The sequence below is a fragment of the Solanum dulcamara genome, chromosome 7 (genome assembly GCF_947179165.1).
Source record: "Solanum dulcamara chromosome 7, daSolDulc1.2, whole genome shotgun sequence".
Classification (NCBI taxonomy): domain Eukaryota; kingdom Viridiplantae; phylum Streptophyta; class Magnoliopsida; order Solanales; family Solanaceae; genus Solanum; species Solanum dulcamara.
Window position 1 is genome coordinate 66,360,924 of NC_077243.1, and position 144,179 is coordinate 66,505,102.

Consider the following 144,179-nt stretch of genomic DNA (forward strand, 5'->3'; position numbering starts at 1 on the left):
TATCAAAAGTCTTTAACTCTAGCCTTTATATGGATACATCATTTAATTTCAATTAAAGGGGATTCCTATAACATCTTTTTGGCAAATTTCCAATTATAAGTTTGTGTTGTAAAGAGTTTTTGACAATGTCAACTAATAAAACTACATTCTTATATTATTTTTGTGAACAAAATTATCCTTATTGTTTGCTAAAACAAGCAATTTCCATCACTTGGTTACTCAACATTACTAAACTAACAGAACTAAATATTTTCATGAGTCCCACATGACTTCCCATGCATCCTCAAAACTTTTCTTGTTCCTTTGTTGATCGATTGTTGCCACTGAAAATGAACAGACCCCATCCAAACTCCATTCCAGTTTACTTCCTCGGTGTCCCAATTTATGTGACACCGTTTGACTTGGCACAAAATTAAAAGGAAAAAAATAGACTTTTAAAATTTGTGGTCAAAGAATTCCTTAACTATCTGAAATACTATGAGCCCGTTTGGATGGGCTTAAAAAAAATAACTTTTATGTATGAAGTGTTTTTAGAACTTTAAAGTGCTGAAAGTTATTTTTAAAAATAAGCAGTTGAGTGTTTGGATAAAAATGCTTAAATGAGGAAAATGGTGTGAATTTTAGGGTTAAAAGAATAAAAAGGGTAGTTTGGGAATTTAGTTAAAATATAAGGGATATAAAAGTAATTTCCATGGTCAAAGAAAATGACTTTAAGCACTTAGAAAAAAAAAAGTTAGGAATCCTAACTTTTCATTTTTGACTGACTTTAAGAACTTTCTGGCTTAAAGTTAGCATTAGGCAAACACGTCCAAAAGCTGAAAAGGGCTTTAAGTTGGTTTTGACCAACTTAAAGCCAATCCAAACGGGCTCTATAAATCATTTCATTAAGGGTAAATGGGGAATTAAAAGTTAAATTGTTTGCAAATATAGAAAAGTGACATTCTTTTCGGGATGGAGTAGAAGGGAAAGTGTGTCACAGCAAAGGGGGTAAGAAACTGATTTTTCTTTCTTTGGAGCCAGAAGTTTTCCTAAGAACCCTTCAACAAAAACACAGAGACATACTACATATCATTTTTAAAAAACAGATGCGCATGAGCTTCATAATATTGTTTGACAGCTGCTTCAGCCAATGATATATGGGAGTGCTTTATTCATTTGAAATACAAATTTATTGCAAGATGTGGACTAAAATTATCACTAAAGATATTTAAAACTTCATAGGTAAAAAGGTAACCTGCTTTAGTTCAGCAATAAGCCAATAACATTTGCATCTATACAAGAGTTTGCACCGCATAATGTTAATTATATTGACATTTAATCTGAGCTCTTAAAATAACAATATTTTAACTTAACCTATACACAAATTTCTTCAGCTCAAACATACAAAACAGATAGTTTATTCTAATTCTAGATATACAGCGAAAGAAAAGGTGGATTTCGACTAGATAACACAGAAAGAACATTCTATGAAATGATTTACCTCAAATGACACGTGCATGCACTAACTGCTGCAGATTTTAACCAAGAAAGCAAGCATCTTCAAACTGCTTACTTTGAAAATATTTAAAATCAATGCTATCTCCGTAAACAACAAAATTTCATAGTTGTGGAGGAGTATTTGAAAGATTCAGTTAGTTTTGTAATGTGAAATAGCTTAAGAACGAAACTCATTCATTTTTTTTGCAAATAATGAGGATACTTAAAGGACGTATTCTAAGTTGTGGATAGAGTTGAGGGATGTTTTTGGCTAAAAACTCTGTTGTCAAACATAGAATTAAATATTATACTACAATCAGGAAGAAGTAGGTGTCCTACATATTTCCTATACTAAGGTAACGTCTAACTTATCTAATAAAATAATTACTATCAATTAGTGCTTAACATGTTCGAATAAATTTTACGACAAAAAATGATGATTTTCCTTTTTCATCACCAAGCAAAGATATGAAAATACCAAGACAAAGGTTCTAAAATGCTTATGATGTTACATATTCTTCACAAAATTGAATGTCTTGTATATGCCAAACCCCCTCCGCAAAACCACATAAAGAATAATTAAACAACTCTTCATCCCCTTCGCAAAATCACATAAAGAATAATTAAACAACTCTCCACCAAAAACCAAAGCTAATACAACCAATAAGATATTATGGGAGATCAGAAAGATAGAATCCAGAAGTTGAATCCTAAAATATTATAGGTTAAAGCAAAGCAGACAACCTCACTAAAACTTCTCAATGGTTTGTTAGCTTTTAATACATCTAGATGTCACTGAAAAAATAGAGCATAAACATGATACACGGTCAGAAAGTATATAACCATACGAATTAATAAAACTTTGCAAACAAGTAACTCACATCAGCGATGTTAGTTTCCTCTAGTTCATCTTCAAAATTATCTATGTCAACAGTATGTGACTTCGAGTCATAAAGCCGAGTGCGACTGGATGAACCAAAATAAAAAAGAAAAGCACGACTTGAACCCACATTTGGTTCGAACAATACTAAACACCAGAATGTCCTAATTCATTTTGAAATAAAGAAATGAGTCAAGTGGACCTCAAAATAGAAAACTATACATGTCGCAACTAGACAAAAGGAACAAGAGATGACTCAAATAGAATAACAGAAACATATCAATATAGAACCAAAAAGTCAGAAACTAATCCAAATTCAATTTTAAGAATAAACACACAACCTTATATAGTCGTATTCAATAAAATCATAGTTATAAAAAGAAGAATCAATTAAAAACTAGAAAGACTACCAAAGCTGTAGAACTTCAAATAAAAATGCAAGGAGCTTAGAAAAGGGATTCAAAAAAGCATCATCTTTCTTGTAAATTCATAATCAGAACTCAAGATTGTATAAATAAATAGCAAATTATTAAGTATGTATCCTAAAATTACTAATTCCAAATAGCACTAGAGTATTGAAGAGTGTGATGGTTTACAAGTTAAAAGATTGCACTCAACATCGGGATTGACCCAATTACCTAGTGAAGGCGCCATGACTTTCTGGAATGCAACTTGCTAACGAGGATAGAACAACGGCTTCCTCCATTTCCTTGCAATTGGGGATTTACGAAAGGGGAGGGATTTTTTGGGTGTGAGTGATTAGGGTGAATTTAGCTTTGGTTCTTTTTCAATTGGGGGATCTGTGAATAACTTTTGTTTATATCTAAAAAAAATAAAAATAGCATAATATAATAAGAATTTTTGTGGCATAATTAACAACCAGATGTTATGGTGTGACTATTATCCCTTGTTCGTTATTGCTGATTGAAAAATTGACTTCAACGGCCAAATTTTTTTTATTTACTTTAAAAGTAAACTTTTTACAAAAGAATTTATATCCTGTCATTAACAAGTGGTCGTTGAATGTCAACTTTCTTGCAGTGCATCCTGAGTTAAAGACTACTGTGGGACTCCTGAATAACTACCCGTAGAAGCGGGCATAGCTGACTGATTGGACGGGTGGAATACACCTGCTGACAAGAACCTTTGGAGTAGGAACCACTATTATTGCCCACATTTTTGGGCCTCTTAGCCAATGCCTTGTCTTGCCCAGCCTGTTGAACTCCCTCAATTCTCTTAACATGATTTGATATCTCATTAAAACTCTTACCTGCAGAGGTCTCAAGTGCACATACAATACTTGAAATTCAGAATTCAAATCTTTGACAAACAAGTGGATCCTCTCTTCCTAAGTGTTCACAAGCTGCGTAACATAATGAGACAATGCATGAAACTTAGCCTCATAAGCAGCTACGGTGGTGTTTCCTGCTCAAGGGATATGAATCATCCTTCTTTCAATCTTTCAAAGTACGAGGCACATACTTTTTCAAGAATAAAGCATGGAACTGAGTCCAAGTCAGCAAAGCAAGAATGATAATCGACACTCCACAAAAGCTCTCCACCATTGATTTGCTTCACCCTGAAGCTGAAAAGTCACGAACCCAACCCCATGTTTCTGCACTATGCCCAATTTGTGTAGCCTCTCATAGTAGTACAAGATGAATTCGAAGACATCCTCACTCTCAGAACCGTGAAATACTGGAGGCTTCAACTTTAAGAACTTCGTCATCATCTCATGCTCCGTTCCAGTCATCAAAAGGCTCAGTAGTGGACGAAAAAATGCATTTGTACCAAATACTTCATCCATCTTAGGGACCATAGTAGCAACATGATGAGTAATTAGAGCCTGAGTAGCCTGCATAATGAGAGTGGCTCTGGTACCTGCTATCTCACTCAAAAATGTCAATACCTATTGGACTGCTTTAGAAGACACGGGGGGAGACCAATACCCCTAACTTGTGCTGCTGCCGCTGGCTAGACCTCCTCCTTAATCTCCACCTCTTCCTAAACATGAACCTAGGGTGAAGGAGGGGTCACTTGTCTGGGTACATTCTCTCCCTTAGCTCCACCCCTGGCGGGTGTTGCCTTTCCTTTACTTTTTCCTTGACCTCTGGCTCATATTGCTAGCTCCACTACTGGAGCTACTCTCTCGCACCATTGCATTTCATATTAACCATCTACACACAGGAAATTAGATACCAATTTGGATCGCCAGATACTAATTGGAATGAAGTTATAACACGAAGAATAAGAAGAAAGAGTTTTTCTAAAGTCCTATAATCTCTCGAAGAAAAGTACAGACATTTTCGTACCGTTCTGCAAGACTACTAGACTCATTTTAGTATAATCAGATCAACGAGCCTAGACTCTGATATAAACTTTGTCACGATCTTGATCCGCCATGAGTGGCACCCACACTAATCTTTCTGTGGGAGAACCAATTACTACCAAACTTAATCCATCAACATCATTTATAAAAATAATTATTATAGAAAAATACTAAGAAAAGGCGTTTAAAATAAATAATGGACGAAGTATTCATAAACTCAGTCAATTACCGAAAACAATATGCAAAAATTAACCCTCAGAATCTGAAAGTCATAATACCAAAACTCTAAATAATCAAGAATGGGAATGCAACCCTAAAACTAGAAATCATAAACTAATATTCTAAAGTGTCTGTGTCCAAAAAGATGAACAAAGAAATAGAGAAAAATCCATGGTAGCAGAAAAGAGCAGCTCATCTTATGATTCGAAAGTCAAGCATTCCTTAACTGAGATCTCGTATCAGCCGCCTGAATATGCCCTGAACACAATAAGAAAAGATCAAGTGTAATCAATACATAACCACAATGTACTGGTAAGATCATACGACCATTTTTAAAACATGAATGTAAACAAACAACTAAACATAGTAAAACAAGATAACACATAAACTAACAACCACAATGTAATACAGAATCACAATAACATTATCCTGAATCAATAAAAACGCATGAAACATGTCTCACATGATCACAAAATGCACATACCCGTTAGTGTAGGGGTGTAGTATCCGAGCCAACTATTATTTCGTATAGGTGTGGTATCCAAACCAACAATTAGTATCTGTATAACACCCCCTAAAATGTTGTATGTGGAGTTTTAATTTTCGACGAAAATGATACTGTTTCTATATTTTGGACATACCTTTTCATAAGGTAGTCCAAATTAGGTGATTCAAATTTTTGAATAACCCCAACGTCATTACCTACAATTTTTGTGAGACCATATCTTAAGATTTGGAGGATAAGTAGGTCAAATAAATTAAATTTTTGCAAGACATGGTGTTGTGATGAAATGGAGTATTTGTAGAAGAAAACTCATATTTCACAGTAGGATGCTCCAAATTGGTTGATTCTTGAACGAAGTAAAAGTAGACTTCTAGAGATACAATTCATATGATACATCAAATCCTAATTAGGAAGTTATCTTGTTCAAACGCAGCTGCGAAAAAGAATATTCTATTAAAAGAAGGTTTATCTCACGAACCATAAAAATATCTAGATTCATTTGACGTCATCATAACATCAATAGTCTTCCATTTGACATCATCCATGAGATCACAATCCTCCATTGAATTTTCAAGATCATCCTTTATAATTATTTTTATTTATTGTTAGGTCCCTCCTCCACACCTATAAATACCCACCTTATTTTCTCATTTTATTCATCAAGTTTTCTTAAGCAACTCTTCTCTCTATACACTTCTTTACTCATTATCAAATATAGTTTTAGTTTTTAATAGTGTAGATCATCCTTTATAATTATTTTTATTTATTGTTAGGTCCCTCCTCCACACCTATAAATACCCACCTTATTTTCTCATTTTATTCATCAAGTTTTCTTAAGCAACTCTTCTCTCTATACACTTCTTTACTCATTATCAAATATAGTTTTAGTTTTTAATAGTGTAGAAATATTATTTTGATGATTCGTATATTCCGGGTAGTAGACAAAATACTCCGGCGAGGAGAAAAGGCTAGGGGTTCAAGAGTGTTCATTGAGTTCTTCAATTTAGAGTAAAGCTTCGGATTCCAGGTATGTAAGGCTATTCATAGCATTGGATTGAGTTCGTCCATGCGTTCAATATTTAAATTCATCGTAATTGAGTTATAGTTGAGTTATACCCTAATCTTGAATTCTAAATGAATTAGTTCTTCTTCTATTGAGTTAAATATATTTATGCATTGAGATTATTAATATTTTTATCTCTCATATTATTGAAATTATTGTTCGTGGCTACCTTCTCATGAATCCTAGTTGATTTGATATTCATGAATATTTTTACGCGTGTTTTAAGTAAAGATGTTGGATTTTAATATTCATTGACAAAAAGAGTGATTTGAATTAATACTGTATATGTTTTTTATTGAGTTTTGAAAGAGCAAAAAAATTGAGTTTAAATGAATTTGATTAAATGATGTTTTGATGAGATGTAAATGATGTTTTGAAGTGTAATGAATGATCAAGAGGTAATGATATGAGTTTGATGTTTTAAATAAAATTCCAATAAGACAAGATGATGAGGTTAATATGAGCATATATTTTGGGAGTAGTATTAAGCATCGAGTTCGATAAAAGTTTAATTGACTCAAACCTCAGAACTACGTAGTCAACGTAGGATGAAGGCTATACCTCTTAAGTCTCAAAAAGAGGACTTTGATGATTGAATCCAAGATGGTGATGTTCTTTACCCTGGCAAGGTATTGAATAGATGTGGCAACGACATCGCTTCGTTGTATCATCACTAGCTCATAAGTGATGGTTGTCGGTTAGAGAAATCCCAACTGAGTAAGCATTGCTTATTATTATTATTTTTAAACTTGCATTACACATTGATGTTGAGATGATGTTGAGTTCTGAGCTGAGTCTTCCTGAGAGGAGTTTCTTCATATCTGCCTTACTTTCCTGTCATTTTACATAATTGTACATTTTATGTACTGACGTCATTCGACCTGCATCGTTTTATGATGCAGATACAGGTGTTAGAGATCCTCAATAGGCTCATCATTGAATATCATTACTTTCCAGTTATTTGGTGAGTCCTTCTTGTATTCAGAGGAACTCTTTATCATTTTATTATTGTTGAGTATTATGTTTCTTTTGAGGTAGTCATGGACATGTCATTGGCACCGTCTAATGGTGTTAGAGGCTTCATAGACAGAGTTTGATGATGTAATTAGAGTAGTTCTCCTTTGAAACTACTTCTTCTAAGTATTCTTTCTTTCATTTGATGTTGATGATGTCGATTCCACATAAGTATTCTTATTTTCACTTAAATCTTCCGCTGATGAACGAATGAGTGATGAGATCAAGTGATTCTATTGGAGGCTAGAGATGGTTTTTGAGTACCGGCCATGCCTAGGATATCCTCCCGGGGCATGACAATCTGATATCGATACGGTACTCGAGCCAACCATCAATCACAAATAGCATGCATAATAACAATCACAATGAACAAACAACCCTTGAAATCACAAGTAAATAAATTGGTTCATTGTATGAGATTATCAACATGGTGTCATTTCACATTAGCCTTTTAGTTCCTCTGCATACATGGCACAAGTAACACTACAAAGAAGTAAACATGCATCCATACATAACATGAAAAACACCACCATCACCTACCTCGAATCAAGCCTTGAAATCTCTAAAGAACTTGAGCGTTCCCCTTTTGAAGTGCCTTAGCTTGTTCTTAGTCTAAAATAATTAAAAAATGCACTCAATCAATAATAATGACCTAATTAAACTCGGATTATACTCAAATCCTAAACCGAAGACCAATTCATGATCATTCTACCCAACTCAGGGCTTTTTCCACTATTAAATTAAGTCAAAACCCTCTTAAGAGCAATATTTTAGATTATAAGGGTTAAGAATTAATTTACAAGATTGGGGAGTAATGAACTTACCTTTACCGATGAATTTGGTGGAAAAATGGATGTAAACTGCCCTGAATCGCCCCTCTCAATTTCAAGAATGAAGTTACAGAAAATAAGATGTTTTTTAAACTTTTATACATAACACCGGACTTACCCCGCTATAGCGACGACCATGCAGTCGCTATAGCGACCCAATCCGCTATAACACCTGATTACCCCACTATAGTGCTTGATAACCCGCTATAACGTCTAAACAATTATCCCGCTATAGTGACTTGCACGAGATAAGAGACTCAAAGAGTTTTACCCATCCAAATTCAATTATGAAAAATCTTAAGTACTCCTTAATATCTTAGCTACTAGTGTAACACTCAGAAGTTGAAAAGTCAGAAAACGGAGTTTAAAAAGGGATCTCAAAAAAATTTCAACTTTTTATCTCTTCACGAAGCCCACCACGGACTGTATAAAGGACCACGAGCCATGGAATGGTCCATGGTAGATCGACTTTTAGGTCTAGGCAAAGGCTACCCTTCACGACCCGTGGATACTTTCACGAGCCGTGAAGGAGCCCGAGACAACCCACCTCAAGCATAGTTCACCCTCTAGGTTCACGACCCCCACCACGGACCGTGGTGGGCTTCACGGTCTGTGGAGTCCTTCCGTCCAGGTGCCTCCGAGCACTTTAGTTGAGGGGTGTTTTGGTCTTTTTTCTATGGTTTTATTAATGAATATGGATGTTTTTTAGGGGTTTATTCTATCCTATTAACCACCCTAAGCCCTCCTAACTCTCTCATTCTCTCCCTAACACTTAAATTCCAAAATCTTCTATCTAAAGTTCTCTCTCAAGAGGCTTCTTCTTCCTCAAGCAATTCAAAGAGAAAATCAAGATCAAGTCTCCAACTCAAGAGCAAATTAGGGCTTCTAAGATCTAAGGTATTTGGGAATTTATCCATGGGTCCTTTTACCCATGGAGTCCTAAGGTTCTCCTCAAATTCTCTTATGAATTCTTCTTCTAAAAGCCCTAGTTTCATGAATTTGCATTGAGTCTTCTTAATTATGATTTATCTTATGATTATTGATTAAATTATGCATAATTCACATCATATCGCATGATTTCAAGCTAAATTTCAATGGCCCATGTTATAAGTTATTTCAAGCATGTTTTCAAGGAACTATGATCATGAATTTCAAGTGATTTCAATAAAGCTTTATGAATGACTCATTAAAGATTATGGGTGATGTTTCAATGATGATTTAAGCAAGAGATTATGGTGTTCATTGGTAATTCTCACACAATCATGTTAAAGAGGTGAAAGGACATTCTCACCAACTCATGGATTCTTATGAATTAATATTTTAATGAGTTATTCTTATGATTTTCTTATGATGAGGATTGATATCTTTCATTACATTTCCTAATGATGTTAATGACTGTGATTTATGACTTCCATTGGGATAATGACTAAGAACCGAAAAGACTTTAAGGTGGAGTTCGGTCCGGTAGCCATAGTAGCTACCCAAGGGAATCCTACTAGCAACCTTTAGTCCCTAACTACATTCCCCGCCTAGGTTTATGATGTCAATATGGCCTAGCTAGTGATCCACATATAGCTCATGATATGATGTTCTCATAGAGTCTACCTTGGCAAAGTAGCCTCTCTCTTCTCGATGTGGGAGTTATATCAGATTCCATATTAAAGCTTACATGATCTTATATGTCGGTTAAAGGTCTTATCCCACATCAAGGTATATGAAAAAGTATAAAATTCTCATGATGATGTTTTGATGCATTGACCATATGATTATGATGTTTTAAGATTTTCGAGATTTTACTAATATTTTAAGATATTAGTCATGCATCTCATGATGGATGTTGATTATGTCTTATATTCATTGTTCTTTCATACTTCCCACATACTTAGTGCTATTCATGTACTAATGCATATTTTTTGCCTATATTGTATCATAATGTAGGATTGAACGATCATCGCGCACCTCCCACTCGTGGTTGGAGTTGAATTTTACTTTCTTATAGTTGGTGAGTCATCATGCTTCGAGGACAAGACTTTTATCTTTTTATCGTTCTTATGACTATCATATGTTGTCATAGGTGTGCTAGGAGCTTGTCTTATGCCCCCATCTAGTTTAGTATATGCATGTTGGATATCGTGGAGTCTAGGTTGTCTTTCATTTCGAGTTTGAGACTTATTCTCTTTTATTGAGCTTTTCCATATTGAGACTTTATTTTTGCATCTATGTCTTAGTTTATTGCTTTACTTACCTTATAAATGCTCATACATGATATGCTAAGAGGCTTGGTTGGGGTCCTTCGGGATTTCGATCATCGTGTCACACCTAGGGTCTAGCTTGGATCGTGACAACTAGAAAAACCAACCCAACACTAGATATTATCCTTAATCCTTTCCCGAATTATCCTGCACTCACCTTGCTCAGATTTTGTTTGTTACTGGCCTAATTTAAAAATTTTAAATTACTACCCGAAAATTTTTCTGGCACAATTCTTTTACCATTAGCCTACCCATAGCGACCAAAACCAATCATTACATTAATTTAGTTAAGGAAGTACCCCACTTATTTTTACACCATTTCTGATGAGATCTTAATTTCTTGACAAGACCTTAACACTAGTAGACACTTGACCACTTTTGATTTTAACATCAAATACCATCTTTTACTATCCCGAGTTCGAATATTATTGTCGAGTTTACTTTATCGTAAATGTGTTGGAAGGTACAAGCTATTACACAATCTTACCAAATGAACAAATCATAGTATTTAAATAAGATATTAGAATATTCCAATGCACTACATTGCTAAGTCGTATATCTCCATATTCATTTTATAAATAAATATTTCTGATTACAGACTTTCAAATACACATAATTTTATAAAAATCAACTAGTCAAAAGTAGATCTCCCGTTGTCCCAATTTATATGACTCATTTTCTTCTTTTTAGTCACTCCTAAAAAGAATGACAAATTTTTATATTTAGTAACAATTTAATTTTAAAGTGTCAATTTTACCCTTACTGAAATTATTTATAACCACACAATCATTTATAACTTATTGTAGACCACGAGTTTCAAAGTTTTTCTCACTTTCTTAAACTTTGTGCTAAGTCAAACTACATCATATAAATTGAAACAAAGAGAATAGTAATTAGTTATTGCTTCATATAATCCTTTCACATTGTTTGCACAATCTCTTCCTATTAAACTCATGAATTAAGTTTTACATTTTAAAAAAATAAAAATCACAATTTAAAATCAGAAATCATGCTTTTTGAAGAATTTAACAGATTTCAAATCATGATAGCAAATCGCCTATCTCAACTTCTAGTTTGAAACTAGAGTAAATACATCAAATCCTTTCCGAATTTGGCATTAAAACTTACTTTAGCACTTTAACTACATGGGTGTTTAAATAACTCCTTAACATTTTTCAAGTGAATTAAATATCCCCTTAAGGAGTAACGTGGCAGAAAGAGTGAGTGCAATCTCCTAAAAGCGGATGAAGAAAATAAAAATAAAAAAACTGAATTATAAAATCATACACATGACATTTTTTTATTGGCTAATATATAGATAATATTTTAATTTTTTTTATAAATTAACTTTTTAAAAAGTAAGCAAAATTTCTTATTTAGAGGTAATGAAATTTGTGGGTCCCATTTTAAAAAAATATTTGATCTTTTCTTTCTCTCTTTACTTGTTGTCTTCCCCAAATACCTTCTTCTCCATTGAAGTACTCCTTATACCTTTCTTCTTCCATATTAATTATTTCTTCCTTCATCTTCATCCACAACCTCTGTCTACTACTTCCATTCCACCAACCCCGTCGATTTCACAAATATAAACTTTATTGAATTTTGAATGACCTATTTTAATTTATATTAATTGTGATGCAAAAAATGTGGGTCTATCAGTTTTCTTATAAATTCTTCATTTTTCATTTACATTGTAAAAAAAAAATGGCTTTCAAAAGCATCCTCGTTCCAAGAGGCAGATTTGTGGGGTTGGGGTGGGGGAGAGAGAGGGTTTGAATATGGTGAATGGGAAGAAAAAATATTACTTCCGTGAAGGTTTGAAAATGATGAAAATCAAGGAAGAAGAGGGAGGGCGGGGGGGGGGCATATAAGAGTAAGGAATTTAAGAAGGTGGGACCTTTTGTTAAAAATATTTAAAATTAATAAAAATGGATTTATATTTAAAATTTAAATTTTAGAAAATGCATTTTTTAAAATTAATTAATTAGTGTAATGAGTTTTAATAAGTATTTAAAAAAAAAGGTGAATAAGCCAAAAATAACAATAATTAATAATGTGATGCTTCCATAACTATAATATAGCGAATGAGAGTGATATTATCCCATAAGAGTGATAATTTATTTGAAAATTATTAAGGGAATATTTAAATATGTGCAAATTTTGTTGCCATGGGATTTGATATATTAACTCTTGTATCAAATTGCCCAAATGCAAGCTACAGTGCATCGGAGGGCCAGGCGGAGTAATGATTTGGTGCCACATGGCTTTCAAGCGGGACCTTCTATTTTGAACTTCCACTAACTTGTCTTTTCTTCCCATTCGTAATTCTGTACAGTGCGAGTGTGGATCCACTGAGCTACAGATCCTTCCGGCCACACTCCATTATCAATCTCGCCGGCTTCAGATCTGTTGATATATTTGTATATATCCCATTTCGGATCAGTTCGTTTTGGGGCTATCAATTATCTACCCTTACTTTCAAACTGTTTGCGATTCTGGGTACTGGAGTGGAAGTAGTGCTATTTATTGAAGAATTGGAAACCCTAGGTCTTGATATAGTCAATGGCAGGGTCGGTACAACCAGAAGCCATACTGGAATGGCTTCAGAAGGAGATGGGGTACCAACCATTGGGGTCATACGCAGCTTCAAGCAAAGCAGCAATGCCTACGATCGATTCACTTCGCAAGATTTGCCGTGGTAACATGATACCCATATGGAATTTCCTCTTGAATAGAGTGAAATCCGAGAAAACTGTTGAAAAAGTCCACCGCAATATCCTCGTACATGGACGAGATGATGACAATGGAAATGGAAATGGAAATGTTAATGCTGTTGATTCAGGGAGGAGCAAAGGGAGGAGGAAGGAGAAGGCAGGGGTGGTTAGGGACAGTGGTTCGGGATCCTCTTCGAGTGTGGGGTCGGGTTCAGCTGAGAATAGTAGGGAATTTGCTTTACAGGAGAGAGACTTGGCAGAGAAAGAGGTGGAAAGGCTTAGGCAGATAGTGAGGCGTCAGCGGAAAGAGTTGAAGGCCAGGATGTTGGAGGTTTCAAGGGAGGAGGCTGAGCGTAAGCGCATGCTTGATGAGAGGTCTAACTACAGGTTCGTCAATTAGAATCAGCCTATTGTAATATTATACTAGCAACTTCAAGCTTTATATTGTTCTTTATTTTGATTCTGGTGATGAGCTTATGTATAGAAGATAATCTTACTTCAATTCTCCATCTTAAAGCTGTAATTTTCAAAGGCACATCTAGTTCTTGTAGCAGTTAACTGAATTCACTATATTCCACTCAGACCATGTATACATTACCCAAAAAAGAAGAAGAAAGGAGATGTGTATATTATAATAGACAATGCCCACTCCAAATTCATTGACTCTAAATTTTGGATTCACTCTGATAATATGAATCTGAATTACCGTGTGACTATTACAACTGATTCGTGGAAGGTGTGGATGGTGGGAATCATGGGTTGGATTATTCCTTTCATTATTTTTAAACTTGCGCATTTTCTGTCCCTAAGCAACAAGAACCCGTGTCTAGATTGGTTAGCATGGGTGGCATTGAGTATAGCTGATATTGACACTTTTAAATGCAGACACAAACAAGTAATGCTGGAGGCTTATGATCAACAGTGTGATGAAGCTGCAAAAATATTTTCCGAGTACCATAAACGTCTAAGTTATTATATTAACCAAGCAAGGAATGTTAAGCGGTCTAGTGTTGATTCTACTGCTGAGGTGGTTACTACTTTTCAGGCAAATGAGAAAGATGTTTATTTGTCTTTTAAAGGAACCAAAAGTGCGGAGGATGTCATTCTCATTGAAACAGCCTGGGAAAGAAATATCAGGAAGGCATGTGAGTGTCTTGCTATGCAAATGGCTGAAAAGATTCGCAACTCTTTTCCTGCTTATGAAGGAAACGGAATCCATATGAATTCACTGTTACAAGCTGCCAAGTTGGGTATTGACCTTGATGGAGATTTACCCGATGAAGTAAGAGATGCAATTGTAAGTTGCCTGAAAAGTCCTCCCCAGTTACTACAGGCAATCAATGCCTATGCTCAAAAGCTTAAGACTACGATTACTCGAGAAATAGAGAAAGTTGATGTTAGAGCTGATGCAGAGATTCTTAGGTAATTTGATCTTCTTAGAAATATCTCTAAAATTTTCATTTTTGGATTCTGTGTACCTTGGTTTCTTATGGCTCTTTTCTCTGCTCATTTGAATGAACCACTGGAAACTTGTATAATTCTTATTTTTCTATTTTGGTGTCTTTTTTTGCAGTTGTTACCTGATTTGGTAAATTTTGTTTTTATAGGAAATACATCTCCACTTTCAGGAACGGGGATTTTGGATTCTTATTATATATGACTTATAGTTTAATTGGTAGATGTTGCACTTCCTCATATTTCAACATATCAAAAGGCAAACTAATCAGAGATAAGTATCATACCAACTATAGTCGACAAAAACTAGTTAATCCTATGCTTATATTAGGTTCGGAGTTGTGAGGAGTCCTTTTATTCTGGTTAGACTTGTGCACCAGTTTGTGTGTAAGATTTAGAAAATCTAATTTAGAGGATCCCTGGTTTGCCTTGCAAGATGAACCATTTAATATTAGAGTGAAATGGATGTGAGAGCTGAGTGCATACAGAAGATTCATGTAGCTGATTCCAATTATTTGGTCTTGAAGCGTAGTTCTACATGTCTTACCCATTAATCACTCAATAATCTAGAGTTGCTATCTCTTAAGTGGCATATATGCCCAGCTAAAGAAGGTGTGTGGGACCACTCTCTCAATGTCTTACCCTAAAGTTATACAATACAAATATTTGAAAGATTGATGAAATGAAAAGTTAAACTAATTCAATTTAACTATTTAATAAAACATCTAATTTCCGACAAGGCAACCAATTTGAAAGGGATGGAGGCTTTTTGCTTTCACTTGGTATTTGTGATTTCTGCTTGAACTCAGTTTATGATAATTGTGGCATGATGATGAACCTATTCATTGATGCAATTTTACCCTTTGAATCAGGTACAAGTACGAGAATGATAGAGTAATGGATGCTTCTTCTCCTGATGTAACATCACCTTTACACTATCAACTTTATGGTAATGGCAAAATTGGAGGTGATACGTCTTCAAGAGGGAGTCAAAATCAACTTCTTGAGAGACAGGTCCTTTTTATATCATTCCTTATAATAGTTTGCCACCTTCAAATTGTTACTTTTGTGAAGTTCCTTGGACTTTTTTGTGGATTGCGTTTTTTGTTTCTTGAAATCCTTTTGGAACTCTTTGTAAACTGTTGCTCCCTTCGTCCTTAATTGGATGTTCAATTTGACTTGGTTATTAATTGAGTGTTTCCTGTCTATTACACTTCCTTCACAACTGTCAACTTGACATGGATGCTGTAAATCGATTGTTATGAACTTGTGTTTACAGTTGTAAGACCTTTCTTCTTATATGGGTCTGATTTTTTTGGCCGATGCAGAAAGCACATGTTCAGCAATTCATGGCTACTGAAGATGCATTGAATAAAGCCGCAGAAGCGAGAAATATGAGCCAACAGCTTTTAAAGCGTCTGCAAGGAACCGATGATGCAATCTCTTCACATTCAGTAGTAATTGGAGGAACATCAAAGAGTATGAGCAGCCTTAGGCAACTTGAGGTTGGACATTTCTCTTATAAAACTTAAAAAGACTGTCTAGGCTTTGGACCTGTGGTAAAATGGGATGCCATACCTTTCTGAATTTCTTTGGAGAACATCCTGTAATTATACCAGGGCAACTTTTAGTTGCATTGTGTTAATATTAAAAGGCTTACCGTATTTTTTCTGATTAAGTTTATAGATGTAAATATTAAGCACATTGTCTTTTCAAGGTGTTAAATAGTTGCCTTTGTACTGATATTTGCTACCTGCTATATCCTCATTCACACATTTCTCTATAGAGTAACAGCTATTTTGACCCTTGCAAGATATATTATGCTTGCTTAAAATTATTAGCTTAGTATTTCTAGTACTTGGTTGTTGCTGGTTAAATGTTAATCTTTTAAGCACTAAATATGAAACTGAGTATTATGGAGTAGACAACTTATATTGATGTTCTTTAAGGAAAGAAGGTCCAGGTAACATTCATTTTAGCTTATTGTTAGAACTGAGAAATTTACATAGCTAGCTTTTGAACTTTGAAGGAGTTGAGGTAATAGACTTGTAAGGTAGATAGAAAAATGGAGAAAATAAAGATTTCTTGTGTTAGATAAATGCTTGTCTCTCTTCAGTGTGTAGGAGTTTTCAAAGTGGTTTATAATATCTCAGGATACTCCACCAGCCTTAAGGTTTTGGGTTGGATGCTCGGACTCTTTTGCATGGTATCAGAGCTAAACTTGGTGAAGCCGCATGCACAAACACATTCTCTCTTCATGTTCTATTGCTCTGACCTTTTCTCTCTCAACCCAGCCTATGGAGTTGCTTTGAGCTTTTCTTTTAAAAATTAGTCCGTCGAGCCAGAAACTTTGATCCACATCAGCCTTAGCTTGTTGAGCCTGCTCTCATCTTAGCTCTAGGCCCACTCTTCAATTGTTGAGCTGTATCTCTCTTTCTACCATTCACTCTTCAATCTTCTAAGAAAAAAGCAAATCTCGAATCCATCAGTTCATGAGTAAATCTAAGAGTCCTGTTACACATGCAGGAGGATGTTAGAGAAAAACTTGCCCCTCATCGACTGAGTAAGGGTTTTCAAAGGTGTTTATGATGTCTTGGGCTACGCTATTTATAACCTTAAGTTTTTGGGTTGGTCAGATTCTTTCACATCTTGGTTTAGATTATGTCTTAGTGTAGGGTGAACTTTTTTACTCTAACTTGTCCCTAATATTCTTTCCCTTTCTTTGAAAAACTTGTCAAAGAGGTGTTTAAATTTGTTGAAGACATAATCAAGAAACATAAAAGTGTGCTCTCTCTAATAGCTTAAGCTTTTAAATGTGATGGTCACAAACTTTGACATGGCATCAAAGCAGGCAGAAGTCTTGGGTTTGAGCCTCACTGCTACCCATTATTAAAAAGAATTTATACTTGCCCATAAAAAAGAATCAGAGCTGCACTTGAGGGAGTGTATTAAAGACATAAATAAGTAAAAGTATGCTATTTCATGGTTATCAAAAGAAGTGTGCTCTTTCTAATAAGTTAATCTTTTAGATAAGGTCACAAACTTTAACAAGGTCGAATCTATATTTTTCGATAAGGTAGGTTTAGGATATCTATTTTTGGAGGAACAATACCCTAAAAGGGGTGTGTTGATATTCAGCCTACCGGTGCTGTTCAATATTCCAAAAATGCTGCTTTACATTGAGAAGACTGTCCTTTTGTTCTCGGTATAGGAAAAATAACGTTTTCTGACTTCTCTCCATCTACCTAAGACCTGTGTCAGTGGGAGTTAGCAGATACCCTGTGAAATAGTCTTGCAAGCTGGTCCTGACACCACCATTAGAAAAACAATGTGTACTTTCCTTTAGTTTGTGTACTTATATAGTGCTTTCTTTTGGTAGTTTCAAATATGTCGTGTGTAATCTTATAATCTTCTCTAGTTCAATTACCTGTATGAAACCTATTTATTGATTTTGTATGTGGGATGTCCTAGCAATTTTCTTCTCTTTTTGTAGTTGGAGGTCTGGACAAAGGAAAGAGAAGCAGCTGGATTAAAAGCTAGTGTGAACACACTAATGTCTGAAATACAACGTTTAAATAAGTTGTGTGCAGAGAGAAAAGAAGCTGAAGATTCTTTGAGAAAGAAATGGAAGAAGATCGAAGAATTTGATGCTCGCAGATCAGAGCTGGAATCTATTTATAGTGCCTTACTAAAGGCAAGCATGGTATGACTGAAATTATGTGTGTCTATGTGGTGCGATGTGTTAATATACAAGTCTTCTGTTCTAAATTTGTATTTGCCTTTTTTTGGGTGAGGGGTGGGGGATTGCATGGTGTTGCAGCTTGAAAGTTATCTTGTTGTATTTTTCCCAAATTAATTCCGCTAGGATACTGGCTGGAGTTGGTCTCACTGTAGTGACGAAAGTTCCAGCCCGATGAATCGCCCATTTAAGTTTATGGCCTTTTGGAAAGTATAAATGAACCCACACTATGGACTTTCTTTTTGGTCATGATACACCAATCCTTTCAAACTTACTTAAGGAGTGTATTGGAACTACTAATTTGAATTGCTGTTTGACTTGAGCTCTCTGACCACTAAACCAAATAGTCATGCAAATAGGACTCCTTCATCATGTTTGAGTTTACTATATGGTCATGTGTAGCCTTATATCATGACCCTCCACTTGATCATGATGAAGGGGGAAGAATCTAGAGTCTTGGAGAGGTTAAGAGAAGACTCTAGAACCTTGTAGAGAAGTCTTGAGACACTTAGAATTCTCTACATAGAATTCTCTAGGTATGTAGAGAATTCTAGAATAGGGACTTCTTTGTAAATATGGAAGAACTTGTATGGTAATTTTTATTTACACTTAAGCCCCTTAGGAATAGTATAAATAGAGGGGGCCATTCATTTGTAGCAACCATCAAGCAACAAGCAATCTTTCAAAGCAATATACTAAGCCTTCTTCATAAAAGCTCTCTTGTCTTTCTTATAATCTAGCGTTCCTTTAGCGATCTAGTCTTAAAGGCTTACTTGAGCTTGCAAGATCGTGAAAGATTCATGAGTAAGTTGTCAAGTGCCGCACGGAGGTCTTAGTTGAAGTCTAAGTCCGTGACAACGTGGTATCAGAGCACGTGTTGATACTAAGGGAAATGACAAGTGAGGGAGACATCAATGACACTACCACCACCAATGTCAAGCAAGATGTTGGAAAGAAGTGCCGCAAGGGAAGGAAAAACTCTAAGAGGAATGAGGAGATGCCGCTCGAACCTACACCAAGCGAGGCCCTAACATCCTACTCACCCTCGACCACGGAGGTGAGTGACGATGATCCAGGTGAGCAGTCCGCAGACGTCACCCCCCGTATGGAGTGGATTGCAAGGGTGGATGCTGCCCGACAGGCCGTAGAGATATTGGGCAAGCGCTTGAACAAGTTTGATGGCAAGTTCAAGACTCTGGCGGACTTCACCCTTGAGGAAAATGACAACATCCGGAAGGAGTGGATGCGCGCAAGGTGTCCGAGTACGAGAAGAAAGAGACAATCACTTCCTTGGAGTGTCGGCTCATGGATGCACTAAGCATGATAGAGACCATGAGGGCTGAGATGGAAGCGCTCTAGGGAGATGTGGAAGCGGGATGATGCGTGACGTCCGGTGCGGACAGGGAGGCCAAGATTGAGGCTCCCAAGCCACCTATGTTTAAAAAAGCCCGTGATGTATAAAAGGTGGAAAACTTCCTTTGACACTTAGAGAACTACTTCAAGTGTAACAAAGTGAAGAATGATGAAACAAGGATCAACACAGCCGTGCTATACCTCTCAGAGATGGCTATGCTATGGTGGAAGCGTAAGGAGTCGGAGATAGGGAAGGGACTATGCACCATCAACATCTGGGAGCAGTTTCGGGACAAGTTCAAGAAGGCCTTCTTCCCCAATAATGTCATCTATGAGGCCAAACGCAAGTTCAGGGAGTTGAAACAAACGGGTAGCATAAGGGCCTACGTGAAGGAGTTCACTACCCTCACGCTTCAAATTTCCAACCTCACGAATAAAGACATGTTGTTTCACTTCATGGATGAGCTACAAAATTGGGTTAAGACAGAGTTGGAGCGTCGTCAAGTCAGCACCATCGATGAATCCATCACACATTCATAAGCCCCGACGGACTTTAGGCATGACAGACATGACAAGAGCAAGGGCAAAGAAGCAAGGAGTAGTCATGCCAAAGGTGGGGGAGATTGCAATAAGAGCAAAGATCAACATCCTCCCACCAAGAGCCATGATACCTACAAGTCCGATGGCAGAAAGTTCGGTCGATAGGGCTATGCCGAGAAGGAGCAGACCACGAAGGGAAGCGGCTGCTACATATGTGAAGGTCCTCATGGCTATGCCAGGTGCCCGGAGATGAAGAACCTTGTGCTATTCTATGTGAGCAGAAGGACAAAGAGGTGCAGGACCAAGGGTTGAGTTCGGGCACAACACAGCTGGGCATGATCGGGCTATACGGAGCCATTGCAAAGCAAGCAGAGAAGGCAGAAGACTACTCCGCACAGTATGTGGATATATCCATCAATGGTCGGTCAGCTCGTGCCATGGTGGACTCCAGAGTGGAAGCCAACATCATGACCAAGTCTGCGTCAACAAGGTTGGGGGCTAAGCTATGGTCCAAGCAACATCCTCCTAAAGATAGTGTATGCTCCATTGACTCTCGTGTGCAGAGTCGCTCATGTAGTGGACGTCACGTTGGGCAAGTGGCAAGGTAAGACCAACTTTATTGTCGCCCCTTTAGATATCTTTGATATCATCCTTGGGCAGGAATTCTTCCAAAGGTGCCACACGATGATCGACCCCTACCTCCAGCAACTCTTGGTCATGGAGTGAGAAGGACCCTGCATGGTACCTCTAGTCAAGGTGCCAAAGATGGAAGGACAAGCCCACCTATCAGCCTTACAACTTGTGAAGGGCCTGAAGAAGGTGGAGCCGACGTTCATAGCCACCATTGCGAGCTTGGATGAAGACAATGGGGCTAAAGAGGCCTTACCACCTTGTATAGAGAAGGTACTTGAAGAAAACAAGGACGTGATGAGTTGCTGAGGCACCTACCTCCAAGACGTGAGGTAGATCACAAGATCGAGTTGGAGCTCGAAGCCAGGTCGCCTGCATACTCACCATACAGCATGACTCGACCAGAGTTAGAGGAGCTGAGGAAATAGTTGAAGGAGCTCCTTGAGGCCGGTCATATCTATCTATCCAAGGCACCTTATGGCGTGCCAGTCTTATTTCAAAAGAAGAATGATGGCTCGTTGCACCTATGCATAGACTACTGGATGCTCAATAAGGTGATCGTGAAGAACATGTATCCCATCTCGCTTATTGCCGACTTGTTCGATAGACTTGGACAAGCCAAGTATTTCACCAAGGTGGATCTAAGGAAGGGCTACTACCAAGTATGCATAGCGGAGGGAGATGAGCCAAAGATGACATGTGTGACGAGCTACGGGGCTTATGAGTGGTTGGTGATGCCCTTTGGCTAAACCAACGGACCTGCCACTTTTTGCACACTTATGAACAAGATCTTCCATCCCTATTTGGATCATTTCGTGGTAGTATACTTGGACAACATAGTTATCTATAGCAACACCTTGGAAGAGCATGTGGAGCATTTGAAGAAAGTGTTCCAAGTCTTGCGGGAGAACGAGCTATACATCAAGCGGGAGAAGTGCGAGTTCGTCCAACACGAGGTGCACTTCTTAGGACATGTCATTAGTCAAGGCGAGCTATGGATGGACGTGGCTAAAGTTCGGGCTATCAAAGAGTGGGAGGCACCCACAAAGGTAACCGAACTTAGATCTTTAATTGGGCTTGCTAACTATTACCGCAGGTTCATAAGTGGCTACTCTACCAAAGCCGCTCCACTAACTAAGCTATTAAAGAAGAACAAGTTGTGGATTTGGAGCGAGCCCTGCCAGAAGGCGTTTGAAGACCTTAAGGCTGTTGTGACAGAAGAGCTGGTCCTAGTGCTGCCTGATTTCTCCAAGACGTTCGAGGTGCATAGGGATGCTTCCGATTATGCCATTGGAGGAGTATTGATGCAAGACGCACCCCATTGCCTTCGAGAGCCGCAAGCTTAATGATACGGAACGACAGTACACCGTGGAAGAGAAGGAGATGACGGCCATTATCCATTGCCTACGCACATGGAGGCACTATCTACTTGGCTCCAAGTTCATAGTCAAGACCGATAATGTGGCCACTAGCTACTTCCAGTCAAAGAAGAAGCTCACACCAAAGCAAGCTAGGGGGCAGGACTTCTTAGCCGAGTTCAACTATGAGTTGGAGTACAAGCCAGGCAAAGGCAATGTTGTGGCCGATGCTTGATCAGAAAGTTCGAGCTTGCTGCCATCACTACAACACACTATTACATTCAAGATGCAATCAAGGATGGCCTGCAGCATGATTCGGAGGCAAAAAGGCTTATGGAGCTCGCCGCATAAGCCAAGACAAGGCGCTTATGGATAGAAGACGGACTTCTGCTTATCGTAGGGCAAAGGATCTATGTGCCAAAATTCAGAACAATCAGGTGGCGAATCATGAAGGAGAGCCACGACACCCTGTGGGCTGGGCATCCAGGGCAGCGTCGCACGAGGGCATTGATTGAGGCGATCTATTATTGGCCTCGCACGCGGGAAGACATCGAGTGCTATGTGCAAACTTGTCTTGTGTGCCAACAAGACAAGTTGGAGTAGCGATAGCCAGGAGGACCCTTGGAGGCACTACCTGTAGCGGAGCTTCCATGGGAGAGCGTAACTATGGGCTTCGTAACATGCTTGCCGAAGTCGGACGGGTATGGGACGATCATGGTCGTAGTAGACAAATTTTCCAAGTATGCCAGTTTCATGCCCGCTATAGCCGGTTGCACCGCTAAGGAGGCTGCCAAGCTCTTCTTCAAAAATGTGGTGAAGTATTGGGGGCTTCCAAGGCACACCATTAGCGATAGGGATCCCCGCTTCACAAGGAACTTTTAGAGAGAGTTGTTCGAGATTATTGGCACGGAATTGCACTTCTCCACTAGTTTCCATCCATAGACCGACGGCCAAACGGAGCGAGCCAATGCCTCAAGCCATACCATAAGGACATGGATGATCCTAGTCGAGGAGAATCAAGTCGGGTCCAATCACAATCACCGCCTCCCATGACCGAGACATTGAGGCCATTATGGACTACCAAGCTAAGCGAAAGCGGGGACAACATGCCATTGCCATGTTCCTTGTCCACCGGAAGGGGTAATCTCTATAGGAGGCCACATGGGAGAGATATGAGGATTTGTGGCAGTTTAAAGACAAAGTCCGGGAGTTCTTGCAGCAGTGCACCGTGGTCGTTGCCACATCAGGTGGGGGAGAATGTCATGACCTGCAATTTGATCATGAAGAAGGGGGAAGAATCTAGAGTCTTGGAGAGGTCAAGAGAAGACTTTAGAACCTTGTACAGAAGTCTTGAAAGACTTAGAATTCTCTAGGTGTGTAGAGAGTTCTAGAATAGAGACTTCTTTGTAAATATGAAATGATTTGTATAGTAATTTTTATTTACATTTAAGCCCCTTAGGAGTAGTATAAATAGAGGGGTCTATTCATTTGTAGCAACCATCAAGCAACTAGCAATCTTCCAAAGCAATATACAAAGTCTTCTTCATAAAAGCTCTCTTGTCTTTCTTATAATCTAGCATTAGGCTTACTTCAGCTTGCAAGATCGTGAAAGATTCGTGAGTAAGTTGTCAAGTGCCGCACGGAGGTCTTAGTTGAAGTCTAAGTCCGTGACACTTGGAGAGAAAATAGCCTAAACCCCCTAATCTATACCCAAAATTCCAATTACACTGCAACTACACGAGTGCCCCATTACCCCTTGAACATTTTTTTTAATCTATTTTATGCCCCCCTAAAATGTCATAACTAGTTAAGTATCTTGGGGTGTAATACACACGCAAGCCACGTCAACACCACGTCACGCCATATCAACGCCACATAATAAATACAATAAATTTATAATTATTTTTACTACTTTTTTCTTTTTTCTTTTATTTTATATTCGTTACAAAACCTCCATTATAAAAAAGGCATCATCATCTCCAAATCCAACCCATAAGCTGAAAAGATGATTTTTTATGTTCCATTTTGAAGCTACCCAATTTATTATTAAGAAATTTAAGAGTGAGACATATTTTCTAGTGCATAATCACAAGTTGAGCTTTAGAATTTGGAAATTATTAGTGAACCCAATTAGTAAAATTAATGATACTTGCTCATCTAATTATATTACTTTTGGATCTTGATTTGTATTTTATTTTAGAACTTTAATTGAAAAATGATAACTAAGTAGTTTAAGGGTTAAAATTGATGAAGAAATTTTGGAGAGGAATGTGAAGAAGAAGAAGATGAAACGTGGGGTGGGTTTGGGAGGGGGGGGGGGGATTATTCATATTTAATTAAAGAGAGGTAAAAAAGAAAAGAAAAATAAAGTGAAGAGAGATTATTAAAATAAAGTTTTAGTAATATTTAATTTTGGTATTCATGTTCACTCTCTTTGAGAGAGTGAAATACACTCACTTGCCACATAAGTAGTTAGGGTGAAATTAATTATAATTTTAAATAGTTCAGGAGGGTGATAGGAAACTCGTGTAGTAGTTCCGGGGAGTGATAGGATACCCGTATAGTTGCAGTGTGTAGTTGGGATTTCGGGTACAGATTGGGAGGGTTTTAGGCTATTTTCTCACACTTAGATATAGTTTAAATACTTTTTGTTGGAAACTAAAAGTGAAATATCCCAGGGCTCACAATTATGTTGATCAATTACCAAGATGATCTCTATCTATTACTCTTTCAATGGTCAATTCTATTCTATATGACAACATTTGATTGGTAACGTAGTCTAAGATGTTAATTTGACTTATATTTTTATATTATCAACTAAGTTGCGCGGACTCTTCATATTTGTTGCCGAACCCGTGTCGACACGAGACGGGTGCAGGATATTGGGATTCGGTCAATCCACATCGGATACTTTGACCAAGAGTCCATGGACAACCCACATCAGACGGGTGCGGGTGCGGGATTCGGTCAACCCACATCAGATACTTTGACCAAGATACTTTTCTTCTTGGTCAATATTCGTTGCTTCATGTTTCAAGCCAAATAGAGAGATTTTAAATATTCAAGCGGTTGTGTTCTGACGTATGGTAGACAGTAACGATGATCTATAAGGAGAGTTGGTGGAAGGTCTTGAATGACTTCTTTTTCTTTTCTGAGGGGTAGAATATCTTTATCTTTATAACTATATTTTTATAATATTGAAGATTTTTAGCCGAATCCCCACACCCGTATACATACTCAGATTCGTATCCCCGAATCTTAAAATTTAGATTTTGCCGAATCGACTCTCGGATTCGCATCCGTCTCGGACACCTGCACCCGCGTCCGAGCAACTTAGATTATCAATAGTGAAAAAAATAAAGTAATGGTTGAAAAGTTAAATGAATAGTATAATGATTTTGAATTCTTAAAAATGTTGTGTAGATTATATTGCCTTCCTCAAAAAAAAAAGTTGTATGGATATGGAATTGTGTAAATATTCTGGGACATCCCTAAATGGTAAGTGTCATAAATATTGAAGCTAAGGGACCATATGCTGAAGTGATTGACATAATTAATATGGCTTCAGTAGCCCAACCTAGTTGTAATGTACTAGTTCTGTCCCATTTGTGTGAGGAGTGAAGATAGGTATAAGTCATGTGACAAGTCTTTCATCTAAGACTCTTATAGAAATGTACTTTTATCTAAGACTCTTGTAGATATGTACAAAGGTGCAGAACAAAAATGCCGTACATGTTAGAACCCTGAAGTTTTAAAATATGCGTTGTTTGACCTAGTTTGAAAGGTTTATTGGATTATTTATTGGTCAGCATTTGGTTTAACACAGCGGGATGGAAGGAGTAGGTTTACATCGATGTGCAACTTGATGTATGTGCATCCCAATATATGTACATCTCACTGAGTCTTCACTGAAAATTTTCCAATTTGTTAACAAATTAGCTTCTCCGCTGATATATTTATGCTTTTAAGCTGGAGAATATGGTAAATTTATTGATTGTTTATAACTACAATGACAACAAAAACTATGCCTGAATCCTGAACTATTTAGGGGATATTTATTGATTGTTTGTTTACATAAAATTATCCGTCACTATGTAGGATGCTGCAGCATTTTGGAGTCAGCAGCCATTAGCTGCAAGGGAGTATTCATCAAGTACTATAATTCCTGCTTGCACTGTTCTTGTAGATTTATCACACAGTGCAAAAGATCTTATTGAGCAAGAAGTTTCAGCATTTTATCAAATTCCTGATAATACACTTTACATGCTTCCATCAACACCACAGGTTTGTATATTTTCACTAATCTATAAATCTAATAAATGTACTTTTGGTTCAGTGAGAGGAAATTTGAGAGAGTTGTTTACACTACTAGGTTCAAGGAGGATTTGTGAAAACAGCTTTTTACTGTATGCTAATAGAATCTGTTGCTATGTTGATTAGTAATTATTTACTTCTAATTGTTTCTTTTTTAATATTTATTATTTAATTCTTTGGAGACAAGGTGCAAATCATGAATGAAGAAATTAGCAAAGTAACCAAGTTCAAGCTGGTTCCTCACTTTGAATTTGGAAGGTGCATCTTAGAGTGTCAGGAGAATGTGTTTATTAGATTCATTGTACTTGAAAAAGCAAAATCATATAGAATATTCTATAGGATATCTCAGGATATTCTATATTTAAATATAGAGTATATACCAGTGTTTTGGACGGCGAAAGGCGACAAGGGTCTGCCTTGCTCTAAGGCGAGGCGAGCAATGACGCGCTCGCCTTTTTGAAGTGTGGCGCCAATTAATACCAAAAAATTAAAATATTTGATTGCATAAATAAATAATCAAAATCTCAATAGCAATAACATATTAGCAAATATTTCAATTTTCAATTCAAAAACTAAAAATAGATAGTACATACTAAGGGGTTGTTTGGTGTGAGGGATAAAAATAAATAGTCCTGGAATAAAAAAATAGTGCAGGGATAAAAATTTCGGTGTTTTGTTTGGTTGCCAAGTTTGGGATAACTTGTCCCACCATTTATACCATAGTGATGGGAGAAGTTATCCCATATACATGGCGGGATATCCCAGGATAGCTAATCCGAGGATAATTTATCTTGGGTTAACTTGTTCCCAACGAAACGACCCCTAAAAGTCAAGAACTTGCATGAGAAAAAACAGAACAAAAGTCAAAACAGTGAGAAAAAACGCAGAGGTAGAAGTAACTCTGAAACCGGAAGAAGAAGGAAAAAGAAACAGAGGAAGAAGAAATTTGAAGAAGAAAAGAAGAAGAAAAGAAGAAATACATATGGTTGGACTTTGGAGTCACCGGAAAAGTCTAGCTGGTCTTCAGAGAAGTCTAGTCGAGTCGACTGGTTGGAGTCGGAGTCGCAGTCTAAGAGTGCAACTGTGCAACTTTGGAAAGAAAACCCTAAAATTACCTTTTAACTTTTAAAACCTTAAATTGGTTGTCTTTTTTTAAGAAAATACAAAAGGCGACGCCTGCCTTGCCTCTGTCGCCATTGTCTCCATTGCGTCGCCTTTTGAAGATCGCCTCACCACAAAGCTAATAGGCGATGAAGGGTCGCCTCGCCTCTCGCCATTTGCGACGAGGCGATCGCCTTTCACAACATTGGTATTTACTTACCTTATTAGGATAGGGATCGATTATCTTCCATACAACAACAACAACATACCCAGAGTAATCCCATAGCCCAGTATAATATCTTCCATATTATACATAACCTAAGATTCTTATATAAGGAATGCCTCTCATACATTTTTAATTAAGCCAATGAGAAACTCTTCTATTTTAACAAGAGGTATCAATAAAGAAAGGTTGATCTTTGTCATTAAGTGATGTGAGTGCTAATACTGCTACAAATTAAACTTGATGTAATGGTCTCCCCCTATGATTTTTTCCATTAAATTCTAGGCCATAATTAACTACTCCTGTTTGGACAAAGTAAACTATGCGAAGTAAAAATCATGTCAATCAGGGTTAAAAACAACTATATTTTTAGTTGAGATCACAAGATGTAGAGCTTGAAGTTTTTTCAAAGCAAATTATCTCACACTAAAATTTTAATTTCTTAAACAATTTTTTTTACAATTAACATATTAGTTTATGAACTGTATTTATTCTCTAGTAATGTGCTTTGGACATAGTTCATAGGTGATTTGGCACACGCCATAGCACCTTAACTCGTGAAGTAAAGCACCACCTAAGTGTGTCGGAGCTCAAAATCTGGTTTAAACTGAACTACAGGGTTTAAGTTCTTTTCAAACAAGCCTTTAACAATGCTATGAGTGGACCTTTTCTATTTTCTCAGTATTGGCCTTAATATTTATTCGTCGTGACATATATCTCATCATGAGAACTCTTACCATGATCAATTATCAGAATATTTATTAGTAAAAGGGACATCCTTCATGAGGTCATGGTATATACATACAGAAAGAATGTGTGTATATATATATATATATATATTCTTCTTTCTTTTCTGATAAGTTGTATATAAATGTATATATGAATGTATATGTGTGTGTATATATAAGCTTCCGGGTTTTGTTGACGGCTAGAATGTATTCACCTGGCAATAACTAAGTATATCGTCCACCTCCCTGCCAAACACACAAGAAAGTGAAGGATTTTTCTATTTATTTATCTATGTTTTCTCTGGTTATTTAAGGTAAGCCAAAAGATGGAAGACGAAGATGGGCGGCTTACCTAAAAAGATAATTTAAAATTTGACAAACGAAATGACTGACAATATCAATTGCTATTCTGTTTTATATTATCGTCTTAACCTATTGCAATTTACATTTGTGTTGTCTCTTCTTCTGGGCTCATGGTGCCTTGTTTCATGCTGATAGGCTCTATTGGAATCTATGGGTATCAGTGGATCTACTGGACCAGAAGCTGTTGCTGCTGCTGAAAAGAATGCTGCTATATTGACGGCTAGGGCTGGTGCAAAAGACCCGTCTGCAATTCCATCTATATGCCGTATTTCTGCTGCTCTACAATATCCTGCAGGTGAGTTTTCTTCTTCATTTCAATGTGTTGTTATTCACTTGAATCAGGTGCTAGGTAGCAACTTTAATTCCCCCCCAACTTCTAAAACAGTTTTCACCGCTATAGTTTAGCATTAGCCATTGTTAAAATGCATAACTGAACTGTTTAAGAGCAAGTTTTTTTCAGCTTAGATGTCATTTATATGGACCTGGAATTTGAATTATTTGCCACGGACACCTGAGCCACCATAGCTCCTTTACTTTGACGAGAATATGACCCTCGAGCCACAACAACAGCCAAGAGGAGATGTTGAGGCAAACGATCTATTATTCATCTAGATTTGCTGGAAAATTTTTTGATTGCTCATGTTTGCCTGCTGACAAGTGTCTGCTGATTTGAAGTGGCATCGGGTCATGTTGCTAGATGAATAATGATTAACATTGGCATAAATTTGATGGGTTAGGTGGACATGAAGAAACTATTTGTAGAAGAGAGAATCGACACATCATATTATACTAAAAGTGGGAAGAATGTTAGGAAAAAGTTAGATTACGGTTTTACCCTACATTAAATTTTAAATGTTATAAACTATTTAATAAATTAAATATTAAATAATAAATCATCATATTAGTACATGAATCAACCACCATAAAGTCTCTTGAATATGTATTCTTTGTATTAATTCCATGTTGGAGTAAATTCATGAATATTTTGTTTTGTTCATCTTCCAATTAGAAATATGAATGGTTATGTTTGCCCCTCACAAAAAAGAAAAAAACCATACAAATCTATATTATATTCTTTTTTTATATATAAATATTTGTATTAATGTGAAGTACATTACATAAATTTTTATTTTCACCAACTCTCCATTATGTAAATATATGTAACTCACACTAATAATTATATTCATTATGTTTTTTACTCCCACCTCTCATCCATAATCTCAAATGGATTAATGTCATATTCATGACAACTCTCTCTTTGTGTTCCTCAATCCTATCCTATAAATAGAGACATTTGACACAATATTGTACACACATAAAACAGTTGATAAAACAGTTGAAAAAATGTATGAGAAAATCTCTATGCTCTCTTCTCTTGTCTCTTTTTATTTGTTTTGTTTAATATTTATGTTTCTATTTTGTTTAAATTGTATAGGTTTCTATTGTTTTGTTATTATTATTGAGAATTACAGTGGATTGTTGCTTCATATACATTAGCCTAGCACGTAGTATTTTAGTATCCTCATTTGAATATTGATTTGTACAATAGTTAGTTATTTTTACTTTACGCATTTTAAATCAATTTTATAATTAAAGATGTATTTTCTTTTATTAGAAAGATATATGTACTTTCTATCATAAAAATGATGGATTTTTTTAGTAATACCAATAGATTTGAAGGGGACAAAATATGTCATTTGTAATACAAGATTTATATGAAGTATTTTGGATAAACGTGCAACGCACGTTCCAAGAACTAGTAGTTGCCGAACTTTGTAATAAAAGTTTCATTTTATTTAGCTTAAAAATAAAACTTCTATCTTATTTAGTTTAAAAATAAAACTTCCATTTTAAGTTTATTAAAGTAAAATAAATTTTATTATTAAAATTATCTACATTTTAAAGTTATTTACATTTTAATTGATATATGAAATATAATTTTTAAGTGAGTAATAAACTTTTTAATTAAAATATGTAATTTAGTAGTGAAGTGAATATTTTAAGAGAAATCAAAATATAAATAAACATAAGAATTAGTCAAATAAATTCAACTTATAATATATTCATAAATAGGAATTTTATTTATAAAATGTAATTTTTTAATAGAAAAATATATTATCATAAAAACAACGATTAATTAAGTTTGTGAATGTTATTATAAATGTTATTAAAAATTATGTTAATATACATTAATGTAAAAAGTGGTGTATAAAAGAGAGTTCAAGGGGGTATTTTAGTTATTTAATATACCTTATTCCCGGATAAGTTATCCTGTGATTACTATTCCATCCTCGGAAGGGATAACTTATCCCAGTACTAATTGTTAATCCTGGGATTAGGTTATCCCATCCTTTGCTACCAAACGAGGAATTGAAGGGCACTTAAAAATTATCTTGAGATTAATCCCTTTTATCCATCACACCAAACGACCCCTAAGGGTGTACTAGGGATTTGGTTGTCAGGGAGTTGAACTCTCTCTCTTTATTCTTATTAAGATTAGGCTTAAGAATGAAGATGGACTGGTGCCAAAGTGAGTATGAAAAGAAAATACATTTCTTTATAGGTGAGAGGAACTATATTTCCTACTATAAAAATAGTTTCTTTAAGCTATAGCTGCGCCAAAATCTGGAAGAATAGCTTATTCTTCAATGATCAAATGCAATGAATATGTACTTCTCATAATATTTGGATATCATTAACTCTGAGAAAATGACAAAAAATGGTCACTTATGTGTGATGATATGTTCAAAATAGTCCTTTTAAGTATGCACTGGGCAATTTTGGTCCTCTAAGTTCTCCAAAAGTTAACACTTTTAATCTCCGACAAATAGTTGCCGAACTTTGTTAGTTCTGACGAAAACTATGAAAAAGGGAAAGTAGTGCGAACTCACGTTTAGAGGTATAATTCTGTAGACTCTGGTGCAATTTTTTGAGGTGTAATTCTGCTATTTTTTGAAAATCTTTTTAGTGTCTAGTGCAATTTTTTGTTTTGCGTAGATTTGATGGGACTCTCTTGATGGTTATGGTTATATTTTTTTCTTCACTATTTTCATCAAATCTAACAAACATAAATTGTTAAGTATTTGTTGGAGATTAAACATGTTACTTTTGGACAAACTTAAAGGACCAAAATTGTTCAGAGCATACTTTAAGGACTATTTTGAACCTACCACTAAACATACAAGTCCATTATTGTCATTCTCCTAAACTCAAACTGTGAATGAATATAAGTTTTAGACCTCTGAATATCCCAACAAATTATGAAAACATTAATAGAAATATTGTTTTTTGATAACTATTGTGTCCGGGCCAACTTGTGCATACCTCGACTAATTACAGGGCTACCTGCTACTTTCCATCAACACAATTATTGGGTAATTCTATCCACCAAGACTTAGAGCTTGTTCAGCCAAGGGTGTTTTAGGCTAGAAGCACTTTTTTCTTAGATTTGAGGTGTTTGGCCAACAAAAATAAGTTGCTTTTGAGAGCAGTAGAAACAGTTTTTCTACGGTTGGAGAGAAGCTAAAAAATTCTGCTTCTTAAAAAAGTAGAAATAGAAAATTATTCTTTTTAAGAAAAATATCCTTACCATAAATACATATTTACTAAGTATATCCCTTATTAATTCATTAATATATAATTTTGAAACAACCTATTTGATCATTATAAAAAAATAGAAAAACATTAAGATTTCTGTTAAGACTTGTGATATTGGTCGTTGCTATGTACAAATAAGACTCAAAAAAGGTTTCTAAACCAAAACCCACCAAACAAAAAGAAAGAAAACAGTGAACGAAGCATTAGGCTCTCAACTAGAGAAGAACCTTCGACTTGTCTTAATGTTTTCCTTTTCAGTGGCCTTAGATTTTAGGAGCTAACTGCACCCCCGCTTTCCCCCAACCAACCAAAAAGGCCCCAACTGAGTTATTCCCCAACAGTTCTCTTTTCCTTCTTTTCCCCTAATCTTTGTCTTCCTCACTTGTATCTGAACTGACTTCTCCCATTCTCTCTCTTTCTCTCTCTCTCTCTCTCTTGTGCGTGTACTTGACACTAATGACATTGGTATAGCGGGGCTACAGAGAAGCACCACTTTGCTTCCTTGTTTTATCAGTACTATATGATAGAACATAATGTACATGCCTTGCTTTTCTGAGTTGGAGAGTGGAAAAAGGAGGGCTACTGAGAGTTGCTACTTTGCTTCCTTGCTTTATAAGTAAATGATAGATCATAAGTCATCATGTACATGTCTTGCTTTTCTGAGTCGGAGAGTGCAAAAAGGAGAAGAGCGGATGGAAGCCTAGACAATCATTTTCTATCAATCTCTCGGAGAATGAATCGCCTTTTGAATTCTCATTCTTGAAGGCCGAAGGTGTAGAGAATCAATCAAGAAGTTTATTGATTTTGTTGAAGGGAACTAACTATGATTAGCTTAGCTGGTGTTCTAGAAGAATCTAATGAACAGCATAGTATTATTGACTTGTTCCGGTGAATACAACCTCTTTTCTCGTTTTCTAGGGGTTGTTTGGTAGAGTGCATTAGAAAAAATAATGCATGCAAGAACTTCGTGTATTACTGATACCTTGTTTGGTACACTTTTTCCACCTATGTATAACTCATTCTATTTGGTAATAAGGTATGTATAACTACTATATGGAAATCTATGGTATTAGTAATTCAAAGGGTTTTAGTGCATGCATTAGCATGACTAAAGACACAATTGTCCCTCAAAACCTTTTCCGCATCCTTTCCACCATATTTGTGGAGGGCATTTTTGTAAACAATTTTTTTTTAGAAATTATGCAACGCATGCTATTTTTAATACACCAAATCAAATACTTGCATAAGAAATAATCTCAACATAACTTTACAAGCGTAACTACTGCCTGCATAACTTACACCAACATTACTAATATATCATATTCAACACTATTCTTATATACTCTATCAAATGATCCCTTAGGCTTTATATTCATTTGGATGTTAACTTGTTGATTTGTGTTTAAATCTAAGTGTATAGCATAAGGTGGTGTTTTACATGGAAAAGAGTTCAATTTCTGTAAATCGAAGTGCTGAGTCTGCTGACTTGTCTGGTTTGGTCAGAAAAGCTATGGCCTATGAGCCAATAGTCTCTGGTGGAGCTAGCAGGTTAAAGGGACTTTAAGATGGATATTGTTTCAATTATAGTTACCTAATTGGATCAATGGCCATCTAAGTGTTAGAAACAGTGAGGCAAATTTTGACTTGATTGGATTTCCAGACATCTGACCTTCTATTAATTGGCGTGGCGTAAAGTGAAGATTGGGGGGAGTAGAAAAATTCCCTTATGGGTATTCCGAAGCTGTAACCTACAACATGACAATATAATCAGCAAGTAGAAAAATGAGAGACCAAGAAGGATGATAATTTGCAAAACCTTAAACAATTAAGGCGATAGGAATAACCTTAAGCTCATGTAGGATTATGGTGTGCTTGTGATTATGCTGTCCCATAAAAGAATCACAAGAGATGACCTAAATCATGATTAATCAATCTGAGTAAACCCTATGTGAATAAGTCTTGAGATGGATCTAAGTTTGGCATTCGGTATGCCTCTTCTTTTTTTTTTTTTTGATGACAAGGGAAACCCGCAGCCGCTACCCTTTGGGTGCGCACAGGGTAAAACCTCCGCTCCTATGCAATAGCTCGTAAATCATACGGGAAAGGTAACCCACACTAGGCAAGCCCGATGCGACGAGCTCGACCCAGAAGGCAATCCCCTTGCTTTCCCTGGCAAGGGGTTTCGAACTTGGGACCTCCTCCATGGAAGTCCCAAGCCCAAACCACTGGGCCACCTTGAAGGGTATTACGGTATGCCTTTTTTCAACCCATTTTATTGGATTGAGCTCCTTGCCCCAAGTTATGAAATAAGGTACATAATACTTGTGTTCATTATTAGTTCGTTATGTAATTTTTGTAATATGTACATGATTTGTTAGACAAAATTGCTTTTGTTGAACTTTAAATATTCATACCATGACGTTCTTGGATTTTATTGGCTCAAACATTCTCTATTTTTTTGCTTGGGTTTGCATGCCTCACTATCATACCTTTTACATGTACTGATGATTGTATCTACATCTTATTTTTGTCCTTGTAACTTGTGTATTTAGGTTTGGATGCCTCAGATGCTGGATTAGCTGCAGTTTTAGAATCTTTGGGATTTTGTATGAAGCTTCGTGGTTCTGAAGCTTCCATATTGGAAGATTTGGAAAAGGCAATCAACTTGGTTCACACACGGCGAGATCTTGTTGAAAGTGGTCGTGCATTATTAGACCATGCTAACAAGGCACAAAATGAGTATGAAAGGTGCGGCAAATGTCACACATCAATTTTTCCTTTTTTTTTTCTGGGTCAGATCCTTGCTTATTTGAAATGTACAAGTTCTTCTGATTCTTATTCAAACCAAAAACCAGGGTGCCTTTACAAAATTAGATTCGACTTTAGTTCCTTGAATACTGTATTCCTGGTTGTTGGACATTTGGTTGGACGAATATATAGAATGATTGGTTGTATTGTTTGTGCTTTGTAGGACGACAAACTACTGCTTAAATCTGGCTGCCGAGCAAGAGAAGACAGCTACTGAGAATTGGGTACAGGAACTGGATGTAGCTATTGGTAATGCCAAACACTGCCTTGACGAGGAATGCAAGCATGTTCGGGGCCTGGTGAGTAATTTTTGTCGCTGATTATTTGTTCACCAGTTTGTTCAAGGTAATATTTTACAGGTCATAAAATGGATAAAATAACGGAATTACATATTTCTTTCAGTCTTGATATGTTCAACCTGTTTAATACTTTGAGATGGACTGTCAATAGCTAACTGTGTATTACATGCTGTCAAGCATCTATCTGGACACAGATGTGGGAGTGTCCAAAACGAATGTAGGACACGCCACAAAAGACTATTTTACTTGATACAAGTTTATTTTGTAAATTATTTTTGTTGATATTTATCATTTCATGTCTGCCAAAGGAAATCTTTCATATATTCTGATTAACCTCCTTGGGTGATGTTAAGTCGTTGGTTGAGAGAGGAATGGGTATCCTTATATGGACTTGGGCAGTCCTTGCCTCATGAGCTAGCTTTTGGAGTTGTGCCCAAGGATCATATCTTGTGAATTTTAAGATCTTTCTGCACAACTGCATGAACAGAAAGTACTTTATGTGAGTTGCCAAGAACCCATATCTGGGAAAACATTGAGTTGTCATAATTGGTCCAAAGATTTTGTTTCTGAATTTATTTGGTGTTAGAAGGATATTTTATCAGATTTCAGTTGTGTTAGGCCCAAAAAGGGGAAAACAAAAAAAAAGGTCTGAAATGGGAAAAAAAGAAGAGAAACAAACATTCAAGTTCTGTAACTAGGATATCTAGTTGATGGTGTTATGTTTTTATTTATTTATCAACTTTCTCACACACTCTTTTTTCTGTTCTGGGAAGTTCCTGCTTATGACAATGTGATATTGTGTCATCTTTACAGGTAGATGAATGGTGGGAACAACCAGCATCCACTGTAGTTGACTGGGTTACTGTTGATGGACAAAATGTTGCTGCATGGTGGAATGATGTGAAACAGCTGAAGGCATTTCATGATCAACAACTTCGTTGAATCATCTCTTTGGCAGCTGTTACATAATGTCTGTAAATTTTCATTTTTCTGCTTGCTAGTTCCTTTCAACTTCATGTTTCTCTCGAGGCTGGTATCTTCTAGCAGCAGTAACAAAGCAGGCCACCTGCAAATCTAGGCAGCATCTGTTGCAATTCTATCTTCACCCTAGACCTAGGACTGTAAGAAAATTTCAGTTCATATGGGGTGATTGTCTTCCTCTTACATAGTTTCAAGGCTGAAATGTAGGTTGAGTACAATTTGTTGTTGCATTCCCTATTTTGTACAGATGTTTCTTCCGTCATTTTTTTTGGTAATGAGAAAGGAGAGAATAGCATACACATGGTAATCATCTCAAGAATAGATACAAAGTGGTCTGCACTTCACACTATTTGAGCCTCTGTAAACTGCCCGTTTAACGCAGTCTGAGCTGGCTGAACGATGACACAAAAGTCCAGGATTCCATGCTTGGCATGGATTTTGACGGTTTTTTTTATTGAATAGAACATCTCAACAAAATGTTGCTCCCTCCATTCCAATTTATTTATGGAGAAGGGATCAAAAATGTCTTTAAATTATGTAAAATTGAACAAAAATATCATTTGTTAACAGTTTGGTTTAAAAATGTTCATACTGTTAATAGCTTAGTCTAAAAATACATCTACTACTAATAGTTTGGTTTAGAAATGTCCCTATTATCACTAAATGGGTCAAATATACCCCGTTTTGAATAAATATATTATTTCTTTCCTTTTTAAACACATTATAAACTATTCAAAATATTACTTTCAAAGAAAGTTATTTTTGTTTTCTTTCTTTTAAAATCACTTTAACTAATAAAGAAATAACTAGTTTTTTTTGTTTCTTAATCTCATTTTATCAACTAAAATAAAGTAACTTTATATATCTTCTTATAACTGATAATATAGGTCATATATATAATATTATAGTAATCTCATCAATCATTTTCATTGGATAACGATAAAAAAATTCATAATAAAATAGGGTGTATCTTTATTTTTTAATCTTTTCCGAATTGAAGTAGGATAACCATTTGCTAATTAAAAATTATTATTAGAAAAATGATGTGTTTAAAAAGAACAAAAGGAAAACATATTAATTTGAAAAAAGACATTTTTGACCCAGTAAGTAACCATAAGGACATTTTAGATCAAACTATTGATGACAAAGATAGTTTTAGATCAAATTATAAACTGAGGACATTTTTATTCAATTTCACATAGTTTAACAACATTTTTGACCCTTCACCGATTTATTGATCATATTTTTTAATTCATTTAAAAAATAATGTCCTTTTTTTGACAATTTTTTAATTCCACCATTTCAAATGACATCTTTAAGATCACAAGATTAAAGGATATTTTGGTACATTCTACCTTATCCATATGTTGTTGTTGTCATTTTATTTATAGTGTTTAATTAATCATAAGTTGTGATGTATTGACTAAAATTACATGTATTGTTCAATTGACAAAATAATATTCTACACATGATTTTTTGGGAAATTTTCAATATACAATATTATATAACATTAAATCTAAAGGAAAGTCATTATGTATAAGGTTGAAAATTATTTTCACCCCCAACTTTGTTTTTAAAATCAAATGCCCCCTCAACTTTAAAAATTAATCAAACTTTCCTCTTTATAATAATTAAATTCTTAAAATGCCTATTATACTTTTTCATTATCAATTTTTTTACTTCTTTAGAAATCATGATATTTTCATTTTTCTATTTAATGTAACAATTTTTTCATAAAAGTATAAATATTATTTTTTGGATAAAATAGTGAAAAATACTAATTAAGTATATAAGTTAATGATGTCCTATAATGAAGTAAATTAGCATAATGAGAAAATTAATTTTATTATAATAATCAGAACTCTAATATTTATTTATACAAGTGAAAATAGCAGAGAATAATAACTATACAAATATATTTCAATGTAGGAAATACAAACAATTAATTTAATTAAGGACAAATTTTTAAAGATTATATTATTTAGATTTTAAATTAGGCAGAACCCATTGGTGACCCCCTAAAATTGACATCAACTTTCACTTAGATATCTTAATTAAGTTTTGTTCATTTTAGACACTTTATGTCAGGCTTTGCTGTGTCATTTTGATCTTTTTTTTTACAGTCAGCAAAATATAACGTATCTGTGTTTTACACTCGCGAAATGACGTGTAAAATGTCAAATGAAATGATGACATTTGTCATTTGTGTCCAAATAATTTTTAAATAACGATTTTTTAATAAAAAGAAAAGTAAAAAATATTTTATTAAAACTATTTCTGGGCTTATTTTGCAAGAAGCTTCAAATGAGCTTTAATGGAGTTTTCTAATTTCTATCTCAAATACTTCAATCCAAAGTGATGGAACAATGTTTAAATCAAGCATTGCAACACGAATACTTCATTATCGTTCATTCCAAACAAAATTTAGCACTCAAAATATATTTTCCAACTTTTTTTTTGAGAAACTTTACTTTTGAAAAGATTCAAGGGCAAAGACGAAAAACAAGCATAGAAACATCTTCTTGAAGATGAGAATTATCTGGATCTTAACAAAAATGCTCATTTCTTCGCAGATTCGAAGCACAACTCATCCACAATCTTCAACTTTTTTTCAGTCAACTTCACACTTTCCCGATCCTTACTTAATTTTCTATCACTGTATGATTTTTTGCGATAATTTTGTAAGAACATTAAATAAAGAGTAAAAAAATAATTACATAGCTTTTATTCAATAAGAATTTTCAAGTTGTGGATATATGAAAATGAGATTTCATTGAAAATTATTTTAGATCCAGATTTAATTTTTTCGAATTATTGTTACAGATAAATTAGAAGAGTGGAAATTTGGTGATTCTTGGTGGAGAAAAAAGTAAATGATGGAGATGGATGGTTCCGGTGGTAATAAAGAGGGGTGGATAAAGATAAATGGTGGATGTGTGGTGGTGGAAGGTGGAGTTGATGGAAGAGAGAAAAAGTGAAGAAGAAGAAGAAGAAGGAAAAAAAATATTGTACAAAAAAACTTTTCACGCGCTCAGATGTCTGTGCAATACACACCATGTGCCAAATTAGCGAAAAGTGTCAAAATGACACATTTGGTCATGACATAAGGTGTCTAAAATGAACAAAGCTTAGTTGAGGTGTCTAAGTGAAAGTTGATACCAACTTTAGGGGGTCACCGATGGGTTTTGCCTTTAAATTATTTTAGATTATAAATTATGTTATACTCCATCAATGTCAATCAAAACTTATTTATTTATATAGAAGAGAATATCCACCGCCATTTATATTACTTGACTCTCATTCTAAAAATAGTTGTTTTAATTTACTTGTCAAATTTATGAAATTTAAGAAATTTTTAATATTTTTTTATTTCTAGCCTTAGTATTAAATAACTGCATAAAATAGTAATAGCCAAATTTAAGGTTTCAAAATATTATTAATAATGTTAGTTTAGTAAAATACACCTCTAATTAATTTTTTAAGGGGTATCATATATATCAAGAAGAGTCAAGTAATATGAAACGCATAGAGTAAAATATTAAAGAAAATAAAAAATATACGCATACATACACACACACACACTTAATGCATATTATATTGAAATAACAGTCATAAGAATAATATTAATTTTGTGACAAATTCTTAAAAATATTATTCTACTTATAATGTTAAAGAACTTACAGAAAAAGTAAAAAAAAATATCTATGTTAAAAAGTAAATTATATATAATATAAAGAGATATTAAATAGATGTGATATAACAAGGGTAAAATGGACAATGCATGGGATAAAGGTGAGAGTTTGATTATTGTTCAAAGATGAGGGGGGAGTTTGATTTTAAAAGTAAAGTTGGGGTGAAAATGATTTTCACCCTTATGTATAATGTATCAACCTTGTATAAAGTAAATTAAAATAATGTATAAAAGTTTTTATACACAAATATGAATAAAATTGTGTATTTATACACAGAATATAGACTACAACAACAACAAGGCAGTATAATCCCACCATGTGGGGTCTGGGAAGGGTAGAGTGTACTCAAACCTAACCCCCACCTTGAAAGGTAGGATGGCTCTTTCGAAAGACCCTCGTCTTAAGAGAGAAGAACAAGAGAGGAAAAACAAGGAAAACAAGACATAGGTTAGTAGAGCCAAGCATATCAAAAACAATATAAAAATATGAATAATGAGAGCGAGAAAGTCATGGTAGGAAAGACCGGAAAGAAAGGGGCATTAACTACTATAGATAAATAAGATACCCAAAGTAAACCGGGCCAACAAATATAAACAATAATCAAATGCAGAAATCAAATGTTAATAAATAAATGAGCAAAACTACGACTACTATAGAGAAAAGATAAGCCACCTAGCCCACTATCTTAGTCTGAGTCTTCCACAACCTCTTATCTAAGGTCATGTCCTCGGTGAGCTGCAACTGTGCCATATCATGTCTAATCACCTCTTTCCAATACTTTTTCGGCCTCCCTTTGCCTCTCCTGAAACCGTCCATAACCAACCTCTCGCACCTCCACACTGGAGCATCTGAATCATGACATCAGTGAGAATTTTTATATGTCTAAGTGATTACAACCCGAAGTTGGAACGATTTTAGTAGATAACTGCTAAATGGGCGGTAAGTGTGGTATGGTGGAGGTTCTTCATTTGAGCTGAAGAATGGGAGACCTTCATCAGTCAGCCGAAAAAGAAGATGGAGAAGATAAGGGTTTCCTTTATCAGATGTTTGTTTTATTTATTTCCTTTTTTATTTTTAGCTACGTTTTTCCGATTCTTAGGCCATTTTGGGCTTCAAACCTTGTAATGTTAACTGAGACTCATTTTAATAGGAAAAATTACTTAATTGAATGTGTTTTAAAAAATATTTATCATTTTTAAATATACTTTTATTTTATTACCATTTTTAACAATCAGTAACAATACTTTCATTAAATAAGACATTATACCCCTTTTTATTTGAAAAGAAAAAGACTTTATCTCTTTCTTTCAATAAGGGTTTTTCTTCAGCGTCTCTCTTTCTTTAAATAAGGGCTTTTCTTCAGTTTCAGCGTCTGTCTCTCTTATTCCTTCATCTCTTCTTCATTCTTCCCTTATTCTTCATCTTTTTGTTTGTTTCAGACGAAACTCATAGATTTTAGGTGCACAATTATAATGAAAGGTCAGAAATCTCCTAGAAGAAGCCTACGAATTTAAATTGTTGATTCAACCAACAGTGATGAAGTGAATGTCGGTCCTACTTTTAGTTTGGGAATTTCTGCAAATCAATCTCCAGAAGAAGCTGGTGGTGAGGTTAATCAAAATCTCCAAACATTGCATGTGAAGAAAAAATGCGGTAGAAGTAAGAAAAAAATCAGTGAATTGAGTTCTAAATCTAAATCGAAAAGAAAACGAGTTGATGTTGCATCGGAATCTAAGAAATTTGTTGACAGTGATGATGATTTTGAGGATTTACCTCTTCAATTTCAGTCAAAGAAAGTGAGACCTACAGTTGCTCAGGAGAAGAATCCAAAAAGTCGAAATCGATTGTGCAAAAAAATGGTTCTACTAGAGAATTTATATCCGGTATGTCATTCTACAACACATTATTTAACTGATAGCATTTTCAATCTGTTTATGTGTATTTTCTTAGTTTGTTGTTATTTTGAACTTGTGTGCTAGATGCTGAAGAATTTTTTTTGTGTATTTGATACTTTTATTATAGTCTAAATTTATTTGCTCAAGTTTATTATATCAGTGATTGTTGGGAGTTTTGCCATGAATTGTTAGATCTTTTGTGTTGCAATTTGTTTATTTTTTTAAATAAATAAATAAAAATGAATTAAACTTTGAACTAAAATGTATTACACATGCATTAAAATTGAATTAGAAGAGAACTATAGATGAATGAAATCTGTAGTTAATTGAAAAAAGTTTTCAGTGATCTGTACTCCACAAAAATGAATTAAACTTTGAACAAAAATGTGTATTACACACACATATTAAAGTTTATAATGCAATACATAGCTTTGAGCTATTGGTCCACGCTCTAGTGGATTAGAGTTTCATGTTAGTCGAGGAATGGACTGATGGTTTTCTTATACAGACTTGGGTAATCCTCCCCTCATGCTCCAATTTTCTTATATATTACGTGGGATGCTTTGTGCATCGAGCTGTCCTATTGAGCCAATTCTTGTTTTCATATTGTAGCTTTGCAGCATTTTGTTATATCCTCTGAAACACTTCTCTCAATCTTTCAGAAAACAGAAGGTGGCAGGTGTTTGATAAATCTGTTTGTTTGCTGAAGGACTCATGAATTTCTAAAATGGGAAAGAGAAGAAACTGGTTTACCTTTGTCAAGAGACTTTTCATTCCTGAAACAGAACCAATAGCTGATCAAAAGGTTTGAATTTCAAGATTTTGTTGCTTACCAATGAGTAATCTTTGGGTATCTAAACTGGAAATTATGAAAAATCTTTCAGAAACCAAAGAGATGGAAATGTTGCTTTTTGAAAAAGTTCAAGTTGAGGAAATGTCCTGCCATAACATCAGCTCCTCAGCAAACATTAACTGAGGTGAAAGAACAACAAAGGAAACATGCTTTTGCAGCTACTGCCAATGCTGCTGCTGATGTTATCCTTCTAACGAATGCTCCAAATGAATTCAAAAGGAAACACAAAAAAGCTACCATTAAAATCCAAAGTGCTTATCGTGCTCACCTGGTAAGACATCCTCTCTGGGGGTTTCTTGAGTTTTCCATAATGCATAGTGTATCTAGTGTTTTCACTCATATAATTTCATTGTGAACTTGTCGCAGACACGCATTTGAATGCAGAAGGATGAAAATTAGTTAGTAATTCACCACAAACTTAAAAGGGTAATAAGGAAACCACTGCAGTCATTACAATAACAGTCTTGAAGATCTTCATACCATCTATTGATAAATTAATTAAACTAATTATTTTTAAGATTATTCAAACATATAGTTGAGAACTTAAGCAGTATCTTGTAACTAAAGGGCGAAGTCCCCTACACAAGTTTAAGTACAAAGAGTCATCTTTGAAGGTTACTATGGATCCTTGTTAATAGTATTAGAGTGTAAGGTAGGTCAGTGCTCTACCAACTGAGCTACACAACCTAAACAAGATAATGTAGTAACTAAGGATTGGTATGGAAATGAGGCTGGTCTCTTTCTTCCTATCATATTAAAGGAGCACAACTATGTATGAAGCTCATAATGCAGAGCAAGCAGAAGAATTCTCAAGGGTAGGTAGTCTTCACCTTGGTTGGGGAGAAAAGCTTTTTGGTTGTCGGAAAACCCTCCGCTTATTAAACTCTTCTCTTATATAGCTAGACATATTTTTAAGAAGTTATATTGGTGTTTATGGCTACTTACTCTATTCATTTTTCTAAAAAAATTCTGACATTTGCTGAAATGGACTGGTGCCTAATCTCTGACATTGTGAAATGTAGTGCAGGCCAAGAAAGCATTAAGTACTATAAAGGGTCTTGTGAAGCTTAAAGCAGTGATTAGAGGTGAAATTGTCAGAAGAAGACTTATTGCCAAATTGAATTTCATGTTGCCACTTCATCAAAAGCCAAACACAAGAGTTTATCAAATTAAACTCCCTACTTTAGAAGATTATCATGACTATAAGGACAAAAAACTCATCAATAGTCCAAGGGAAATTATGAAATCTAAAGAACTAAAGGTAAAAGCAATCATTAAGCCTTTGTCTAATTAATTTTTCAAACATTGGTTCAACTATAAAAGACACCTACTAACATATCTTATTTTGACTTTTATGGTTTGAACCTCCAAATGAAAATTAAACTTGTTTATTATTTTTATAACTGTAATATGGTTTTGTTTTTTGGCAGCTTAAATGCAAGAGCCTTAGGGCTTCGAATTTCAATTTGTCTTCAGAACAAGACAGTGAAGCCTTGTGGCCAAGAAGAGAAGAAGCCATTGACAAACGAGAGCATTTGATGAAATACTTGTTTTCACTTAGGACAAAATCCTAGATTTGCAGCATTACTTCTGGACATGAAAACAATCAGAAAAATGGAGCTATAATTGAAGCTTCAAACTTCTTGAGTAATCTATCTACAGTTGATTGATGAAAGCCAGTGCACATCTTTTATTACTGATTTTAACATTTCCATAGACTTGCCACAATGTGTATATATATTATTAGCATAATAATAGTATTTCTTCATGATTTTAGTAGAACTGCATCTCCCCGTGCATTTGTTGATGATTTGAACTTGTCCCATTTTTTTTTATCAAAGCTAGTCATAGTGATGTTTTCAAATTCTTGTCATTTAGTATTATTAGAATTAATTTTAAATTTTTAGGACATGTTTGATGACACGTTAATGTTAAAGTGTTTCAGTAGTGTTATCAGACTGAAACCTGCATTATGAATTAAACTTGAATTAAAAATAAATTAAACTTGAATGAAAAATGAATTGCATACATATTAAAGTTTATAATGCAATACAGAACTATCTTTTTTAAGATAATTTTTGTTCATGTAAAATACACTTTTAATATAGTTTTTTGTTCATGTAAAATATATCTTTTTTTTATAATGCAAATACATAGCTGCGTTAATGAAAAAGTATTTCAGTAGTGTTATCAAACTGAAACCTGCATTATGAATTAAACTTGAATGAAAAATGAATTAAACTTGAATGAAAAATGAATTGCATACATATTAAAGTTTATAATGCAATACATAGCTATCTTTTTAAAGATGATTTTTATTCATGTAAAATACACTTTTGATATAGTTTTTTATTCATGTAATAAATATTCTTCTTTTTTTTATAATGCGAATACATAGCTACGTTAATGAAAAAGTGCTTCAATAGTGTTATCAAACTGAAACCTGCATTATGAATTAAACTTGAATGAAAAATGAATTAAACTTGAATGAAAAATGAATTAAACTTGAATTAGAAGAAAATTCGACACGAATGAAAAGTGTAGCTACTGAAAAAGCCTTTAGTGATCTGCAAAAACACAAAATTGATATTAAACTTGAACTTAAAATGAATTACACACACACTAAAGTTGAATTAGAAGAGAATTAGACATGAATGAAAAATGTAGCTATTGAAAAAGCCCCAGTAATCCATAGAACACAAAAATGAATTAGACTTGAACTAAAAATGAATTACATACACACTAAAGTTGAATTAGAAGAGAATTAGACACGAATGAAAATTGTAGCTAATGAAAAAACCTTTAGTGATATATAGACCACAAAAAATGAATTAAACTTGTATCTTCTCCAAGATTGTGTTAGGTCCCTCTCATATTTGATTGTCTCTGGATACAGTGCTTCTATGGCTCCTCACAGTAGCATGTATCAAGATCGGGAGGCCTCAGATTGCAAGGCGTACCATTGAATTTGCTGAACAGCGGTTGTCCAAGGATGGGTGGCCTGAATATTATGATGGAAAACTTGGCTGATTCATAGGCAAGCAAGATCGTAAATACCAAACATTGTCAATTGGTGGTTATTTGGTGGCAAAGATGATGCTTGAAGACCCATCTCATTTGGGAATGATTTCACTTGAGGAGGACAAACAACTAAAACCTGTCTTGAAATGATCAGCTTCGTTTTGATTTGATATATCTCACCTATGACATTCAGAAGTTGTTTCTAGCCTAACATGTTGTCATATATCCCAGAATGTGGGGAAATACAATTGAAGCCCCCAGGTCAAGCAAGAGAGAAGTAAAAAAAAACAGAGTAGAACTAACAAGGCCTTGTCAGAATTAGTATAGAATATGTAGTCAGATTTGGTTTTGCTGATTCTTTCCTGTTTACCTGGAATTGCTATTAAAGTTGAATTAGAAAAGAATTCGACACGAATGAATTTGAATTGGAGGAGATCTTTCATCAATCTTATATCTGATTTCAACTTTACTTGTTGATGTGTCTATTAACAATTGAGCAGTAGTCACAGAAACGAGGCTAGCAAATGTTGAATCCGTATTTATCAACACACCATCTGCCAAGAAATTAATATACTTGTTGCTAGAATCCCATCGGCCATTGAAGTAAAGCAGTACAGCCAGATTAGCCATGTTTTTCTCCTACATATTTTTTTGTTGAATTAGAAGAGAATTAGAGAATTAGACACGAATAATTAAAAATGAATAATAAATGTATTACACACACATTAAACTTGAATTAGAAGAGAATTAGATACGAATAAAACCTGTACTAATGAAACCAGCCTTCAGTGATCTATAGGCTACATAAATGAATTAAACTTGAACAACAAAGGTATTACACACACATTAAACTTGAATTATAAGAGAATTAGACACGAATGAAACATGTAGCTAACAAAACCAACCTTCAGTGATCTGTAGGCCACAAAAATAAATTAAACTTGAACAACAAACGTATTACATACACTTTAAACTTGAATTAGAAGAGAATTAGACATGAATGAAATTTGTATCTAATGAAACCAACCTTTAGTGATCTGTAGGCCACAAAAAATAAATTAAATTTGAACAAAAACTATATTACACACACATTAAATAATATTATTTATAATTAATTATATCATTGACTCTCTCTTCTATTGATTATCTTCCATGGTGAATGCTCCATTCATCCTTAAGCAAAGCTAGAGACATTATAATCATATAAAACTTAAATCGTCAAAGACAAAACATCAACATAGACAAACTATTGTCAAAACCCAAAATAAACCTTTGTATAGAAAACACATTTCTTCTATTAGGTTTTTTGGATGTGTATGTGGATCTGACAAAAAATTTAGCACAAACAAGTGCAATAACCAAAATTAATTGAAGAAACGACTTGCCAAAAGAACAAACATTAGAGAATAAAAGCAACAACACCAAATGAAATCGAAACATTAGAAAATGTGAAGTAGCAACTCACAGAGAAACAAACAGGGAAAGAAAAAGAAGACGTTTGCGAGTATTTAATTAATGTTTCCTTAGTTTAAAAGTTTATCTATACCAAAGTAACAAAGAACGAGTTCTAAGCTTGGTAGTCCATATCATGTTTAACTTTCATATTGAATCACAAATGAATACAAATCGTGTATCGCTAATGAATTAGGTATGAAATCTAATTCAAACCTTCAAACAATTAAACATTCAACCATTCAAACCTTTAAGTAGTCACAGATCTCTACTCAGAAATCACAATTCTTCAACTGATTGAAATCTGCATTCACCTAAATTTTGTCATTCTTCTGCAATAACCACCGCATATACATCACTTAATTCTAAAATTGGAGTACAAATATTGTAGAAAGTCATGGTTGAGAAGCTATGAAGCTAAGTATTGCCCTAGTTTTGGAGAAAATTATGGGTGAGAAGATTGGAGAGAATATTGGTGTAGCAAATTTGGAGAGAAACAGGGAAAGAGAAAATAGGGGGTGAGAGTTTTAGAAGAGTAAGGATCGTACTTAATTTAATTCAAATAATTTGCTATATATGGTTAAAATAATTATGTTGCTCTATGTGGTAAATATTTTTTGAATATTGTACATTTAGGTAATTTCCCCTTTTTCTTTTATAATAATGGCCCAACTTGTTAGGCAACTTCAATTAAAAAAAGGATATTTTACTTAAAGGGTAAATCACCTAAATGTACAATATTCAAAAAATATTTACTACATAGAGCAACATAATTATTTTAACCATATATAGCAAATTATTTGAATTAAATTAAGTACGGTCTTTATTCTTCTAAAACTCTCACCCGCTATTTTCTCTTCCCCTGTTTCTCTCCAAATTTGCTACACCAATATTCTCTCTAATCTTCTCACCCATAATTTTCTCCAAAACTAGGGCAATACTTAGCTTCATAGCTTCTCAACCATGACTTTCTACAATATTTGTACTCCAATTTTAGAATTAAGTGATGTATATGCGGTGGTTATTGCAGAAGAATGACAAAATTTAGGTGAATGCAGATTTCAATCAGTTGAAGAATTGTGATTTCTGAGTAGAGATCTGTGACTACTTAAAGGTTTGAATGGTTGAATGTTTAATTGTTTGAAGGTTTGAATTAGATTTCATACCTAATTCATTAGCGATACACGATTTGTATTCATTTGTGATTCAATATAAAAGTTTGTTTTTATTTCTCCGTTTATCACAATTACTTGTTTACTTATTTAATGTGTGTGTAATACAGTTTTTGTTCAAGTTTAATTCATTTTTTTTTTGCATACAGATCACTGAAGGTTGGTTTCATTAGATACAAATTTTATTCATGTCTAATTCTCTTCTAATTCAAGTTTAGTGTGTATGTAATACGTTTGTTGTTCAAGTTTAGTTTATTTTTGTGGCCTACAGATCACTGAAGGTTGGTTTTTTTAGCTACATATTTCATTCGTGTCTAATTCTCTTCTAATTCAAGTTTAATGTGTGTGTAATACCTTTGTTGTTCAAGTTTAATTCATTTATGTAGACTATAGATCACTGAAGGCTAGTTTCATTAGTACAGGTTTTATTCATATCTAATTCTCTTCTAATTCAAGTTTAATGTATGTGTAATATATTTATTGTTCAAGTTTAATTATTTTTATGGCCTACAGATCACTGAAGGCTGGTTTTATTAGCTACATATTTCGTTCATGTCTAATTCTTTAATTCTCTTTTAATTCAACAAAAAAATATGCAGGAGAAAAACATGGCTAATCTGGTTATGCTGCTTTACTTCAATGGCCGGTGGGATTCTAGTAACAAGTATATTAATTACTTGGCAGATGGTGTGTTGATAAATACCGATTCAACATTTACTAGCCTCGTTTCTGTGATTGCTGCTCAATTGTCAATAGACACATCAACAAGTAAAGTTGAAATCAAATATAAGATTGATGAAAGGTCTCCTCCAATTCAAATTCATAACGATATGGAAGTAAAAGTGTATATTGAAATCAAAAAGGAACATAGAGATATGTCAAAATACCCTTTATGTGTCACAACAACTGAATCGGTCAACTTGAAGAGTGATTCCACCTTAATTCCACTATTATGTTCAGACACTTCAGAAGACATGAGGATTACACACAATTCATACTTTTCTAATGTATTTAGTGGTATCGGTGATGCGCTAGAGTTAATTGGTTTTGGATCATGTGAGGAAGTTAATGAGCACGAAGAAATACAACTAGGCATCATTATTAATCCCAATCAATCTTTTTTTTGAGAAAGATCAAGTTTACAAAAATAAATATGTCCTTACCAGTGCACTAAAAAGACATTCCATTTTTAAACACTTTGAATTCAAGACATTGAGATCAAGCTCAACATGGTAAGACTCAAATTCAAGTTAGTTTATACTATTGATTGTCTATTAATAAAAAAAAATTCAACAGCTATTCAATACAATGCCTCGGAGAAAACTGTAGTTGGAATTTATGCGCTTCAAGCATGAATAAATCTCAAATATTCGCTATTAGAGATTTTGAAAGCGAACACACGTGTTTGTTGCTATATAATTCATTATCGGAAAGACAAGCAACAAAGACAGTTGTTGGGAGTATTATTGTTGCCAAATGTATTGATCCAGATGCCAACTACACACCAAGAGATATACAAAATGACATGTTACAGAAATATGGTGTGCGACTCACATATATGCAAGCTTGGAGAGCTAAAGAAAAAGCTCTTGAATTAGTCCGAGGTGATCCAGCTCAATCATATGCAAAGTTGCCAAGTTACTTTTACATATTAGAGGTAACTTACCCTGGTTCTTATATAAGATTGCACAAATCAGAGGATGACCATTTCCTATATGTATTTGTAGCTCTATTTACATCGATAAAAAGATGGGAGTATTGTAGACTAATTGTAGTTGTTGATGAAACTTTTCTAAAAAGAGCATACAAAGGGACAATGTTAACATCTAATACCTTAGAAGCAGCATGTGAGACTTTTCGAATACAATACTAATGCATTGTAACTCACTGCATTCTCTTCTCAAGGAAATGGACACATCTGTAATTCTGTGTTCCAAGCTTCTTTTTTTTGTTGTGGAACATTAAGTATTATATGCTATGCAGTTATTACTGTCTTACTAAATTGCAATAAATATTCTATCATCCTCCTTGCCTCTGCTCATTATCTAAGTTATCTATTTGATGCCCCCATTAAGGCATTAACTTTGTAATGCCTAATAGGGAACTGGATCATAGTTCTTTATATTCTAGGGTAGGAGGTGTTGCAGGAAGATGCCCAATACATGCTTCCTTGAACTAGTAGAAACTGGTGACCCCCTTACTATAGATGCTAAAGAAACACACTATAATTTTGTTAATGACGGGGACCAAAGAGTAAGAAATGCCTTATAAGCCAATCGACCAGATTCTTGGGGACCTCAAATCAAGAGGAAAAAGATTGATCAATTGCATAGTTTGAAATTGAATGGTTTGTCATCTCTTCTTGTGGAGAAATACATATTGTCTGTTTATCTAGTCGCATTATGAAGTCCAGAGTACCCTACTAGCTATGCACTCTGCATGAACCAACATATATTTAGGTTGATGAATTATGAGAAACATAACGTTTTCTTGCTCTCATGGCTGCTTCTATAAATAAAATTCTAATTTGTATTAAAAGTCTGCACAATGTATTAAAAGTGTATTACATATGAAACAAAAATATATTAAAAATGTATCAAACATTATACCTGATGCAGGGAGTATACTGCCGCTTATTTATGCCATTGTAGATTCAGAGAATGATGCATCTTGGAGGTGATTTTTTTGAACAATTCAGAGAGGCATTTGGTCAAAGATTAGAGATGTGTATCATTTCGGATAGGCATGCAAGCATTATTAAGGCAACTTTAACTGTCTATGATGAAATACCTCATTTCGCGTGTATATGGCACTTGTTGCAAAACATAATGAAAAACTTCAGAAAGAGTCAGCAAAAGATAACGGAATTGTTCTACTCTATGGCAAAAACATACACCACGATAGAGTTTAATCAACATATGGCAATTGTTAAGAAGATAGACAAGAGGATTAAAGACTACTTGCTGAAGATTGGATACAACAAATGGTCACGTGTTCATGCTCAGGTAAATAGGACTTAGATGATGACATCAAACATTGCAGAATCAGTCAATTCAAGAACAAGACATACCAAAGTTCTTACAGTCTTGCACCTCCTAGAATTCATGAGACAACTTGTTCAAAAATGGAATAACAATAATAGGTCAAAGGCAATATTTTCAGGATTTTACCTTGGGAAAAAATATAAAAAAATTCTACAACGTAATAAAACTGCATCGAAGAAATTAAGAATATGGTATCTATAAATTTCTTTTTGCTAATATTTTTTCTTTTGATTCACATGTAACATCTCTCTTGCTTATATTTCTTCTTATTTTTTATAGGTTAGGAAGACAAATGAATATGTGTATACAGTACTTGATGGCATTACACAATTCACGGTATATCTTCAACAAAGTACATGCACATGTGGGAGATTTCAATTGGATGAGCTATCATGTCCACATGCTTTGGCTGTTTTAATAAAAAAACACACTGGTTATGAAAAATATTTCTCTAATTACTACACAAGAGGGGATTTATTGTGGAAATACCAGTTTCACTTGAATCTCCCCCCTGATAAAAGCACCTGGAATATACCAACACACGTTATTGAAGAGGTTGTACTTCCACCACTTGGAAAGAGACCTCCTGGGAGGCCAAAATATAAAAGACACACACAATTGAGAGAAGATGGATTCAAAAAATCAAAAATAACATACAACAATTGTGGACAACAAGGTTACAACAGGAAGACTTGCAACAATGTTAGGCCTTTGGATTAAGAATAAAGAATGACATTTGAAATAAAGAATAAACTCTGTTTGTTTTAGGTCATTAGTTTGCTACAAGAATTCATTTTTAGTTCAATTTTAATTCTTTTTTTGTGGTCTATAGATCATTGAAGGCTTTTTCATTAGCTACAATTTTTATTCGTACCTAATTCTCTTCTAATTCAACTTTAGTGTGTATGTAATTCAGTTTTAGTTCAAGTCTAATTCATTTTTGTGTTTTATGGATTACTGGAGGCTTTTTCAATAGCTATATTTTTCATTCGTGTCTAATTCAACTTAGTATTTATGTAATTCATTTTTGTGTTTCTATAGATCACTGAAAGCTTTTTCATTAGCTACATTTTTCATTCGTTTCTAATTCTATTCTAATTCAAATTTAATATGTATGTAAGTTATTTTTCATTCAAGTTTAATTTATTTTTCATTCAAGTTTAATTCATAATGTAGGTTTCAGTTTGATAACACTACTGAAATACATCACTAAAGGCTTTTTCATTAGCTACAATATTCATTCGTGTCTCATTCTCTTCTAATTCAACTTTAGTGTGTATGTAATTCATTTTTGTGTTTCTATAAATCACTGAAGGCTTTTTCATTAGCTACACTTTTCATTCGTCTCTAATTCTATTCTAATTCAACTTTAATATGTATGTAATTTATTTTTCATTCAAGTTTAATTCATAATGCAGGTTTCAGTTTGATAAAACTACTGCAACACTTTAACATTAATGTTGCTATGTATTGCATTATTAAAAAAGAAGAAGATATATTTTACATGAACAAAAAACTATATTAAAAGTGTATTTTACATGAACAAAAATCATCTTAAAAAAGATAGCACAAAACAATCTTCAAAACATAACTAATACATTAGCTATTTGACAACATAATTTTCATAGATATTTTAACTAATATAACTACATTTATTTATTTATGTGGTCTTTCTTATTCACTTTGAAGTTACTCTTTTGCTTCTTCACTACATATTCCCATAGTAGAGCCCCAAACCTTTTTCGTAGACTGTCTGCACTTTGTTGTTGATTTACAATATCCCGGTCATTGCTCACTAACTCCGCAAATGCAGTCACAAAAACTCCACAATCCCTACAAAATTTAACATATAAAATCATTATAAAAATACTATTGAGTTTAATAAGACCAATACAAAAAATAGTATTTATTTGATACACAATTAAACTTATAATAAATCTTCTTGTTGTCTAGGAATCCCTTCAGTTATGAACTTAGATTCAATGAGCTCAAACTCATTTTTTCCATTGTATTTAGGTGATTTGTTCAATTCAGGACACTTATCATAGAACTTGACCACACTCAAGTAGTATGGTAAAACCGATGAAATCATGCCAGCAGTATTTTGAGTCAGAAAATTTACCCCCTCCCTCTAGCCGAAAATGAATCGTACACCTTCAAACACCTTTCAACAATATCAAACACAATAAAAATCCAATGATAACCATCTTTAATGTTTACTGGAAAGAGAACATAATCCACTTTGTCCCATGGGGTGCTTGCCAACAAACGGCGTCCGCATATGTACTCAGCAATAGCATCCGAAGCTTTGATTCCAAATTTTTTCTTATTTTCATGAGCTTCATAAAGTTGAAAATAAGATTGAGCAATCTTTATCTTGAATAGACAATCAATAGTTGTAAATCGAACATTATTGTTAGTTTCATACTTCCCCTTCTTTCTAATATAATAAAAAATGATGTCAAGTGTCAGATAATACTTCAAATCTGTAGCAAGTATCAATTTAGTGAGCTTATTAAAGCTTGTCCAGAAAAATAGGAGAAGATGTTGATTCAGAAAAATAAGAGTGTTCAACTGGAGTTTACATAACTAACCTCATCATTCTATGCTTGACCAGAATGTGCCAATTTAAAAAACTATTCTTTTGCTTGTACATTATAAACACCTAATTCAAATGCTGGCTTGAGGACATTAGCAGCATCTGGATACAGTTTCTTTCCCCTTTAAAGCATAAAAAAATGAAATTTTCAGTCAGTTAACTCATTTTAAAGAAATTTTTTGACATATAAAACAACAAACATAAATAAATTACCTCTTTTTTGTACCCGTATAAAGCCACGAAGTGAATGAATCTATCAAATCAGATTCATCATCTACTCCAATTATAAGTAAAAAGGGTTGCTTTATCTCAAATATTTGACGTGTTACACATAAATTCCCTCCAGATTCAAAATGCTGTATATAAGGAGATTTAATTGACTTTTCTGATTTTTTTTTTCTTGCACGCTTCTTCGGTGTCGCTTTCTTTTTATTTTCATCAACAGTGGCTTTTTTTTGTTTTCCTCAATAGTGGTTGTCTTTTTCTTTTTCTTTTCCTCAATAGTGGCTTTCTTTCTTAGATATGATGCTTCTTCCTTATGGATCTGGGAAAGATCTTCAGCACACAAAATGAAGTTATCAAGCGTTTGAGGAGTTTTTTGACAAACCTTTGCTGCATCGGCATCAGTAGACGCACCACAATCTAGTTCACCTTTGTTGCACCTCAACTGAATTAAGATCAAGTGTCTCTTCTCCTATATACAAAATAAATCATTTAGTAATGCATTAAGGGAGGAGCAGGTAGAGTAATTAGAGATCAAAGAAGTTTATTTGAACTTTCAAAATAAAACTAATACCATTTATATCAGCAACAACCTTAGATAAAACTTGTTCAATATCAATTCCTACAACATCTTCATTTGTACATAACATGAACAATTTAAATAAAGTTGAATGAAAATATATTAAATATGTATTATATTTGTATTAAACCATTCATTACCAATTTTGCTTTCAGAATTCCCAACAGTAGAAAATTTAACGGAAGCTTTAAACACTTGAGATTTTTCATGCTGAGTTAATTCTACAACTTGAGTGGCATGCCCTCTTAACACATTTATTGATGCATCAACACAAGAATAAAATGTTGTGTGTAATTAAAATATATTACAAAAAAAACATGTGAATAAAAAATTCAAGCTTAAACTACAACTTAGATAAGTAAAAACTCTAAATAGTAAATAAACTACTAGTTAAGTCCCTGCCAGTAAGCAAAATAAGATATTATAGATGTATTTAAAACATAAAAGAACCTCCATTGAAATCTAATCCACCCAAAAATGTCTCGCTAGCCTTTTTGTTAGATGATTCCCTGACTTTTTGAGTAAAAAGAACTGTTGATGTCTCTCTTAGCAAACAATAAAGAAATATTCTTCAATAATTGTTTGTTGGAATTCATCACAAATTCTTTCATTTGAATAGATTGTAAGTCTATCTTCTCTTCAAGAGCTTTGTGATTTTCATTCTCCTAGTATATAATCAAATATAACACAAATATTAGAATAACAGTTTTGAAAAAGATAAAGCCTAAAGGAAAGTTAGCTTATACCTTTACAAGTTCTTTTCTCAACTCTATAACCTCCCTGGTCAACATATCTAGACTATGCTTTGATCCTTTCGGCTATAATTTCAAGATTTCAGAATGGTAATCACGAGGTTCAGGAAGCCTCAATTTAGATACCTCATCTTGACTCGCCACTATATTCTCAAACTAAAATTAAAATACAGAAACAAATAGATGTATTAACTTGAGTTGAACTAATATATATATGTGTCATAAATAGTATTAACTTTGTATAGATACCTCTCATTTTGTAGGCATGAAGATGCCATTTTCAATATGCTTTTGCCAAGAACTTTCAGCAACTGTTTTCCACCTCAAAATTCTTGGAATAAAATCAGAAATTCAAAGATCTAAATCTTCATCGACTCTAGAACAACACTCAAAAATCCAAATTTGAAGGGCAAGCAATCCACCTAATCTATAGTACTGATTAGTTGAATTAAGCTTGTGCCTCACATTATCAAGCAACTTCTTGTAGACATCTAAACCCCATGGGTAAGAATTGAATTGTCCACTTTCCACACGGTAGAAATCTTTATTACTAATGTAACACCCCTCCCAAAAATTTTCCCTAAGATTCAGACCTTTCTTATATTTGGGTATGTTCGAACTCTATTATTGTGGAGTATACGCATGAGTTACAAAGAGTCCCTGAGAAATTGAAAAGTGTTAGAGGTGATGTGGGGTCACAAAGGACCCCTAGGACCAAGCTAAGTCCAAAAGATTCGTCGTGACTAAGTTTTAGGATGAGTTCGTATAAGGGGTCGACTTCTAACGACCCTATCTTTTGAAAGATGACAATCTGGGTGGCCCACGACCTATTAATTAAAGGCCATCGAGTCTTCTTTCCAATGCCACAAAGAATGTAATTTTTGGAGTTCGAAGTCAAAAGATATGATGATCCTAAGACGTACTAGCACGGCACGAATTTCAGGCCTGGGTTGCAATTGCTGGAAATCTGAGATTGGCGCCGCAGTGGCGCGACGCGCCACTATCGCGCCAGGAACAAGCCTCAGTAGTTTGGTCCCTGGCGCGGTGTGCCACTACGAGGTGTGTAGGGTTTTTAAGCCTATTTTCCAGAACTCAGAAAATATGGGTTTGGCGTTGTAAGGGCGCAACGCGCCACTATCACGCCAGGAACAAGCCTCAGTAGTTTGGTCCTTGGCGCGACGCGCCACTAGCAGATGTGCAGGTTATTAAGCCTACTTCGACTTGGCGCCAAGAGTATTTTAGCCGTTTTTCCAGATTTTCGAAGAAAGGGCAATTTGGGCATTTCCCCAAATTATATATACTCAGCCTTGGGATGTTTTTGGGACCATTTTTCAGTCCCACACTCTCTCTCTAAAATCCCTAGAAATCCCTCTCTTCTTCTTCTTCTTCATCTTCTTCTTCTCCATTTCCAACAAGGATTTGTTCCAAGAGCTTCAAGACTTCAAGTTTCCATTGAAGACCCAACAACAAGGTTTCTTCAAAAATCTATTCTAAGATATGTAAGGCTATTCAAAATATGGGTTGAGTCCACCCATGTGCCCTACATCTTCTTTTGATTTATTGTCCATAAGAATGAGGCTTATTGATGGAGTTAGGTCCAAATAGGTCCTTTTCATCTTTTACCCTAATTTCTATTATTATGTTGATGTTGTGGAGTCAAGAAAGTGATGTACTACATGTTGGTATGAGTTGATTGAGATGAGAGGTCGATCATATATTGTTAATTTCTTAACTATGTTGATTATGTTAAATGTTAATTTTCGTAAATATGTTGTTTATCTTGAATTGTTGATTTAAAACCTTGGAGTTGTGTTGAGTCCCAAAAGACTTGTTAAATGAATAGAGGAACGATTGAATAGGTTTACATGTTGTTATAAATGCATATTTAATCTATTTTTGAAAGATATGATTGAGATTGATCGGACAGTATGATTGGGAGAGATTTGATTGTGATAGAGTTGATGAGTTGACAAGGTTGTAAATGAGACTTGTCGATATGATTTGATTGAGTTGATTGGATGGAGTTTTATGAGCATTGAGTCTTGGGAGGAGTATCGAGCACCAAATTGGGTAAGAGTATAGTCCAGACTCGAACCGGATAACTACGTCACCAAATATATGAGGGGATTGAACCATTAAAGTCGGATGTTTCCCCAAATCTATTGTCCTGACATTATAGGACTTGGTCGGATTGGATCCATGATTGGTTGATTCGTTCATACCCTGGCAAAGTATGAACGGACGCGGCAACAACGTCAGTTTGTTGTACTTTCATTGGCTCATAAGTGATGGTTGTCAGATAAGAGAAACTCCTATATAGGTCTTGATAGTACTTTAAGTCGGATTGAGTTGAATGGTATGTGATTGGTCCCGTCTAAACCATATTCTTGTTTGGACTTAGGACACTTGATTGAGTTGTTATTTCTCTTGAGTTGAGATTCCGAGTTGATTTGGTTCTTCCTTGATATTCGTTTTATTCAGCCATTTTACATACTCGTACATTTCATGTACTGAAGCCATTTGGCCTGCATCATTTCATGATGCAGAGATAGGTATTAGAGATCATCAATCGACGCACCGTTGAAGATCTACACTCTCCCAGCTAGTTGGCGAGTCCTCCTAGTTTCTGAAGGATATTGAGTTTTCTGTATAGTTTTGTGTTGTTTCCTTTATTTTGATTGTTGGTAGCCATGGGCTTGTCATTGGCACCTCCTAGATTGTTGATAGAGGCTTCATAGATCGGAGCATAGAAATATTGGATTGTTCTTTTGAGTAGTTCCTCTATAACTGTTTTGTTGATTGGATAGTTATTTGGCCTTTGGCCCTAAATTATGACTAGTACTTCATTAATTGAGTCTTCCGCTGAGAGAATGTGTTTGAATGAATGTGTGACTGGACCAGGTGGTTCGCTTGAAGGCCAGAAATGGCTTTCGAGTGCCGGTCGCACCTAGGGTACCCTCCCGGGGCATGACAAACATGGTATCAGAGCACATAGTTCAAGAGTCCTAAGGGGTCTATGAAGCCGTGTCTAGTAGTGTCTTTCTTATGGGTGTGTTGTGCACCACACTTATAATTAGGAGGCTATAAGAAATTAAGAATTGTTTCCCTTCTTTTGTACTCTGAATTCGTGTTATAGAGTTAAATTCTATAAACTTCCTTTCTAATTCGTGCATTTATATGTTACAGATAATGCCTCCTAAATGTACTGTTAGCCAGAGAAATACTGATAACGCAGCGGTGCCACAGTCAGAGGTATGCCCATCGAGGGCTAGAGGCCGACCGATGAGGTATGCGGAGGCACCTCAAATTCCTACTACCCCACCTGCACTAACTTCGGAAGCAGACTATAAAGGAGCGATTGCCATGCTCACTCAATTAGTGGTTGCTCGAAATGGTAACCAGAGTTCGCCAACTCTTAGCTCCAGTTCCCAAGAGCCTTCTGCTGCCACCAGGATTAGAGACTTTCTGAGAATGAACCCGCCGGCGTTCACAGGTTCTAAGGTTGATGAAGACCCCCAAAATTTTATTGATGAGATGTGGAAAATTCTGAAAGCTATGTATGCTACGGAGATTGAGGGGGTTGAGTTGGTGTCTTACCAGCTCAAGGATGTGGCAAACATCTAGTACAACCAATGGGAACAAGGTAGAGGTGAGGATGCTGAACCTGCTATGTGGGATGAATTTGAGAGAGCCTTTTTGACCACTTCTTTCCCCAGGAATTGAGAGAAGTAAAAGTGGAGGAGTTTATGAATCTAAAACAAGAAGGCACGACTGTTAAAGAGTATAGTCTAAAGTTCATTCAACTATCTAGATATGCTCCAGAGATGATCCCAGATGTGATGTCAAAGATAAGGAAATTTGTCTCCGGTTTGGGAAGACATGTGAAGAAAGAGTGCAAAGCGGCATTGTTAATCTTCGATATGGATATTTCAAGATTAATGGTGTACGCTCAACAAGTTGAGGATGAGAAAAGAAAAGACAGAGAGGAGAATCTGAGCAAGAAGGCAAGATCAACGGGGCATGAGAATGAACAGAGGCAAAACAAGGGCAACAGGTCCTTCTTCTACAAAAGGCCTTCCAACTATGCCTCATCTACCACCAGTGCACCTATGCCGCAAAACAGGTATGATCGGCAGGGACAGAGTGGCCAGAATTTCATACCCCAGGGTTCTCAATCCCAGGCTAGCGTGGGTCAAGGCTCGCAAGGGAAGACACCATGCGTCAAATGTGGTAAGCTCTACTTGGGAGAGTGCAGAGCGGGAAAGGTTGGTTGTTATAAATGCGGCCAAATAGACCATTTTCAGAAGAAGTATCAGCATGGGGAAACAGAGCCCACTATTCTACCACCGCACCGCCAGCTAGAGGTAATCAGAGAGGCACTACTTCAGGTATGAGTGGGGGAACAAACCGTCTATATGCCATGGGTAGTCGCCAAGATCAAAAGAACTCTCCAAACGTCATGACGAGTATGATTCGAGTCTCTTCCCTTGACTGTTATGTTTTGATGGATCTGGGTGCCACTCTATCTTTTGTGACTCCTTACGTGGCTAGTAAATTCAATAAAATTCTTAAATGTCTTCTTGAGCCTTTCAGTGTAGCTACTCCTGTCGGTGATTCTGTCTTGGCTGAGAGAGTCTATAGAGATTGCACTATGTCAATTCATCACAAGGATACCTTGGCTGACTTAGTTGAGTTGGACATGGTTGATTTTGATGTGATCCTTGGCATAGACTGGATTTATGTCTGTTATGCTTCTATTGATTGTAGGACTCAGATTGTTAAGTTCAAATTCCCAAATAAGGCTGTCATAGAATGGAAGGGTAGTCCTATCGTGCCTAAGGGTAAGTTTATTTCCTACCTTAGGGCCAGAAAGCTAATCTCAAAAGGGTGTATTTATCGCCTTGTTCGAGTGGAAGATGACAGTATTGAGTCTCCATCCCTTGAGTTGGTTCCGATTGTCAACGAGTTTCCTGATGTCTTTCCTGAAGATCTTCCTGGAGTCCCTCCTGATAGGGAGATCGACTTTGGGATTGATGTTTTTCCTGATATCCAGCCTATCTCAATCCCTCCATATAGAATGGCCCCAGCTGAGTTGAAAGAGTTGAAAGAACAGTTGAAGGACTTACTAGATAAGGGATTCATTAGGCCGAGTGTCTCACCATGGGGTGCTCCGATCCTATTTGTGCGAAAGAAAGATGGGTCCCTTAGAATGTGTATTGACTACAAGCAGCTGAACAAGGTCACCATAAAGAACAAATACCCTCTCTCCAGAATAGATGACTTATTTGATCAACTTCAGGGTGCCACTTGTTTCTCAAAGATAGACCTAAGATCGGGCTACCATCAGTTGAAGGTGAGGGAGTGTGATATCCCAAAGACAGCTTTTCGGACCTGCTATGGCCACTTTGAGTTCTTGATGATGTCCTTTGGGTTGACTAATGCCCCCGCAGCTTTTATGGATCTCATAAACTGAGTATTTAAACCATATCTTGATATGTTTGTGATTGTATTCATAGATGATATTTTGGTTTACTCCAAGAATGAGGAGGAGAACGCTCATCATCTTAGAGTCGTCTTGCAAACTTTGAAGGACCAGGTATTGTATGCAAAGTTCTCAAAATGTGAATTTTGGCTTACATCAGTGGCTTTTCTAGGCCACATTGTATCTGGAGATAGTATTCGGGTTGGTGCTCAGAAGATTGAAGTAGTGAAAAATTGGCCCAGACCCACATCCCCGACAGAGATCAAGAGCTTCTTCGGTTTGGCCGGCTATTATCGAAGGTTTGTAGAGGGATTCTCATCCATATCATCGCCATTGACCAAGCTGACCCAAAAGAAGGCTAAGTTCCAATGGTCCGATGCTTGTAAGGAGAGTTTCCAGAAATTGAAGACCAAGCTAACCATTGCTCCTGTTCTAACTTTTCCCGATGGAACAGAGGGTTTTGTGATCTATTGTGATGCATCTAGGATCGGTTCGGACTGTGTGCTGATGTAGAAGGGAAAGATGATAGCCTATGCTTCAAGGCAGCTTAAGGTTCACGAGAGGAATTACCCAACTCATGACCTTGAACTGGCAGCTGTGGTATTTGCTCTAAAAATTTGGTGCCACTACTTGTATGGAGTGCATGTTGATGTGTTCACTGATCACAAGAGTTTGCAATACGTCTTCAGCCAGAAGGAACTCAATCTGAGATAAAGGAGATAGCTCAAACTACTCAAAGACTATGATATGAGCATCCTCTACCATCCAGGTAAAGCTAATATTGTTGTTGATGCTCTTAACAGGTTGTCTATGGGTAGCACTGCCCATATGGAGAAGGGAAGGAAAGAATTGGCTAGAGAGGTGCACATATTAACCCGATTGGGAGTTCGTCTTGAAGAGAACAATGAAAGCGGAGTTAATGTTCAGGATGGGTCTGCGTTCTCACTTGTGGCAGAGGTAAAAGAGAAACAAGATCAGGATCCCGTCCTTCTCCAATTGAAGGAAGTTATTCACAAACAAAATGTGATGGTTTTTACCAAAGGGGGAGATGGTGTGTTAAGGTACCAAAATAGGTTATGTGTACCTGATATCGATGATGTTCGAGAGAGAATTATGGCTGAAGCGCATAGTTCTAAATACTCTATTCATCCGGGCTCTACAAAAATGTATCATGACTTGAGGGAAATCTATTGATGTAGTGGGATGAAGAGAGATATTGCGGAATTCGTTTCCAAGTGCTCGAATTGTCAATAGGTGAAGGTTGAGCATCAAAGGCCATGTGGTTTAGCTCAAAATATAGAAATTCCGGAATGGAAGTGGGAGATGATCAACATGGACTTTATTACAGGTCCGTCGAAGTCCCGAAAGTAACATGATTCGATTTGGGTGATTGTGGATAGAATGATGAAATCAGCTCACTTCTTGGCAGTTAAGACTACTAACACCGCAGAAGATTATGCAAAGTTATACATTCAGGAGATCATCAGATTGCATGGGCCTTGTCTATCATTTTAGATAGAGGATCTCAATTCACCTCCTAATTTTGGAGATCCTTTCAGAAGGGACTGGGTTCAAAGGTGAACCTTAGTACGGCCTTTCATCCCCAGATGGATGGCCAAGCAGAGCGCACCATCCAGACATTAGAGGATATGTTGAGGGCATGTGTGCTTGACTTCAAAGAAAATTGGGATGACCACTTACCTCTCATAGAGTTTGCATATAACAATAGCTATCATACAAGCATTCAAATGGCTCCTTATAAAGCTTTGTATGGGAGGAGGTGTAGATCGCCAATTGGATGGTTTGAAGTTGGTGAAGTTGATTTGATTGGGCCCGATGTTGTTCACCAAGCCATGGAGAAGGTGAGAGTTATTCAAGATAGGCTAAAGACAGCCCAAAGCCGCCAAAAATCTTACATCGATGTGAGGAGGAGAGACTTAGAGTTTGAGATGGATGATTAGGTGTATTTGAAAGTGTCACCCATGAAGGGTGTCATGAGGTTTGGAAGGAAGGGGAAGCTTAGTCCTCGATACATTGGTCCTTACCAGATTGCGAGGCGGATTGGGAGTGTCGCCTATGAGTTGGAGTTACCCCCGGATCTCACCTCTATTCATCCGGTATTTCACATCTCGATGTTGAAGAAGTGCCTAGGCGATCCCTCGTTGGTAGTCCCCATTGATAGTATTGGAGTTAAGGATAGCTTATCCTATGAAGAGGTTCCAGTCCAAATTCTTGATCGCCAAATTCGTAAATTGAGGAACAAAGAGATCGCCTCAGTCAAAGTCCTGTAGAAAAATCAGTTTGTTGAGGAAGCCACGTGGGAAGCGGAGGAAGATATGAAATCTAAATATCCCCATTTATTCGTGCCTACCAATGAGAATATTGAAGGTAATGCTCATTCCCTTGACTTGTATTTGTTTGTGCATTTAGAGTTTGGATAGAAATTTTTATTTGAGAAATTGATTGGTTGATTGACTGAATTCTGATTGTGATTTGTACCCCGATTCAATTCTTGGTTTACTCATCATTCGAGGATGAATGATCCCAAGAGGGAGATATTGTAACCCCCCCCCCAAAAAAAAAAATTCTCTAAGATTCAAACCTTTCTTGTATTCGGGTAGGGTCGAACTCTATTATTGTAGAGTATATGCATGAGTTACGAGGAGTCCCTGAGAAATTGAAAAGTGTTAGAGGTGATGTGGGGTCACAAAGGACCCCTAGGACCAAGCTAAGTCCAAAAGATTCATCGTGGCTAAGTTTTAGGATGAGTTCATATAAAGGGTCGACTTCTAACGACCCTATCTTTTGAAAGATGACAATCTGGGTGGCCCACGACCTATTAATTAAAGGTCGTCGAGTCTTCTTTCCAACACCACCAAGAATGTAATTTTTGGAGTTCGGAGTCAAAAGATATGATGATCCTAAGACGTACTAGCACGGCAGGAATTTCAGGCCTGGGTTGCAACTGCTGGAAATCTGGGATTGGCGCCGCAGTGGCACGACGCGCCACTATCGCGCCAGGAACAAGCCTCAGTAGTTTGGTCCCTGGCACGGCGTGCCACTACGAGGTGTGCAGGGTTTTTAAGCTATTTTCCAGAACTTAGAAAATATGGGCTTGGCGTTGTAAGGGCGTGACGCGCCACTATCGCGCCAGGAACAAGCCTCAGTAGTTTGGTCCTTAGCGCGACGCGCCACTAGTGTACATGTTTTTAAGCCTAATTCGACTTGGTGCCACAGTGGCGCGATGCGCCACTATCGTGCCAAGAGTATTTTAGCCGTTTTTCTAGATTTTCGAAGAAAGGGCAATTTGGGCATTTCCCCAAATTATATATACTCAGCCTTGGGATGTTTTTGGGACCATTTTTCAGTCCCACACTCTCTCTCTAAAAGCCCTAGAAATCCCTCTCTTCTTCTTCTTCTTCTCTATTTCCAACAAGGATTTATTCCAAGAGCTTCAAGATTTCAAGTTTCCATTGAAGACCCAACAATAAGGTTTCTTCAAAAATCTATTCTAAGGTATGTAAGGCTATTCAAAACATGGGTTGAGTCCATCCATGTGCCCTACATCTTCTTTTGATTTATTGTCCATAAAAATGAGGCTTATTGATGGAGTTAGGTCCAAATAGGTCCTTTTCATCTTTTACCCTAATTTCTATTATTATGTTGATGTTGTGGAGTCAAGGAAGTGATGTACTACATGTTGGTATAAGTTGATTGAGATGAGAGGTCGATCATATATTGTTAATTTCTTAACTAGTTGATTATGTTAAATGTTAATTTTCGTAAATATGTTGTTTATCTTGAATTGTTGATTTAAAACCTTGGAGTTGTGTTGAGTCCCAAAAGACTTGTTAAATGAATAGAGGAATGATTGAATAGGTTTACATGTTATGAATGCATATTTAATCTATTTTTGAAAGATATGATTGAGATTGATCGGATAGTATGATTGGGAGAGATTTAATTGTGATAGAGTTGATGAGTTGACAAGGTTGTAAATGAGACTTGTTGATATGATTTGATTGAGTTGATTGGATGGATTTTTATGAGCATTGAGTCTTGGGAGGATTATCGAGCACCAAATTGGGTAAGAGTATAGTCCAGACTCGAACCCGATAACTACATCGCCAAACGTAGGAGGGGATTGAACTGTTAAAGTCAGATGTTTCCCCAAATCTATTGTCCTGACATTATACGACTTGGTTGGATTGGATCCATGATTGGTTGATTCGTTCATACCCTGGCAAAGTATGAACGGATGCGGCAACAGCGTCGATTTGTTGTACTTTCACTGGCTCATAAGTGATGGTTGTCGGATAAGAGAAACTCCCATATAGGTCTTGATAGTACTCTAAGTCGGATTGAGTTGAATGGAATGTGATTGGTCCCATCTAAACCATATTCTTGTTTGGACTTAGGACACTTGATTGAGCTGTTATTTCTCTTGAGTTAAAATTCCGAGTTGATTTGATTCTTCCTTGATGTTCATTTCATTCGGCTATTTTACATACTCGTATATTCCATGTACTGACGCCATTTGGCTTGCATCATTTCATGATGCATAGACAGGTACTAGAGATCATCAACCGACGCACCGTTGAAGATCTACACACTCCCAGCTAGTTGGTGAGTCCTCCTAGTTTCCGGAGGATGTTGAGTTTTCTGTATAGTTTTGTGTTGTTTTCTTTATTTTGATTGTTGGTAGCCATGGGCTTGTCATTGGCACCTCCTAGATTGTTGATAGAGGCTTCATAGACCGGAGCGTAGAAATATTGGATTGTTCTTTTGAGTAGTTCCTCTATAACTGTTTTGTTGATTTGATAGTTATTTGGCCTTTGGCCCTAAATTATGACTAGTACTTCATTGATTGACTCTTCCGCTGAGAGAATGTGTTTGAATGAATGTGTGACTAGACCAGGTGGTTCGCTTGGAGGCCAGAAATGGCTTTCGAGTGCCGGTCGCGCCTAGGGTACCCTCTCGGGGCGTGACAACTAATTTGGTATTCATTGTTCTCATATGAGAATAAAAAATCATTAATAAAGAACAAAACAGCTAGTGAAACGGTGGAATCATCATCTATGAATATTTTTGATAAAAATAACTCGCGTAGATGATTTTTTTGAACAGTGATTTGTTCAGGAAAATAATTGTTCAACAACCGACAAGGAGAATCTGGAACATTAATAGAGCAACCATCACTAACACAATTTAAACCTGTAATTAACTCAAATTCCGTAAGCCCGAAAAACAGCCTCTTCTCATTTAATTCAACAACAAACACATCATCTGTTGTGTGTTTTAACTCCCTGTTCATAAGGCAATGAATAAGTTGGAGTTGTGTGGTCAATTTCGGAAGGTCAAGAAAGTAACCAAAATAAGTACTCCTAAACAACTCGAGTTGTTTTTCAGATAAAGAAAATTTTATTTTCTCAATCACGTCATGATTAGTATATGATGACCACCTACTTTAAGAATATAAAACATCTGGATGTCTCCAGAATTTACGATCCTGCATATAAATAATATCAATCTATCACTATAGATAATTATATCTTAACATGAACCCTCAAATAGGACTTAAAACCAGCAACAATATAGTAAGCTCAATTAAAATCAACAACAATATTTAAAATCAACAGCAACATACTAACCTCAATTAGAAATATGCAGGGAAAGGACACAAAGCATAGGAGACCAAAGTAGTAGAAGAAGAAAATGAAGAAGAGGTTCATGATGATCTCAGTTCTTCATTTACAATCAATGATATCCACTCAAAGTTTTCGTTATACTAATAATCCGTGCAGGCAAGATTACCCATTTGCCAAAAAATTTTCTTTTTAATTAATGAGTAGGTAATTGGACAAATTTGGTTTGTATCTTTTTATTTATTGCAGTAACCAAAAGGGGATATAAGTTATCTGTAGAAATTTTTCTTGATGTACGTAGGTGGGAGGGTGCCCCTTCATTTTCAGGAAGATTTCTGCGGCACTTTTGAGGTATACTTTGAACTATCCTGTGTACTTGAAAAACTGACAATTTTAGCTTATTTGCTGCTCATATGCTCTTTATGTTTAAAAGAGCATAAAGTATAATACATAAATTAAAATAAAATAGACTATAATGAAAGTATCAAATACACAAAAAAAATTCACTTTTGTTCTTTACAGATCGCTGTCTCTAATTCTCTTCTAATTCAACTTCAATATGTGTGTAATACACATTTTAGTTCAAAGTTTAATTCATTTATGTGGTGTACAGATCACTGAAAACTTTTTTCATTAGCTACAGGTTTCATTCGTCTCTAATTATCTTCTAATTCAACTTTAATGTGTGTGTAATACATATAGTTTAAAGTTTAATTCATTAACAAAATAGTAAAAATAAGTTTATACATTTAGAAAATAATATGCATGCCAAGAAAGAGCAAACAAACAAAAGTAAGGACCATTTTGTTCCTCTTTATTTCCTTTTATAAGTAAAAACTACAATTATGTATATACAATAGAAGTGATTTATCAAATATCAGCTCATACTTAGAGAAAATCCTAGTAAAAATTAAACCAACAATATATACCCAATGTAATCCAACAAGGGTGATGTGTACCCAGTCTTACCCCTATCTTTTGAAGATCAAGAGATTGTAACTGATATACCCTCGGCTTAAATAAAGCAAAAATGATATATTTGAGAAGAATGAATTTATTCCCTCATAGCAGTAATCAAATACTAGATGTGTTACCTTTGATTTGCACCAAAAAGAACAGAAGCAAAACTAGGGACAATGTTCAGCAGGACTAATAGATATATGTGGCTTCTTTGTGGAGTACAAGCTTGCAACTCGTAAACATACATAATTTTAACTGAATACAGACCGAGTAGAGCCACATTTCAATCAATTCGTCAACTAAGCCTCAGAGCAAAAACTGAATACATTCCTCTATACTCGTGATAATAGAATCAGTATACTTGTAGAATCTTAATATCATATGAGCATGTTCTTTGGAAATATCAGAAGGATGGTTATACAGTCAAACTAGATTCCAACACTATCTTTGGAAACAAAACAAGACAGACCTTTGGTGAAACATCCTAATTCTCTTCTTATTCAACTTTAATGTGTGTGTAATACATATTTTAATTCAAAATTTAATTCATTTTTGTGGTGTACAGATCAGTGAAAAAACTTTTTTTAATTAACTACAAATTTTATTTTCTCTTCTAATTCAATTTTAATGTATGTGTAATACATTTTAGTTCAAAGTTTAATTCATTTATATTTATTTATTTAAAAAAAAAAAAAATTACAACACAAAAGATCTAACAATTCCTGGCAAAACTCCCAACAATCACTGATATAATAAACTTGAGCAAATAAATTTAGACTATAATAAAAGTGTCAAATACACAATTTTTTCTTCAACATCTAGCACACAAGTTCAAAACAACAACAAACTAAGAAAATACACATAAATAACTTGAAAATGCTACCAGTTAAATAATGTGTTGGTAGAATGACATATCGGATATAGACTCTCCGGCAGAACCGTACTTTTGCACAATCGATTTCGAGTTTTTGGATTCTTCTCCTAAGCAATTGTAGGTCTCACTTTCTTTGACTGAAATTGAAGAGGTAAATCCTCAAAATCATCATCACTGTCAACAACTTTCTTAGATGTCGATGCAATATCAACTCATTTTCTTTTCCATTTAGATTTAGAACTCAACTCAGTGGTTTTTTTCTTACTTCTACCGCCCTTTTTCTTCACATGCATTGCTTGAAAATTTTGATTAACCTCACCACCAACTTTTTCTGGAGATTGATTTGTAGAAATTCTCAAACTAAAAGTAGGACCGCTATTCACTTCACCACCACCGATTGAATCAACAATTCAAATTCGTGGGTTTCTTCTAGGAGATTTCTGACCTTTCATTACAATTGTGTACCTAAAATCTACGAATTTCGTCTGAAACAAACAAAAAGATGAAGAAATAAGGAAAGAATGAAGAAGCCCTAAGAGAAGAGAAAGAGAGCCAGAAAAATGAAGAAAAAGCCCTAAGAGAAAGAAAGAGATAATGACGCCCTTTTCCTTTTTTCCATATAAAAAAGTGTATATAATGTCTTATTTAATTAAAGTATTGTTAGTAATTGTTAAAAAGGTAATAAAATAAAAGTATGTTTTAAAATGGTAAATATTTTTTAAAACACATTTAATTAAGTAATTTTTCATTACTTAAATTCCATAGTGGAAAAGCTCAATTACAATTTATCCCAACTTTTTTGGTAATTACCTGAATTTTCTCTTTTTTTTAAATTTCTGATACATATGAATGACGTTGATACATCGCGATTTGATACATAAGTTATTTTCATGATACATCGCTAGTTGATACAAACCAAACATTGTAATATCAATAAAACTTATGAATCATCTTATAACACCTAATATATCATTAACACAACAAAAATAGAAGTAAAACTTTTGTTTTACTGATACATTTTGTGTTTGGTTTATATCAACTAGCGATGTATTATGAAAAAGACTTATGTATCAAATCGCGATGTATCAGCATCATTCCTATGTATCAGAAGAGAGATTTTTGAATTTTTTTACAAATAGTAGGGAATAATTAAAAATATAGAAATATAAGGCGCGTAATATGGTAATTTTTCCTAAAAAAATGTAATGTAGGAAGTTGAAAGGAATCAACATTGAATGAAAAAATTGGTTTTATGCACGGTAATCCATTGAATCCAATTAGGGGTGAGGGCATTCAAGTCTTCTCTTTCAATGTTCACAATTTACTTCTTTTTATTGTCTATTTTTTAATTGATTGTTGGCCATTCAAGTCCCATAATAACTTATTAGCCATTACATACAACCCACATCTCATAAAAGCATAATTAAGTAATTATAATTTATTATTTACTATTTAATTAAATAGATGTTAATAATATCTTACTTTAATATAGGGGTAAAATGGTAATCCAACATTGCATTTTATAGCTTTCTATTTTTAATAATATATATATGATTGCATAATCTGATAATGTGATTCTTTTTACCAAGTAAAATGCTCAAGGTATGTTTAACTACTAAAAAAATAACTATTCCCCCAAAAAAATTTCAATGGTTATTTCCATAAATATTTTGATTTAACTCGATGTGAAAAGAAAAAAATAAAATTGTTTCATATGAAAAAAATTAGGAAGCTTTCCACTATTTAAGTGAGAATCTGTATCTCATCATGCATTTTTTCAGTGAGCTGTTTTGATGGGAAATGAGTGAAAATATCATGTTCTATAGCACAATTTTTTCACCGATCCACGGTGGAAAAACACTTTGTTGCTAATAGTCGTAATTAAAGTCTGATTTGATGATTTCTACGGTAGAAACAGTTTGTGGATGTAAGAAGCTTAAAGGATTTCACATGAATGCACGATACATTCTTGCTGGATTGTCACTTTTTTTTCAGTTAAAAAGTAGGGTTAAAATTTGCTGACTGTAAACTGAAAAAATAAGCAACAATCTCGTGGTCTCACCATCTTAAAAGTTGGATAACCAAAAACCATACTGAATGCATGCCAATTTTCTAACTAGGTTAAACCATAATTTTCAAATAATGGAATTTTAAAAAACAAATGTAAGAAAAATGCCAGAGTTTAAAGCAAATTTTGAGTCATTTTAGCTTATTGCACTAGAAGCTTCTGCTATGTCAAATGAATTCAACATTTTATACATATAAAAACGTTTATTTTTAATTTTATTTATAAATTATAATTTTTCGACCTAATATATCGATAGAACTCATGTAGCTTTACCCTTGTGTGCAAACAAATAGGACCCCTTGTATTATATACTACTAGAAATTAGAAAATTACCCGCTAAAAATTGTTTAATAGCTATTTCCACAGATAGTGTGATTGAATTGGTGTAAAAAGAAAAAAATTATAATGTTTTCATACGAAAAAGTTGGAAAGTTCCGACTATTTCAGTAGAATCTATTTTCCATTATGCATTTTCCCAGTGAGCTGATTCGATGAGAAATAAATGAAAAGATCATATCCTATAGTACAATTTTTTCACTAATTTGCAATAAAAAAAAACCTTTGCGTTCTTCATTAAAGTAAATTTACGCAAAGAATATTATCAAGTGCGCATAGTCGAAGGAGATGAGCCCTCCGGTAGTGATAATTTGGATGGCAAGACCAGCAAGGATCAAATTGTCTCCTCTTGGTAGATCTCATCCTTTACCCAATTGAAAGAGGAAAAAAAAATAAAGCAAGTTCATTAAGGGTGTGGTTGGTATGAAGTAAAAAATACTTTACATGGAAAATATAACGTTTACTCATAAAATAATTGAATTTCTTATTTAATTTATAGTGTTTGGTAAGCAAATGAAAAATATTATTCCAAGATCATTTATCCGTAAAATAGCAAAATATTATCCCTTTTAGTTTCTTCAACCAAACACACCCTAAATTAAAAATGACAAGTAAAATGATACAACCAAAAAAAGTTGAACATAATTCCTTTATTGTTTTATATTTTTTGGTAGTAGCAAGGTGAAACTTTGCAGTACTCACAGGTCTTGCATGAACATATACAGATCAGGAGTTGGCAACATCCATTATCAATTTATTCCACATTTTATTAGTATAACATGTTACTAGCTAGGAAGCCAAACAATGACAAATTAATTAGAGTTGAAATTTTTGAACACTAAAGAATAATCCATGTGGTAGTTTTTTTTTTTACACTTGAAAAGCTCTACAATCTAAAAAATGATGAACAACAGAATGTCTTGGATTTGGATGATACTTCTCTTCCTTGGTTTGGTATTTTATAACCTTTCAACTTCACAAGCTAGGCATATTTCCAGTCATCATCCAACTGCTGTTGTTGTAGGAACAGTTTTCTGTGATGTTTGTCACCAGCAGGAGTATCTGTCAAAGGCCAGTCACTTCATTTCAGGTTCATGATCATCCTTGTTAACTTTTTGAAGTTGTTTAGAATGCTAAAATGTTGTTTTTTCGGAAATTGACTTACTCCCTCAGTTTCAAATTGTTTGCCTGGTTTTAACTTGAGTTGTGAAAACAGGAAAGAAACATTCTTTTGAACAGACTAAAAAGGAAAATGTGACATACAAATTGAAACTAAAGTAGTGGACCGGTGCTAATTATATAGATTTGGACAATTTTTTCCTCATGAGCTAGCTTTTGGAGTTGAATTAGGCTTATGTGCTATATTATTTACATGGTATGAGAGACAAGTTCATCCATGTTTGGCTCCCGGTCCACGCTCCAGTTTGGGACCAAGCGTGAAGGGGGTAATAGAGTCCCATATTAGTTAATGAATGGACTGATGGTCTATTTATAAGAACTTGGGTTTATCCTTCTCCCTTGAATTAGCTTTTGAGATTAAGTTAGGCCCGAATGTCATATCCTTAGAAAAATGTTTCCCGATCATTTAAGCTTTTGTAATTGTGAATGAAAATGAGTTATATTCTGGAAAATATTTTCAATCATACCAAACACATTCTATTCTCTCTTATTTCTTGAGAATCTTTTAAACATTTGATGCATGTTTCTTCTTTTAGGAGCTATTGTTGCAGTAGAATGTGCCAACTCAGGCAAAAACTCAAGATTTTACCAAGAAGTGAAGACCAATGTGCATGGAGAATTCAGTGTACACCTTCCTTTCAAAGTGGACAAATATGTCAAACATGTTATAGGATGTTCAGCCAGGCTAATAAGCAGCAGTGAGCCACATTGCGCTGAGGCATCGACAGCAGCAGCTTCATCTTCTTTCCAACTCAAATCGAGGAAAAAGGGAACACATATTTTCTCTGCTGGATTCTTAACTTTCAAACCTGTTAAACAACCAAAACTTTGCAACCAAAACCCAAGCATTCATAGTACCAACAACAAAGAAGCATATCCTGATCACAAGTCATTAACTTCAACTCCTAATGATCCCATATTAACTCCATCAGTGTCGCGTTTTATTACCACTAATCAAGGCTTTCTTCCACCTCTTCCAGGACTTCCTCCTTTACCGCAGCTCCCTCCTTTACCACAACTCCCTCCTCTGCCACCTCTTATAGGATTTCCACCGTTTTTCCGTGCACCTCCAATGTCTCCACCTTCAACATTCCCACCATTTTTTCATTCACCTCTAATGTCTCCGCCTTCAATACTTCCTCCAATTATCCCACCACCTACATTTGATTTAATTCCATTACCACCACCACCACCTTCCCACTTTCCTCTCCCTCCGTTCCCATTCCATCCTATGCCTGGCTTCCCTGGAGTTCCTCCCGCTTCTACTTCATCTCCAGATAAGAAGCACTCCCCTTAGTCCAAATGCAACTATACGCTTACCTACGAAATTCTAGTAGTTAGACATCAAACACTATATATGAATAGCTCTCCAATAAATTCTTTCCCTTTGATTCAAGACAGAAGAAAAAACAAAAGTGGGAAGATATATTGAAGACTTGGTGATAATGAAATACAAGACTACACCTACTTATAATTAACTAATAAGGGACTGTATTCATACTAGCAGTTTAACATGAAGCTAGCATTCTGACCAAGACCTTTTTCTTGTTTATTGATTAGAAGCATAGGGGAGGTAACATGGGAGATCAAAGTGACTGTATAATTATTTATAATGTTTCAATATAAGCCCACTATTAATAGGTGACTGTAGTTACAGCTCCTCTGCTTCTAATTCCTTTGTTACTGCTAAAAGATAAAGATACGTTCTGTAATAGATTTCTTCACCGTAACGTAGGGTTGGGTATTGTTCGGTTCGATTCGATTTATTGGTTATCGATTTATAAATATGCTAAATTATTATAGAACCACTAAAATGTTGGTTTATCAGTTATCAGTGTATCGGTTAATCATTATCGATTTAACCGCTAAAATTTCACACAAAAAAATAATTAAAAATCACTTAAAAACAAGGTGATAAACCAATTAAATCATGCACATAAGCAAATATTGACACCTTGTAGAATAACCGAGACAGTCTGAAATGAAAATATGAAATTAAACCCTAACTATCATAGGTGGATCCAGGATTTAAAGATTATTGATGTCATATCGTCTTTAAAATAGACATGTTCATTAAATCGATCAAATATCTAACCTATTTTTAACCTTGTAAATAGCAACTTGGGACTTCGGTTCGGTAATTCATCTTTTCAATTTATAAAGACAAATGAATCGAAATAAATAAATAAATTATGATAACTTGGCGCAAAGAAAAATAACTTATAACAATATCCTCTATAATTGCACGCGGTAAATTTTCATACTCTAAATATACTCAATGATGACATAATTATTTATATTTTTTAATACCTCTCGTTCTATGTAATAAACTTAATACAAAGTGGCTGAAAATTTTTTACTTACATAATTTCAGTGATAGAGAGAAGTTTTATGTTTAAGTTTTGACGCACAACAATAAAAATCTAAAAAGACCAACAAAATCATATGAGATTTCGGTATAATTTTTATGATGTCCTTTAATGCAACATGCAATTTATTTTGTAAATTTAAATTCTCGATACAATTTAAATTATCACAGTTTAAACTATTTCTTTTTTTATATGCATTCAAATGGTTTCGATAATAGAACAAATTAAAGAGTAAGAGAAACTCGAAGGCGAATTTTCAAAATTTTGACAAAAAGAGTAGAACATTTTGGAGGACAAGGTCTAAAACTAACCTTAGTCATTTGTATGACTATAAATTATTTTATTAAGGATAAAAGGAGAATTACATACTAAAGTTGTTTCTAATTATAGAAAAATAATATTTTTTGAAATAATATAAAAAATAAAGTGTGTCACATAAATTGAGATGGAAAGAATAATATTTATGCTTAAAAGAAAAAAGTCAACAAAATACAAATTAATTTTTTTTACAACATGTTAGCATGTGAACATTATACATATGGTAAAGCACATAATGATCACGTAGTACCCATAGCCTAATGGATAGGGTGACTTTTAATCCCCAACGATATTTTACGGGTTAAAATCCTTGTCGGAATTCAATTTTGCAAAAGAAAAAAATGAAGCACAAAATGTTACCAATAAAATGAAGCCACACGGAATCTCTCGCGTCCTTGAGGTGAACAAATCAACCAGCCACCAGTGGCACCATGCTATAGATTTTTTCTTTGGGTGACAAGTGTTATTGTTATAATATGTCCTATACATATACATATATAAACAAAATTTCAATCGAGGTCACCGTGTGTCATGGCACCCCCACGACTATACATAGATCCGCCCATGCTGATTATAGACACCGAATGGTATAAATATAATATATTAATTTATAATTGAATTATTGGTTAATTCATTAAGAAAAAACCTCAAACCATTAAGAACCTTAATCCGATAAAAAAAAGTTTAAAAATCGTTAAACCAATAATGCGCTTAGTAACTTTTTTTCTATTGGAACTATTGGTTTCGTTTCAATTTTGAATAGCCCTACCACGCGAAGGGAAAAAACTCAAGGGGTGATATATCTATAGGAGTAGGTCTAAAATGGTCTTTTAACTATACACTTAACGGATTTAGTCTTTCAACTATTCAAAAACTCTTCAGGTTTGGTCCTTTAACTATACACTTACCGATTTTAGTCCTTCAACTATACACTTATCAATTTTAGTCCTTTTTTAAAAACTTATCAGCTTTGGTCTCTATCCATTTTTTATACAAATAGCTTAATTTTATATTAACGAAATTTATGCCTCAGTGAAATTAAATCTTTAATCCATCTTTCAGTTGTTTCTCTCTCCCGCTACTTTTTCTTCAAATTATTCTTATGAAAAAAATCTTAACCTCACGATTAGGGGTGGCAAAATCAAACCCAACCTGCCCAACCCAACGCAACCCGTTTAAGTTTGGATTGGTTATCGACCCGTCCATTCATTAGCTCAACCATATCAACCCAACTCATTTCAACCCATAAAAAATTGGGTTGATATGTAACCCAAATTGGTTCATAAGAAATCTTGTTAAAATATTTTTAAAAACTTTTTTTTTAATTTGATATGTTATATATAGCCATAATAAAAGAAATAATTTTATTAGGTACTAAATAGTTTAAAAGAACAAATAAAATAATTAAGCTTAATAAAAATTGAGTTGGGTTGGGTCTTGACCCATTATATATAACCCATTTTGACCCAACTCGTTTTGATCCAAATTAATTTGGGTTGGGTTGGGTCTTGGCCCAATTATTGTCTTAACCCATTATGACCCTCCAAACTTGACATAACCCTCCCAATTGCCACCCTACTAACAATTCAAGATAAAATTCACGAGAGAAAGAAAACATAAGTCCTAATTTATTCAATGTAGGATAAAATGAAGCATATTATTGCTATTAATAACTTGAATTTGCTAAAATTTATTATAAAAAGAAAAAGTTATTATCGTTAGGTGTGGGGAGAGATTGATTTAGATTTAATATAAACAAATTTCTTGTAATGAAATAAAATTAAGAGTTCTTTACTCACGTGTTTTGATTCCAAATTTTGTACGCCAACGACTTTATTGAAGGGAATTTGTTTAATTTTTCAAAAGTTAAAATTTATAAAATGATAGATTCACAATTATTTTATTTAGATTTTTTTAAAATTTTTGAAATAGATCAATTTTATTATCTATTAGTTTTATTTACTTAGAGAAATTTGAGTAATAAGATCAAATCTCTTTTGTAATAAGATCGATCTTCTTTCCTCATTAATTTTATTTTAAATCGTCGAGATTCGGGTTCGTCTCTTAAGAGTAATTTGAAGAAAAAATAGCGGGGATTGAGAAACAATTGAAAAAATAGGTCAAAGATTTAATTTCATGAGGCATGATTTTCATTAATATAAATCTAATGTCATGACCCAACCCATCGGGCCATGCGGGGACCTACTCTAATACCTAGATAGGAGAACCCTTACAAAAATATCATGCGGAAGTTTAACAAAATACCAATAATAGCCCTAAGAGTCAAGGATACACCATAAATGAATTATCAAACCTTTAAGGTTTGTTACAAGAAACATTCTAAAATCCGCAAGGATACAAGTCTAAACAGGTACAAAAGCTTCTAAATATACAGAGTATAAATAAAGTAATCACACAACTCCAACTATAAGGAAGAAAGAGTAGAAGCTGTAGGAAAATCATCTTCGTCTTCACTTAAGAAACATCACTAACCCTGCAACCAAACTATGTCAAGTGGCATAACAAGAGTAGAATCAGTACAAACAACATGTACTGGTAGGCATCATCAGTCAATTCGATATCCACCGCATAATATAAAAAAATCAATAAGAGAAGCATTCTCTAAAGGAAATATACTTGACAACCTTTATGAACAAACTTTTGTCATTCCCATTAACCTCATTAAAGTCGTTCAAGCCTAACTCTCATCCCTTCTAGTTGGTCCACTGTCAACTCTAATCCGTCAAGGCCTAGTCCTTTTATCACATAGATGAGTTTTTAAACTACGAATCTCATTAAAATTTTCTAACCAGTCTATTATCTTTAGCTTTCACACCAACACTTGGTCCTAGAATAATTAGCATCCAACTCAAAAGAGGAAAACATTTAGGTGCGCTAAGGCTCAAATTCTAACTACATTGGCCTACTGTGGTGGGACCTATCCCGCTCTGGCAGCCTCGCCATAGCGGAATTCCTCCCGCCAGAGCGGCCTGTCCAAAGGCAGAAGCTCCAAATTCTCTTCAAATCCCCCTTTTAACATATGTGTCCACAGATCATCAGCAATATCTGAGTTTAAGTTACTAATTTCACTTAACAATACATCGATTGCTCTCCACTTATTTACCCATGATCTCATGCCTATAATGCGGACAAATTTAGTAATCATAACATAATCTGAACATGCATACACATGAACACATCATCAATTTATCATTTAAGGACAAAATATAGTTTCATAATATAAATCTCAGATACAACAATTAACATGGTAACACTTGGATCTTCGGTATTTTTAAATCAATTATTAAACAAGATGGGCATGCTCAATTATAATCGATTCAGTTTCTCTATCATCACATATATAGTCAAGATCAATTCGCAAATGATAGCCATACAATGATTCTCTCATGGAACTCATACTCAAAATATATATGTATCGGAACGTGATACCCGATTTAATATATGTGTTAGAATGTGACACTCGATCCTATATATTTGTCGGAATGTGATACCCGATCTAATATATGTGTCAGAATATGACACCCGATCCAATATCACAATCACAGTCCATAATGAATAGTTCACATACTTGCACAACCATGAATCAGGTTCATTGCATATAATTATTCACATTTAGTCATTTCATTAGTTTCATCCTATCTTCCCTTCATTAACAATATTTCATCAAACCTTCTTTATTTAAGGCATCACTTTTGGTAGAGCAAGTTCAAGATTATGGATTTCATAGTCTTAGGATTGTATACTCATCACAACAACATATAAATCATCCAACCACAATAATTAAATGCATGGTAAACATCAAAACATTACTCAGTCACTATTCAGGGTCTCTCTATGGTATAGACTAAACCATAACCTACAACAATAAGTAATCAAATAGGTTCATGGCATGAAATATATCAACACTAAGTCACATTCACCCTTTTATTTCATAATTCGCATAACTCAAGTAATTCAGAAGGAATAATCAGCATAAACACATAATTATTGGTATAATCACATCCCTTTATGTAAATCAATAACTCATAACCCACGGGTCTCAAGATCTCTTAACAACCCAACAATAATCTACATTTAATCACGTAAGGGTCATTGGTCTTCTAAATAGTTTTCACCAAGGTTAACATTCAAAGATTGCACCTTTATCATTAGTCACATAATAACCATGCCCCACATTATATATTCTCACTCTAAATAACAATTGAAAATGATTTAACCATCGAGACTCCGTGCGTAAAGGCCTAGGCTGAAATCTCTCATCAATCTACATTATATTAAGCAGTGGAAATGAATTTATAACTATTCAATTGAGAAAATCTAGCTTACATGGGCTCCAAGCAATTGTATAAGAATTATAGCATGATCCTTGACTTTCGGAAGGAGAATCTATGAAGGCGGACCTGAAATCCGTGGGCTATAGCCTTCTTTGCGCTAGGAATTGTTTTTCCCTTCTCTCCAAGCCTAGAGCAGCTTCGTAGGGGTTTTTAGGGTAACACTCATTTATTTTGTCACTTAGAGAAAAGAATGAGCTAATAAAAAGATGCCTCATTTTTTATCTGTCCCGTCAAATTTCGCTCTGGCATTCCAGCACGGACAATACTTAGTAAAATGGGAATAACTTTTTAATTCGAACTCCAAATGAGGTAAATTCAGTGGTGTTGGAAGGAAGACTGATAGAGATTTAATTTGATAGATCATGATCCACCTAATTATAGGCTGAGAGTTATCGTGGTTTGAAGTTGACCCTAGTTTGAAATCAAGTTCAAAACTAAATCCGAAAGATACTTTCAACTCAACTTTGAGATAGGAGCATAGTACAACCTTAATTCACAACTAATGCACTCGTATACCAAGGAATTGATCCTACTTTTATGACAAAAGAGATTTATATACCTTTATCGCATATACTTTTAGTAACGGCGGGCTAGGTCGTTATAATAGATATCAATTTACCCCTCGTTCATCCCCGAATGACAACACGGAGGAAAGAGCACGAGCCGATCTATGAGATTTTGAAATCAATGATGAGACACCATTACAACTTAGAAAAAATCACATCCCAAATTAACCCCTTTTACGTCAAACGCTATATCTGGATTTCTACTAAGCTGAAATTCATTCTGAAAGTTTCTATGGGATACTATGTCCCTCACATAATATGATACCACCTTAATTTTTTTTCAAACACTATACCTTGAGGCACCAAATATCTCTAAACCACACAATTCATAAAGTTCATTGGAATCTATTCTCATTGAAATCTTATCAACTCTCATACTGGGGGGACTTCACCCGGGCACTTACACCCTAACTAACGTTATAACGAGCACATTATCCCACTCAAAGAGTAGTAACCACAAAGTATCTCATGAATAAAATACAAGAATCAATACCCACAATTAATTATGCAAGGATGCTCATTCACACTCAATAATCGAGCATCAATCACATTCGCCGGCAAAGACCTCGGCATCACACTCTCGTCGGAAATGACCTCGGCAATACACTCTCGTCGAAAATGACTTCGACATCACACTCTCACCGAAAATGACCTCAATATCACATTTTTCATATCATCACAATGTCCAAAAACAAAATGAGATTCGGCATGTTCACATAATAATGAAAAAATGACAAGTTCAAGCAATTCACAATCACAATCGGACTGTCAAGGCATGTCATAAGATTCACATCAATGTTTATATCAAGCATTTCACACTTTTCAATCACCATCATAGCGACACATTACCTTTTTATTACCTTGTTCATTTATTAAGATCAACTCATATGAATACATAAACCATCACCTCAACCCAGCAACATTACCTATATCAAATTAATACCCATTCTGCCCATTATCAACTTGGTTCTAAAAATACTAAACAACCATTACTAGTTACACACTTCAGAATTTTTTTCATTATCTTACCATAAACAAACATGCACACTACAAGGATCTGTTCATCATCTACCTTAAACCAATAAGATCATGATAAATAGAAACACTGTTTTAGAAACAACTAATGCATTAAGTTTCCATAAACTCAATCACATAGTCAAAACAATTATGACAAATAGAGATATAATTTAGCAACAACTAAAGCATTGAGTTCCCGTAAACTCGATCCAATAGTTAAAATAATTATGACAAATAGACACATGACATTGTATTAAGGCCTTTAACATAATTCCAAGATCAACCCAAGCAATGCATAGACAAAAATTCAGTACCACATTATTTAAAATCAGTTATGAAACATGTAAAACAAATCTTTCATGACAACAATTTTCGCTATTATACAACAATAACCCCTTTCTCACATGGTTCCCAACCAATCCTGACTGTCCTGAAATCATAGTTTCTTTACAGTCATAAATCATTCTTTTTCCTTACCATCTTTACCAATAATAAGTCCACGCACAATTAGGAGTTGTATTTCCTCACACACGTACGTCATTTAACATGTCAGAAATTAGTTCTTTAATCACATTACAGTTTATCACTAGATTATTGCACATAACCAAGTTATGACCCTTTTTGATGACAAGTTCATAGTAACCCAAGCAATCGTATCTCACATACTTTTAAACATTCAAGCCAGTACCTTTCGCACGTAGACATTTATCTCAGGCAATATGAAATTCACAACACATCGTATTATCTATGCAAGAACAATTCACACATCATATTATTCATATAAGTGTACTCCACAAATTGTCAATCAAGCCAACAACACCACACACATAGTCACAAATTTAGAACCACATCACACAAACAAGTCAATTTCTTACCTTAATTCACTTCCTGGATGACCATTAGTTCATCATCTATGCATTTACTCAGCTTGTAAGGCAAGATACCAATTAGTTACTTTTCAATTCTAATTTTTCTTGCTTGTGTCCCTTCGGCCGCGATAATGACATAGAGTTTACTTCGTTGAGATACCAATTGGACTCAGCCCATATCACAAGAGATAAACCGCACAAAAAGAGAGAAGGAATGGAACGACTACCTAGAATGCTTCATAGATTCCAAGAGATTAGATGTAGACATCAATACACCAATCTGCAGAAGTCTATTCCACACTTGTTCTTGTACTAGGAGACCCGTAACCTAGGCTCTGATATCAACTTATCACGACCCAATCCACTAGACCATGCGGGCACCTACTCTAATACCTAGATAGGAGAACTCTTACAAAAATATCATGCGAAAGTTTAACAAAATACCAATAATAACCCTAAGAGTCAAGGATACACCATAAATGAATTATCCAAAGTATAAAGTTTGTTACAAGAAATATTCTAACACCCGTAAGAATACTAGTCCAAAGTGGTACAAGAGCTTTTAAAGATAAAAAGTATAAATAAAGTAATGTCACAGCTACGACTATAAGAAATGAAGAGTAGAAGCTGTTGGAGAATCATCTTCGTCTTCATCTAAAAAACATCACTGACCCTACAACTAGACTATGCCAAATGGCATAGCAAGAGTAGTATCAGTACAAACAACACATACTGGTAGGCATCATCGGTCAACTCGATACCCACCGCATAATATAAAGAAATCATGCTCTTAAGCAAATACACTCGGCAACCTTTATGAACAAGCATTTGTCATTTCCATCAACCTCATTAAAGTCGTTCAAGCCTAACTCTCATACCTTCTAATTGGTTCGCTGCCAACTCTAATTTGTCAAGGCCTACCCCTTTTTATCATATAGATGAGTTTCTGTACTACGAATCTCATTAAATTTGTCTAACCAGTCTACAACCTTTAGCTTTTACACCAACAACTGACCTTAGAATAATTAGCATCTCACTCGAAAGAGGGAAAAATTTAGATGGGCTAAGGCTCAAATTCTAACTGCACTGACCCATTGTGGTTGGACCTATCTCACTATGACAGCCTCACCACAACGAGATTCCTCCCACCAGAGTGTCTTGTTCAGAGGCAGAAGCTCTGAATTATCTTCAAATCCCCCCTTTAACATATGTGTCCACAGATCATCATCAATATCTAAGTTTAAGTCACTAATTTCACTTAACAATACATCGATTGCTCTTCACTTATTTACCCATGACCTCATGCCTACGATGCGGATAAGTCTAGCAACCATAACATAATCTAAACATGCATATACATGAACACATCATCAATTTACCATTTCAAGAACAAGATATAGTTTCACAATATAAATCTCAGATGCAACAGTTAACATGGTAACACTTGGACCTTCAGTCCTTTTATATCAATTATTATACAAGATGAGCATGCTCAATTATAATTGATTCAGTTTCTCTATCATCACACATATAGTCAAGATCAGTTTGCAGGTGATATCCACACAATGATTCTCTCATGGAACCCATACCCAAACTATATATGTGTCAAAACATGACATCCAATTCAATATATGTATCAAAAAGTGACACCTGATCCTATATATGTGTCAAAACGTGACACACGATCCAATATATGTTGTCGAAACGTGACACCCAATCTAATATCACAATCATAGTCCACAATGAATAGTTCACATACTTGCACTCTCAAGAGTTAGGTTCATTGCATGTAATTATTCATAGATAGTCATCTCATTAGTTTCATTCTGTCTTTTCCTTCATTAACATATTTCATCAAGCCTTCTTTATTTAAGACATCAGTTTTGGTAGAGCAAGATCAAGATTATAGATTTCACAGTCTTGGATTATAGATTCATTACAACAACATATAAATCATCCAACCACAACAATTAAATGTATGGTAAATATCAAAACATTACTCAGGCACTATTAAGGGTCTCTCTATGATATAGACTAAACCATAACCTATAGCCATAAGTAATCAAATAGGTTCATGTCATGAAATATATCAATACCAAGTCATTCACATTCACCCTTTTATTTCATGATTCGCATTACTCAAGTAATTCACAAAAAATAATCAGCATAAACATATACAATTATTGGTATAATTACATCCCTTTATGTACATCAATAACTCATAACCCACAGGTCTCAAGATCTCCAAACTACCTAGCAATAATCTACATTTAATCCCACAAGGGTCATTGACCTTCTAAACAGTTTTCACCAAGGTTATCATTCAAAGATTGGACCTTTATCACTAGTCACATAATAATCATGACCCACATCATATATTCTCACTCTAAACATCAATTGACAATCATTTAACCATCCAGACTCCATGCCCAAAGGCCTAGGCATGAAATCTTCTGTCAATCTACATTATATTAAGCAATGGGAATGAATTTATAACTACTCAATTAAAAAAACCTAACCTACCTGGGCTCCAAGCAATTGTAGAAGGATTATAGCACTATCCTTAACTTTCGAAAAAGAATCTATGGAGATAGGCCTAAAATCTATGTGTTGTAGCCTTTTTTGCACTAGGAATCTCCTTTTTCCTTCTCTCTGAGCCTAGAGCAGCTTATTGGGGATTTCTAAGGTAACCTTCATCTATTTTGGCACTTAGTGGAAGAATAAGATAATAAAAAGATGCCTCCTTTCCATTCCATCCCGTCAAATCCCGCCACAGCGGCTTAAATCCCGCTCTGGTGGCCCAGCACAGACAATGCTTAGTAAAATGGGCATAATTTTTTAATCTGAATCCCAAATGAGGCAAATTCAGTGGCATTGGAAAGAAGACTCATAGACCTTTAACTTGATAGGTGATGGGCCACCTAATTCTTTATAAGCTGAGAGTTATAGTGATTTTAAGTTGACTCTAGTTTGAACTCAAGTCCAAAACTAAACCGAAAAGACACTTTCAACTCAACTTTGAGATAGGAGCATAGTATGACCTTAATTCACAACTAATGCACTCACATACCAAGAAATTGATTCTAGTTTTATGTTGAAAGATATTCATATACCTTTACCGCAGATATTTTTAGAAACGACGGGTTAGGTCGTTACACCTAAGCTATTTGTATAAAAATTGGACGAGACCAAGCCTGATATGTTTTTGAATACTTAAAAGATTAAAATGGGTAAGTGTATAGTTAAGGGACTTAAATAGGTAAATGTATAGTTAAAGAACCAAACTTATGAGTTTTTTAATAGTTAAAAGATTAAATTCATTAGGTGTATAAGTAAGGGAATATTTAAGACCTACAACTATTTATGTCATAGTGGCAACAAAGCATGAGGCAAAACCTTACCAGCCAAGACTTGTATTCCCTTGCAATCACTCTCTTTTCAATTGCTTCAAAAAATGCTCATTTACCATCAGTTCATTGCATCAAACTCATCTTTCTCATTACCATATCTTTAGGATCAAATTACAATACCATGGACTAACATGACCATATTCATAACTACAGTATTCATCTGGCCAAACGCCGTTATCAGTAATTACTTGCATTATTTGTCTCCTCAGCAACCAACAGCCCAGAGGAGCAAACATAATTGACTATGCCTGAGAAAAAAGGGTGAAAGATGGCTTTAAATATAAAATTGAAACTTTTCCATGTAGTTATCCCACCTGGTAGAGTGGGTTTAGGAAAGGTATTGATGATCTTCTTATATGAACTTGAGATAGATTATGTGGCATATCTTTACATATTATGTCAGGTCCATCCCTTAGGCCTTGGTGTGAAGAATTTTCAAAGTGGGTTAGAGTTCCACATTGATTAGGAAATGAACATGTAATCTGCTTATATGGACTTAGAAAATCATAGGAAGAATTGGCTTATTTTAGGTGTTTTTAAGCCAAAATAACTTTTAAGTAGTTTTGAAGTATCTGTGTAAAGTTAAAAAGTGCTTATCTTTAAGCCAAAATAACAAAAATAAGCCAAAAGCCATAAGTTAGAAATTCTAACTAATGACTTTTGGCTTATAAGTCATAAGTCAAATGTCAATCCAAACAGCCTCGTACTCTTAAATATATTGAGCTGGATCATTTACAAAATTTTATGATAACATGTCAGTATATGAATATACTCCAATGTATCATGTGATTGAGTGTTTCCCTGAAGGACTGCTCATTCCTCGATGATACTATTCCGGTATAAATATATGCTATAACAAGTATCATACCTTCTTTTACATGACTTTTGAGTTCGATATTGAAAATTTCCTGTACTGAATATTGTGGTAAACTTTGATAGTGTGTGTTTGTCAATATAGATCTGGTGAACTTCAATAGATTGTTTGGCTGTGTCGGTAATGATGTATTGGCCACCCATGTTTCCATGATGAATTCTAGCTGCATCAACAAGATTGCACTCAGTTGTATCTGGAAAAAACTAATTAAGTGTGGTTATTATTAATGAGTTTTCAGGATAAACGTGCTTGTGGAGATGGTTGTTTGAGTTAATGATATAGCCAATGGATATGCAGTGATGGTAGGATTGTTCTTCTTCAATTCAATATATACTGACTCCCATATCGTTGAATATTTTCATCGGTGGAAATCCATGAAAAAGTGCATACTAGATTTTAGTGTTCGTAGCAATATCCTATTGCAGTTGTATTGATATTTGTTGGATCAAATATGTGAATTTCCAAGTAGCATCGAGTAAGATTGCATCAACATCAAAATTGACGTATTGTTGATTTGAATCCCAACTTACATTGTATTACACTAAGATTGTGATGTGATCCATCAGTGAAATCATTAAAGCTGAAGCAAAACTCAAAACCCCAGCTAGGGTTGATTGAATTGGGAAGGTAGGTATGCTTTTTGATGGTGTGTATCGCTTAACTATTTCGCGTATTGTTAGATTTTATCGCATTACTCTATTTTCCACAAAGGCAAATAAATAGTTTAGGGATATCAAAGTAAAGGAATAGACGGGTATAATTAAGTTGCTTCTTGTGAGCAACTATGTTATTTTCCCTATAAGTTCGTACCAAACATTTATCCATCTGAACCACTCGGCTGTGCCACGGGACCAAATTTTCACACTGACACAAGTGCTGACTTTCATATTGAAAAGCCAGCATCCTGTTATGTGGGCGAATCAGAAAATGGCGATAAGGAAAAGATTTGGCAATGTACATATAATTCTTCATGCTGACATTTGATAGATGGGCATAACCACATCCGGCAGTTCTGCCACCAAGTATGAAAAACTTTACCAAAGAACACACACACTGACAGAATTTCCAAAGTCGACTTACCAACATGAAAAGAAACTGAACTAGGATCTAAATTCGAAATTAAATACCCTTAAGAATGAAAATGCAGCTTCTCATATTTAAATGGAAACCTAACTGGAGAACCATTAGCTATTTATGAACCACCTCATCCACTGAGACCAACCACTTCAAGTATATCCCCATCGAAACGATGACAAGATGCAGAAAAATGAGGTGCGGAGCCATGCTAGATTGACAATCACATACTACCTTCTGTCCTAAGCCTTTTACGAGCATGATCATAGTTCTCTCCACTGCTTAATGTTGTAGCTGTGGCTCCACTGATTGGTTTTTTGCTAATATCAAGCTGCACTCTAACATCGGCCAGTGTCGGATCCACTCCCACCGATGCTAGTGTCTGGTTTATGATATTAAGCAACCTGCTCAACACCAAGACCCATAGGTCACTTAAATAGAATCCAAAATCAGTAGTATACCTAGCATCATAACATAATTTCAGATCAACTGAGTTCAGACCAGAATGTGCCCAAAGGTCCAGAGCACAACTGCTCATGTCAGAATGATATGTAAATGCTTGTTATTCATTTCTTCGTTTTAATGGAAGTCTGGAAATTCCTAAAGTGAGGCTCAAACCTCAAAAATCCAGAGATCCATTTGTTATTAACCTTAAACTTAGATTTCTATTTGATAGGTCAGGTAGAAAAGTTGGGGAAGCCATGTAGGGAAACCTGATTGATATTTGATTTCTCGGGTAAACAATGCCGGGTCATATAAAATGAAGTCATAGACACTGAAATCTTTTTTGAATGTCAATTATATTCACAAAAAAATACAAACCCACAACTTGCAGCAGGTTTTACAAAAAAACTATCTGTGACGGGCTCAAAAAGGCTACAATTTGCATTTTAACCTACCAGCTAATAACCACGAGAAACATTTACTAGTCTGAATCTATTTCATGTACTTGGCAATCACAAGACAATTCTGATGGATAAATTATGGTAAGAAATTGGAACAGGTAATTCTTCTAAGACCTTGACTGCCACTAGGCCCACTGGGTCCAAGGGACTAAAAGTGATACTGTATCACATGCCTACTTTGTAGGTTTAATACAAGTTTGGCACCATTACAGAAATTACCAAGTCATGGGGGCATAGAAGAAATAAATTTGAATTTCCACCTTACCAGGACATCAATTCATAGCTATTGAACTCCTGATCAATCATCTTACCTTTGAGTATACGCATGTGAGCTCGCAATTTCTTCAGCATTGAATTTCACTTCTTCCTGATCATTTCTGCCATAGCTCAGAACATCCGACTCAATTGTATCTTGTTTCCCTGGCCAACCAAATGATTGTGGCTGGGAAGGGCAATGCTCAGCATCAGGAGATGGTTGAACAGATGCATTTTCAAATAATTTAGGTTGCAATGGCATGTTAAATGCAATTGCTTCATCTACTAACATATGGGAATTGTGTGTAGCTCTATATAAAGCAGCGGCAGTCAAGTTCGGTTCTACAGAGCTCTGTGTAGTTGGAAGCAACGTTGGGTTATTGACAATATCATCCTCATGAGTAGAGCCGTTTCTGATTATTTGGGAATGTTCAACAGAGCCTTCCACGGGCCCAGGAGTGCTTCCCTGTCAATAATAAGAGAAGAAAATTAGTTTTACTTTCAGAAAAGCACTACTGCTTCCATCCTAAAGTTGTACCTAACACTCCTCCTAAAACAGCCTGAAATCCGGTAATTTTGCTTTGGAGGGAGGAAATTAAAACAAATGTTAAGCCTTTGTTTGAACCGTAGGCGAGGGGTTTCCCTTAGGAATACAGCCAACATCTGGATTTTTCCATATTTGGCAAGCATCCAGAATAACTAGTGTATTATGACTTTACTGAACAGCAACTGGGGCATACAGGTATAAGGTAACATCAGCCAACATTTTTCTTTAATCAAGTACTTTTCAGAGAGTAATATCTGCAGTAAATTAAAGCACTCAATCAGATTTTATATAACTCAGTTTACTTCTCTTGGGTCAAACAATTCTCTTGGGTCAAACAATGTCTGCTTTCCCATGGTATACTGACTTCATAATTTTCTAATATTATTAAAGAGTTGAAGATCTCTTCACTAAGCCATGTGGTAATAATGAATCTACTTTAATGCTACAACTAAACTGCCAAATCAAAATCGATATGGCTCTAGAGAAGTGACAGAGGGAATAACAATCTAAGTACCAAAAATCACATAGCTAGAGGATGCAGGAGTAGTTCAACAAAAAGGGTAAACATGAAAGATTATCATCCAAGCAAACAAAGTCCAACAACACTTGAAAAAAGAATCCAAAGCATAACATCAAAGAGACGAGAAGTGCAAATGATGCAAGGAACTACTATGAGTTTTACTCAACATAGCAGAAACACCAATAAGAGAACTTAAATTAACAACAATATAGCAAGGAATAGGGAGACCATCCGTACTACTCCTGCATCCAGATTAATATGACACTTCCTATTTTAGAACATTCCAAAATGTTTAACATCATTCTACTAAGGGAAAAAGTCTAAAAATCATTTGCAATTTGTTCCATGTTTATCCTATGTTTACCTATCAGTCCGTAAAAGCCTTCATCATTTTCTTTTGTCTCAAATATGCCCCTCCAACTAATCCTTTGGCCATGAAAAAACGGGACTGATTTGGTTGATATGGTGGAGCCACATAGGAGTATGTTTGAATCCTATTCAACTATGCAGAAGTATGTTTGAACTTTTTCAATTATTCTATGAGCATGCTTCAAATTATTACAGAGGGTATACATAAACCAAGTTAATAGTTTAGGGGTAATTTGAATCTTTTATTTGTGTATGTGGCTCCACCATGGCAAATGTCAGAGCCAAGCTGGAAAACATTAAAGGTAGGGGGATAATTGAGATGAAAAATAACAGTAGATGCTTTCATGGAAGACAAGTAAACAGATGGCAAATGAGACAAATTGAATACTTCAGGGTACATTTGAATATTTTTCCCTTTTACTAATAATATGATTCCTACAATTTCCACAATCTTGAAGGATCGAATTATTTCTTATTCAAATATTAAACTAACTTTTTATCCATTACTTTAATATTTTCTCCCACTACTACTTCTATGTATACAAGTTAAGTTACATCTTAAACTCTGTGCCCAGACTACTAACAATCAAGAAGGAATGGGCAGTAGTTTTGTGAAAAGCGAGCACTTTGTCTCTTTAAGGCGGCGGAGCAAGCGAAGCGCAGGTAAGTCACTTTCTGATTGTGAAAGGCAACAGTGAAGAAGTGAGTGCCTCAGTTGAAGAGGCGCGAAGCAATCACTTTGTAATATTTTAGGGAGCAACTTTTTATAAGCAAAAGACAAGGCAGTCTTTTAGACCCAAAAAACGAGAAGTTCAGACTCACCGGCACGGCTCCTTTCACTGGTTTCGCTGTTGTCTGCTTCTTGTTTGGCATCTGTTGTTGTGGCTTCTTTTCTTTCTTATTTTTCTCTTTCCCGCTGCTTCTCACTTCTTCTTTTTTTGAAACTGGTAATTTATATTCTTCAGCATTAAGGGATATGTTGGCCACCTCCAAAAAGGTACAGTAAAGAGAACAACAACAACATACCCAGTGAAATCCCACAAGTGGGGTCTGGGGAGTAAAGAGAATAAAAGATGATTACAAATATCTTATAAAATCCACTAGTAGGATTTCCTCTTCTATATTCTGTTCTTTACACCAAAAACCTAGTGAAGTAACAACTTTCCACTTAAGTCTTCTGTACAGTGCATTCTTTTCCTTCAAAGATCCTTTGGTTCCTTTCTATCCAAGTGTTCCACCAGATACAAGCTGGGACTGTCCTCCACCATCTTTCCTGGCTCTTGCTTCCTCCTCTACTGATCCAACAGCTCAGCAAATCTGCAGTATGTTCAGGCATGATCCAATATACTCCAGCAACGGTAGTGAACAAGGCCCATATTTGTGCTGTTACTTTACAATGCAGGAAGAGGTGTTTGTTGGTTTCTAGTGCCTCCTGGCATAGAAGGCATCTAGAAGCTATGTTGAACCCCCCTCTTTTGTAATGCCTCATGTGTCAAACATGCTTTCCTAGCTACCAGCCAAGTGAAGCACTTCACTTTAGTGGGGGCCACACTCTCCAAAATAACAGTCCAGAGGGTCCCGTTGACCAGCTTGTAGCTTCACTCAGACCCCTCTTGTATAGCATGTTAACAGTGAAAATTTCATCATTGTGGTTCCCCAAAATGAGGTTGTCTGGTTCTAGATTAGTACCTGGGAAGTTTCCCATCAAATTTAGAAGTTCTTATACCCATGCTACTTCCCAATCATTTAAGAGCCTTCTAAAGATCAGGTTCCATCCTTGAGGAGACTACACTTCTTGTATATTGCAATCAGGATTCAAGCATATTAAAAACAGACCAGGGAACTGAGATTAAAGACTTCCACGACCACTCCATTCCTCTTTCTAGAAAAGTACCATATCTCCCATTCCAACTCTAACTCGAGTGTTATGCTTGAATGACAACCAAAGATTCCTGATTGACTTCCAAACCCCAACCCCATACGTGTGCACCACTAACTCTCCTGGCCATATTTATGCAGAATAATCTCCTTCCACAGGACTGCTCCTCTTGGGTAAATCTCCAGTCATTTCATAAGCAAACTCTTATTTTGCAGCTTCAGGTTCCTCACTCCCAATCCTCCAAACCTCTTGATTTGCTGGACAGTGATCCATTTCAACAGGTTAAAACTCTTCTCAATCTTGTTTCCTTGCCACAGGAAATTCCTCCTCAGATTGTCCAAGATTTTCACCACCTTGCCAGGAATGGGGAATAAGGACATTACATAGGTTGGCAATGAGTCTACAACTGCATTTATCAATACAACTCTTCACATCCAGGAATGGTAGAGTGACTTCCAAAGAGCCAGTTTTTTCCCTGTTTCCTCTATTATTCCATCCCATACTGTTTAGCACCCAGTGACATTCCCAAATAGATTGTGGGTATCTCCTCTATCCTGCACTTCAAAATATCTACAAGTGTCTGAATTTGTTGCACCTCTTTATCCAGAAAAATGTTGCTTTTCCTCCCATTAAATTTCAGACCAGAACAAGCTTAAAAAATTACTAGGATCACCTTTAAGTAGCAAATTCGTTCATGTTTAGCTTTTAGAAAACCACTATGTCATCAGCATATAATAGGTGAGTCACCTCCATAGTTTTATTGTTCTTTTTCTTAATGTTGAAGCCCCTTATCCAGTTATTTGTTGCAGCCTTTTTTCATCAGATTATCCCATCCTTCCATAGCTATAATGAACAGAAAAAGGGACAGGAGATCCCCTTGTCTAAGACCTCTTTCAGTGGGGAAAAAAACCTACAAGTTCTCCATTTATCAGAATGGAGAACCTGGTAATTTTAATAAAAAACACTATCCATTTAAGCCACCTATTCCCAAATCCCATTTGCCTGAGTATGTTCAACTAATTAAGGTGATCAAAGGCCTTTTCTATATCTAGTTTGCACATAACTTTTGGAACATCTCCTCTAATCTTAGTGTCAATGCACTCACTAGCTATTAGAGCAGCATTCATTATTTGCCTCCCTTTGATGAAAGCCATCTAATGGTTGTTTATAACCCTATTGATTACTTTTTTTAGTCTCTCAGCCAACACCATTGCTATGATTTTGTACACCCCTAGATAAGGCTGATGGATCTGAAATCTATTAGATCATTTGTCCTGACCCTCTTAGGAATCAAAGCTACAAAAGTAGCATTGAAGCTCTTCTCAAACTTTTATTAGTGAAATCTGTGAAGTGTCTGTATCAGTTCCCCCTTTATAGTTTCTAGGGAAACTTGAAAGAAAGACATAGTATATCCATCTGAACGAGGAGCTTTATCTGCAACACACATCTTTATCACTGCCAGTACCTCTTCTTCCTCAAAAACTCCCCCTAAACTCTTTCTCCTCTGTTCAGATGCTCTACACATCATGTATGTTAAAAGCAGGTCTCCAATTTTCAGTTTCTTTGTATAAGTCTTGATAAAAGTCCTCAATGGGACCCCTGATAGCCATAGGATCATTTGACAGTTCCCCCATTGATCATCAAGGAATCAATAGTGTTCAGTCACCTATGTGAAGTAGCCATTCTGTGAAAAAACATAAGTGTTCTTATCTCCACTGGACTCTGGACTTCTGTCTCTAAAAAATCTATGCATTTCTAGCCACTTACTCATATTCCACAGCCAAATGAGCTTTTACCAGCCGCTAACCATCAGTTAAGGGTCTGCTCTCTTGGATGATTTCCAAGCTCCCTATTTGATCTAAATTATGGTTTTTTCTTGCCTTCCAGTTCCCCTTGTGCTCCTTGCTCCATTCTTTAAGTTTTGCCTTTAATAGACTCAATTATATTGCAAGAATGTAGTCAGGGGTACCAGACACAATAAAAGAACACTACCATTCTTGAACTTTTCCTCTGAAGCCTTCAACATCAACCACCACTTTTCAACTTAAAGTAGGATTTCCTGAAAGTTTCATCTCCACAAGTCAAAAGGATGGGGTTGTGATCAGATCCAAGTCTGGGAATAGAGCTTTGTCAAATCTGAGTGAACATATCATCCCAGGAGAAAGAATACAAGAACCTGTCTATTCTAGAGGCATTTATGTGATTTGCCCCTCCTCTCCAAGTGTACCCCCAAATAAAAGGGGGTCTATGAGTTCCAACTCATTAATGCAGCTAGAGAAGTCATACATCCCCAGATAGGTTAGTACAATTAGTTTTCTTAGAGGAAAACCTTGTTGTGTTAAAAATCTTCACAAACCACTTAGGGCCCCTCGCACATACTCTTCATTCTCCCTAATTCTTCCCATAAATCCCTTCTTTCTTTCCTATTATAGGATGCATAAACAGCTGTGAGAAATCGACCAAGATCTCCCACACAGTTTGCAAGTGATCATTTGGCTACCACTCTATACTACTTCCGCCCTCAAAGCCCTTTCATCCCACATGATTACAATTCCTCCATTTGTCCCTCTTGCTTCCATCCATACTCCCCCATCCATCTATTTTCCTTGCAATTGTTGTAGTCTCCACCAAGACTATGATGTCTGTTCCTTACTAATTCTCTATTCTCCTCCCTATTCAACCCCATAACATTCCAGGCTAGTATCTTCAACTTCATAACAACTAAGTAGTCTGTTTCCTCCCTCTACTTCTTAATTCGCTCCTTGGTTCTGTATCCTTGAATTTTACATCAAAAATACGGTTTTTTAACTCCTTTGGAACCAATTGTTTATCAAGATTTTCTGTTGGGATCATAGTTGGGGAAACTTCCTTCTCTCTCCTTTCGTCAATCTTTAACAACAATGTTGTGGCCTCTTTTATACCCCCCCCCCCAATGCAGCTCCAAATTCCTGATTAAGTCTAAGAATATTGTTTTGGACCCATAGGTTCACTCTTTCTAGTGCGTCTTTCCTACACTCTAAGGCATCAGAATTTATTGGGGCTGGGTCCCCCAATAAAGTTATCTGTGTCATTTTGCCTTGGGTCTCTATCTTTCCTTCACTCTGCATTCCTCCCTTCTTGTAGTCGAGTCTGCTCCCAAAAGGTTGATTTCCTTTGGGTGTAGCAGCTTCTCAGCTTCATAGATTAGGCTTTGGTCAACATAAGCTAAAGAGTTGTCTTGGACTTCTGTGGTGGTGGGCCACAAGTTGATTTCATCCGTTAAAGGCTCAACATTTTTGGTTTATAGAAACTGCCCAAAAGCCTTGGCCCAACAGAGTTTTGCTGACTTGAACTCTTAGTAGGTTCTACCGACACGTGGATTTTATCACCAAAAAGCCCTTTTTCAGCTTTCTATTTTGAACTAGTCTGACGATTCTGCACCTCGAAAGAACCCCCCCGTCTCGCTCTCCTTTTTTCGACAAGATTGCATTTGTCTCTTTTTCGTAAGTGGACGGCGCTTCCACTAGATAGGAAGCAAGAATACAAAGTTCTAGTAGGCGATGTCGATCGACGTCGGAATTTCAATCGCCGAGCCTTTTTCTTGAATCCTATCCCACCTCAAGTGATTCTTCAGTTCTATTTCTTTTTTTTAAAAAAAATAAGGGTAACTTTGTATTCACAAAAAATTCATCATCCAAGAAATGATGAATTGGAAACTTACATCCCATAGTGTGATGGGCACACACCCATAAGGGTAATCAGATTACAAGTTTCCTAAGAACTCAACTACTTCTACCACCTCGCCCACCAAATCTTGTTTACACCAAAAAAAATAGAAGACTAATTAATACAGCTTGTTTTAATCCTCTGAAAAGTAATTTTTTGTCCTTTAAAGCACCTAGTGTTTCTTTCCTTCCAGATGGACCACCAGATACACGTTGGGATGAGCTTCCACCATTCTTCCTTTTTACCTCTGCTTCCAACTCCTGGCCAACTGTTCAGAAGCTCCAAAGTAGTCTTTCGCATCACCCAGCTAACCCCCAAAATCCATAAAAACATATTCCACAAACTGGCAGCTACTTGGCAGTGCATGCATAGATGGTTGTTCACTTCAGCTTCCTGTTCACACATAAGCACCTTGAACAAATTTGCATGCCTCTTTTTGCAGGGCCTCACGAGTGAGACATGCCTTCCATATTAGTAGCCAAACAAAACATGAGACTTTCAATGGACATTTCAACTTCCAAAGAAGTTTTCAAGGCCATCTATCAACCAGTGAGATATTATAGTTCATCTTCCAATAGCATGATTTCACTGTATATATACCTTTGTTGTGTATCTTCCAGATTGGCTTATCAAACCTCTGAGTAGTACCTGGGAAATTATTAAGAACCTATAATAGCATAGCAACCTCCTCAATTTCCCAATCATTCAACGCTCTCCTAAACAGTAGATTCCAACCCTGTTGACTCCATACTTGTGCCACATTATCATGGTTCTGTAGAGTCAATGTATATAGGTGAGGGAATTGGTTTCTCAAACTGTCCTCCCCTATCCATACTTCATTTCAGAACTCTGTCTTCATTCCATCCCCAACACTAATGAATATGTTGTTTCTGAAATATGGCCATAGTCTTCTAGTGGTCTTCCAGACACTGCATCCAAATGTGCCCATAACCTCTACAGTTGTCCATTGGTTAAGTAAACCATACTTTCCTGCTATAAATCTCCTCCATAAGGCTCTATCTTCAGTACAGAATCTCCATAGCCATTTTTGGAGCAAACAACTATTCTAGAGACTTAGGTTCTTTAGTCCTAAGCCTCCTTGGTTTCTGCTATGTGTGAGAGTGTCCCATTTCACCAAGTTGTAACCTCCCTTTTCCTTATTTCCTTGCCAAAGAAAAGATCTCCTTAGCCTATTTATTTTCTTCTCAATGTTCTTGGGGACTGGAAATACGCTCATCATATAAGTAGGCAATCCATCCAGTACTGACTTGATGAGGGTCACCCAACCACCAAGTGACAAATACTGGATTTTCCATCTGGCTAGTTTCTTATCACGTCTCTCCAACACCACATTCCACACTTCCAACTCTTTGTTCTTGGCACCCAAAGGTAGTCCTAGATACTTTGTTGGTAGTGCATCTACCTGGCAACCCAATGTCTTAGCTAGCCAAGCAAATTGTCAACTTGGTTGATAGGAAAGAGATGAGTCTTCAACCAGTTGACATGAAATGCCCTAAAAGATAGTGAGTATAGCCCTTATGTGTCTAATTTGTGCCTTCTTCTTCTGTTTCAAGCCATCCCCCGCATCTCTCACCTCTTTTCTTCATTAGCGAGCTAGACCAAAGATGGAGAGGGAGCCCTAGCGCACAGATCCAATACCAGTCGAATTTGTGGCTCTTAGGGAAAGATCCGACAATCGGATTCCACCATTGTAGGTTGGGCTCACAACCTTGTCTCTTCCAAGTTCATATCAAAATATGCTCAGCTTCCTTCTTGGATTAGAACTCAAAAAGGAAGGTTACGCCACCGAGACTCCTTGTGCTCCTTTCCATATTTGTTGTGCCCATCGTCTCATCTAATTTCTGGTGGGAGTGTCATCTTTGCCAGCAAGAAATCCAACTAGACACCTTCTCAGAAGGTCTTCCTCTGCGAGATGGATTTTTGTCTTTATCATCTCCTCACCAGCAAACTCCCCTATTTCTGCAATTGCCTTTGTTTCTATTTGTGTCCATTTTCCTTTTCGGAGCATCTCCATGTAAGTCCATTTCCCCTTGTTTGTAGTTAGATATGTCTCCCTCTTGTATTTATTTTCTTGTTTGGTAGTTGTATCTCTTTTAATGAAGGTACTTAATTTGTCTACAAGTTTCCTCCACTCGTCATTAAATGCATTTTCTGGAATAATAATAACTGCCTTACCTACCCCTTAACTGAGTTCTGTTGGCTTTTCAATAAAGAACTTAAAGAAAATAACAGAGAAAGACTTTGAGAGAAAAATATTGCAATGAAGCCAAAGAGAATTATATTATTTTGCTTTCTTGGACTCTACATTTATAAGAACAAAAACAATAAAAAGATAATGGTAAACTAGCCTAGAATATCTCTGCAAAATATCTTAATAAACTAATTACTAACAAATAGAAAAAACTAGCTAACCAACTATTAACTTGGATTTATTCAAAAACTAGGCAGTAAAATAAAGTTACTGCAGTTCAAAAGCATAACTCTAACAGTCCTCCTTGCTTGAGGAACTGCAGATTCTAGACTTAGCTGGAATTGACCTCATGAACAAATCTGTCAATTCATCTTTTGTCTTGCAAGGCTTATGTGCATCTTCTGTTGGATTGAATAAGAAGTTTTTATCTATCATTTCAACTTGTAAAATCTCTTACTTAGTAGAACCAAAGATCCGACAATATTTGTCCCCAAATAATAATTTAAATCATTTTTCCATTAACTGACCAACACTCAACAAATTTTTATCTAGTGTTTTGAGAAGCGAGAAGCGGAAAAAAGCGACAGGGGCTCGCTTCACAAAAGCGAGAAGCGTGAAGCGAAGCGCATGCTTTTTTCAGAAAAAACACTATTTAGTATAAAAATATAAAATATAAAATATGCATAAATAATAAAATATGCTCCATTGGCATATTCACTTTAACTTCATCATCCATTTCATCATCATCAACAAGATTAACCATGGATGCTTCAGGATTCATTTGAGTTTTAAATTCATTTTTTTTCGTAAAATACTCTTTTGTTTCTTCCTTCACACTATTCGGGACCTTTGGACACACTTTAACATCTTATAACCACCAATAAGATGCTTCTTGTGATGAAATATTCCGTCATTATATGTCATATCACAAAAACCACATTTGATATTTGTGTTACTTCCCATGGCAATTCCATATGCCCAAGCTGGATTCCTTTTTTGTGCCATTAAGAAAATACAACTTACTACAAAGAAAAAATAAAATAATAATTCAATCACAAGTCAAATTGTCAAAACAATAACAGAGCAGCTGCAGCAAAATTAAAAGAGCAACTACAGCAAAATTAAAAAAAAAATAATAAAGCAGCCAAACTATGTGGAAAAAAAACAGAGCATATGCTTTATCTTCAAAAAAAAATGGCCAAACTGCTGAATAAAACTTGAAAAAATAATTCTTCGCAGACGGCAGTTGCGCAGAAATAGAAAAAGAAGAAGAGAAGAAGAGATGAAGAGAAGAACATCACAGCAGTTGCGCAGACGGCAAAACTGCTGAATGAAAATAAAAATAGAAATAGAAAGAGAAAAAGAGAAGAAGAAAAACTAACCTGATTGAACTGTCGAAGTTGAAGAAGAAGTCGCAGCAGCTTGGAACAATTAATTATATGTTTTACAGATTTTTTAAAAAAAAAATACCCTAGTGCCGCTTTTTCATAAAAAGCGAGCTTTTGGTAATGCGAGAATCATGATTCTCATGAAAATAGTTGTTGAAACAGAAGCAAACAAAGTTGCTTTTGCCTTGGACTTAATGATTTTCTTTTCCTTGTGACTCTTGATTTGGGCCACAGTGGGATTATTAGGCAGCGGATTAACTTCATAATCCTCTTCCATGGCTTTCCAAAGATCAAGAGCCTCCAAGTAGGCTTCCATTCTCACAGCCCATAGTTGATAGTGATCACCATCAAAAATAGGAGGAGTCATTCGTGAAAAGCTATTTTTAAAATCTATTTTTTCACTCACAGGTCCCTCAAGAAAAAAGCTCTAGCTACCAATTGTTGGTTTTTCAATAAAGAACTTAAGAAAATAACAAAGAAAGACTGAGAGAAAAATACTGCAATGAGGCCAAAGAGAATTATATTATTTTACTTTCTTGGACTCTACATTTATAAGAACAAAAACAGTAGAAAGATAATGATAAACTAGCCTAGAATATCTCTACAAAATATCTTAATAAACTAATTACTAACAAATAGGAAAAACTAGCTAACCAACTATTAACTTGGATTTATTCAAAAACTAAGCAATAAAATAAAGTTATTGCAGTTCAAAAGCATAACTCTAACAAGTTCCAAGATAGAAACCTTCCATACTTGTTGGACTTCAAAGAAAGATGTTGGTGAAATAATCTTTGCATTTCCATGTTTTCAAAGAATTCTCTCACTTCTGACACTTCGTAAAATCCCTTGTAAATCCAGAGGAGAACACCACTACTCAAAACCATCCTCCGCATATGGTATCTGCTACTTTCCACCCAGTCGTACCAGACCTTTGCTCTAATCTTGGCTTCGGTGATGTAAAAAGACTTTCTCCCTGAACGAAATAGATCATATTGTCCATTCTTTCTGGAGTGACAGAATGTAAGAGGTAAAGAAAGTGGAAGGAGATTGAGAGGAGTGAAAATAAAGAGGAGGAGAATGTACTAATCCAGTGGAAGAAGTCCACCGAAGTCGGGATCCCAAAGCTCGAAGGAACTTTAGGGGAAAGCCCAAAAGGGACTTTAGGGCAAAGCCTCAAAAATAGTGCTTGAGAGCTTTTTTTAAGTCTTTGTTCAAACTGCACTTTGATAAGATAGTAGTTTTGCTTCTCAAGTTTCATTTACTCATTTACTTTGTCTTTTTTTTCTTCTCTCTTTCTCGCTGCTTCTCAAAATTTATTTTCTTTTTTGTCTTTTTATTCCCAGTTTGTTCAATCTTGTTTTGCTTTCTTCACGGAACCCAATGGGACAACTCTAATCTTTTTTCCTTTTCCCAGAGAATGTCATGGACAAATTCTTTTCTTTTTTCAGTTTGTTAATCTTTATTTCCTGTTTTCACAAAATTCTATGGACAAACATGTCATTTTTGCTTGACTTTTGCTTATTTATAATTCACTTTATTTGTGCAAGCCGCAAGGGTCATTTTGCTTTTCTTCTAAAATTGTATTCACTTTGCTTCTTGCTTAGCGTCGTTGGGCCCTTGTCGCCTCTTTGCACTTCTCGCTTTTAAAAGCTCTAATAGAGAGTATACTATGAATGAAAGTCCACCTTAACTATCTTTGGCCACATGGTGTGAAGGATTCAACAAGGAGCAAAGACTTGACTCTAGTTGGTCATAACCAGTTTACAACCAGTAAATGTTGGACCAAACCAGGCAAACATTAAGAAGCTCATTGCAGAAAAGCTGGAGATCATCTTATAATAAGGAAAACAAATTATTGTATCGATGCTAAAAGAAGTGAGCGAGATTGAAACAGGAATTGTAAGCAAAATACGCAGCCCAAGAAGCTCTCCACATTACATAAGAATCTAAAAGTCAATTAAGTGTAACAAAGATCATACCCATGGCAGCAACTTTGAGGGCTCTGCACTCCATCCTTGGTTGGTTCCCTCATACATTTGTAATTTCTCTTGCAAAAACTTGATATATTGTATAACCTGTATTTTGTATTAAATCTTGAGGCTATCTTTCTGACAATGTAGTAAACATGATTGAAAAAACACCAAGATCGGCAAGGAACTGAAATGTCACAACTCACACCTCTAACATAAATGAAGCCCGGTCTCTCTTCTGATCATTTTGTGGTATGAGATCTCTTAGAGTCTGAAATCTGCAAAATTATTAAGTATTAGTTAGCTTTGAGAAAGATTTTCCTGAAGAAGCGCGACTGAATAGGCAACTAAAATTCCCCATCTATAGAAAGAGACTATAAAAACCTAGTCTTGTTACATGATGTACATAAGCAAATGCTCTAAAGAACAATGTTGATCCTTTTCTGCAAAATAACCAAAAAGCTACGTACATGTAAAACACCTACGGCTTTCCATGCTAGTTGACAATAACCAGTTTCTCTTCACTTTGAAATATCAGTTGATCCAATAATTAGCCAGAAGAACATAAGCAAAATCACTTCTTACTTAGATTCATATATAAAAGTGTTGTTAATCATTACTGTGAAACTTGTCCCCAAATGCCATTTTAAAGCTGACAAACAAACCAAAAGACTAGTTCAACAACTCAACGATATTTTAACATCTGGAAAGAGCTAATGAACAAATAAAGAAGAGCACTATCATACTTCATAGTGTTTCAAATTCCACGTGACAGCAATACATGTTACACAGATAGGGGTGTGGGTGTCCAATAGAGATAGAAAAATAATAGTCACTCCATTCCATATTCTTCCCAATCCTTTTTTTGTGATGTGTTTGTCAAAACATGAACTTTAAAATTGTCAAATCCCACAATTGTTGAGGGAATGGATTGAGATATCCTCTCATGAACTAGCTTTTGAGGTTGAGTTAGATGTGTTTCTCAAGGTTGGGCGCCAGTGTTCTGTTATCTACTCTCCAATTGTCCAATCTTGGGCAGGCAGGAGGGTGTCAAATCCCATTTTTGTTGAGGGATTGAGTTGTGGCCATCTTATATGGTTTGGGCAATTCTCCCCTCATCAGCTACGCCTGTGAGGGTTGAGTTAGACCCAAGGTCCATTTCTCCCTAAACAATGTTAACTTTATTTATGTTTATATAAGTAGTAGCAAGAGAAAACATTAAAGTAATAATTGAGAAGTCAATTTAATGGATCACATCACATCAAAGTTTAAAATCAAATAATTTTGAATATTTGAAAGTTGTACAGTATAGTAATACGATCAGGGGTTGTATAGTTCAAACATAAGTTATGCAAGGATTATCGCATTTCATTACAGGGATTATTTTTGGTTGGATGTTTAGTTTGTTGTGAATAAACATGTATCATTTAAAATAAAAGTGAAAGACGAAATAAGTTAGAAGGATATCCTTGTAAGTTCAATTGTTTAATCCATGTATAACTAATACCCACATACTTACTCCACATTATATCCCTATAAAATAATAGGTAGATTCTGCATGGCTTTGAAATGCTTTTTTTGAGCTAAGGGTCTATTGAAAACAATCTTTCTACCTCCTAAGATAGGAATAAGGTCAGCGTACACTCTATTTTGTTGTTGCAAAATGTTATTTTGCTGTCATATTTTTTTCTTGCGACCTACTTTGAATTCTTTTTCTTTTGAGTTAAGGGTCTATCAAAAACAATTTCGCTCTACCCCACAAAAGATAAGAGTAAGGTATGCTTACATCCTACCCTCCCAAAACAAAAAATCCTACCCTCCACGGACCCCACTTGTAAAATTAAAGTGGGTATGTTGTTGTTGTTGATTTTTATACATGCAGTGCAACTTCTAACGAGTCCTAAACCCTTACACTCTATTTGGATGGTTGCTTATATTGTTTCATATTGTATTAATTCGTACTGTATTGTTTTAATGAATACACTAGTTGGATAGATTCTATCATGTTCCGTCGTTAAATAATTTCACACATCAGCAATTTGAAGTATAAACCTACAACAAATGTAGGATATTGGGTAGAACTAAAAGGTAGGGTAAATGATAAACTAGAATCATTAAATAACAAGTAACGACAAAATGAGAAAAAAATAAGATAATGACGCCATCACACCACATCAGTCATTACAACAAAATGAGCAATTTGTCATAACCTAACCATATGACACATTAAAATGTAAGTAACAATTAAAACAATGTATTTAAACTAACAAAACAAAACAATAGGTAACAGCCATCCAAATAAGCTGTTAATTGAACAATGTCAATAATGTTAAGACATCCAAAAGGAAAAAGTGTTAATAAGACTTGCCTCTCATTAATCTTGATCCTCCTCCGCTGTTCTGTCTCAGAATGCTTGGAACGATGAGAACTTACCTTCCCATCATTGCTCTTCACTTCCAATTTCCCTGTCACACTCAAACCCCATTAACTTTTATCAGAGGAAAAAAAAACATCAAATCCCAATAGCAGTTAGTTTTGAAATAACAAATACCCTTTTGAGAAGAAGAGCCATCGGGAGTTCTAGACGAAAACTCCTCATCGTCTTCTTCGTCCTCTTCATGGTGATTCTTCACAGTCCTTACCATTTCAAAATCTGAAACCAGATAGCATAATTCAGTCGAAACAACAACTTACAACTGTTAACAAAAGAAGATTAAACAAAGAGACTGACGATTCCACTAAGGTTCCGATGATCGGAGTATACCTGCAAAAACTTACACTGAATGATGAATACCTGTGAATGTTGCACGGATAATTATTGGAAACCCTAGGCAATTAAGTGGATGTTTTGGTGGGTGCTAAATTGCCCGGGTAATACTCATTTTTTTCATTTGTGTTTAAAGAAAAAAACAAAGCATGCCTACTCATTCAATGTGCGGAAATTTATATATAAAAAAAATTAATTATATGTGTATTTTCTCTCTCCTTTTAATTAAACTAGTTTTGAGGCTCGTGTGCCATATCATAAAATACACTATTTTTGTAAGGAAAAGGTATAAATTTACTCTCTTGTACCGAAAAGTCAGTTACATGCTTAAACTATTATAGAAATCTATTACGCATTTAAATTATCTAAAAGTGAATTTATTATTTCCTACATCTAAATAAAAAGGGTGCTTCAGACTACTAAAATTAAAGTAAAAAATTTAAAAAAAAAATCACCCATCTCCACCTTTCTTCTTCACACCCACCTACCATCTTCTTCTTCACACCCACCTCCATTTACTTTTTTTCTTTCAAAATATCATTAAAGTAAAAAAAAAATCACCCCACCCCCCAATTTCTTTCTTCTTCACACCCACGTACCCTCTTCTTCTCCTCCATTTACTCCCTATTTTGAATCTTGATTTTTTTTCTTTCAAAACCCATTAAGAAGAAGAAGAATTTTTCTCTCCATTTTGGTGGAAAAGATGATTGGGGGGGGGGAGGGACGGATGGGTGGTTAATAATTAATTAGGAGTTAATTAGTATAAAACATAGTTAATAAAAAATAGAAAAGAAAAAAATATAAAAAATCGGGTAGGTGGTTAATAATTAATTAAGAGTTAATTAGTATAAAATATAATTAATAAAAGAAAAGTTAATTAATAAAATATATATATATATATATATATAAAAAATCGAATGGGTGGTTAATAATTAATTATGAGTTAATTAGTATAGAATACAGTTAATAAAAGAAAAGTTAATTAATAAAGAAAAAAAATGAAAAAAATATAATTTCTGATGTGGCATTGATGTGGCAGCAAGTGTAATACACCACATACTATGAGAATGGTGTTATACGTTTCAGGGGGGGTAATAAAGTCACTTTTAGATAGTTTAGTTGTGTAATAGGTCGTCATGATAGTTTAAGTATGTAACTGATTTTTCGGTATAATTTTAGGGGGAATTGATACATTTTTCCTATTTTTGTATAATAATATCAATACTAGTATACGTACCCGCACATTGCACAGTTAGTTGATAAACGTAATTATAATACTGATTTATTGACAATTTTAAAATTCAACTTATTATAAAATGATATTGTAAAGTTTTTATGAGATAATGTTAACATTTAGAACCTTGATAGGTTTTAATAGAAAACTTATGAAAATAAATCAATGTATAAGCTTAGTTCATTGTCTAAATTTGACAATAATATTTTTAGCATCATTTAATTTAGTTACATTTCAAATTATTCAAAATTATAAATACTCTCTCCCCATCTGTATTATCCTCTTGTTAGAATAATACCATTATTATAATCATATGACTTTTCTAAGTTATATGATTATAATAATGGTAAGCCTAAAACTAAGAAGTATTTAATAACTTGAATATAAAATTATAGACATACTATTAAATTTAAATTTTGTCTTTCAATTTTTCTAAAAATCATATATTTACTATATTATATTTAATTTTTTTAATATAATATATGATATTTTAGTACTATATAATTCATATAGTTGAATGATATTTTTATATATTTATTTTCAAAATCAACTTCAGATACCACATTGAACGGATAATGAAATAAGGAAGATAATTCTATAAAAAAATCCATGAACGGTTTAACTTAATTTTAGGAAATATATAATCATCTTTCTTCGTGAACAGTTTAACTTAATTTTTCATTCTATATAACAAATTTAAATTAATAATTAATATATCCCATTACTCTTATTTAATTTATGTTAGTATTGATCTAAGGGACTATTGAAAATATTTTAGGTCTGTGAACATTTTTTAGTTTCAGACCCACTTTATAAAAATATGCTGAATATATTATTATTTATACTATTGCTTTTACAATGTATTATGTTGAATTCATGGTTGTGTTTGATTTCAATGACAAATTAAAATTTGTTTCATCAAAGAAAATAAATATATTGTCAATTCAATCAATAATTTTTATTTATTCCCCATTTCTTTTTATCTTATTTTTCGCTACTTAATACTATTATATTGTCAAAATACTTTATATTAATTCGTCACTCAACTTAATTTATAACTTTAATTGGGCTTCTAGATGCGATTTTTTAATTGCAAAATTGCTTATCAACACCAAATTGAACGCAATATCTATCTTCTGACTGAAATTCCTTGCATACAATTTTGACATCTTCCTACCAAAAAAACAATAAAATTTTTAAGAATGAAAAAACGTAAAAGATTTTTAAAAATAGTAAAATTCGATGATTAAATTAAAGAAAGATCAAGTTACTGAATTCATTGTGATATGCCCTTTTTTTCAATAATTACTACTTGTAAGAAACTAATTCTAAAAAAAGGGGCAAAGAATATTATACCTCTTTCGGAATAAGAGGACTGTGTGGAGAGGCTAAAAAAATGGGTAAGTTACTGTAATATGTATAGATAAGCCAAATAATTAGGGAACAATTGTTTTGAAAAGTGTAAAAAAGATTATTCCTTAGTAAAAATAGGAGCAATGGAGAGAAAATAAGAGCAGTTAAAAATCCTTCATTATTCTGTTTTTTTATCGTTACATTGTTACAAAAAAAAATCAATTGTCATTTTTCAGTTTTTTCCTATTTTAAATAGTTAGATTAAAATTTATGTTTTTATTTAATTATTTTAAATTATAATGTTGTGTTCAAACATGTTAAATTTGATAACCTTAAAAAAATTCAACTATTATATAAGAAATCAAAAAAGTTTATCAATTCTAACCATTAAATGAGATGACTCTAATAACAATTTCCAAAATAACCATCTTCTTGTTATCTCCGATTTTGAATTCTTATCTATCGAAACTTTCTTCTAGGAAGATTTTACTGATATGGGATTAGTTGAAGCATGTATTAACTACAAAAAATGCATTGGTGGCAGGTGGTATTTTTCTCCTCAAAAAAAGAAGGAAAATAAAGAAATAAATGACTGATGTATATGTTGAAAAGTTTGAATTTATGTGTCCTCGACTATACCCAATAAAATTCAACAACAATCTCAAATTAAAGTAATGGTATAGACAACTTGACAACTATATTGCTCTTCCATCTCATTTTACGTAACATTTTTTTTTTAGCTCTTCCCAAAAAAGAGTGCCAACTTATTATAATTAAAAACCATTTAAAAAATATTATATTTACCTATCGGTGATAATTTGGATGATCCTTCATTAATGTTATTGTTGTAGAACAATTCACCATTTCGAATCTTCTTTTTTCTCACACATACGACACTGAAATCGGGCTTCGTCCACTTATTCATCTTCTTCATAAAAACAACCCAATTATTCTTTAAGCCTAGGGGTGTACATGGATCGAGTTGGTTCGGAATTTTTACAAATCAAACCAAATTATTTGTGCCGGGTTATTAAATCTATAAATCAAACCAAATCAATAAAAGTCAGATTTTTCGATATCAATTTTTTCGGGTTTTTCGGATTTTTTCGGGTTTCTCGAATTTTTTATAGTATCTAATAAAAAGCACAGAGCAGTGCTTCTTAAAAATAGTTCTAGTACAAAATATCAACATGAAGATAGACCACTGTTTGAAATTTTAACTTTATAATCTAACTTTATAAGATGGTTTTTTTTTGTATATTATTTAGATAAGTTTCTCAAGTCCAAATCTAAATGTAAGAAAGAAAACAAAAAATATGAAAAAAATTTAAAAAATATTTATAAATTATATTTTAATAATTTTTTTTTATGTATAACATAATTTAAAAGTAATATATTTATAATCGGGTCGGTTTGAGTTCGATTTGATTTTTTTTTAGTTAAAACCAAACCAACCCTATAATGGTTGGATTTTTTTTTCCAAACACCAAACCAAGTCAAACCAAACCACTAGTCGGTTTTTTTTTCTGATTTGGTTCGATTTGTCGATTTGATGCGGTTTATCGGTTTGCCCTGTACAACCCTACGTAAGCCATAGTCATCATCCCCTTTATTGCATCTCTTTTTTCACCACCTAACACCACAAAAAAATTCAGCAACAATTGTATGACTTCACTTATTTTTCTATGATAACAATTATTTACTCCACCATAGAAATTAAATTGTGAAAAAAGAATTATTTTTGTGTCTGTTCATTTTCATTTTACTATTCATAACTCAAAATTTGAATGCATATCTTTGGATTGATTGATGGCGGATACGCTATGAAAGTGACTCATTCTGCAGTGCAGTAGTATTTGTGAAGAAACAACTTTCATTTCAATGTCTCTCTCTCAGAAGCACAACTTTTACTTCAATCACGGCCTTCGATTTCTTTTTCGACGAAGCTTTCTATGCGACGGTGGTCTTCTTCTTTTAGGCGGGTTTCTTCCATATTTGAATGAGAAAATATGGAAGGAAACTGAAAACGGATGTTGAAGGTTGAATTCAATGAATTATTGGTTTAAAGAAGGATAAGGTAATTCAAAAGTTTAAATACGCCAACAGTTATGTATGGTTTCAGATTTTCAAACTTGAAAATTGAAATGACAATTTTTTCTTTTGAATTTTCTGTTTTAAAATAATTTGTGTAATGAAAAATTTGTGTGCTTATACGTGACACCGAGCATTTTTTATTTTTTTTTGTTTTTTAAAACTGATATTTTTTGTGCTGATTTTCTTTTAAAATTTTGTTTTTTAAAAATGAGTTGGTGGGTGCATTTATATATATTTTTTGGTTAATAAAGATTTTTATTTATTGATCAAACTAAAGAGTCATTACATAAGAAGACTAGTCTAGACAACATAATGCCTATTCCGTCCCTTTCAAAAATAGACATAACAAAAGCGGGGGGATTTTTTTTTTTTAACAAAACGTGGGAAGTTAGTAAGGTTTTAAAATAAAATATTTTCTAACTCAAAATTTGATGGAGTTAATTATTTATAAATATTAATTATTAATTATATATTAATAGATATATTATGAGCTGGTTCTTTATATTTATTATATTTTTTAAATTGATTTTTTAAATACTGAATTTTTGAAATTAACTATGGCTGACACGCGTGCTAGTTGCCTCTCCTATTATATGTAGAAAGATATAGGCTAGATTTGTTTTAAATGTAAATAGTTAATAGAAAATTTTGATAACTTTCAAATTAAAAAAAGAAGAAGAGGAATTACAAGCGTGCATTTAGTTCACCTTTTTTCAGGGGAGTTATGGTGCTATACGTTACTAATAATAAAAATTAGATATTTACCATTTTCTTTTTTCTTTTCTTTTTTTAGTGTTTGCAATTTTATTTTATTTTTAGATTTTAAATTGATTTTAATAATTTATAAATTCTGTTTTTTTGTGGTGCTGCCACGTATATCTTTTTACCTCTCCTATTATATATATATATATATATATATATATATATATATATATATTATTAAATCAAAAATTTAAGTAAATGATTATAAATGGAATAAAAAAGTATAAGTTCCTATTAATAATGAATGTAAATTTTCTTATGATTATTAACTGTGTGCATACTACAAGTTGTGAAATCAATAATCGAAAATATCTATATCTATCTATTAATAATATATATCTAGATATGGATAAGGCGATGTGACACTTCTCTATAGCCTCCAATTATATTTATATTTTTCTATTTTTTTTAAAAATATTTTTTCTCATTTTAAAATTAATTGTGGTATGTACAATTAAAAAAGTCACTCTTAAAATCTCTTAGTTACACCTCTAAAATAAGTGACTTTTTTAATTGTACATACCACAATTAATTTTAAAATGAGAAAAAATATTTTTTAAAAAAATAGAAAAATATAAAAGTAATTGGATGCTATAGAAAAGTGTCACATCGCCTTATTCATATCTAGATATATATTATTAATAGATAGATATAGATATTTTTGAATATTGATTTCACAACTTGTAGTATGCACACAGTTAATAATCATAAAAAAAATTACATTCATTATTAATAGGAATTTATACTTTTTTATTCCATTTATAATCAAGATACTAAATAGATTAGAATAAAATTTTGATTTTCTAAAATCCCAACAACTAGAAGTAGATCAGAAGATTCAATTTCTAAATACGAAATTAAACCTTGAGAAGATATCTACAAAAATAGAAATAGAAAAGTTAGTAAAAACTATTTTTGAAAAGCCTAAAGAATTAGAAGTAAGAAATACTCAAGTAGTGATCAAAATTACTGAGCAAATAGAATACATAGCTACAGAGATTAGAAACCTACAATAATAATCCAAAGACTAGAACAAATTTCTCTTTCATGAGTGAAGAAGACACACATTATAAAAAAATATTAGAAGTAGTAACCAAATATCACCAAGATCCAGTAGAATATTCGGCACATATCCCAACTAGCATAAGTGATAAAATTATACTAAAACAAAACAATACGATAATAGTTTTGTTAATAGAAATAAATATCAAGATAGATAAAATAATTAAAGAAAAACAACCAAAGATCCAGGCACCTAAGAACATTGAGATAGACTCATTAATTGGCCAATTAAAAAGAATAGAAATAACTCCACAAAGAGAAAAATAACAAATTAGAAAACCAAAACCATGGATCTTTTTCCACATGAGTCAAAAGGGACAACAGAAGAAACAACCAAAGAGACAAACAAAGAATAAGCTATTCAGCTAATAGAATTGGCAATAACCTAATATCTTGAATTCTATCTCGCCGAAGACATCCTAGTGAAGAACAAAATCAAGAATTAAATGAAATAGTAGATGTAGACAAAGACTTACAGATATTTCAACAAAATCAACGAAAATTATTAAACCCTAAGACATTATACAATGTTAGATGTTTTTCTAGATATAATCAGTTGTATAGACATTATAGGATCAGCCATAGGAGAAAAATTTTCAATCCTAAACTTAGTTAATCCTACCTTTTAAAAAAAAATTAAGACTCCTTCCATAATGTTAATGCATATGGGATTAATAGTCATCGGGATAAAAGAACTAACTAGAAAGAATCTAGGCTCAAAAGTATTAATCGTATTATATGATGATAGATGGTCAGATTTAAATAAATTCATAATTGGATTAACTAAAGTAGATATCACTAATAATGGAGGAATATTTTATATTAGTCCAGATTTCTTAATAAACTTAAAAGAATTCGGTAAACACATTAAAATAGGAATACAAACTAAAGAATATGAAGAAATGAATCATGAAAATAATATGTTAATGTGTATAGGTTTTATAGGTAAAATGACTTTAATTAGTAATACCAAATTCAAACTTCAAGTGAATGATGTTGTGGAAGTAATGGGTAATAAAGGGATAAAACTAATAAAGCCTATAAAAATTAATCCAGAAGAATACGCAGGCCTAGAATGGAACCTAGATAAGCTAAGTAAACCTAAAGTATTTATACCAGAAAATCACCTAATGTATACTAGTTCTAAAGGCGAGACTTCTATAAGGTTACAAACTATAATTATACAAGCCAAAATCAAATAGATGATACAAAAACTGATAGTATAGTGGCAACAGAACAAGAAACGTTCATGAACATAGAAATAATCCAAGACGAGTATGAGGTGGATAATGTTATTGAAATAGTAAAAAGAATATACAAAGAAAATGAATCTAGAGTATTTAAATGCAAAGGTTGCAAAAAGGGTCAAATGGATATCATGGAAACTATCGAACATTTTAGACTATGTCAAAAAAGAGATGATAATCTAGTATACCAGATAGAAGACTCAGAATGTATAGAAAAAGAATCCTTTAGTGATATAGAATCTCTAACAAGATACAAAGAATTAATGAATAAAGTGACAAGTGCTCATAGTGCTAGTCCTTTCCAACGGACTAGTGCAACACCTAATGTTGTACATAGCACAGGCAATTTACTAAGAAAAGCATGGCCTATGCCAGATACAGAGATAAAAGAATATATTAAACCAGCAGGAAGAAGGATGCTGTTAGAAGAACCCATTAAACTACAAGAAGGAGGAAATAAAGAAAAAACACTTAATATAGCTGCTCATGATCCACAAATGTGGAATACAGTTATTGATGTATGGAAATGAATAGTTGTGGCAGACTTTATAAAAAAATATCAAGAAACAGATGCAGAACCATGTATAGTTACTTAGAAACATTTTTAGGAGAATCATGCAAAGTTGTATGGAAGCCTATAAACAAACTTATCCTCAGGAGTTCCAAAGTCTAATTGAGTTAGAACCAAACCCATATAATTTTGCTAGTAAAATACATGTATTGTTAACAGGAGAAGATCCAAATAGTGGACTATTAGCCTTACAAAGAAATACAGTAATAAAATTAGAACAATTAAGCATTACAAATTGGATGAATATTAAAGATTTTCTTAAAGATTACTTTTATTATTGTACAGTTAGTGGTAATACCTTTGATGATGAACTAGGTAAAAAATTATTTCATAAATTATCTGGAGCTTTAGGAAGAGAAATAGAAGAAAGATAGTATAAAAGAGCAGGGGTAGAACAAAACCCTACCGCTTTATGGTTAATAGGACAAAAAATATAACATGTAATGGAAATACTACAAGAAAAGTGTACTAACATACAAATACAGAAGCAACTCAAATAGAATGAAATGAATTTCTGTAAATCCGTAATCTATACAACTCAAAGTTATGATAAAAAACCGCACAAGCAAAGGAGATACAAAAAACGACCTTATTATAACAAACAACCAAACAAACGTAAAAAATACTACTTAAAAAGATCCTCAGCTAAAAAGCCTTATTTAAATAAAGATAGTCATGTTAGAAAATACAAAAATGATAGAAATTATAAAAATAAATTAGAATGTTATACATGCGATAGTATAGAGCATCTAGCTAATATATGTCCTAAAAGAAATAATAGTAAGACAAGAAATTCTCAATTAGTAGAAGAACTACAAGAAACATTACTAAATGTAGATGAATATATGTCAGACACTGAAAGTATATACTCTATAGTAAGTATTGAGGTAGCAGAAAAACCTCAATCTGAATCTTCTGATTCTGAAGAAGAAAATCTCATAAATGAACTAGGACTAAAAAGAGGAATGTTAAATTTATAAGACTTACAATTAAGTACTATGATGAATATAGGGCAAGAATGTAGTCATAATTTTGAAAGACATAAGGGAATAGATAGTAACCAATGTAGTATCTGTAAATGGTACCCGAATAGAACAAATAGAGCCAAATGCCAAAACTGTTGTATAACTTGCATAGAAGCTAAGATAGAAGTAAAAATAGAAAAACAACAAGAATATTTACCAGTAAAAGACTCGGTTACTAATTTAAGACTACTCACTTTAGAAGCTAGATTATATGAATTTGAACAAAGATTAGCCTATCTTAAAAGAGGAAAACAAAAGGTAGATATAGCAGAAAATGCACAAGGAACAATACATCTAGACAATATAGAATCTGAACTCATGAATATAGAAGAAAACAATACTAACCTTATATGTAATGAAGACAAACAATTTAGAATAGTAAAAGTGTTGGCTAGAATTAAAATTAAAGACATAGAAATAGAAACCCTAGCATTAGTAGATATAAGATGTATAAGTTGTCTTATAAATAAAAAGATACTGCCAGCAAAAGTACTAAAAACATTTAAAGAACCTATATCACCAATACAAATGGATGAAACTTACAATTTTTACAATCATTACATAGACAAAGCCCGAATAAATTTTATCAATATATGTAATGAATTCTACAAACCTACATACAATATGTATAAAATTCTGGCAAAAGATTTAGATATTAAAACAGATCTGGTAATAGAATTGCACTTCCTTATACAAAATAATGAAAGCTGTATGTTTTATAGAGATAAAATAATGTTATTTAAAAATACAACCTATACTCCAGTACAAATTAAAGACAATCCTTCAAAAGGGAGATCTCAATTAAAGACAACTTTCAAAAAAGATACAGTAGTTTGTTGCACAAACTGTAGCAATAAAAATAGTTGTACTTCACAAATCATGTATGAAGAATATTTAGAACAATCATACTTAGAAGAGATAGAAAAATACTACACTCTATTAAATATAGAAACAAAATTTTATAATTTTCAAAAGGGAATCAATACAATAGAAAAAATAAAAGATCAGAGAGATTTAGAAAATATAATAGCAATTTTAGATGAGATGGAAATAATTGGTGAAAAACCTCTAATACATTGACAAAATAATAAGATAATGTGTAAATTAGACATAATTAACCCAGAAAATACCATAAAGACAACATCTATTGAAGCCAACAATGAAGACACAGAAGAATTTAGCAAACAAATTAAAGAATTATTAAAATTAGAAGTAATAAAACGATCAACTTCTAAACATAGATCTGCTGCATTCATGGTAAGGAACCATAGCAAGCAAGTAAGAGGAAAAATTAGAATGGTAATAAACTACAAAAGACTAAATGATAACACAAGAACAGATGCATACAAATTACCAGACAAAAATGAGCTAATAAATAGGATACAAGGTAAAAAACAATTTAGAAAATTTGATTGTAAATCTGGATATTGGCAAGTAAAAATGCACTTAGAAAGCATAGCAGGGACAACATTTACTTGTCCAGAGGGACATTTTGAATGGCTAGCTATGCCTTTCGGTTTAAAGACAACCCCACCCATATTTTAAAGAAAAATGGATGAAATTTTTGGGGATTACAAAAATTTTGTATTAGTATATGTAGACGACATCCTAGTATTTAGTAAAAATATTCAAGAATATTTAGGACATTTACAAATCATTTTCAGGCTATTTGTGAAAAATGGGATAATCATTAGTAAAAAGAAAATGGAATTATGTAAGACACATATTAATTTCTTAGGAGTAACAATATGAGAAGGTAAAATAAAATTGCAACCACATTTAGCTAAAAAAGTATTAGACATGCCCGATAAATTAGACAATACAAAAGATCTTCAAAAATTCTTAGGCCTAGTAAACTATGCTAGAAATTTTATTCAAGACTTAGGAAAAATAGCTGGACCTTTATATGCTAAGACAGGAAGTAGAGGACAAAAACATTTTAATGCAGAAGATATAAAATTAGTACAACAGATAAAAGAAAAAGTTAAAAATATACCAGACTTAAAAATCCCCTAGAGTCCGACTATCTCATAGTCCAAACTAATGGAAGTCAGTTAGGATGGAGAGTGATTTTTGAAAACCAGACCTAGTAAATATAGCAGTAAAAACGAAGAAAGAATATTGCATACCAAAGTGGTAAATATAAAGAAAAAGAAAATATGAGTAGTATAGACGCCGAGGTACTAGCAATAATATATGGATTAAATAGCTTTAAACTGTACATATTAAACAAAGAAGAAGTATTGGTTAGAACAGATTGTGAAGCCATAGTAAAGTTTCACCAAACAATAAATAGTAAAGCTAGTAGCAAAAAACGATGGTTAAATTTCATGGATGTTATATCTATATATAATAATATAGTTTTTGAATATGTAAAAGGAAAAGATAATGAATTAGCGGATTAGTTGAGTAGATTAAAACTTAAAACTAATTAGATTACTTATGTTTCAGCATGAGATCAACTGGCCAACAACCAACAGACAAGGGCAAAAGCTAGCCCAATCAGACTCGTTCGCTCAGACATTATTAGGTAAGACTAATTTTAGACCCCAAGGTACACTTAAAATGATGGAGAGGATTTACTTCGGTAAATTCAACTTAATTTCTTATCCTCAATGTAACCCATCTTTTAGAATACTGCTAGACTGTAATATAGATAAAACACAAAAATATTTAGTAGATAATCTATGGATATCATATAATAAACAAGACACTAAATATTTTATTACTGCAAATAATGCTCTATGTCAATATTTTTCAGACAAAAATAGAGAGAACAAATTTAAATATTATGTTGTTATACATGGTAAGACTAATGGTGTCTTTCAGATTTGGTTAGAAGTCATAGACACAATAAATGAGATTAAAAACCCTCTTTTCAAAGGCTTTAATAATTTTACAGAAGCTTTCGACTATGCCAGAAAAATACTTGGGCCAAACTATTATATCTCACCAGCCCTCAAATAAAGCCAAACCCAAATGCTTCAATACAACATCCAAAAAGACATAAACAAAATTATTTTTTATGATCATTGCTCCACTATGACCGAAGCCTTCAAAAGACTAAATACCAAAAATGAGGCTCTCATTCAAGAAAACCTGATACTTCTGAAGCAGCTTGAAACCTTCAAAGGTAAGTTTGTTTCCCAAACAAATAACATAGGTACTCAGACTGAAGACATGAGTTATCCATCTTAATCAAAAATGGATGAGAAGGGTGTGCTTTCCCCTCTAAATGCTCAGAAATCTACTGCACCAGATCAAGGTACAGCTAGTCCGGCTTAAACGGTAGCCGGTAAAGACATATCAAATCCGTTAATGACTGTCACTTTGCCTAAAAGTGAAGAAGAGGAATCTTCTTCTTCACAAAGAAGATTACCTAAAACTTTCCACAAAGACAATTCTAAGAAGAATATGGCTATAAAAAATAAAAAAATAAAAAATAAAATTAAAGCCATAATTAAGCAGACTTTAGAACAGTTTTTTCGAGATCACAGACAGGAGAAACATGTTATTAGTAAAGACAGTCCGAATCCAGAAAATGAAGAAATAAATTTAAATAAAGATACCAACTCCAGTCCAATAAGAACGCCAAATTCAGATGGAGATTATGGAAATAATAATTATCAAGATGCTCAAGACCCATATGAAGATGATGACTCAGGAATGAGTTTTGACTCCATAGCTCTACATAATCTGGACACATCGTTCAAAACAAAGCAATAAAGAAAAGAAGATAGATATGTACTAAGAAGAAAATCATGAAAAAGACATTTGTGGTTATTGTACAAATTAAGAAGGAGTGTCAGGTGGGTATGCCCGCTAAGGTCTTGTAAAAGAGTGTTGTCACTTTATCACTACCCGACGCGCATTATTAAAAGAATCTTATCGTTTCTATTGGCCATCAATAATGTGGCCATGTGTTATGTCTTACACCTTTCTTTCCTTATCCTTTAGTCTATATAAGAGATAGTTGTGTGAGATAGAAGGGTGGAGAGTGAAAAAATTAAGAGAAAGAAAAAAGCTTTACTCTGAAAATTAATCCAACATATTCCCCTTTCCTTTATGTTCAAATCACCTACCCTTCAAAAACCAATCCCTGGCTTGTACTAAAGTGTGAAATAATAATAAGTGTGTGAAGTTTTCAGTTTATTTGCAAAGTCCTTTGGGGTTTCTGAAAGAGAATCCTCTCTCAGTTACAATCATGTAAGTCTTACACAGTTTTACACCTAATTCCCCCCAAAAAATATGATATTACTTTGTTTTACTATTTTGGTATGTAAATTGTTTTTGTATGTAAAAGTTGTTTTACAGTCTAATATCATTCATTTACCCTTAGTATATGGTTAGCCTCTTAATTTTCTAATAACAACTATGGATTAACCTGTCAATTCCTAGGATTATGGCTCTTGAAAAGTCCGAATAATGAAAAAATGACTAATTTGTTGCCTGATGTATCATCGGGGTGTGGTTAAAGATGATGTTAGTAAGAACATAAGTTAAGAGGAAGAGATGAACATGGTAAAAGTATAAAAAAAAAAAGTAAAAATGGGGAAGAGGGTGTAAACTACCAGATAAACATGATAAAACTATAAGAGAGAGGGAGTACTGAATAGGCTTTACAACTATATTGCATCAAAACTCTATCAATTCTATCACTTGTAATATCATAACAAATTCATCATACATCTATATATATATATACGAAATTTGATGTTTTTAGTTGGTGGTGTTATAGTAATTTAATATTCAAGTTAGGAGGTATTCAAGTTTCACTGATTTGCGAACCCACTCAACGACTGCAATTGTTTTAGAAGAGACGAATAGGAAGCTTAGAAAATGCATAGTATAGAATTGTGAGGAAACTCCTCAATTTATAGCCAACAATTAATATTATGAATAGGTGTTTATTGTGTCTTATCAGAAAATCACAACCCATTATAAAAGTCACAATCCTTCGAAAAGTCATAAGTCATTGAAAAATCAAAATTTTTCGAAAATGTCACAACTCATTGAAAAAGTCACAACCCTTCAATACGAAAAGTTGTCTACTTTTAATATAGTATAATATAAAGAAAATAAAAAATATAGAAGAATAAGAAGAATAGAAAATTTGTAGTTTAAATATATGAGAAAACCCCTCTATTTATAACCAATAAATGGTAGTATGAATCAGTGCTTATTGTGTCTTATCAAAAAAGTTACAATCCTTCTGATAATTCATGATCATTCGAAAAGACCACAACTCATTGAAAAAAAGTCACAACTCCTTTGAAAAGTCACAACTCTTTGAAAAAGTCACAACTCATTGGTAAAGTCACAACTCTTTCAAAGAGTTACAACTCTTCAATACAAAAAGATATCTGCTTTTAATATAATATAATAATTTGAAAGAGTAAATAGATATTTGATAGATAAATTTATTTTTATTAATACATTTATTTATTAAGTGAAGAAGGAGATAGAAAACTTTGCAAATAGCAATTCTTCAAGTTTAGTAGTTGTAGCCATTGGACAGATCAAAATCATTTTTGTTGTTGCTTTTTGAAAAGTGAATTTATCTGTAATAGTAAGTTCTCATAAAAAAGGAATAACTTGAATCTCCAAAAGATATCTTGACAATCCCTTTTCGAAAGATATACTTTTCATTTTTATTTCCATTAGACTTTGTTTTCTACTGTAAAATGGTTTTATTTATCACTAACAATGATTTATCGTTTGAATCCCCATGATCCATCTAAGATTATGACTAAAATGGTACTGCCTTTCCTGTGTCTAAAATTCCTCCTCACCAACCATACAAAAATATGTCTTCATATTGCAGAAAAAATTACAATTTCAAATTACTTAGCAATTTTGCAAACAAATGATTTATTTGTCTTATCATAGCTTTGCCTTTGAGAAGAAAAATACTACTAACTGAAAGGTAATGTATCATGTCTATGCTAATTATATAGACATCATATATATTTTTCAATTAATATTTTTCAAACATCTGCGGTGGTTGAATTTTCTAGCACCTCACTAAATTGGAAGAAGACAACAATCAGATCACATTTTAGAAAATTAATACATATCCAGTAATAATTGATGTTGGGTGAATTTACACTCTTTTTAACTGTGTTTCATCCATATTTGAGCATTGTTTTGAGTAATTTTTAGTTTGATATTTTCTGTTATTACTCAATTACATGATTTTAAGCTTTTGAAAGGTGATTTACTCATTGTAGATGAAATTGACTCTATATGAAGCAAAAAGTGAACAAAATCTTCAAAATGAAGTCCAAAGCAAAGTCAGAAGCTTGTCTGACAAAGTAAAAAGTGAAGGAGGGATAAAATTACACTCGCTCGGACATTTGGCCCCTGCCAGAAGCAAGAGCAAGGCAAAGCACGGAACCTCGCGACACGATATGGGACAAACCGGGGCAAAAAATTGCTTTTTCTAGTTCGACTAGGTGGGTCCCCTAAAGTATTTTTAAAGTCTATAAATACCCTCCTTACACGTTTTTAACAGGAGTTGGACATTATTGAAGTCAAGACGAGTATTCTTGGAAGCACAGAGCAAGAACAAGACCGTATTTTTAGGGTTATCTTTAACATAGATTCGTGTTTGATTTGTGAATTTTATCTTTATGAGTGGCTTAAAGTCATCCATCTAAGGTTATGGTCAATGAGTGAATATTGTTATCTTGTTTATTGATTGTTTAACGGATTCTACCATGAATGTTTTGTACTTTTATTTTTATGCTTATTGACTATCCACCAATTTGAATAAAAGGATAATTGCTAGTAGAACTAAACACATGAAAGCTTGGAATAGATCGTGAATTAAGGGGAGTAGGGTTCACTGCAGATAAATTAGTGGCTAGGATGGAAATGTACCTAGTTTACCCTACTTGGATTAGATCCAAAAAGATATAAAGATGCACTTAGAGCAATTTACCACATCTCGGCTCAATGATGTAGGAATGAGATAAATATGGGTAGGTGATTATATGGCTTGAACGACCATGACCATATTCTCAAGCATGTAACTCAACAATTTAGTATAGATTTTAATGTACTTAACAATGATAATTAGATACGATGGGAATATGCAAGTTCCATAGCCATAGGCTTTAATTATCTCTAGGAACAACTGCTAAATTACTCATCAAGCTTATTTACATCATCTTTAGTGAAATAATTAGTAGAATAAACTACCAAACCAAGAACTCTTGAATTAGATAACATTATGACCATAAGTACGATAGAGAAATCAACTGTTTATCAACAACTAAGTCTCTATGGGATCGATAAATTTGATTGTGAAAACAATTACTTATTAATTGAGACCGCGTACATTTATGTGTGTGTCGGGACAAACAAGAAGTTTTTGGCGTCATTGCTAGGGAATTAAGGTCTTGATAAGTATATATTTCTATATTTTTCATGTTTTTACAGTATTAACGGCTTGATCTTAGCGACATTAGTGCATGTAATAAGTTGTTGCAAAAATAGCAGTTCACTGGTAACTATTAATAATGGAAGCTTTACCATCAACCCAGTAACGATGTGTAATATGACAGTCCTTCTCACACGAATTGTAAATTCCAGCATTGTTCATGACAGAAAGGTAGGAGCTGAAATAGAACATGGTGCACCTATTGTGCTCCAACAGACAACTTACATGCTTATCACAAGAGAACACGAATGCTCATCTTCTGAACTTCTTGGAGATAGTTGACACCAACATCATATAGGGTGTCTCATCAAATTATATGAGACTCACTTTGTTTATGTTCTCATTATTAGGAGAAGCCAAAAGATGGCTGAATTAGAACTTGCAAACTCCATTACTTCATGGGTGATTTAGCACATCAATTCATCGCAAGGTACATGCAATCATGAAATATAGCTAGGCAAAGAAGTAAATATTGAGTTTTAAGTAGAAAAGTGGTAAGGCTTGCCCAGAAAAGTGGGAGCTGAAATATTCGTTGTACGTGCATACATTATTTGGAAGCCCAAACATAAACATCGAGTTAATAATCATGTATATTATATTTTTTCCATCTAAAGAGAAAGTGATCTAGTGCGTTGATAGAGATACTTCGTTACACAATGGTGTAACACTCTACACAATTCTAGCCTAGATCAAGTTCGAGAACCAAGAAAGAAATCTAAGAAAGGTGTCTGGGAACAGGTCTATGACCTATTCTATGGCCCGTAGATTGTTCTACTAGTCATACAAGTGGCTCATGAAACCTCTACACACTTAGCTAATTTTATAGTTTTAGGTCAATTTCTACGAGCCATAGTTACGAATCGTAACATGTCCTATGAATTGTAGGAATCGATTGTACACTTTAGTGTCATATTCTAGTAGCTATTGGAATGTACACAAGGTTCCTACGAATGGGTAGTATAACCCATAGGGGGTTGCACGAACTGTAGAAAGGGGCCCATAGACCCCGAGCCTAAATCCCAATCAAGTTCTACGGATGTTCCCTTCTACTTGTCAACAGGTCTACGACCCTTAGAATCCTTAACCAGTGAGCTCCAAAATTAAACCAAATTCCTACGAGGAGGACCCTACGGTCTGTAGGAGTTCCTACGGTCCGTCGAAAGGGGCCCGTAGATGGCCTAACCTATTTTAATGAAGGACATTCTAGTCTTTTCTCCACCTTTCCCAAACTTAATCCAAGCTATTTTGGGACTAAATTTAGTCCCTCATCTGTAACCAACAGGGCTTTTCTCTCATCATCACTTAAAATATTTTGAGAGCAAGAATTTGAGAGAAGGAAAAGAGCTAGGGTTCAAGAGTTTTAAGCCAAGTCTTCGAATTTCGCTTATATAATCTTCGTTCCAGGTATGTAAGACTATTATAACGTTGGACTATGTTCTTTCTCATGCCCTACATTTTTGTACAGTCAAGTTAAGCTTTAAGTTTGAGTTTCAGTTCCAATAAAGTGAATTCTTTAATATCTATATAATTTCTTATTGAACTCTAGTATGTACATTTGATTATACTTTGATGAGTTGAGGTTTTGAGATTATGGATTCATGTTTGCATTCACATGAATCCTAGTTAAGTTTTACATTAAATATTTTATGCATTGTTTAAGTTAAAAGAATGATTATTTTCACTATTAAATTAATAAAGAGTTGAGCATGAGATGAGTTTAAGAAGTCTCTTAATTATCATTTTGAGCATGAGTTGAGTTTGAAGAAGTCTCTTGATTTCTATTTTCAAGCATGAGTATTAATACATTTAAGCATCTATTTTTGTGATTGAGTTGAGAAGTTAAGGTATACTTTTTTAAATGCATTATTGAGATGATATTTTACCTATCTTAAAGAGAAGAGATGAGTTAACAAAAGTTGAGTTTTGAGCTTAGTCCAACAGAGACTAAATGAGTTAATTGAGTAAATACACTCACTTTATGATATGAGCATAGTAAAGATATTTTTGGGAGTAGTATCAAGCATCGATTTGGGTAGGAGTTTAGATAACTCCAACCCCATATCCTACGTTGCCAGTGCATATAGGATCATACTGTTCATTTGGGCGACTCCACATAGTCTTAAAAGAGGACTTTTAGATGGATCCATAGTTGAGTTATTGTCCTATGACCTGGCCAGGTATAGGATGGCTATGGCAATGTAGATAGAATATTGTATCATCACGAGGCTCATAGTAATAATTGTCGGTTAGAGAAACTCCCCAAGAAGTAATACTAACTTGAAATTAGTATTTCATATCTTTTAATTTTTTTTTATATTGCATGCTTTATTGTGTTGATCTATTCTTAGAGTTAAGTATCTTGAGTAAGTTTCCTTTCAGCTATTTTACATACCATACATTCCATTTACTAACTCCATTTGGTGTTATGATGCAGATACACGTGATAGAGATCCTCAACAGGTGTGTCGTTAAAAATCCAGCTTTCTACCCAACTGTCACGACCCGACCTAGGGCCTAGCCATAACATGGAGATTAAATCCCGAAGGACCCCAACCAAGCCTTTTATTATAACATTCGTGAGCATGCATAAGGTAAATAATAAATAAAACTAAATCATGCTATGGACACAAAGTCTCAAATAGAACATAAGTCTCAAAACGAGATAATGACAACATAGACTCTTTACTATCTAACATGCCTCTACTAGTCTAGATGGGGGCGTAAGACAACCTCCTAGATCATCCAATATAAAAGGTAAAATAAGTCTTAAACTTATAAGAAATAAAATATCTCGTCCTCAGAACATGAGGACTCACCAACAATACAATAATATTAACTCTAGCCACGAGCGGGAGGAAAATAAATGTGATTGTCGGTCCCTATATTATGATACAATGTAGGAAAAAAGTATGTGTTAGTACATGGAATACACTAAATATGTGTGATCATGCATGAATAAAAAATATTGGACATAATCAATATGAATCATGGGATGCAAGACCAATATCTTTAAAACATGAATAAAGTCATGAAATTATTAAATCATTCAACTCATTGGTCAATGCATCAAAACACCATAATCATCATTAAACTCATAACTTAACTGAAACTGGTGTGTGATAGGATATTAACCGACATATAAGACCATGCGATCTATTACATGGAATCCGATGACTCCCACATTGGGATGGAGGAGGCTACCTGGCCAGGGCATATTCCATTAGTAACTCATCTAACTTACTATGTGGATTCACTAGCTTCACTGTATTGGCATATTTGAACCTACACAGGCTTCACTTGGATAACTAACTGTGTTAACAGATCGAACTCCACCTAAGAGTCTTCTCGGTGCTTAGTCAATATCCTAACTTTCATAAAACATGATCAAAACTTCATAGGAAAGATAATAATTGATATCAATCCATCTTTATAACATAACATAATAATAGCTCATGTATCATGTAACTTATGCAATATGGGTGTAGACCTTCCATCATTGTATATCTTTACTCATAAAAATATCTTTAGGGTATAACTTGCCCTATCATTAACTTGCTTGAAACATGATAGAATCATCATTCATAAACTTCTTTGCATAAAGAATCTTTAAACTCATTTATAAAGCTTTCATAAAAAATAACTTGAAAATCATGATCATAATTCATAAATCATAATTGAAACTAGCATATAGCTTGGGTCATTGAAATTGAACTTGAATCATGCAATATTATGTGAATTATGCATAATTAGGTTAATAGCATTGATACATAACATAAATATGAAGACCCAATGAAAATAATAAAATTAGGGCTTTTAATTGAAGAAACCATAAAGAAATTGGAGAGAAAAACTTAGGATTCCATGGGTGAAAGGTACCCATGGATGAAGTCCCACATACCTTGACCTTGTTGAGCCCTAAACGGAAGATAATGGAAACTTTCCCTTGAAGAAACTCTTGAATTGCTTGAGGGAGAAGAAGACTCCTGGGAGGGAACCTTGGAGAGAATATTTTGGATTTTGGAGAATTATGGTGAGAATGAGAGGGTTAGGGGAATTAAGGTTAGTTAATAAGTAGGAATCTTGTCCCAAAAACTGTCCATGAACATCAATAAAATAAAAGAAATGGCCAAAATAACCCCAAGTTAAAATTGAATACTCACGACGGACTATACCATAACCCTTAAAGGCCAATAAGGGCCGTGGTCCTCATGTAGAGCTAGACTTAAACTTTTGAAAAGGGACTTTGCCTACCATGAGGCCCACCACGGTATGTGAAGGCCAATAAGACTCATGGTGGTTGGGATGTGGTACCAGACATAGAGTGGAAATCTGAGGGTCTCAAGGGAGGATAACCACGAAGGGCACCACGGCCCGTGGTCTCTGTCATGGTCCTATCTTTGCAGGGCTTGAGCTTTTGAACCTTGACCACGGTAGCTCACCACGAACCATGGTGAGGGATATGGACCGTGATGGCCTTTGTGGTCATCACCTAATGCTAAAAAGCTAAGTTTTCTGGGAATTTATCTTTTGAACCTCGTTTTAGGACTTTCCAACTTCCAGAGTCCTATAATATCTCCCCCTTGAGAACATTCATCCTCGAATGGGACTCAAGCTAGCATGAATGAAGTAGGAAAGGAACCTAATAGCTTAGCATGAATGAAAAATATCTCAAAAATGCATAAAATATGAAATTTTAAAATATCAAGCTAAATCATGATTTTAAAACTCATTTAATGAACATGAATGCATATGAAACCATAAGAACAACTGAAACATATGATTTGGGCTGAATGGATCATGAAGGAACTAAATACCTCAACTAGGCACGGAAGGAAAGAGATGAGGATATTGAGACATCATATCGGCTTTGGCTTCTTATGTAGCACCCTCAACCTCTTGGTTCCTCCATAACTCTTTAACTGAAGCTATTTCCGTATTCCTCAATTTTCTAACTTGTCGGTCCAATATCTTAACCGGAACCTCTTCATATGAGAGACTCTTTTTCACCTCAATGTTGTCCAATGGTACAATAGAGATAGTATCACTAACAAACTTTCTCAATACTGACACATGAAACACCGGATGCACCGATGCCAAATCAGAAGGCAAATCTAACTCATAAGCTACCTTACCAATCCGCCTCAAAATCTGATATAAGCCAACATAGAGGGGACTAAAATTCCCTCTCTTACCAAAATGCAGCACACCCTTCATGGGTAAAATGTTCAAGTAAACCCAATCATTAACCTCAAATTCAAGTTCTCTTTTTTTCACATCTGAATAGGACTTTTGTCGGCTTTGGGCTATCTTCAATCTATCTCTAATGGGTCTAACCTTTTCCATAGCCTTAAATTCCAACTCGGGTGCTATCAAAACAACTTCACCAACCTCAAACCAACGGATAAGAGACCTATACCGCTAGGGCTGGACATAAAATACCGAAGACTAAATTACCGAACCGCACCGGCTATTTCGGTATTTCGGTATTTGATAATTTGATAATTTAGTTCGGTATTCGATACTGAAATATAAAATTTGGTATTTTAGTTTCGGTATTTGGGAAATACCGAATACCATTTTTTTTCATTAATACAAAAAAATTGGAAAAAAGAAGAAGAAAAATTACCCCAAAAAAAGAGTTTAGTTAGAGGAAACTATCCCATTTTTTTATTTCCCTTACCATTTTCATTTCAAGTTTCCCACATTTACAACATACTATATGCACACTTTCAAACACGTACATTATGGATAATTGCTAAAATTCAAATTCATGTACATATAAAAATTATAAATTCTAATTTCAAATTTATGCAATTGGTTAAGAATTCTAATTTCAGTTTGCATGATTCACCACGTCAGTTATCTACATAAACTGTTTGGTAGTTACATTAAAAACGAAAGATTTCAACTCTTTCATATCTTTGCAGGAACTAATTAATAATTAGTGCAGTGATATAGAGTTTTTGGATAATTCAAAGAAAAACATATGTATAAAAATTATGTGTGATATATTAGAGATTTTTGTTTTCACTCTTTTTCATTATTTTTATTACATGGTAATATTTTTTTATTCTGTATCTATTCATAAATTATTTTCTCTTTGTTTATGATGTATTATTTATCCTCCATAGAATGTGGCTTCAGAGCAATTTTGGTTTCGGTATTCGGTAAGTTAAAATGTATATATTACTTAATTATGGTGTAGTAATAAAAATATAAGTTAAGATATGTATTCTTTAGGTTAATGTAAATATTAAATGCGGATAAATTTTTATTGTACATTAAGTATTAAAAAAATATGGTATTACCGAATACCGTACTGAATCGAAAATTGATTTACCAATTATCAAATTATCGAACCGAAGTTTGAAAGTTCAGTATTTTGTATATACTTTAAATTACCGATTACCGAATTACCAAACCCGAACTTTGAAAATACCGAACCGAATACCGAACGCCCAGCCCTATTAATACCGCTACCATACAAAGCCTCAAATGAGCTATCTCTATGCTAGAGTGATAACTATTATTATAAGTAAACTCTATCAATGTCAAATGATCATCCCAATTTCCTCTAAAATCAATAACGCAGGCTCTCAACATATCCTCTTGGGTCTGAATTGTGCGCTCGGCCTGTCTATCTGTCTGAGGGTGGAAAGTTGTACTAAGCTTCACTTGGGTACCTAGACCCGTTTAGAATGATCTCCAAAACTGTGATGTAAACTGAGTACCTTGATCTAAAATAATAAATAAAGGAAAACCATGAAGCTTAACCAACTCTCAGATATACAATCTAGCATAGTCCTTGGCTGTATATGTAGTCTTAATAGAAAGAAAATGAGCCGACTTAGTCATTCGATCAACAATCACCCAAATAGAGTCATGTTGCCTACAAGTACGAGGAAAACTAGTAATGAAGTCCATTTTCAAGTCCTCCCACTTCCAAGTAGGAATCTCAATGTCTTGAGTCATACCTCTCGATTTGTGATGCTCTATAACACCCCAATTTTTTTTTAAAGCTAGGATCGAGCCATCCTTTATATGTTTATGGCATCGTGCTAGATTATTCATAATTGTGTGCATGTATGGAGGTTAATTATTTAGTGTGAGAATAGATTTGGAGATGAATTAAGGTCATAAAGATCCTCTAGCACAAAGTAGAGTTGAAAACTTCCTTACCGATTGACTTTCCGTAAAAGATTTTACTTGAGTCAACTTCAAATGATTATATCTCCTAGAATATAAAGAATTAGGTGTCCCATGACCTATAATATTAAAGGTCTTTGAGTTCTCTTTCCAACTCCACCAAGTTTGCCTCATTCTGTGTTCGTAGTAAAACATTATGACCATTTTAATAGAGGCTTCCAAAATGCAAAAAGTTATGTCTCAACTCTACGACCAATAGAGTTTTCTATGAGTCGTAGAAGTCAAATCATTAGAAAAGTCATGCACATCCTCCATGGCTATTTTGGTTCTTTCCCAAGATTTCTAACACTATTCTAAGTTGTTTTTGAGTGTTTTAACTGAGTATATCATCCAACTAACTGGTTTTCCTCTCATAATCATCAATCTAAACCATCAACTCTCAAAAAACACTCTAAAAAAACCTAGGGTTCCTCTTCTACATCAAGAACCCTAAGGCTTTTAAGTCAAAAATCCAAGATACGAAGAGAAACTTTTCATGCAAAGTTTTCCCAAGCTCTTCAACTCTAAGAACTTCATAGAAGAGTTTCTTTTCTCGAGATCAAGCATCGAGGTTCCATCTAAGGTTTCCTCCAAGAAAGCTATTTTTTTTGAGTTTTGATGGTAATATCAATCTTTTAGTTATGTAAGACTAATCATAGCATTGGATTGAGTTCATCTACGCTCCCTACATCTAAAATCTATCATTAAAGAGTTTAGTTGAGTTCTAGCCTAGTTTTCTTGAGTTCTGAATGAGTAATTTCTTTGTTCATTAAGTTCTATATAATTATGCATCTAGATTATTATTGATTCTAAACCTTGAATTCTTGAGATTGTTGTTCATGGTTTCATTCACATGAACCATAGTTGAGTTGATAATCATTATATTAACATGTACTTATTTTGAGTAAATGAGAATGGTTTTCATGCATTAAATAGAGTATGATTTAAACTGAGTTTATGCATATTTATTGAGTTTTGAACGAACATGAGTATTGAGTTTAAATGAGTTTGAGAAGTATCTTAATTATCATTTTGAGCATGAGTTTGAGAAGTCTCTTAATTTTTATTTTGTGTATGAGTATTTTGAGTATAAATGAGTTGAGAATTTCTACATTAAAACCTCTATTTTGAGATTGAGTTGATAAATTAAATCATGTTTTTAATGTATTCATTGACTTGAGATTGTATCTATTTATTTCTGAAGAAATGAGATGAGTTGAGTAAATTAAGGTAAATTTCAAGGAGACTAAATGAGATGTATTTTGAGTATTGTACTCACTTGATGTTTATGAGCATAATAAATTATTTTGAGAATAGTATTGAGTACCGATTTGGATAAGAGTAGAGGCAACTCAAACCCCATAAACTACGTAGCCAGCCTAGGGTAGAGGCAAAACCTCTCTTGTCCTAAATAAGAGGACTTTTGATGTGGATCGAGAAGTGTGATTTGCTTTACTCTGGGAAGGTATTGGATGGATTCGGCAACGACATCGCTTCGTTGTATCATCACTAGCTCATAAGTGATGGTTGTCGGTTAGAAAAACTCCATAAGAAGTAAAGTACTATATTTTTATATACTTAGATACATTTACTTATTCATATCTTTTAAAGCGTTCTTTATACATATTGCATATTTTATTGAGTTGAACTATTTTTAGAGTCGATTCCTATGAGTTGAGTTCAGTATCTTTGAGTAAGTTTCCTTTTGGTTATTTTACATACTCATACATTCCATGTACCAACACCATTTGACCTTCATCATTTTATGTTCCAGACACAGGTATTAGAGATCATCAACAGGAGTATCATTGAGGATTTACTTCTCCAGTTTTGGTGAGACCTCTTTGCATTCGGAGGAACTCCTTTCTTTCCAGTCATTTCTTTATTATTTAGTAGTTCTTTGAGATAGCCATGGACTTGTCTCTGCACCTTCTTATGAGTCATTTAAAGGCTTCATAGACATAGTAGAATTGAGTAGAAGGATTCTTTCAGAGTCTGTTATTAAACCATAATTTCATTATTGAGTTTATTACGTTGAGTTACATTATACTTTGTGTATTTCTAATCTATTATTTATTTATTAATGATGATATTTCTAAATGCCCAATTGAGTTAATTATCTATTGAGTTGTTTCTTCGGCTGAATGATTGAATAAGTGATCAGACCTAGTGGTTTCCTTGCGGCCAGCAATGGTCTCCGAGTGCCGACTACGCCTAGAGTACCCTTTCAGAGAGTGACAAACTTGGTATCAGAGCACATAGTTTAAAAGTAGGCTGTGTCTAGTAGAGTCTTATTTATGGGTCTGTCGTGCACCACACTTATAATCAGGAAGATATAAGACATTAGAAATTATTTCACTTCTTTCATACTCTGAGTTCGTGTGATAGAGTTTAACTCTATAAGGGTTCCCTTTTAATTCGTGTGTTGCTCAAATCCGTCCAACTACCCCTTATACTCAAGGTGGTTGGAATAGTAAAGCTCAGACTCTTATCGATGAATACTTTTAGATAAAGTATTTAGAGAGTAAAGAGACAACACCAATCTCGAGAGGAGCCGATTAGTGTGCTTTAGTCTATTGATTCAAAAGAATAAACTCTTATTCACTTGAATCATGTATTAATACAAAGAAAGATGTACTCCCAAACTCTCTTCCTTAAACCTTGCTTTAGATGATATCACTGAGAGGGAAGTTATGTCCCAAATTGCTTAGTGTTACCATTAGAGAGAATGTGATTTGAGGTATTGTACGCTATAATTAGTAGAAGGATCCTAGAGCTATAAAGATGGAGTTTGAGGAGTAGAAACAAAATAGTAAGAAGGGTGGTTGATTGGGGAATGTAACCTTAGTTTCATATTTATAAGGTATGTAATAAGGTTAAGTCAAGTCCCTTTGGTTTTGACTAAAGAGGAGTGTGTACCTTCTAGATTTTATGATAGAATGTAGAGGAAGAGTTGTTAGTTAGGATGAGTTAAAGTATGCTCAAACCAAGAGAGGAGTTTATGTTGAGGTGTCTTTGAGTTAGTAAAGACCTAGTAGAGGTGTTGGACGAAAAGGAGAAGTAGTCACAAGATGATTGATCTAAGCTAGACTTATGATTTTAAAGAGAGATCCCTATGTTATTTAGAGAGCTATGAATATAACTAGACAATGATGTGTAACGAATGGGTAAATAGTACTTAGGTTTTGAAAGGAGATGTGGTGATAAATTGTAATTAGACAGAAAGTGGGATAATGATTGATTACTCGTCATGAGGTTTTAAGTGGTTTAATGTTTCTTAATCTTATCTAGTAGTCGTAAGTGAGTATAGTATGGAAAAGTGGGTTGATGTATATATTTAGTACTAGTCCCTAAGATTGAATCTTAATGAGAATTTTGAAAAAGGGGGATAACATTATGAGAGTGATAGTGTTAGTTTTGAGGTTTGCTCTAGTAGGCTTGACATAGAGTATGTGAGAAATTAAGATACTAGCTTGCAAGAAGTATGATGCTACGAGTGTGGTATATGTGACCCTTAGACAAAAATAGTGAATTGGGATTAAATCATTAGGCAAGAAGAGACTTAAGATGTGTATCCGAGATAGTATAAAGATTAATCAGGCTCTACTTTTATGAGTTGATGGGTGACTAGTTAGTATCCTTTAGCTGCCAATGTAGAGAAGGCTGGATGTGAGTTTTTCTTTTTATTTAGTATCCTTAAGAATTGGGTCAAAGGGAGTTGTATATAGATAATGATGATTCTCTTGTTATAGTTGAAGTTTCCTTCAACTAAGTTAGGAATATGTGAACCTAAAAGATGAGTGTTAGCAGGCTAAAGAGAAAAGATTAGATCATAAGAGTTAGAGAAAGTGGATGTGTACGCCAATAAGAGAAGCTAGTATAGAAGCATGCCTAAAAGATAGAAAGAAGTTAAGGGAAATATCTTAGAATGAGGCCCCAGTAGCAGTTTGGTATCTTTGGGTATAGTATAACCGCACAGTTTAAGTGTTTTTGTGAATAATAATACTCTACCGTGTGGAGAATTATGCTTATAGCTAAGTATAAAGAATCAGTCTGCAGGCTCAGAGTAGTGACCTTCGAGCTAAGGGTGAGATGATGAGGTAATGAACTAAAATGAGTCTTGAGTTTTAAAAAGTGATGAGTTAACCAGGATGACACATCAATGTGTTTCCATCTCTTATATTCCTTATACTGTAGTCAAGGTGATATCCTATACCTGCCTTGTGTATGAGAGCCATACCCATGGCCCAAGATTTCATGTTGATTCGTGTTCATGCTTAGTTCCTAAAGTGAGAAGTGGTAACTTCCTTCAGCTATCCCGATCTTATTCCTTGAATCTACGAATTTCTAGCCATATGTTATATGAGACATGATATATGCTTTCATATTTTGGAGTATGCTCAGTTTCATAAGCCCATGATAGGCCTTAAAAGGCTAGTGAGATCATGTTACGTTAAGAATATTCTCAGATCATATTTCTTGAATAAATCATGCTTATGATCTGTCTCTCTAAGCCATTCCAGTGATATTTCTTTTCAATCTTTGATAGCGATGTTGATGATAGTAGATGAGTGGTGATAGATGGGAGAGAGTGGTGAGCATTTCTACGTTAAAACCTCTATTTTGAGATTGGGTTGAGAAATTAAATCATGTTTTCAATGTATTCATTGACTTGAGATTGTATCTATTTATTTTTTAAGAAATGAGAGAAGTTGAGTAAATTGATGTAAATTTCAATGAGACTAAGAGCCCATTTGGATGGGCTTAAAAAAGTAACTTTTATGTATGAAGTGCTTTTAGAACTTTAAAATGCTGAAAGTTATTTTTATAAATAAGCAATTGAGTGTTTGGATAAAAGTGCTTAAATGAGGAAAATTATGTGAATTTTAGGGTTAAAAGAATAAAAAGGATAGTTTGGAAATTTAGTTAAAATATAAGGGATATAAAAGTAATTTCCATGGTCAAAGAAAATGACTTTAAGCACTTAGAAAAAAAAAGTTAGGAATCCTAACTTTTCATTTTTGACTGACTTTAAGAACTTTCTGGCTTAAAGTTAGCATTAGGCAAACACGTCCAAAAGCTGAAAAGGGGCTTTAAGTTAGTTTTGACCAACTTAAAGCCAATCCAAACGGGCTCTAAATGAGATGTATTTTGAGTATTGTACTCACTTGATGTATACGAGCATAATAAATTATTTTGGAAGTAGTATTGAGCACCGATTTGGGTAATAATAGAGGCAACTCAAACCTCATAAACTACGTAGCCAGCGTAGGATAGAGGTAAAGAGCCCGTTTGGATGGGCTTTAAGTTTGTCAAAACCAACTTAAAGCCCCTTTTTAGCTTTTGGACGTGTTTGTCTAATACTAACTTTAAGCCATAAAGTTCTTAAAGTCAGTCAAAAATGAAAAGTTAGGATTCCTAACTTTTTTTTAAGTGCTTAAAGTCATTTTTTTTGACTATGGAAATTATTTTTATATCCCTTATATTTTAACTAAATTCCCAAACTACCCTTTTTATTCTTTTAACCCTAATATTCACATCATTTTTCTCATTTAAGCACTTTTATCCAAACACTCAACTGCTTATTTATAAAAATAACTTTCAGCACTTCAAAGTTCTAAAAACACCTAATACATAAAAGTTATTTTTTAAGCCCATCCAAACAGGCTCAAAACCTCTCTTGTCCCAAATAAGAGGACTTTGATGTGGATCCGGATGTGTGATGTCCTTTACTCTGATAAGGTATTGGATGGATATGGAAACAACATCGCTTCGTTGTATCATCACTAGCTCATAAGTGATGGTTGTCGGTTAGAGAAACTTTCCAAGAAGTAAAGTACTAGATTTTTATATACTGAGTTACATTTACTTATTCATATCTTTTAAAGCGTTCTTTATACATATTGCATGTTTTATTGAGTTGAGCTATTTTCAGAGTTGATTCTTGTGAGTTGAGTTGAGCTGAATATCTTTGAGTAAGTTTCCTTTCAGTTATTTTACATACTCTTACATTTCTTATACCAACGCCATTTGGCCTGAGGCCAATCTCTCGACACTGAAAGAAGTATGAACCAGAAGGAAGTGTGTTGACTTGGTCAATCGATCAATGATGACCCAAATATTGTCAATACCTTTAGAAGTGTGAGGAAAATCCACAATGAAGTCCATGGTGATACGCTCCTATATCCACCCGAGATGGGCAACCTCTGAAGCTCGCCACCAGATCTCAAATGTTCAACTTTCACTTCCTAACAACTCAAACAATGCGATACATACTCTACTACATCTTTCCTCATGTCACTCCACCAGTAATGCTGTCTTAAGTCACGATACACCTTAATAGTGCCCGAATGGATAGAATATCAGAATTATCGACTTTGCTAAGGATCAACTGAATTAAACCCCCAACTCTCATAACACAAAGATGACCACTAAACCTCAATACCTCATCTGGATCTAAAATAGCTTGATCGGCGTCACCTCCCAAAACTTGGTCTTGAAGTGCAGCCAAATTCTCATCCTCAAACATAGGACTGTGTATCTAGTCCAATAGGGATGACTGAGCTCCCGCATAAGCTAGCATAGGCTAGGAATCCAAAATATCAAGCCGAATTATCTTGTTAGCTAAGGATTGGATATCCAAAGCCAAAGGTCGCTCCATAGTAGAAACCAAGGCTAGACTACTCATACTCACTGCCTTTCAAAACAAGGCGTCCGCTACTATATTTGCCTTGCTCTGATGATAGAGGATAGAGAGGTCATAGTCCTTTAGGATCTCAATCCAATGACGCTACCTCGAATTAAGATCCTGATGACTCATAATGTACTGAAGGCTCTTGTGATCCATATAGATCTCGTATCGAACTCCATATAGGTAGTGCCTCAAAATCTTAAGTCTGAAGACTATCACCACCAACTCTAAGTCATAAGTGGGGTAGTGGCACTTATGCAACTTAAGCTTTCTCGATGTATATGCAATAATCCAGCTCACTACATCAGTACACAACCCAAACCAATGCCAAATGTTGTCACAATAAAATGTGAATCCCTACGGGTCCTAAAAATTCATCAAAACTATTTTTCTGCAGGTTTTGACCCCCTGATCGATATTCCGAACTCGAATTCACCAAAATGATTAAGGATAATACATTACATGAGCGCCCTATTCCCAAGGCATTCTTAAGGCACTTGTGAGCATTTTGAGGATGTTGCAATATCTCCCCCTTGGGAACATTCGTCCTCGAATGATATTCAACTAATATAAGAAGGAAATGGAAAAAGAACTAGCAACCCAACATGAATATGAGGACACTTTGAAAAATGCATAGAACATGTAAACTTCATACTTAACATAAGACATAGTCCTTGAGAAAAATCATTTTCATAAATCATGCATGCATATGAATGACAAATGGAACTGAAACGTAGGAGTTTAATCGATTTGATCATGAACAACTTAGTACATTTAAGCTCGAGTGAAAAGAAAGAGATACGGATAATGCTTCATCATTTTGTCAATTCAAATGGCAAGTCTAACTCATATTCCATTTTGTCAATATACCTTAGGATCCTAGACATCTACAGGAAAATTTATCCCAAGAGTACTACCCCTTACTACCCCTATTTAACAAACCTCAAAACCTAATAAAGAAACATACAATGCATCGTACATTCACCCATATGCCGTTAACACTACATTCAAGCCTAGTTCTATAACAATTCTAATACACTCACTTGAAACCCTTAATAAGAAGTCATCAATAGACTACTACAATCATTCACATATCTACAACCACACATTCAATCCTACCATTCTAACCATATTATGTCTCCCTTGAAGTCAACATCACTTAATAATTTTAATGTCTACCCTAGCATCTCTACATCTACATTTACATTAACTCCTACTAACAAACACACCAATATACTCTTACCTATATATTTTTCATAATAAGATCCATCTAGCTCTTCCTCCATGTCTATAACCTTAAATTGGGTAAGCATGCCACAGTTTATCAAAACACGGAATGACCACTCTCTCTCTATCTATCATGACCCAAAACTAGAGCTTTAAGACAAGAACTGAAGCTACCCTTAAATACTGAATCATGACCTTCCATTATAGAATAGACTCATTTGGGAATTAAAACTTGACTCAATGAGTTCTACCATCTATAGAAGCACAAGATGTATGCAACCAATGTATACTAATCATTACTATTTCAAAAGGGAATTCACACTTACTGGATGAAGCACCACGTAAATTTTAGGGATCCATAGAGGGGTAGGAATGAGATCTCCGATGACTATCCTTATCATTCTTAGCAACCCATAGATAATGCCTCAACTTATGATCCTTCGCACCACAACCAAAATATGAACCTGGACTGGCTAAATAATCTCTCGGATGGTACCTTCCACACCTTTTATAGGTGAGAAGAGCTTGACCACTATAATTGTCACCTTGATATCCATGGTCAGGCACCCTATCCTTATGATAATTAGGCACTAAAGTGTTATCAAAAGATGATCCATTCTCAATTTGGGCTTTCTTAGTCATCCTAGGAACCCCCTTAAGCCTTTTCTCTTCAATTTGCTCGGTATGAGTCATGAGTCTAGAGATATCCATTTCCTTTATTAAAATGGCCGTATTACATTCTTTAACAAACAAATCTGAAAACTCTAATATAAACTTACTCATTCGAGCTCGAGGGTCGGACACCAAAGTCGGAGCATACTTCAACAACTTCATGAAGTTGATAGCATACTCTTTTACACTCATACTCCCTTGCTTCAAGTTGATAAATTCCATCACCTTTGCTTCCCTCAACTCTAAGGGAAAGAAGAGGTCAAGAAAAGCAACTTTGAAATCCTCCCAACCTATAAGGCCTCTCTCAACCCTCTCGGTTTTCTATTGGTCAAACCACACTCGAGCGACACCCCTAAGTTGGTAGGCCGCCAACTTCGCTTTTTTCTCCTAAATTCATCCCCATAATATCCGTAATCTTATGCACCTCATAAACAAAGTCTTGGTGATCCTCATCGCCTTTCAAACCATGGAACTCGGGAGGGTTCATCCTTATAAAGTCTCTAACTCTTGAAGCCGATGTGATCACATTTGGAGGAGCCATTACTCCTTGGTTGGCCACTATATGAGCTAGCATAGTGATAGTGGTCCAAAACTCCTCATTAGTTACTTGATCGGGAAGAGGACAATTAGCTTGAGGGATTTGTCTTCTCGGAGGCATGTTCTGAATAATTGCCAAGAACAATCATTAGGAGGGAATGACTTAGAGTACCACTCTATTGCACGACATAGATCATGAAAGAAGTGAGAATTTCCTAAGACGCCTTATAGCCTCCTACTCATAAGTGTGGCGGCTTCACACCCATGAATAAGACTCTACTTGACGCGATATGTTGGACACCCTAGGACACTTGAAATACCTTGTGCTCTGATACTAAGCTTTTCACGACCCAACCTAGGTCCTAGTCATAACACGGCGATCGAAACCCCGGGGGGATCCAACCAAGCCTCTTGTACATATCATAAGCATAAATAAGGTAAAGTAAAAGCGAAAACATCATAAGAGAGTCTAAATCATGAATAGAAATTTAAGAACGTCACATGACAACATAGACTCAAAATATTTGTCCAACTAGATGCCTCTACTCAGGAACATGAGCGAGGGATAAGACATGTCCCTAGCTCATCCTCAATATAAAACATGACAAAAAGTCTTTGAAACAATAACCAACTCGATGACTAGTCCCTGATAAATGAGGACTCACCACAAATACCGCCGGATAGAAAAGCTTAACTAGCCCCATGGACGACTATGATCTTCAACCTCAACCCCTACATTATGAGACAATATAGGCAAAAGTATGCATTAGTACGTTGGAATGTACTAAGTATGTATGCAATGCAATGCATAGAAAACGATGTTTGTACAAATGACCATTTTAAATAGCATGATAGGAGAAGTAGTAAAAATCATAAGTAGTCTTTAAGAAGGATCAATGCATAATAAACCATAAGAGTATCATATAAAATAAAAGATAGGATTAGTCATTTAAAACATAAAAAGGACCATACATATGTGGGATAGGAACCATAACCGATAATAAGACTATGCGAGCTATAACATAAAATCCCAATATTGCCCCTATAATAGAGGAAAGAGGAATCTACTTGCCAAGGTAGACTCTACTCCGCTAGGCGGGTCATGCATATGCTATATGTGGATCCACTAGCTAGGCCCAAAAGGCAATCCTACGGTGGCATGTAGTTTCTGAGACATGAGGTTGCTACTAAGGCTTTTGGTAGGGCCCCCACCTCAAGTCCACTCGGTGCTAAGTCAAATCCTACGGAAATACATACATAGCATATAAATCATAATTACATATATCATAGTCATGATCATAAGTTTGAAATCATAGAGTAGCTCATTTTCATAACATACTTATAATGTGAGAATTGTTCTTTCATCATTACAATCATACATACATAGACATAATTCATACTTAGAAATTCATGATCACAGGTTATACTTGAAATTAGGGTAAGACATGAATGCATGATCAATTGACTTGAAAATTATAAATTTTCTTGAAAACATACATGATCATAAACTTTCTTTCAGACCATACATAATTCATACAGATAAAATCATTAGGAAGTGTAATTGAAAATACTCATATTTTACATCATGAACCCTGGAAATCAAAATAGGAGAATTGATGGAAAACTCTTCAATTTAATGCAATAACCATCAATTTATATTAAAATAGACTCATGATTATACTTTGAATCATAATTCATGCAATAAGAATAGAGATCATAAAACCTATAAAATACCATACTTTAATTTGGTAGAAAACCTTGCGAAATTGATTGGGCTTCATGGATGAAAGGATCCATAAATCAATACCAACATACCTTAAGTGAGAACACCAAATAGTTTGGAAGAACTTGAGAGTTTTGATGGAGAGCTTGAGTGAATTCACTTGAAGTCTTTAATGGAGCCTTTGAGAGTCTTTTGTAGAGAGAGAAATATTTGAGTAGGTGAATTGTAGAAGAATGAATAGAATTAGAGGTTTAGGTTAATTTATAGAATTGAATTAGGTCCTAAAAACGTCTAGGTTCATTAGCTAAAAATTTAGGGAAAGGTCTAAAGTGCCCTTACTAAAAACTAAATTTGGCCAAAAATACATTGCCAGGTCCACGACGTGGAGGCAAGCAAGTCCGCGATGTGGACTTATCGTGCACCTTACTAGTTTGCACAGTTCCTTGAAAAATCTATCTTTGGATCTACAGGTCCTAAAAATCCACCGAAACTATTTTCCTATAGGTTTTGACCCCTTGATCGATATTCTGAACTCAGATTCGCCAAAAATATTAAGGATAATGCATTACATGAGTGGCATATTCCCAAGGTATTCTTAAGGCACTTGTGAGACTTTTGAGGGATGTTGCAATCCTGAATCTAAACACTAAGCTCCTTGAGTACTTCGGGGGCCATACGATACGGTGGGATGGATATCAGATGAGTACCCGTCTCTAAATCAATGGCAAAGTTAATATCACGATCTAGAGGAATGCCAGGCAGGTCGGTAGGAAACACATATGCAAACTCTCGGACTATAGGTACTGAATCAACTGTAAGTCCTTCCTTACTAAAATCTCTAACATAAGCCAATAAGCCAAACATTCGCTAGTAGTAACCGTTGAGCTCGAATGAAAGAAATCATCCCAATTGGCATGCGATTACAAAAGATCTGACACACCATCAGCGGAATACCAGGCATGGCTAAGGTAATAGTGTTGGCATAGCAATTCAAGACCGCATGGTGAGGGGAGAACCAGTCCATGCCCAGAATCATGTTAAAATCCAGCATATTAGGTTAAATAAAATTAGCCCTAGTGTCCCACCCCTAATAAGTCATCATATAGGATCTCAAGACTTTATCCACTACTAAAGAATCACCTACCAGGGTCGAAACACGTAATGGTTCATTTTCAGTCGGCTCCTCTCGATCCACCAATCCCAAAGTCTGCAACTTCTCATGACAAGAAAGTAGAAACTTATGGGCATCCTCACCCACAGCCCTAGAAAACCTCGGTGGTGATAATCTTAGAAACACCTCGAGCATCTTCTACTCACATAGCGGTATGATGCTATTTAATCATCCGTCTGGGTAGCAGGTATCGGTGGTGGCTGAACTATTAGTTCTGCTGTTGCAGGCTGATCCTGTTATGTTGAAGAAGCTGGAGGTGGGGCCTATTGTATACCCCCTATAGTATCTAGTATATGGGCTAACATATCCTGTAGGTTTGAAGCTGCAGCTAGCGTGGGCGGTGGCTGGAGTGGTCCCTAGCCCACCATTATATGATGTACTAGAGCTACTTGTGGCTCCACCCCCAACTCCAGATTCTGATATCTATAATAGGCTGGTGTTGCATCCTTGACACAACCACAGGGTTGGCCTCTATTCCTGGCTGGGGCTCTATCACGTGTGTGAGCTATCCTGTAAAAGAGTAGAACAAGTAAGATTTCATGAAACTAATAAAACACACGCTGAATGACAGTGATACGCAACCACCTTGGTATGGTTGAGATATCCCACCCTGCTCCCATGTCATAACAAAATAGAATATGTTCCTAAAGACACGTTGTAGCCTCCTAAAATAAGTTACGAATATCTTCACACCGATCAATAGGACTCTACTAGATGTTAGCTATGTACAAGTGAGATCGGTGAACTTGGGGATCTAATACCAATTTTTCACAACCCAAATCTTCAAGTCATTATGGTGCGTACTATGATCTACTAGTAGGCAAGTGAACCCATATCTAAGAATTACGAGTAATGGAATAAAGGGTAGGAGACCAACATTCGAACTAAAATAGTAATAAAATAATAGGAACACAAATAAATAGGCAGAAGCAAACAAATATATATACAAATTAAAGATTCCTCCCCAAATATGGATGTTCTATGTACAAAGCTATGACAAAATGAGTACAGGTTTCAAAAGTGGACCTGCATCGGATCAAGACTGCAGCTGGCTTGAGATCAACGTTAATAGCTAGTGCTAATGCCCGAGTAGGGGAATGCACTTCTAGCTTGATTAGCGAGAAAAGTCTGTAGCGATAGAGATTGTTAGAGAGGGAAAGAAAGGAACGGAGAGCACTTGCATCACAAAAATAGTGCAGAATGTAGTATAAGTACTAAAACACCACAAGAGACAAGAATATGAAAGTCAAATAGGTACGTACATGAGCGTATTCACACACAAAGAGAAAGAGAGAAGTTAACTAAATCTATCGGCTCTCATAAACCCAACAGGTATGCTCGTGCACAAGTTTAAAAGTAACAACCCGAATGGACTCTCATTATCCCAACAGGAGCAAAGGCAGTTGAAGTAAAATGAAAGAATCCGATGTAGTACCAACAATGTCAAAATTTCCCGCAGATTTGAATCGAACCATTCTGAGAGCCTGAAGCTTTGAACTCAAAGAATGAAAGAGTTAAAGACTTGAAATGAATGAATATAAAATAATCAGGTACTTAAACCGATATATGAGTCAACCAAGGACTTGAACCAAGGATAAGGATAATCATGGACTTGAATCAAGTGAAAATATGACCAAAGAATTGAACCAAGGTGAAAGTAGCCGTGCACTTGAACTAAGGCTAAAAAGTAGCTATGGACTTGAACCAAGGTTGTAAACGGCGGTGGACTTGAACCACGACTTAGTAAAACCAGGGACTTGAACCGAGGCTATACTACCAAGGAAAGGACTTAAACCTTACCTAGTAGAGTGAATTGGGGACTTGAATCACAAATAGAGGCGAATCAATGAAAATTAGGATTAATGGCCAACAAAGCATCATGAGGAGTACCCCCAATCCGAGTGTTATCAATAAATCACTCCAGCCTAGATCATATCAACCAGAATTGACGAATAGACTTCTAGAACCAAGAATCAAGTGATACAGGACCAACAAAATTAGGGAATTATGGATGTACGGTTCCAAGAGCAGTTTTACTGCCTTGCTAGGCCCATACTATCAGACTCAAGTTTGCTATATCATTCTAAAAGGCACTAAGCCGTCCGAAGCAACGTCGGAGAAGTTCCAAGGCCAAACGACTTCAAAAATACATAAGTCTATCAAAATCACTAGTCTAAGTCTAGACAAAGGACAAACATGCTTCCAATGATATAAACCAAATACACAATACACACCACAAGGTACGGATGATCAACAATAACAAAACATATGCTTCAATAACCCAAATTTCCCAAAATTAGAGCCAAAGACATGGTTTCTTGGAATTTAGCATGCTCAACTACCAATTACCCCTAATATCATACAAATCAACATACAAATGCTTAAACATGCTCTGTCTATGGAGAGGGAAGCCGTAGCCTACCTGTAGGCAGATACGCACGCTCCAACTCAAGTAACTGGACTGTTTCCCTTCTGTACGGCCTTAGAATGTTACCACACTATCAAAAATAGAATCACAATGTCAATACGGTCATTTTAATACTAAAATTAACAAATTCGAAAAAGGACAAATTTTGAAGTCAAAACTAAGAATGTGGGACCCACTCTAGTAATTCTGGAATTTACTATATGAAATGGTCCTAAATACTACCCCGAACTTGTATTCCAAAATGGAACAAAATTTGAGGCTCGAATTAGCAAAAAATCATAGATGCAAGAAAATCCTCAATTGAGCTAAAAAGATCACTATGGCAGTAGTTAAAATGAGAAAATTACCTTCGATAAAGCCTCCCCGACACTTTCCAAAGTTACCCACGTGTTCTCCAAGGAATTACCCATAAACTAGGCTTTGAATCACCAAATTTTATCATAAAATGGAGAATATATGAGAGTTTCAAGTAATGGAAAAAATCTGAAATTCGAGTCTTAAAATGACTCTAAGGCGTCGCAAAAGTGACACTTACTAGAAAGGCGGACCTTGCTAAAGCGACAGGTCGCTTTAGCGAAGGAACTATCGCTTAAGCAACAATCGCCCAAGGCCGCCGATCACTTTAGGGATGACACCAGACTCAGGTATATCAGCTGAGTTTTGAAAAAGGCTAAATCTCTGAAGGGGTGCTCGAGATTCATTTGGAACCCCATACGCGCAAATGAGATATACTACCCCACCAAATTTGACATTCCAGACCCAATAGCACATTCAAAATTTTTTATACAAGATCATTTTAATAAAAAGTGGATCCCATACCCAAAATGTCATTTAAAATCAAATTCCATAATAGGTCTTGGGATTCGATCGGAAGAGTCAAGAAGTGCACGAAGGGTCGTTTGATACCAAACTCGACATTCTAAAACTAACTGTGCTGATGGAATTTTAATTCGAGAGCATTTTCTAAGAATGTTGACTGAACTCAACCTTAGGCCAAATTTTAAAAGTCAAAATGTTAAATAGGCCCAAACTCACAAGCTGATTTGGCCATTCTAAAGCTAACAGAATCATCAGAATTATGTTTAGAGGCCGTTTACCTTATTTTATGATCGAAACTAACTTTTCAAATTATAAAAGCTCCAAAATAAGGAAATGGACCGCAAACCCAAACGAACGACCAAGCGACTGAACAGTCAGTGCCTGCAAGTCATAAATGACTTGGGTTCTTTATAGGAACGCTCTAAATAAAAAAATGAATGTATTAATTCAAAAATGACCCAGAGGGTCATTACAAGTTTTGAGTTAAAAATTGTTTCAACGGAGTCAGAATCCATGGCATTTATGAGAAGTTTAAATGTTTAAGGTTGTCACGATCCAATTTCTCGAGCCATGATGGCATCTACTATAACCTCAATAGGTAAGTCAATCGGTAACCTAGAACACCTAGTAATAGGTCTAAGGGTAGAAACTAAACATGAATAACCAATACTAATATAAATAGGATAATTCTGTAGAAGACAAAAGCAAAATGAATATATATACAAATGATCCATCCCAGAACCTGGAAGTCACTAGTAGAGAGTTGTATAACAAAATAGTAGAAGTCCCAAAAGTGGACCACTGAAACAAGACCTATCTCAAAAAGAAAAAGACTGGTCTATACATATACAAATAGAGACTGGATCAACACAAAACATCAAGTGCTCAATGCCTATCTCCGAATCAAATGTGGTAAACTCGAATTAATACTGGCCACTCATGCTCAGACCCGCATCTCAAAAATA

General features: G+C 34.6%; 4 protein-coding genes, 1 long non-coding RNA gene and 2 pseudogenes across 7 annotated transcripts in view; 4 read left to right on the top strand and 3 right to left on the bottom strand.

Moving 5' to 3' along the window:
- Positions 1-3,287, bottom strand: part of LOC129896133 (uncharacterized) — a 5,043-nt gene extending 1,756 nt beyond the window's left edge. The window contains exon 1 of the long non-coding RNA XR_008767914.1: positions 2,995-3,287. This is a non-coding gene — a long non-coding RNA (uncharacterized LOC129896133). The remainder of the gene's footprint in view (positions 1-2,994) is intronic.
- Positions 3,288-12,719: 9,432 nt separating this feature from the next.
- LOC129894451 (AUGMIN subunit 5) lies at positions 12,720-37,120 on the top strand. The gene is made up of 10 exons (XM_055970158.1): positions 12,720-13,669; positions 14,168-14,704; positions 15,610-15,751; positions 16,066-16,242; positions 18,231-18,440; positions 26,456-26,641; positions 29,222-29,381; positions 35,236-35,431; positions 35,655-35,790; positions 36,604-37,120. Exons 1-10 carry the CDS (start codon positions 13,131-13,133, stop codon positions 36,730-36,732), a joined length of 2,412 nt encoding a protein of 803 aa, XP_055826133.1. The 5' UTR covers positions 12,720-13,130; the 3' UTR covers positions 36,733-37,120.
- A 5,965-nt stretch (positions 37,121-43,085) lies between these two features.
- On the top strand, positions 43,086-44,890 carry LOC129893858 (protein IQ-DOMAIN 12-like). The gene is made up of 4 exons (XM_055969279.1): positions 43,086-43,163; positions 43,243-43,482; positions 44,239-44,472; positions 44,642-44,890. The coding sequence occupies exons 1-4, from the start codon at positions 43,086-43,088 to the stop codon at positions 44,783-44,785; spliced, it is 696 nt and encodes a 231-aa protein (XP_055825254.1). The 3' UTR covers positions 44,786-44,890.
- A 6,689-nt stretch (positions 44,891-51,579) lies between these two features.
- Positions 51,580-52,620, top strand: LOC129894815 (uncharacterized; annotated as a pseudogene).
- A 936-nt stretch (positions 52,621-53,556) lies between these two features.
- Positions 53,557-56,320, bottom strand: LOC129893869 (uncharacterized; annotated as a pseudogene).
- Positions 56,321-72,197: 15,877 nt separating this feature from the next.
- LOC129895893 (proline-rich extensin-like protein EPR1) lies at positions 72,198-74,242 on the top strand. Its single transcript, XM_055971676.1, has 2 exons — positions 72,198-72,508; positions 73,134-74,242. The coding sequence occupies exons 1-2, from the start codon at positions 72,319-72,321 to the stop codon at positions 73,892-73,894; spliced, it is 951 nt and encodes a 316-aa protein (XP_055827651.1). The 5' UTR covers positions 72,198-72,318; the 3' UTR covers positions 73,895-74,242.
- Positions 74,243-87,330: 13,088 nt separating this feature from the next.
- On the bottom strand, positions 87,331-104,130 carry LOC129894331 (transcription factor BIM2-like). Of its 3 annotated transcripts, none has more exons than XM_055969973.1 (7): positions 103,981-104,130; positions 103,754-103,855; positions 103,571-103,667; positions 101,411-101,480; positions 101,212-101,307; positions 88,666-89,075; positions 87,331-87,853 (listed from the first exon to the last, which is right to left on the bottom strand). In XM_055969973.1, the coding sequence occupies exons 2-7, from the start codon at positions 103,845-103,847 to the stop codon at positions 87,673-87,675; spliced, it is 948 nt and encodes a 315-aa protein (XP_055825948.1). In that variant the 5' UTR covers positions 103,848-103,855; positions 103,981-104,130; the 3' UTR covers positions 87,331-87,672. The 3 variants fall into 3 exon arrangements, with proteins under 3 accessions (XP_055825948.1, XP_055825947.1, XP_055825949.1); XM_055969972.1 differs by having other exon boundaries at positions 103,967-104,124; XM_055969974.1 differs by having other exon boundaries at positions 103,997-104,122.
- Positions 104,131-144,179: the final 40,049 nt, after the last annotated feature.

What these genes read in the sequence shown, in the direction of transcription:
- LOC129894451 (XM_055970158.1), top strand. Translation starts at nt 13,131, where the DNA reads ATGGCAGGGTCGGTACAACCAGAAGCCATACTGGAATGGCTTCAGAAG. An exon ending in GCTGATGCAGAGATTCTTAG is followed by an intron (nt 14,705 to 15,609) that starts GTAATTTGATCT and finishes CCTTTGAATCAG; the next exon opens with GTACAAGTACGAGAATGATA. An exon ending in TGCTTCCATCAACACCACAG is followed by an intron (nt 26,642 to 29,221) that starts GTTTGTATATTT and finishes TCATGCTGATAG; the next exon opens with GCTCTATTGGAATCTATGGG.
- LOC129893858 (XM_055969279.1), top strand. Translation starts at nt 43,086, where the DNA reads ATGGGAAAGAGAAGAAACTGGTTTACCTTTGTCAAGAGACTTTTCATT. An exon ending in AACCAATAGCTGATCAAAAG is followed by an intron (nt 43,164 to 43,242) that starts GTTTGAATTTCA and finishes AAAATCTTTCAG; the next exon opens with AAACCAAAGAGATGGAAATG. An exon ending in GTGCTTATCGTGCTCACCTG is followed by an intron (nt 43,483 to 44,238) that starts GTAAGACATCCT and finishes AATGTAGTGCAG; the next exon opens with GCCAAGAAAGCATTAAGTAC.
- LOC129895893 (XM_055971676.1), top strand. Translation starts at nt 72,319, where the DNA reads ATGATGAACAACAGAATGTCTTGGATTTGGATGATACTTCTCTTCCTT. An exon ending in GGCCAGTCACTTCATTTCAG is followed by an intron (nt 72,509 to 73,133) that starts GTTCATGATCAT and finishes TTCTTCTTTTAG; the next exon opens with GAGCTATTGTTGCAGTAGAA.
- LOC129894331 (XM_055969973.1), bottom strand. Translation starts at nt 103,847, where the DNA reads ATGGTAAGGACTGTGAAGAATCACCATGAAGAGGACGAAGAAGACGAT. An exon ending in GGGCTTCATTTATGTTAGAG is followed by an intron (nt 101,308 to 101,410) that starts GTGTGAGTTGTG and finishes TACAAAATACAG; the next exon opens with GTTATACAATATATCAAGTT. An exon ending in TCACATGCGTATACTCAAAG is followed by an intron (nt 87,854 to 88,665) that starts GTAAGATGATTG and finishes GGTGTTGAGCAG; the next exon opens with GTTGCTTAATATCATAAACC.